The sequence below is a fragment of the Schistocerca gregaria genome, chromosome 3 (assembly GCF_023897955.1).
Source record: "Schistocerca gregaria isolate iqSchGreg1 chromosome 3, iqSchGreg1.2, whole genome shotgun sequence".
In the NCBI taxonomy this organism is placed as follows: Eukaryota; Metazoa; Arthropoda; class Insecta; order Orthoptera; family Acrididae; genus Schistocerca; species Schistocerca gregaria.
The window spans coordinates 590,246,252-590,390,430 of NC_064922.1; the positions used below are offsets into that span (position 1 = coordinate 590,246,252).

General features: G+C 40.7%; 1 protein-coding gene across 1 annotated transcript; it reads right to left on the reverse strand.

Annotated features, from left to right (window-relative positions):
• Positions 1 to 50,051: 50,051 nt before the first annotated feature.
• On the reverse strand, positions 50,052 to 110,476 carry LOC126355366 (uracil-DNA glycosylase-like). The gene is made up of 6 exons (XM_050005660.1): positions 109,996 to 110,476; positions 109,752 to 109,902; positions 86,073 to 86,115; positions 76,642 to 76,730; positions 76,208 to 76,386; positions 50,052 to 50,650 (listed from the first exon to the last, which is right to left on the reverse strand). Exons 1-6 carry the CDS (start codon positions 110,284 to 110,286, stop codon positions 50,495 to 50,497), a joined length of 909 nt encoding a protein of 302 aa, XP_049861617.1. The 5' UTR covers positions 110,287 to 110,476; the 3' UTR covers positions 50,052 to 50,494.
• Positions 110,477 to 144,179: the final 33,703 nt, after the last annotated feature.

Consider the following 144,179-nt stretch of genomic DNA (forward strand, 5'->3'; position numbering starts at 1 on the left):
TGGCAGCTGAACATAAAAACTACACCGATTATCCTCATAAAACTAAAAGAAAATAGCCTCTGCGAATTTTCGTGGAAAGAGGACATTTATTATCGTCATAATTATGTTTTCCTTTTTTAATAGATGCTTTATGATAGGAGACGCTTTTTATGCTAAATACATATGTTAGAGTCCAGTGCTCGGCGTGGTGGCCGAGTTCCTTTAGAACAGGCTCGTCCAAACTGTGCCCCTGGGGAGCTAGCGCCCGCGATCGGGCGAGTTCGTGTTGCTGCAGTGGCCGAGCCGTGCCGCTTAGCTGGCCGTGGGGACCGCCCGGACGCCAGTCGATGGATATACACTCCTGGAAATTGAAATAAGAACAACGTGAATTCATTGTCCCAGGAAGGGGAAACTTTATTGACACATTCCTGGGGTCAGATACATCACATGATCACACTGACAGAACCACAGGCACATAGACACAGGCAACAGAGCATGCACAATGTCGGCACTAGTACAGTGTATATCCACCTTTCGCAGCAATGCAGGCTGCTATTCTCCCATGGAGACGATCGTAGAGATGCTGGATGTAGTCCTGTGGAACGGCTTGCCATGCCATTTCCACCTAGCGCCTCAGTTGGACCAGCGTTCGTGCTGGACGTGCAGACCGCGTGAGACGACGCTTCATCCAGTCCCAAACATGCCAAATGGAGGACAGATCCGGAGATCTTGCTGGCCAGGGTAGTTGATTTACACCTTCTAGAGCACGTTGGGTGGCACGGGATACATGCGGACGTGCATTGTCCTGTTGGAACAGCAAGTTCCCTTGCCGGTCTAGGAATGGTAGAACGATGGGTTCGATGACGGTTTGGATGTACCGTGCACTATACAGTGTCCCCTCGACGATCACCAGTGGTGTACGGCCAGTGTAGGAGATCGCTCCCCACACCATGATGCCGGGTGTTGGCCCTGTGTGCCTCGGTCGTATGCAGTCCTGATTGTGGCGCAAACCTGCACGGCGCCAAACACGCATACGACCATCATTGGCACCAAGGCAGAAGCGACTCTCATCGCTGAAGACGACACGTCTCCATTCGTCCCTCCATTCACGCCTGTCGCGAGACAACTGGAGGCGGGCTGCACGATGTTGGGGCGTGAGCGGAAGACGGCCTAACGGTGTGCAGGACCGTAGCCCAGCTTCATGGAGACGGTTGCGAATGGTCCTCGCCGATACCCCAGGAGCAACAGTGTCTCTAATTTGTTGGGAAGTGGCGGTGCGGTCCCGTACGGCACTGCGTAGGATCCTACGGTCTTGGCGTGCATCCGTGTGTCGCTGCGGTCCAGTCCCAGGTCGACGGGAACGTGCACCTTCCGCCGACCACTGGCGACAACATCGATGTACTGTGGAGACCTCACGCCCCACGTGTTGAGCAATTCGGCGGTACGTCCACCCGGCCTCCCGCATGCCCACTATACGCCCTCGCTCAAAGTCCGTCAGCTGCACATACGGTTCACGTCCACGCTGTCGCGGCATGCTACCAGTGTTAAAGACTGCGATGGAGCTCCGTATGCCACAGCAAACTGGCTGACACTGACGGCGGCGGTGCACAAATGCTGCGCAGCTAGCGCCATTCGACGGCCAACACCGCGGTTCCTGGTGTGTCCGCTGTGCCGTGCGTGTGATCATTGCTTGTACAGCCCTCTCGCAGTGTCCAGAGCAAGTATGGTGGGTCTGACACACTGGTGTCAATGTGTTCTTTTTTCCATTCCCAGGAGTGTATTTGTGCGCCCGCTTTCCCTTCGGGCAGAGGACGTCTCACAAGTGCTTCAACTAGAGCTGATTGACCTACAGTGCCATATCCGCCTGAAGGACCGCCTTCTTATGTGTAACTTCCTAAAACTAAGAACCGTTCATTCCTTGGCGATGAAAATGTGACCAATTCTTTGAAGTTAGCAGTCTCACGGAGTATTGTACCAAGTCCAGACAAAATCGTTTCCTCGAAAAAGAAAAACGTGTAAAATGTTAATTGTCTTCTTTAACAATGTTGACTGTGAGAATAAAAGAGCTTTATAACTTTAATTCTATTTTAATAAGTTTTCAAACTTTGTCAGTTAAAATTATTACATACAAAACAGCAAACTAAGGATCCGATTTCTAAACTCTGAAAAGGGATACAAAAATTGTAGCACGAAGTATAACAAAAAATACTTACTTGTAACTACTAACAGTATGAATGAGACTCTACATCCCTTACATAAAATTAATTCTAAAATAGAATATTTTGTTTACGTTTGATCTGACCGCGGGACTGTCCAGCGCAGAGCAGTGCTGTGAGGTATCTCTCTCTCTCTCTCTCTCTCTCTCGCTCCTATGGCGACACTAGCGACACAAGGTCGCGGAAGGGACGCTCAACTACACTGTCTTGCGCCCGCGCCGCAACTGTTGGATGAGCCTGCTTTAGAAGATCGGGTTGTCCCTTTACAAAAACAACCCGCAGTGAGGATAGTCCTCATCTATCACGGTTTTGTTCTGGGGGATGTCGGCATCACGTTCCATTGTATGTGTAGCTTTTTCGGCGTCGAGTACGCTGACCATCCAGCAACGTGCTCACAGGGGCGCATTCTACTGAAGACACTGCGGTGTGAGGCTGTGAGCACGTTAGGCACAAGGCTTTCTATTACACAAGCAGCCGACTTTTGAAAAAGCCATCAGGAGCATTCAGCAGAATTTCGTTGTTTTCCAGAAGGGTCCAGTCTTTCTGAGAAATGCATTTAACAGATTTCAGGAAAGAGTTGTGTTGATGTTAAATAAAAGTGTCTTCCATCTTGAAACGTTGGGCTGCTGCGGCTGAGGGGAGCTTGCCTACCCCGGGTGGTCGCTGGACACAGCCGTGCTTTGACCAGGCTTGGCATGTGGGGCTGTGTCGCCATATTTTACACAAAGAAGTTGCACTTGAGGTGGGGGTCGTCCCTTTATCTCCTACTGTTTAATTAACTATATCTGCTTTTGTGTTGGCGATGACTGTCACCTCAAGATGGACCGTGACCAGAGCCAGGTCATGTCGTGAGGTTATTTATAAAAATAAATAAATATAGTAAATGAATTTACTTCACTTTGCAAATCCCAACAATCAGCAAGAAAACGGTAAGCTGCTGGCCATGGTCTAATGCAATAAACCTACAAAGGAGAATGTACACAAAACTCTCGTCACTCATTCCAGAATATTGCTCAAGTGTGTGCGACCAATACCATATAAGACTAACAAAGAATATTCAAGGGAAATACAGTCACAGGTTTCTTTGACGCACGTGAGGAATCTAGGAATATACTACAACCCCTTTTGTATCGCTCAAGCAGGTATCGCGAAGACGACATTAGGCTAACTACAGCTCGCATAGAGGCGTTATAGCAATTATTTTTCCTATGCTCCATAGGTAAATGGAACATGAAGAAGCCCTAATAACTGGAACAATGGGAAGTACAATCTACCATGCACTTCACAGTGCTTTACAGAGTATGGATGTAATGTAGAAATAACCTGTCATCTGTCTGAACTAATGTAGGAGAAAAACCAGAAACCGATATCTGAATGGCTGCATCGGGAAAACGAGCCTGTATCCTCTTTACATGAATACCTGTTGTATTTCACAGTGCATTTTACTGGCTGTACTTTATGATTAGCTGAATAATGTTAACAATGGTCTCCATCTTAACGTAAATGACAAAGTTATGTAAGTGAAAATGTTACCTAGCAAAATTGTAGTAATATACAGCAAGATCTCGACATCAGCGTGGCACAGACTGGTAGTTACCAAGTTTGAGCACTTTACGAAGCATAAAAATGTAATAACCTTTGAATGCACTATTCATAAGTCACAAATGGGGTCACACATATCATAAGAATACCTTAGAGTTATAACATATCGTACTATGAGATCAAAAATTATAAAGCACAATTATAGATTAAATAGGGGGTTTCGTCTTCTTCGGAACATGCTAGGAAGCTAGTTTTTATGAGAAAGCGAGCCTATGATGGAAAGTGGATCCAGTGTGCATGATCCATTTCAAGTAGGAATAATATGACACGTGGAGTATTTACAATGAAGAACAGCAAAAATGATCACTGGTTTGTCAGACTGACGGCAGATGGCAACAGAAATGCTGCAAAATGTAGACTCGTAGACACTTGAAAAAAGACGTTTAATATTTTGCGAAAACCGCTTAGTAAAGTCTAAAGATCAATTTCAGAACGAACATGGTTAAAAGCAGTCAACAGAATGAGGAGAATAAAAATTTGAATTTGGCAACACTAACAAGAAACATAAAGGAATTGAAGGAAATAATGGATATCAGGCTAACTGAATAAGATCTACAGAAGGTAGTGCAGATACTTTTTGTGGAATAATTAAACAAGGTCTCTTGGATACCCTCAACAACAAAATAGGGGAAATAAAGACCAATATTTGCCTCTAGGTATTTTGGTTTCCTTGTTTTCAGATTTGAAAAAACGAAGAACAAAACCGAAAGACTTCGATGCAAATATATGCGATTTTTCCTCAGCTAAGAGTGAGTCCTCAGAACTACACTCCTGGAAATTGAAATAAGAACACCGTGAATTCATTGTCCCAGGAAGGGGAAACTTTATTGACACATTCCTGGGGTCAGATACATCACATGATCACACTGACAGAACCACAGGCACATAGACACAGGCAACAGAGCATGCACAATGTCGGCACTAGTACAGTGTATATTCACCTTTCGCAGCGTGAGCGGAAGACGGCCTAACGGTGTGCGGGACCGTAGCCCAGCTTCATGGAGACGGTTGCGAATGGTCCTCGCCGATACCCCAGGAGCAACAGTGTCCCTAATTTGCTGGGAAGTGGCGGTGCGGTCCCCTACGGCACTGCGTAGGATCCTACGGTCTTGGCGTGCATCCGTGCATCGCTGCGGTCCGGTCCCAGGTCGACGGGCACGTGCACCTTCCACCGACCACTGGCGACAACATCGATGTACTGTGGAGACCTCACGCCCCACATGTTGAGCAATTCGGTGGTACGTCCACCCGGCCTCCCGCATGCCCACTATACGCCCTCGCTCAAAGTCCGTCAACTGCACATACGGTTCACGTCCACGCTGTCGCGGCATGCTACCAGTGTTAAAGACTGAGATGGAGCTCCGTATGCCACGGCAAACTGGCTGACACTGACGGCGGCGGTGCACAAATGCTGCGCAGCTAGCGCCATTCGAAGGCCAACACCGCGGTTCCTGGTGTGTCCGCTGTGCCATGCGTGTGATCATTGCTTGTACAGCCCTCTCGCAGTGTCCGGAGCAAGTATGGTGGGTCTGACACACCGGTGTCAATGTGTTCTTTTTTCCATTTCCAGGAGTGTATAAGCAGATTCTCGGATACACTGATTTTGCTACGGCAGACAAGTAATGGTAAGTAACAGTGGTATAGTAGACCAGGTTCTGACCAAGATAACAATCTCATCACATCTGGTGCCAGGTTAGCCATTTGGGCTCCTTATATTCAAGGCTACCACCCAGTCTTTTCCTACCAGAACCCCAATGGGAATTGATCAAGGACACCCAGGGGAATTACTCCTCTCCTCCTGAAGCGCATGTGAAAATAATGCTACATGCTAATATACATTTTCCCATTCTGACTAAAGATATCAAAAAAAAGTTTTGCATCACCTCGGTTCCGAGAGGTCTGGAACCTGTACAGAAAATTGGAATAGAGATCAATATAAACATCATTTCCGCCCTTTTTATTGCTCATGAAAACCACACATTGCATTGTAAAACCATACAGCGAGACCTTCCGAGGTGGTGGTCCATACTGCTGTACACACCGGTTCCTCTAATACCCAGTAACACGTCCTCCTGCATTGATGCATGCCTGTATTCGTCGTGGCATATTATCCTCAAGCTCTGTTGGTCCAGATAGTCCCACTTTTCAACGGCTATTTGGCGTAGATCCCTCAGAGTGGTTGGTGGGTCACGTCGTCATAAATAGCCCTTTTCAATCTATCCCAGGCATGATCGATAGTTATCACGTATGGAGAATTTGCTAGCCACTCTAGTCGAGCGATGTCGTTAACCTGAAGGAGGTCATTCACAAGATGTGCCCGATGAGAGCGCGAATTGTCGTCCATGAAGACGAATGCTTCGCCAATATACTGCTGGCATGGCTGCATTATCAGAGTATGGCATTCACGTATCGTATAGTCATTACGGTGCCTGCCAAGACCACCGGTGGGGTTCATCGGCTTCACATAATGCCACCCCAAAACAGCAGGGAACCTCCACCTTGATGCACTCGCTAGACAGTGTGTCTAAGGCATTCAGCCTGAGCGGGTTGCGTCCGAACACGGGTCTGACGATTGTCTGGTTGAAGGCTGCGACACTCATCAGTGAAGAGAACGTGATGTCAATCCTGAGAGGTCCATTCGGCATGTTTCTGGGCCCAACTGTACCGCGCTGCATGGTGTCGTGGTTGCAGAGATGGACCTCGCCATGAACGTTGGGAGTGAATTTGCACATCATGCAGCCTATTGGGCACAGTTTGAGTCGTAACACGACATCCTGTGGCTGCACGAAGCACATTATTCACCACGGTGGTGTTGCTGTCAGAGTTCCTCCGAGCCATAATCCGGAGGTAGCGGTCATCCACTGCAGTAGTGGCCCTTGGCCAGCCTCTGCGAGGCATATCATCGACAGTTCCTGTCTCTCTGTATCTCCTCCATGTCCGAACAACATCGCTTTGGTTCGTTCCGATACGCCTGGACACTTCTCTTGTTGAGAGCGCTTCCTGGCACAAAGTAACAATGCAGCGCGATCGAACCGTGGTATTGACCGTCTAGGCACGGTTGAACTACAGACAACACGAGCCATGTACCACCTTCCTAGCGGAATGACTGGAACTGATCGGCCGTCGGACCCACTCCGTTTAATAGGCGCTGCTCACGCATGCTTTTTTTACATCTTTGAGCCGGTTTAGTGACATCTCTGAACAATCAAAGGTGTGTCTTTGATACAATGTCCACAATCAACGTCTATCTTCAGGAGTTCTGAGAACTGAGGTGACGCAAAACTTTTTTGATGTGTGTATAACTTACTTTAATTTCATCATACATTGAAGAGGTTATTTCAAAATGAATTTTGAAAAATTTAGTTCTTGGTATGCTTATATTTCTGTTTACATAATGTTGTTATTATGAATGTGATTGCCATTTTCAGTTATTCAGATGTTATAAACCTTCTTATTTGTTAACATGTTATTTGAATTCGCATTCTATGGACAGAGTTATATGGAACTGTGATTTTGTATAGAACTATAATCGATGTAATCAGAATCTTTGAAAGTGTTATGTGAAGTGAGGTGTATGAGTGATGTAGAATCATATGGATAGGTCGGTAGAGAAGGCATCAAAAAAGATTCGGGAGTGAGAGAAACAGACTGGAACTGATTGTCATGCTGTGCATGTACTACTACACATTGTATTTATGGCTGGTAAAAAAATATCAGTATTTGGACAGTGCTATATTTATGATCTCGGTAACCCCGATTACAGAACTAGTAACTCTATGTGCCACATTGCTTATTTGCTGTAATTGTATTTTGACTCATTAAGTATAAAATTTCGATGTGAAAACTGGTAAGCTGTGTACACATTGTAAAGCTACTGTTTTCGGCTCTAGACAGCACAAAGTGTTTAGTGCATACTACAGACCGTAGATTGAAACAGAAAATATGGTAACATAATTTTGTATCATATATTGATGTGAAGAAATTTAACTGTGTACGTACAGTGTGCTGATTGCCATATGATTGTAGTTGTTGCATTGACAACTGCGCACAGCACTTACTGTTCGGTTTGACCGGTGGACAATTGATATACAGTATGTTCGACTCCATTTACTTTCATAGTGTGAACAGATGATGTCATGTTACATCGCGTGTCTATGGTAAAAAGCTTATTTTCATCACTGAATGCACATACAAAGATTGGAATGAATTCTGCAAACACCAAGCACAACAGTTACATTCACAACTGGTGCTTACGACCAAGGAGCTCAGCAAGACTGCAGTAATTACAGGACCATGGACTAAGGATACAGATGTCGACAACTTGCTGGCAGCCTCAGCTAAGTGGAAACTGTTTTAAAGGAACTTTGGCTTAGAGCATGGTGATCTACATCGTCCAAATCAATGATATAAATCTCTGTATATAGAAAGAACAATAACTTTTCTTGGTCATTCATTTTACTTAATTGTGAATTGTCATTCTGTACTAATATTCAGCTTTATTTTCAATAACATTCAGAACAGTAATTAACAGCTGGTTTCATTCATTTAATTATTTCTTTTCATAGCCATAATAACTTCGCAAACCCGTTAATTTCCGACACGGGCAGTTTTGCTAACAGTGTTTGCTAATACTAATGAGACAAGAATTAAGCAGTTTTGGTTTCTTTTTATTTGTTTTTAATTGCCAATGATTCTTTATTTACATAGTCTGTAAGTGTTTACCTACATTTGCATGTTTTGTTCTGCATTTAATCCCATATGAATTATTGTAGTCTGCCGATGAATTTTGCTTGCTGTGGCTTATCCTCCACTGCATTAGTAGGTAGAAATACATCATGAGTTGTTCAATTTGTTTAGGAGAGCTTCTGTAAAGTTTGGAAGGTAGGAGACGAGGTACCGGCAGAAGTAAAGCTGCGAGGACGGGGCGTGAGTCATGCTTGGGTAGCTCAGTTGGTAGAGCACTTGCCCGTGAAAGGCAAAGGTCCTGAGTTCGAGTCTCGGTCCGGCACACAGTTTTAATCTTCCAGCAAGTTTCAGGACATGTAGTTGTTAAGAAGTGTGTACCAAAACCCGGAGAATATGTTATTTTTGACACATGGTGATGAAGGTAAATAACAATATAAAAACGTGTGAAAAGTGTCAGAGAGCCAAGGTTACCAACCAAAAGTGTGGGTTTCCCATGCAAAGTGAAAAACCAAATGATTTGATGGAGTTGTTAGCACTGGCTATTACGGCTCTTTGCAGAAGGTGGAAGGTTTTGCCTATAACTTTGTAGTGCTGTAAGTATTCTCTAAATTGATAAAAATTCTATCCTTTAGACAAAGTAAGTAGCAAAGCGATTTTGATTAAGTTAGAAAAGGACTACTTTGTAAAATCTGAAAAAGGAAAACACATACTTTCTGATAATGGGTCACAGTTTACATGTAAAAATGGAAGGGAAGTCTCACCAGCCATGGAATAAGAGTAATATATATATATGTCAACATATCATCTGGCAAGAAATCCTGCAGATTGTTATGTACAGGAAATTGAACAGTTGTGTTTTATATACTGCAGCAACAATCATTGTTCATGAGGAGAAATGGTAGAGAATATTGAAGATGTAATGACTAAGATAATTCACAATGTAACAGGATTTACTCCTTATGAGATTATGAAGTGGGAGAGATATTTGAATCCTGTAAAGGAGGAACTGGCTTTTCCACTTAGAGATGAATTAAGTTGGGATGAGAAGAGGAAAAGAGTGTCAGAGTTGGTGGAAAGGAAACTGGAGGAAAGAAACAGAAGACATGATGAGAAGATAAAGAAAGTTGATACTAAAGAGGGAGATTTAGTGTTAGTTAAGATGAAAGATAAATAATGGGGTATAAAAATGTTTTGAGGTAATGAGCTCACCATACCTGAATGCATTCTATTTACTTTACCCAAAGTCAACGAAGAAATTTAATCTTAGGAACATAGTGGATTTGAAACCATATAAGGTTAATGTGAGACAAACAATGAAGGTGAATGAAACGAGTGCAATAAATTTTCAATGCAAAGTTTGGGATCCAGGAGGAGAAGTATAAAAGTGAAAGGTTTAATTTTTTATGTTTGCAAGGCCATTTAAGGCAGAAGATGTTTCATAGGATGAAGAGTGCTAATTTAATAGTAGTACAATGTATCTAAATTTGTTTACAACATGCAAATGGATAAATAACGCTAGGAAATGTAGCAATAGACAAGAGTTTTGTCAAGTTGTTAATAAAATTTGAATTCGTAAAAGTATGTAATTTTCAACAGATTCCACGGGTTAGTAATGATAAATAGGTTGAAAGACTACTTGTATCACAAAACAAAGTAACAACAATGATTTCCATAACACTTGTAGCTAAAGGAATAAGTGTACAGAAATGGGGACTTTGTATGTGAACAGTTAAGAAATGAAAACTTACTTTAAAGGACTAAAAATAATAAAAGATAAAAATGTGATTATTTGTGGTTCTGTGTAAATTAACAACTGCATTATGTTTTGTTGTACACTGATGAGCATATACTAAATTAGTTCTTTGTGGACTGTGTCATGTTACTACTATTAATGATAAGATAATTTGGGAGCAACGAAAGAGTCTAATGCGTATCTCTCATAATGACAATATGTATCTGATTTTGCTCTAATCTTAAGCGGTGACAGTAGTGTTTTAAGTCACATTGGCTAGCATGAATGCAAACAGTATACAGTCCACATACTTCATCTGTGTTTGAGACATTTTATCATGAGAGGTTCGAGAGAACATCACATGATAAAAAACGAGGAGCACTTGTGAAGATAACACTACAGGCTGATATAAACTTTTTTCCTTTTTTCTGTATTTTCTTTTCCTTCTTTCCCGCTTCACTTTCATAATACATTGAAAAGGTCATTTCATAATGAGTTCTGTAAATTTAATTCTTCGTATAATTATGTTTCTGTATGCATAATGTAGTAGTTATGAATGTGATTGTCATTTTCAGTTATTCGGATGTTGTATGCTTTCTTATTTGTTAACAAGTTATTTGAATTCATTTTCTGTAGACAGAGTAATATGGAACTGTGGTTTTATATAAAACTGTAAACTGATGTAATCAGAATCTTTGAAAATGTTAAGTGAAGCGAGGTGTATAGCAATGTGGAATCATATCGACAGGTAAATATAGAAGTCATCAACAAAGACTCAGGCATGAGAAGATGAGTGTGGAAGCGATTGTCATGCAACGCTACACATTGTGTTCACAGCCAGTGAAAAACTATCAGTGTTCGGACAGTGCTACATTTATGACCTTAATGTGTAGCACAATTAAAGAGCTTGTGACTTTACGTGTCATGTTGCTTATTTGCCAGAACTGCGTTTAAGGGCGAAACTTCGACGTGCTGACGGTTAACCTGTGCGCACGCCTTAAACACACTGTTTTCGATTTAAACATAACATACTGTTTAGCGCGTTCCACAGACTGTAACGAATCTTAATTTGTTCATTTGAGCTTATTTCGCACTGGATGAAGTGGCAATTCCTGTAGTAACAGCAGTCGGTTGAATACTCACCAAATGGTCAGATCGAATCACATTACCCACATTTTCTATATTTTCATCCGTTTTTAATGTTGAAGGATGTCCCAGGCATGAGTCATCTTCTACACCTTCTTAGCCATCTTGGAAAAGCTTGAACCACTCAAAAATTCGCATATGGCACTGAAAAAAGGTTCAAGAAAATCGAGTTCCGCGAAAAACGTAAAAACAATGAGTCTTTGTGTATTCAGTGCAAAAAAAAAGGTATCGTTGTTCGACCTGTAAAATGTTGCTACTGCGAATTTAAAGCAAAAAATGCAAACGAAATCTTTTGGAGTTCAAATACTAGTGAAAAAAATGCAAATCCAGTGACATCTATATGTAAACAATGCGATGATTTTCGTCTCATTTTAACTGCAAAAAAACAGTTATCTCAGTGCACTTAAAAGGACTGTAGCCTTATTGGAGAAACAGCTGCAACATATTGGCTGTAAAACTCAACAAACCAAGCATCGTCTGAACCTGAAAGAAATACCAGCTACCAGTGATATAATCAAAGGAAGAACATCTGTGGAAACAAGCACAAAACTTGGAAATAATAAAGTAAGTGTATTAAATAGTTATAATGAAAAACGTGATTCTACAAACAATGTCATTCAAGAACATATGAGTCCAGCTAACAAACAACAGTCATGCACTGTAAATTTTTCACTCGTGTCGCATCGTAAACAAAGAAATGTGATTAAAAAGTCAGTCGACTGGCCTCAAGTGTGCAAAAAAAAAGTGTTAATTTTTGCCGATAATCATTGACGTCAGGTAGCAGAAAATGTTGCAGATACACAAACTAATGCAAGTGTCCAAGCCTTTTTCAAACCAGGAGCAGGCATTTCAAAAGTGACAAAAACAGTGGTAAAATCGTGTGAAAACCTTAACCCATAAGACTGTGTCGTAATTTGTGCAGGTGCAAATGATGTTACCAGAGATAAAGATACTGAACTCATCACTGTTCTTGGAAGTGTGCGACCCAAATTAGGCAACACAAATGTAGCTGTTTGCAAATCAACCACACAGATACTACCTACCTCCTTGGTCATGTGTTAATAAATTAATAGAAAGAGTAAAGAAAGAGATAGATGCTGTATGCAAAAAGTTTCTGTACGTGAACTTAATAAATGTAAGCACGTTAGACAGGTCCATGCACACCAGCCATGGCCTTCATTTAAATCACAGTGGGAAACAATTTTTGGTTGAAGAAATCTGTCGTTTGACAAATTTGAGTCACAATAGGCACAATATAGAAGCAGTCCAAAGTACTTTGGACAAATGAGCCATAAAGAAAGATGCGATGTCGTATGAAAAGGGCGAAATTTTTTTTAGAGAAGTAGACTCTATCACAAAAAATGTGATGCAGAATTGAATTGCAAATACACACTGAAGATTGAACACCAGAATGTACAGTCATTAACAAACAACATTGATGAAATACATGCACTCCTCAATAGTGACTGGAAAGATGTTTCAGTGTTATGTTTTTGTGAGCGTACTCAAAAATATTGTATTTTAACCTTGCAAACTGCTTTTACAGAATGGAATCAAAACATGGGAGAATTTGTATAAAGTAAAAGAAAATGTAGATTATAAGAGTATAGCATCTGTTTGCAATCTTGGTTGTGAAAGAGACTTTGAAATCTAAGCTGTTGAGTTAATGTCTGAAAAACTATTACTTTATGTGTGTATAGATCTCCTGTTAGCAAAATAAGTGTTTTTTTTTAATATTGGACCTTGCTTTAGGTAAACTTAAGACTACTGGGAAAACAGCGATACTATGTGGTGATCTGAATATTGACTTTCTGAGCAATAGCCCTCACAGTTTTTAAATATTATAAAAGCCTACAATCTTTGTCTGACTGTTAGATCTCCAACATATGTAACACAAACTAATGTCACTGTCCTTGATCAGTTATGTGTAAACATGGACAAGTGTACATCAGAAAAATTTGATACTGGCTATAGTGACCACCTTTTGCAATTACTGACCATACCCATAAATCACATTTCGACCAGAACATAAAATACTATCCATAAAAGGATTTATAGTAGGAGAATTATTGAATACTTGCAGTATCTAATCAGCAAACAATCTTTGAGAGAAGTATATGATACCTCTATTACCAACTAAAAGATGGAAAAATTTTTGAATATTTTCAAGCATAACTTTGACATAGCTTTCCACAAAGGAAAGTGATTTCCAAAAGCACACATAGATTGAAAAACTGGATTACATCAGGCATTAGAGTATCTTGTAAAAGGAAGTGGGAACTTTTTCTGCGGGCAAAAACTCATAGCAGTGCAGAATTTATTAACTATTTCAAACAATATAAGCCAGTTTTCAAATGTATCATAAAAAAGGCAAAAATTAAGGAAAATGACAAATATATTATGAAGTCATCCAATAAAACTAAATCCATGTGGAAAGCTGTGCAGGATTTTACAGGGAAGAAGCCAACTCACAAAAATATTGTGATAGCACATGATGGCAAGAATATCACTTTCAATTCCTAATCTGCAACTGGTGCTGGAAAATTAGTGAAGGAAAAATTTGGAAATCCACCTAATACAGCATGTAAAGAACTTTCCTGTATTGAAATAAATAATATATTCATGTTTCTCAGTCGAATAAGCCCAACAGAGCTCCTAAATACCATTAATTCATTGACGAGTAATTATTCATCTGATATTGATGATATTACATTATAAAAATAAAAGCAAGATAAATACTTTTGCCTTTATTCGACATATGGAATTCATCCTTATCATGTGGTGTCTTCCCTCAGCAACTGAAAATGGTAAAAGTAAGACCCCTGTATACAAAAGGTGATCATCAATGTATGGGTAACTATAGGCCTGTGTCTCTATTGTGTTTTCGAAAGCTATTGAAAAAGTGTTTCTTTCAAAACTAACTACATTCATCAACGAGAATAATATTATTTCTAGATGTCAACATGTCTTCATACCACAGCAATCAATTGAACAGGCCGCTTTCAATCCAATAAACCATGTTGCAAATGCAGTGGACAACCACATTAATATATCAGGTTTATTTTTCGACCTAACAAAAGCTTTTGATGTGATTGATCATTCTGGGCTCCAGAGGAAGCTTGAATGGTATGGTGTAAGAGGTGTGCCAAATCAGTGGATTAAATCATGTTTGGAATATTGCTCTCAGGCAACTGAAATTAAGAACATGGAAGGAAATTAACTCCAGGTACACCTTTCAGAACCACGTGAACTACGCCATGGTGTTCCACAGGGCTCCATTTTAGGTCCTTTCTTTTTTTGGTCTACATTAATGATTTCCCATCACACATTAAGTATTCTGAACCAGTACTGTTTGCAGATGATGCCAGTCTATTGATTGAAGGGAATAAATAAGAAAATCTTAATGCATCTGCAAAAGATTTTACAAAAAAGTGTCTGAAGGGTTTACTAGAAGCAGGATAATAGTTAATCCCGAAAAAACTATACTAATGAATTTCCACACTGATCAGAATAAAAATCTGGCACAACCCGTAATACGTATAGATAACCAAAACATTACTGCTGTCAATGAAACTAAATTTCTTGGGATTCGTATCCCATTCCTAAATTCAAAACTATCAAAAATGAACTATGTAGTAAGAATTCTTTGAAACAATACTAGTGCAGAAACAGGCAAGGCTGTATACTTTGGTCGTGTACATTCAATACTGAAGTACTGTATCATTTTCTGGGGAAATGTACGCCAGGCCATAACAGTTTTCATGAAACAAAAGGCATTTATAAGAATAATGAAACAAGTGAGCAGCAGAAAACCATGCAAACCTTTCTGTAAAGATCTAAAGATACTACCACTTCCCTGCATTTATATACTGGAAGTAGTCATGCACTTCAAAAAGAGCATACTGAGAAAAGAAAACCTTTTTCCTCAAAACAAAAGTGTCCATGATTACAGTGCCACATCAGACAGTGACATACATGTTCATCATTGTAACACCACATTATGCCAAAAGATGTACATCTTGCAGGAACAAAACTTTACAACAGATTACCAAGACATATAAAAAATCTTCCTGAACTACAAAGCTTTAAAAAGTCTGAGACAGCCTACCTTCTGAAAAACTGCTACTATTCAATCTCATAGTATCACAGTAAAAAATGTAATTTGTATCTTTAATTGTAGAAATAAGTTATAAATATACAGTATTTCAAAAAAATTGCATTTATTAACTTTATAGATCCAATTTGTTATAAAAATTTAACTAATGAATGTTTGATGTTTGGAAAACCAATAGCTATCCTGTGTACAATATAAGTACTGAAAAATATAATCATATGTACAAATAAATAAATAAATAAAGAATCTTCGGCCCAGATCTAAAGGGGCAAGGGGACAAACCAGGATATCTGTCCCGGGCAGCAATTTAAGTGATCGTCAACTTCATATTCTTGAAGAAGAAAAAGCTTGTTTCACAAAGCACCTAACATCCAGCATACATTGACCTATCGATTAGTCATATGATTCTGAAACACATTCCTGTTAATTTTTGAACACATTCTAAGTTGATTTCTGATCGAATCATAAGTTGATTTTTAAATGCACGCATAATATACGTGATGTCTCTGCTGGGGAATCCCCTTTGCATCAAGAAATAAAAAACTACGTACAAGCTGAGCCAAATAAACCCGAACAGATGTTTGTATAAGGGTTTGATTGGATATGTGAATGATAAGTGTTGTTGTAATTATTAGTTAAATCTATAGATGCAGACTACCCAGAGTGGAAATAAGGGACTAAAAGGAATAACAGGTGAGAAAGATTACATATTACCTTCTAGCTTATAGCTTACCAAAAATATGAAATTTAGGCAGAAAATTTTTGCCATACCGCTACACTACTAAGGGCCAGTTATACAGTCTCTGGTTAGCAGCCGTATAAGTTTTATTCTCGAAATAGCGCAGAAAACACTTTATATGGACACATAATAACGCCTAACCAGACAATAAATGTGGGATAGTTAAACCCGTGATTCTGGCAGGGTTAGTGAATTTATCCAGAGAATAAGCTTTGACAATAGCAAGAGTAGTTACAGAATTAGTGATGACGATATTGTTTGTTAGAACGAGGAAGGAGAAGAAATGGAGATATCACACAAATTATAAGGAAAAATACACTCCTGGAAATGGAAAAAAAACAGAACCACAGGCACATAGACACAGGCAACAGAGCATGCACAATGTCGGCACTAGTACAGTGTATATCCACCTTTCGCAGCAATGCAGGCTGCTATTCTCCCGTGGAGACCATCGTAGAGATGCTGGATGTAGTCCTGTGGAACGGCTTGCCATGCCATTTCCACCTAGCGCCTCAGTTGGACCAGCGTTCGTGCTGGACGTGCAGACCACGTGAGACGACGCTTCATCCAGTCCCAAACATGCTCAATGGGGGACAGATCCGGAGATCTTGCTGGCCAGGGCAGTTGACTTACACCTTCTAGAGCACGTTGGGTGGCACGGGATACGTGCGGACGTGCATTGTCCTGTTGGAACAGCAAGCTCCCTTGCCGGTCTAGGAATGGTAGAACCATGGGTTCGATGACGGTTTGGATGTACCGTGCACTATTCAGTGTCCCCTCGACGATCACCAGAGGTGTACGGCCAGTGTAGGAGATCGCTCCCCACACCATGATGCCGGGTGTTGGCCCTGTGTGCCTCGGTCGTATGCAGTCCTGATTGTGGCGCTCACTTGCACGGCGTCAAACACGCATACGACCATCATTGGCACCAAGGCAGAAGCGACTCTCATCGCTGAAGACGACACGTCTCCATTCGTCCCTCCATTCACGCCTGTCGCGACACCACTGGAGGCGGGCTGCACGATGTTGGGGCGTGAGCGGAAGACGGCCTAACGGTGTGCGGGACCATAGCCCAGCTTCATGGAGACGGTTGCGAATGGTCCTCACCGATACCCCAGGAGCAACAGTGTACCTAATTTGCTGGGAAGTGGCGGTGCGGTCCCCTACGGCACTGCGTAGGATCCTACGGTCTTGGCGTGCATCCGTGCATCGCTGCGGTCCGGTCCCAGGTCGACGGGCACGTGCACCTTCCGCCGACCACTGGCGACAACATCGATGTACTGTGGAGACCTCACGCCCCACGTGTTGAGCAATTCGGCGGTACGTCCACCCGGCCTCCCGCATGCCCACTATACGCCCTCGCTCAAAGTCCGTCAACTGCACATACGGTTCACGTCCACGCTGTCGCGGCATACTACCAGTGTTAAAGACTGCGATGGAGCTCCGTATGCCACGGCAAACTGGCTGACACTGACGGCGGCGGTGCACAAATGCTGCGCAGCTAGCGCCATTCAACAGCCAACACCGCGGTTCCTGGTGTGTCCGCTGTGCCGTGCGTGTGATCATTGCTTGTACAGCCCTCTCGCAGTGTCCGGAGCAAGTATGGTGGGTCTGACACACCGGTGTCAATGTGTTCTTTTTTCCATTTCCAGGAGTGTAGATTCGAATTTTCTACCTGTTTGCCTTGGATAGTAAATGCAACAGTTTCTTAAAGGTACAAACTCATTACCAGACGGCATGCCCTGAAGAGGAAGTAGGTATTGCCCTATTCCCTGTCTCAATTCACGAAGCAATGTTGTTATAATTGCTTTCAGTTGCAGTTTAGGGGAACACAGTTCAAATGACAATGTTCTTAAGAAAATTTTGTGCTCCATTTTGTTCGACAATGTCTGGAATTATATGAGCATTTAGTGCACCAACATCCAGAACAGTAAACAGCAGCTGCAGTGGCCATTGGTGGAAAACTCGCACAACATAGTAGGTATGAATAAGCTTGTCCACTACCTCAACACCTTCTTCTGTTTTATTATAAAAACATAATTTATGAAAGACTTTTCTGGACACTATCATCTACGAGTGGCATTCAGTGAGCAACGCACCAAATTTTTTTTCTGAAAGCACGTTGATGTTACTCAGAATTCCAATTATCACATTATTCCCCAATCTTTGGGCTGCAAAAAACTATTTTTCAAAATAACCTTCATTCTATGTGATGGCCTTATGCCACCTTAGTGAGAGGGCCTGAATGCCAACATAGTACCACTCTACTGGTCTACGTTGGAGTCAACGACTTGCTACATCGATAATAACCCTATTACCCACGTCCTGCTTCCTGTGGAGTGCACATTTTATTGAGCAAAACAGATGGAAGTTTGAAGGTGTGAGATCCAGGACTTATAATAGATGAGGAGGAACAATTGAGTAACCCAACTGGTGGACGATTGTGCCAACACTACCAGCAGAGACGTCCAGTTGTGCATTGAGGTGTTTGATTGTGATTCATCGATCACCTTGAATGAAAGTGTCTGCACATTCCAGCATTGCAGGACTCATAGCTGTGTGTGACCAGCCAGGGCATGGGAGAGTGGACAGGTTTCAGCGAGCTTATTGCAATGAAGACAGATTCCTTACTCAACGACTCACCATGCTTTTGTTCACTGTCAGTTTCCACGGACACTCTGCAGTTGCCTATGAATATCTGCAATGCTCTGGTTTACCACCAATAGGAACTCAATGACAACTCTCTGCTTGGAACGCACCTCCGTCACAGATGCCATTTTGAAGGCTACATGTAGCACCGCCACCTATAGAAACTTCATGAAACTATAAGGGCTGATGCGGCAATATTCCACTATACCATATTACACATTTCACTTATTTTTTTAACTGATACTGGCTGAGCAAAAAAAAATGTGTTCCATTACCTATTCAACGCCTCTTGTATTTCGCCATCGTGATGCATTGTTTAAAGAAGCGTTACTATTTTGTTGCTCTTTAGGTAATAAGACATTGAAGTGTAGGCCAGTATCCAAATTTGTTAAACATTGTTGCATACTCTTTTGCTTGAATTCACCTGGAATATCTAGTTTATGTTTTCGAACCCGTACCCACAACTGTCAATCTGTGATCTCTCAGTGGGTCTTCCGACAAGGGAACGCTTGTGAACCAATTACCCTTCGTCATGGTAACATTTCGTCCAGCGCCTGATATCAGAACAATTAGCCACTTGACAAGAGCGTTCGTCTAACTGTCTGGATAAAAAAAAAGTCCTTAGGGCTGTTTACAGGCATAAATCTCCGATTTTCTAATGTAAAACGTAACAGTATCTACTAAAGAAAACAGCCTGATTTAATATTTTGCACATTTGTCAATAGTGCAACACGGGTTACCACAAGGACTTCATCAGTAATTGACCATGTGGCCAGAAATATGGACAAGGAAAAATGTGATGTAGCTGAAAATATCAGACCATCTCTGTCAAATAACAATTATAAAGTCAGGCATCGAATCATTCCCTAAACAACGAGCATACAAACGACATCTATTAGAAATCAAAATAAAAGATTTTGCAAAAGAACTAGAAAAACAAAACTGGGAGGATGTGTATAAGGAAACCAATGTGAATATGAAATTCTCTAAATTCTCCACATTGTTTAAACTGAACTTTGAAAAGGCATTTCCAAAAGTATGCATGTCTGTATCAACATCTCACAAAAAGAGATGGGTAACAGTAGCTATTAAGTAGTCCTCTTAAACAGTTAAACACCTCAGTTACATGAAAAAGATTCGCAAAGATCCAGAATTCTTAAATTTCTATCATAGATACAAATAGATCTATAGGAAGGTGCTGATTACTGCAAAAAAGTCATTTAATGACAAAATAATATGTAATGCAGAGAATAAAAGCAAAGCAGTCTGGGATGTTACAAAAAAGGAAATGGGGAGAGGCAAACAAACGCAGAATAACCTACTGCTAAGGGAGGGGGATAAAGTAATAAATGATCCACAGCACTTAGCAAACTATGTAAACGAGTATTTTTCAAGTATTGCAGAGAAGTTACAGCAAAAATTCCCCCAAACAAATATAACACCTGTAAATAATGTTGCACTAAATACAATGACGTTACTTCCAACCACAGAGAATGAAGTAAGTAAAACAATTCATAAACTAAAAAATAAAAAGTCAGTAGGCTTAGATGAAGTACCAGTGTGTGTACTGAAACAATGCATAGGGATAATACAAGGCCCTTAACAAATATAATAAATGAATCCTTCACATCAGGGACATTTCCAGAGCAGCTAAAACAGGCAAGAGTTGTACCTTTGTTCAAGAAAGTTAATGCAAAAGACATAGAAAATTACTGGCCCATTTCCCCATTGTCAGCATTCTCAAAAATAATAGAAGCAATTATGAAAGACAGATTAATGAATTACCTGAATAAATACAATCTTTTAGGAAAATCACAGTTTGGTTTCTGAAGTGGCAAAAATATGGAGGCAGCCATAATAGAATTCACAAAAGTTGTACTTGATGCTCTTGATGAAGATGAGTGTGTCACAGGCATATTTTTGAATATTTCTAAGGTGTTTGATACAGTCAACCACAAGATTCTATTACATAAATTAGAAGCATTAGGAATAAGAGGGGTAGCTAACAACTGGTTTCGATCATACTTAACAGATAGGGTACAAAGAGTAGAGATAACACATACTTCAAATAGATCTAAAGACTTAGTAAAACACTTATCATAACCAAAATACATTAATACATGGGTTTTGCAAGGTGGCATATTAGGACCAATGCTGTTAATGATATACATCAATGACTTTCCCAGTAGTTACTCATGGTGAAAAAATTATCTTCACTGATGACAGCAATATTATAGTCACTGAGAAAACAAGGGAACTTCTTGCTGAGAAAGCAAATGAAACTATCAAAGAAGTTTATGATTGCTCAATAAGTAATAAAGTGACACTGGACATAAAGAAAACGAATGCCATGACTTTCAGTTTGAAGAGGAAAAATGAGAATGTTAAATTAAATGTAGATGGCACCTCTATAGACTGTGTAACAAATGCAAAATTTCTCGGAATGAATATTGATTCTCAGTTGAAGTGGTGTGAACATACAATGGTACTTGCAAACAGAATGTCATCAGCATGTTGTGCCCTCAGAATCCTATCATCAGTGTGTAATGTGCAGTGTCTTTTAGTTACATATTATTCATATGTACACTCAATTCTTAGCTATGGAATTCTTTTTTGGGGAACAAATGCACAAAATATGAACACAATTTTCAAACTTCAGAAAAGAGCCATAAGAATAATAACCAAAAATACTAGTCGAGCTCATTATAAAAATCTGTTCAGAACACTGGGGATTTTAACTGCTCCATGTGAATACATTTACCTGCCACTTGTACACATCAAAAATAACATTGGTAATTACTGCACAAACAGCTCTGTCCATGACCATACAACAAGAGATATAATCAACTTACATTTACCAGGAAAAAATAAACATAAAACTCAAAACAGAATTTTCTACCAAGGAATAAAACTGTACAATAAATTACCAAAAGAGATTAAAGAAATTGTCAAAATACACTTATTTAAAAAGGCAGCTAAAAATTACCTGTTACACAATACATTTTATGCATTGAAGGATTACTTACTAAAACAGAGTAGGGGTTTGATAAAAAATGTTATACAAATAAATAATAATAATAATAATGATGATGATGATGATTATAAAATATCCAAAATTCCACACAACACCTTCACTTTATGTTTTTTTCCTTGCTAGAAATATTTACCCCAAGCTATGCATAGCACAATACTAACACTTTTTCCTCTTTCTGAGCCCAACATGTCATCCGTTATGGAGGGATGCTGACTCAGTTTTTCGGGATAGCAAATGGAAAGTTGCGGTACAGAAAATGGCCCAGAGATCACCTGTGTGAGTGTGTGTGTGTGTGTGTGTGTGTGTGTGTGTGTGTGTGTGTGTGTGTGTGTGTGTGTGTGTGTCTGTAGTGAGTGAAGTGTTATGAAACAATGTGTGTATAGTATGTGCAGTGACTGATAGTGAGATATAAGTGAACAATGAGGCGTTACATTATTTAATAAGTTATTTGTAAAAAAGGTATTGTATACCAGGAGTAAATCTAATGATTGTCTCTAACTAGAAGTCTGTAAATATATGTGTATACAAATTAGCTTATCTTAAATTGACATGTCCGATATCCTTGTAAAAAGAGATCTACAGAGGAATAAAGCTACATTTGCTAGGCATGTATTGACGAAGGCAGGAGCTTCTGAAAACTCTCTAGCATATCATCTAATCTAACACACTCATTGTTTCTGTAATGTTTCTCGCAGTTGTTGACAGATGTTTCATATAACCACCTGTTCGGTGCCAATTCACCGGTAGATTCCTGTCTCCATGAGTTTGATGCCATCAAATCAAAGTGCTCTACGTATAACTTTAATTGGTTGTTTAGACTTGACAGTATGACAGAAATCAAGGCCAGCTCCATCAGTAATGCAAATGTTATCAATCGCAATATGTGACGATTTATGTAGCCCTATTATACACAAAACCCCAAATAAAGCATTCATCTCTGTCAAATTTGTAAGGCCAGAGTCTTGTTCTCTTTCATAATTTATTCACATTTATGTTGCTGCAACATTTCTACGTCTATGAACAATAACTATGGTTCTAAAAGGATAGTAACGTCATGTGCAGCGCCTTGTGGACCTGGTTGTTCCGTAACTATATTATGTAGTCGTGTTCTAACAGACTGTGGGTTGTTGTTGTTGTTGTTGTTATTGTTGTGGTCTTCAGTCCTGAGACTGGTTTGATGCAGCTCTCCATGCTACTCTATCCTGTGCAAGCTTCTTCATCTCCCAGTACTTACTGCAATCTATATCCTTCTGAATCTGCTTAGTTTATTCATCTCTTGGTCTCCCTTTACGATTTTTACCCTCCACGATGCCCTCCAATGCTAAATTTGTGATCCCTTGATGCCTCAAAACATGTCCTACCAACCGATCCCTTCTTTTTGTCAAGTTGTGCCACAAACTCCTCTTCTCCCCAATTCTATTCAACACCTCCTCATTAGTTATGTGATCTACCCATCTAATCTTCAGCATTCTTCTGTTGCACCACATTTCGAAAGCTTCTATTCTCTTCTTGTCCAAACTATTTATCGTCCATGTTTCACTTCCATACATGGCTACACTCCATACAAATACTTTCAGAAATGACTTCCTGACACTTAAATCTATACTCGATGTTAACAAATTTCTCTTCTTCAGAAACGCTTTCCTTGCCATTGCCAGTCTACATTTTATATCCTCTCTACTTCGACCACAATCAGTTACTTTACTTCCTAAATAGCAAAACTCCTTTACTACTTTAAGTGTCTCATTTCCTAATCTAATTCTCTCAGCATCACCCGATTTAATTTTACTACATTCCATTATCCTCGTTTTGCTTTTGTTGATGTTCTTCTTATATCCTCCTTTCAAGACACTGTCCATTCCGTTCAACTGATCTTCCAAGTCCTTTGCTGTCTCTGACAGAATTACAATGTCATCGGCGAACTTAAAAGTTTTTATTTCTTCTCCATGGATTGTAATACCTACTCCAAATTTTTCTTTTGTTTCCTTTACTGCTTGCTAAATATACAGATTGAATAACATCGGGGAGAGGCTGCAACCCTGTCTCACTCCCTTCCCAACCACTGTTTCCCCCTCATGTGCCTCGACTCTTATAACTGCCATCTGGTTTCTGTACAAATTGTAAATAGCCTTTCACTCCCTGCCACCTTTAGAATTTGAAAGTGAGTATTCCAGTCAACATTGTCAAAAGCTTTCTCTAAGTCTACATATGCTAGCATCGTAGGTTTGCCTTTCCTTAATCTTTCTTCTAAAATAAGTCCTAAGGTCAGTATTGCCTCTCGTGTTCCAGTATTTCTATGGAATCCAAACTGATCTTCCCCGAGGTCAGCTTCTACCAGTTTTTCCATTCGTCTGTAAAGAATTCTTGTTAGTATTTTGCAGCTGTGACGTATTAAACTGATAGTTCGGTAATTTTCACATCTGTCAACACCTGCTTTCTTTGGGATTGGAATTATTATATTCTTCTTGAAGTCTGATGGTATTTCGCCTGTCTCATACATCTTGCTCACCAGATGGTAGAGTTTTGTCATGACTGGCTCTCCCAAGGCCGTCAGTAGTTCTAATGGAATGTTGTCTACTCCCAGGGCCTTGTTTCGACTCAGGTCCTTCAGTGCTCTGTCAAACTCTACCCACAGTATCGTATCTCCCATTTCATCTTCATCTGCATCCTTTGGGTACAGTGTCTTTTTTCTATTTCTAAGTGCCGACTCTGTCTTCTTATGACAATATAGAAAGTATGTGTGAGAAATTTGATAATGAAATGTCTTCATCATTATTTTCTGATTCTTATGGTTGGAGCTGTTCTTGAGGATTATCATCTTCACAGTCTTCCTCGAGTCCTGTGTCATGCTCATAACTTCTTCCACAAAATCACATTCTCTTCTTCTTCATCTTCACCACCAACTTCATCATTTCGCTCTTCCAGCCATCTCAAAATCAGTTGATACAGTCGTTCGTCCATGTCAATATTACTAGAGCACGTCTAAATAATAAAAAAAAAAAACAGTACTATAAACGCTGTAACAGAGAAGTGCTAGCAAAATTTCACTTTCACCAGTCGTCGCGTTGGATACCTCAGAGCCTCACGCACAAACACACGTCTATACGCAGTGCTGTTTTTCTGGGGGAACCCTGGGGGACATGTACCCCTAAACTTTTTGCTCGACAAAGTAATTTTTTCTCGATGTTGAGAAGCTGGATGGGTGCCAAAGATTTATTTCACGGACGTAAATTTATTATTTCATTTTTCAGCGTTGGCGATTGCAATACCAACGAAAGCAGTGCAGTTTTTGGCGGGAAAAGCGATGTCATTGACTGTTTCAAGCATTTCGAAGCTGCAGCAACTGTTCTCGACAACTGAATCTCTGGCAGCCTGTTCGACAAGTATGTAGTGCCCTTGCCCACTAATAGTGAGCGATGGTAGTGCTAAACGGATGTGCTTACCACTCAAACGCCGAGCTACCGATAGATGTCTCTATGGTCCCGCTATCATGATCCTTCGCGATTCATTGCCATCTTTGTTTTGTTGTTCTTTATTCGTTTGCGCTTGCTGTTCCGTTCTTGTCGGTTGTGCGATGTTTAGCAGTGTGTCCTGTCTTTTGTTGCAACTTCTAAGTTAAGTTGGAGGTGAGAGATGAGCAGAAAACTAACAAACTATTTCACTTGTTCTCCTGCAGCTAAAAAACCAAAAATTGTCAATAATTTGTGTGCGACTGGAAAGCCAGGAAGGTCAACATCAGTGGATGTCGAAAGTGAAACTGTAAACCTGAGCGCCAAACCTACGTGTGAAAATGCAGTGAACGAATGTGTGCATGATAGAAAAATAAATGATCGTCCATAATGCTGGACTTTGAAACAAGAAATCGCTTGTTGTGAGAAAAATGACTGGTTGATCGTTTCAAACAAAAAACTTGGCAGTAGTAAAGTCGACTGAAGTCTGACACAATTTTTTTTTGTAGTTCGCCATGTTGATGACGTCATGGTTAGAAGCAGATGGGTAGTATCCCATGCTACAGTTATAAGTAATTTTCTCTGTATTATATCCAATGTCGGAGTACCCTCAACCTATTTTTTTTTTTTTTTTAGATAAAAAGCACTGTCTATATCTAATGGGACACACGTGCAGACTGATTGTTGGCTGACCCAAGCGTCAAGTATAATCGTTTTTAGGAAGTTAATGAGACTAACAGATCACTGGGAAACTTTTAAAAGCATAATATTTGCATTTTGGTAAAAGCTACGCTTTTAAGGACCCCACGCTACAGGTCAAGGATTAAAAAAAAAGAAAGTCAGGACTATAATGAGTTATAAAACTATTCCCTGCACGTCTATATTTTTCATTATTTAACGCGGAAACTGATTACACAAACAGCTATACTGACAGTAGTATTATAGATCAACTCTTGGTAGAATGCTATGTCATTGTTCTAGATGATTGTCTATTTGTCATAACGAAATCAATGTTGTGTGCATATGTATTACAGTGACGCTGTTGTAACGGAGTTTTTGCTAATTTAGGAACCTGTGGCTGTTTGTTCAATTCACCATATAGTCAACCAAGTTACTGGCAATTCATATTATAGTCAACCAAGTTACTGGCAATTCATCGTATAGTCATCCAAGTAACTGGCATCAGAGTCATTCTACAGGATGAAGACTGGAGAGCATGTTTGTTACTTGCAGTTATTATAGATGTCAAACGCACAACCTCTCGCCCGCAGTGGTAACACTGGTCCCCGTCAGATCAGCGAGTTAAGCGCAGTTGGGCTGGGCAACCATTTGGATGGGTAACCATCCGGTCTGCCGAGAGCTGTTGTTAAGTGGGATGCACTCACGCATTTTGAGGCAAACCGGGGAGCTACATGATTGAGAAGTAGCGGCTCCAGTTATCGTAAACTGACATACGGTTGGGAGAGCAGTGTGCTGACTGCATGCCCCTCCATACCTGCATCCAGTGACGCCTGTGGCTGAGGATGATGCGGCGGCCGAACGGTACCGTTGGCTTTCATGGTCTGTTCTAGCGGAAATTAGTTTTTTTTTAGTTAATAATATCAAAAAACTAGTGACGGAAATTCTGATAATGTAAAGATGAGTTCTGGCTGTCTAGCTCGTTATGATACAGAACGAGTTATGCCTTGCTGAGGCAATGTTTGTGAAAGCAGACTTCGACCATCAGCGGTTTAAATATTGGTGTGCATTCTGCAGTTTGTCAACTGGGGAAATAAAATGAGCTAGAAATGCTGATCACGCGATCATGACGCCTGTTTACTGACTCCTAAAATTAAAATACGTTACATTTTTAGCAAGATGTGCACGTGTTGTGGAGGATTGTAGTTTTAAGGGATTATTCGATAATGGCACAATACAATACGTGAATATCATACCTCGATATTCAACTTTTTAAAAAAATGTTGTCGGCGATATAATGATGGAATTTTTTTTTGCCTCGTTACTTCCTATGGAATCAAGTCTGAGAAACATGCTTTATTATGCACTCACAGCTATGCCTGGCAGAAACGTAGCCTTTGGAGATGTTTTACAGTCGTGAATTTTAAAGAATTTGCATGAACTCTAAATCGCTTAAAGGATCACGCGATCATGGCGTCTCTCTAATTTTTTTTAGAACACACACACACACACACACACACACACACACACACACACACACACACATTCTATATGGTACCATGTACAACTTACAAAGACGGAGATAAAGAGAGAAGCGTCATCTGTAGGAGTCCTAATTTCTCTCATCTTACATTGGCTGTCAATGCCGGTTTCTCAATAGTGTGTTTACAAAAAGTAGCGGTTTTGATTGAGTGTACTGATAATAAGTCCAACATTGCGTTATACATTTTGAAACAAGTCTTGTCCTCAGTAGGGGAAGTGTTACAGCAAGCATTTCCTCAAGCTAGACATGGCCTGCACTTCTACAGGTTTGGGAAGTGGAAGTTGGCAAAGCTTATAGGTGACAGCATAGGTGGGGTAGGTGGGATCACTCATGGCAAAATTTCTGCAGTAGTGGGAGTTAGAGTTGCACCTTTTTTAGATTGAAGTCAGCTGATAGGTATTCCTGCTGAAGGGAAGTCTCTCTGACAAAGGAACCACTTTTGACAAAGCTTAGGTATCCGAGTAATGAGGGAATTAGTGTATTTCATCAAAATATACAAGGTATTAGAGATAAAGTTAGTGAATTGCTTACAGATGTTGACTCTGAAATTATTGGTATATGTGAACACTTCTTAAATAAGGAGATAATTCAGAGGCTTCCTTTACCAGGATACAGGTTGGTTGACAGCTTTTCTAGGAGCTCTTTGCGGTTTAGATTAGATTAGATTAGTTTTCGTTCCATAGATCCGTGTTGAGGAGATCCTCGTGGATGTGGAACATGTCACCTTTTTTTAATTTTGTATTTTTTATTTTTTAAGCTGAAATAACAATACTAATAGTATAAATATATACAACACATCATTTGTTTCTATTAAAAAATTCGTCAACGGAGTAGAAGGAGTTGGCTACTAGTAAGTCTTCCAGGCTCCTTTTAAACTGATCTCTATTTGTATCTAAATTTTTTATGTTTGCTGGCAAATTATTGAAGATGAGTGTTCCTAAGTAGTGGACCCCTTTTTGAACTAAAGTAAGTGCTTTTAAGTTCTTGTGCAGATCAGTTTTGTTCCTGGTATTGTATGTATGAACTGAGCTGTTTGTTGGAAAAATAGATATATTATTTAGGACAAATTTCATTAAGGAGTAAATATACTGAGAGGCAGTAGTTAGTATACCCAGTTCTTTGAAGAGGTTTCTACAAGACGTCTGTGAGTTTACTCCACAAATAATACATATTATACGCTTTTGTACTCTGAAAACTGTTGTTTGACTTGAAGAGTTACCCCAAAATATTATACCATATGACATTATGGAATGAAAGTAGGCAAAGTATGCAACCTTTTTCACTTTTATGTCGCCTATATCTGCTAACACTCGAATTGCAAATACAGATTTGTTAAGGCGTTTCTGCAGTTCTGTGGTGTGCTCCTCCCAACTGAATTTATTATCAAGTTGTAATCCCAGGAATTTAAGACTGTCAATCTCTTCTATCTGCTCTTCTTCGTACTTTATGCATATGCTGGGTGGAAAGTTCTTACAGGTTCTGAATTGCATATAGTGAGTCTTTTCGAAGTTTAGTGTCACTGAGTCGGCTTTAAACCATTTATTAATATCCATGAATATATCATTAGCACATCTTTCTAGAACTACACTCGACATACTAATTATTGCAATACTTGTGTCATCTGCAAACAAAACGAACTCTGCTTCTGGCAGTGTAACTGATGAGAGAACATTAATGTACACAAGAAAAAGCAATGGCCCTAAGATGGATCCTTGTGGGACACCACATGTAATTTCTTCCCATTCTGATGATGACTGATGACTTAATTCATTAGTCTCTTGCACTGACACCCTTTCTTTCCTGTTAGCGAGGTATGACTTGAACCATTTTGCAGCACTGCCTGTGACACCATAGAATTCTAATTTATTTAAAAGGATGTTGTGGTTTACACAATCGAATGCCTTTGACAAATCACAGAAAATACCTGCTGCTTGTAACTTGTTATTTAATGAATTAAGTACATTTTCACTGTAGGTGTAAATAGCCTTTTCGATATCAGAACCCTTCAGAAATCCAAACTGTGGTCTTGATAGTATGTTATTTGTGGTCAGATGGTTGAGAAGCTGCCTGTAGATTACTTTTTCTAAAATTTTTGAGAATGCTGGCAAAAGTGAAATCGGTCTGTAGTTTGATGGCATGTCTTTATCCCCTTTCTTGAATAGAGCTTAACATCTGCATATTTCAGCCAGTCAGGAAATGTACCAGTAATAATTGACTGGTTACATAACTAACTTAGAACTGTATTAAACTCACAAGAACATGCCTTAATTAACTTTGCTGATATTTCATTGTAACCACTAGAGTGCTTTGTTTTTAAAGATTTTATTATGGAAGTTATTTCTTTTGGTGATGTGAGTGACATATTCATGTTCCTAAAGCTATTTGTAAAGGCTAGTTTCAGATATTCAAGGGCATTATTTACTGATCCTGGCAATCCTATTCTATCAGTAATGGATATAAAGTACTTGTTAAATACATTTGCCACACTATGCCCATCGGTTACTAATGTGTGGGGGTGTAGCCATGTATGTTAAAAACGGCATCCCATTTGAGTTAATTGATGTTTCAAAGTACTGCACTGAAAAGGTGTTTAAATGTTGTGCAGGTGTGGTTAAATTTAATGGAGCTAAACTTCTAACTGTTGTTATTTATAGATCCCCAGACTCTGATTTCACAACATTTTTTGCTAAAGGTAGAGGAGGTTCTTGGTTCACTTTATAGGAAATACAAAAAGTTAGTTATATGTGGTGACTTCAATATTAATTGTATAAGTGATTGTGTAAGGAAGAGGATGCTGCTGGACCTCCTTAATTCATATAATCTTATGCAAACCGTATTCTTTCCAACGAGAGTGCAAGGGAACAGTAGAATAACCATAGACAACATTTCTGTTCATTCATCATTACTGGAAGGGCATTCTGCTGGCAAAAAGGTGAATGGCCCTTCACATCATGATGCACAAATTTTAACTCTAAAAGACTTTTGTGCTGCAACACGTGTTAAATATAGTCATCAGTTGTTTATGAAAGCTGATCCAGTTGCTGTAGAGACCTTTGTAATCCTTATCAAGGAACAAGAGTGGCAAGATGTTTATAGCGCTGATACAGTAGACAATAAATATAATGCTTTTCTCAAGACTTTTCTCGTGCTCTTTGAAAGTTTCTTTCTGTTAGAACGTTCAAAACAGGGTACTAGCACAAACAGGCAGCCTGAGTGGCTGACTACAGGGATACGAATATCTTGTAGAACAAAGTGGCAATTATATCAAAACGTTAGAAATAGTCAGAATCTAAATGCAGCAGCCCATTACAAACAGTATTGTAAGGTGCTTAGAACTGTTATTAGAAAGGCAAAAAGTATGTGGTATGCAGATAGAATAGCTAAGCCTCACGATAAAATTAAAACCAAATGGTCAGTCATAAAGGAAGTGGCTGGTCTGCAGAGACAGGTCGAGGATATAGAATCAGTGCGTAGTGGGAATGTCCATGTTACTGAAAAGTCGCATATATGTTTAATAATGACTTTCTGAATATAGCAGGTGAACTAAATGGAAACCTAGTCCCAACAGGGAATCATATAGCACTCTTAGAAAAAAGTGTTCCGAGGCTGTTACCTGAAATGCTCCTCGATGATACTGACAAGAGGGAGATTGACTTAATAATTAAATCACTTAAGACCAAGAACTCACATGGATATGACGGGGTATCTAGCAGAATACTGAAGTATTGTTCTATGTATGTTAGCCCAGTACTTAGCCATATCTGTAACTTTTCCTTTATGATTGGTTGGTTTCCTGATCGATTAAAGTACTCGGTAGTGAAGTCACTTTATAAAAAGGGAGAAATTGATATATTGACAATTTTAGACCTGTTTCTATGCCATCGGTGTTTGCTAAAGTTATCGAGAAGGTTGTATATACAAGGTTACTGGAGCACTTAAATTCACATAATTTGCTGTCAAATGTTCAGTTTGGTTTTAGAAATGGTTTAACAACTGAAAATACTATATTCTCTTTTCTCTGTGAGGTTTTGGACGGATTAAATAAAAGGTTGCGAACGCTAGGTGTTTTCTTTGATTTAACGAAGGCTTTTGACTGTGTTGACCACAAAATACACTCCTGGAAATGGAAAAAAGAACACATTGACACCGGTGTGTTAGACCCACTATACTTGCTCCGGACACTGCGAGAGGGCTGTACAAGCAATGGTCACACGCACGGCACAGCGGACACACCAGGAACCGCGGTGTTGGCCGTCGAATGGCGCTAGCTGCGCAGCATTTGTGCACCGCCGCCGTCAGTGTCAGCCAGTTTGCCGTGGCATACGGAGCTCCATCGCAGTCTTTAACACTGGTAGCATGCCGCGACAGCGTGGACGTGAACCGTATGTGCAGTTGACGGACTTTGAGCGAGGGCGTATAGTGGGCATGCGGGAGGCCGGGTGGACGTACCGCCGAATTGCTCAACACGTGGGGCGTGAGGTCTCCACAGTACATCGATGTTGTCGCCAGTGGTCGGCGGAAGGTGCACGTGCCCGTCGACCTGGGACCGGACCGCAGCGACGCACGGATGCACGCCAAGACCGTAGGATCCTACGCAGTGCCGTATGGGACCGCACCGCCACTTCCCAGCAAATTAGGGACACTGTTGCTCCTGGGGTATCGGCGAGGACCATTTGCAACCGTCTCCATGAAGCTGGGCTACGGTCCCGCACACCGTTAGGCCGTCTTCCGATCACGCACCAACATCGTGCAGCCCGCCTCCAGTGGTGTCGCGACAGGCGTGAATGGAGGGACGAATGGAGACGTGTCGTCTTCAGCGATGAGAGTCGCTTCTGCCTTGGTGCCAATGATGGTCGTATGCGTGTTTGGCGCCGTGCAGGTTTGCGCCACAATCAGGACTGCATACGGCCGAGGCACACAGGGCCAATACCCAGCATCATGGTGTGGGGAGCGATCTCCTACACTGGCCGTACACCTCTGGTGATCGTCGAGGGGACACTGAATAGTGCACGGTACATCCAAACCGTCATCGAACCCATCGTTCTACCATTCCTAGACCGGCAAGGGAACTTGCTGTTCCAACATGACAATGCACGTCCGCATGTATCCCGTGCCACCCAACGTGCTCTAGAAGGTGTAAATCAACTACCCTGGCCAGCAAGATCTACGGACCTGTCCCCCATTGAGCATGTTTGGGACTGGATGAAGCGTCGTCTCACGCGGTCTGCACGTCCAGCACGAACGCTGGTCCAACTGAGGCGCTAGGTGGAAATGGCATGGCAAGCCGTTCCACAGGACTACATCCAGCATCTCTACGATCGTCTCCATGGGAGAATAGCAGCCTGCATTGCTGCGAAAGGTGGATATACACTGTACTAGTGCCGACATTGTGCATGCTCTGTTGCCTGTGTCTATGTGCCTGTGGTTCTGTCAGTGTGATCATGTGATGTATCTGACCCCAGGAATGTGTCAATAAAGTTTCCCCTTCCTGGGACAATGAATTCACGGTGTTCTTATTTCAATTTCCAGGAGTGTATTACTGCAGAAGTTGGACCATTATGGAGTAAGGGGAGTAGCTTACAATTGGTTCGCCTCTTACTTTAAGAACAGAAAGCAGAAGGTAATTCTCCACAATATTGAGAGTGGTAGTGATGTTCAGTCCCGATGGGGCACTGTTAAGTGGGGCGTTCCCCAAGAGTCGGTGCTGGGGCCCGTGCTGTTTCTTATTTATATAAATGATATGCCTTCTAGTATTACAGGTGATTCAAAAATATTTCTGTTTGCTGATGACACCAGTTTGGTAGTGAAGGATCTTGTGTATAATATTGAAACAGTATCAAATAATGTAGTTCATGAAATAAGTTTGTGGCTTGTGGAAAATAATTTGATGCTAAATCACAGTAAGACTCAGTTTTTACAGTTTCTAACTCACAATTCAACAAGAACCGATATTTTGATCCCAGAATGGGCTTATTATAAGTGAGACGGAACAGTTCAAGTTCCTAGGCGTTCAGATAGATAGTAAGCTGTTGTGGAAAGCCCATGTCCAGGATCTGGTTCAGAAACTAAATGCTGCTTTATTTACCATTAGAATAGTATCTGAAATAAGTGACACTTCAACACGAAAAGTAGTCTACTTCGCATATTTTCATATGCTTATGTCATATGGTATTATTTTTTGGGGTAATTCTTCTGATTCAAAAAGGGTATTTTTGGCTCAAAAACGGGCTGTTCGAGCTATATGTGGTGTAAGTTCGAGAACCTCTTGTCGACCCCTATTCAATAGTCTGGGAATTCTGACATTGCCCTCAGAGTATATATTTTCTTTAATGTCGTTTGTTGTTAGCAATATTACCCTATTCCCAAGAGTTAGCAGCTTTCACTCAGTTAATACTAGGCAGAAATCCAATCTGCATGTGGAATGCACTTCCTTGACTCTTGTGCAGAAAGGAGCGCAGTATTCTGCTGCATCCATTTTCAATAAGCTACCACAAGAACTCAAAAATCTTAATAGTAGCCCAAACTCTTTTAAGTCTAAACTGAAGAGTTTCCTCATGGCTCACTCCTTCTATTCTGTTGAGGAGCTCCTGGAAGAGCTAAAAAATTAAGCAAATTCCACTGTTACATTGTTGATTTTCTTTATTTAAACTTACTACTTGTCACCTGAATATGGTTTTTTTTATATTTCATTTTATCTGTTTCTAATATTGTGTTATAATTTCACGTATTGACTCGTTCCATGACCATGGAGACTTCTCCTTGATTTGGTCCCACGGAACAATAAATAAATAAAAATAAATAAGCGACAAAAGATTCACTGCTACAAATTATGGTCATCAGCATTATAAAACTACATTTTTAGACTTGCTTTTCAGTCTGAGAACCACACTACATTAGATTAAAAGATGTGGGATACAATTATTATGCATCCCATCTTAAACGTATGGCCCCTAAACAAATTACCAGCAGTAAGAAGACAACTTCACATGCAAGGATTGTGGAAGTTTTACAAATCAGGTGTCACATTCACCATCTTGCTAGAAAAAAGTAGTTCAGTAATATCCTATCAACTGACTCGTCCTCTTAGCAGCATCAGGCTCTGAACTTGACTCTGATATTAGCTGATTTAAGCTTCATTGATGGCAGTGTCGTCCACAGGCCATTGTCAGAGCTCTAACGATATACGAGAACCAGGAGAGAAGTGGATTTGTGGTAAAATCTTAACGTCCACCACTTTACACCAGATAATTTTATTGTACCAAGTAAATGTAGGGGTGTTTTTGCTCCTAAATAATACGTTTTTGTTAATGAGACTCTATGGGTAAATCCAGCAGTTCACACACACATTCAACAACATACATGTGGCATGTAATAAAAATAATTTTAGAACCTTTTTTATGGTCAGGAGACACCACATTAACGTAGCACTGTCATCCTGTTTTCATCATGGAGGACTGCAATGCAGTGGTGGGTGAAGGAAGAGATGAAGATATAGTAGGAAAATTTTGTTTAGGAATAAGAAAAGACAGATGTGAACGACTAGTTACTTTCTGTAAAGAAATACATTAGCAGTGGGTAACACTTTATTTCAACACCACAAAAAGAGACGTTACACATGGATATCAAATTTGAATAGGGAAAGATATCAGTTGGACTACATCCTGATACAAAAAAGGTATAGAAACTGTTTGAAGAATGCCAAAGCTTATCTAGGAGCGGATATAAATTCACACCACAACCTAGTAGTGGGAGAAATACAAGTGAAGTTGAAAAAAGTCTGGAGAGGTAAAGCAAATGAACCTCAAAGAGGTAGGAAAAGCATGAGATTTGGAAAACAGATTTATGAGAAATTGGAAAGAGGTAGTGTTGATGAAAGTGTTACTGACAAATGGAGAAAAATGAGGGAAGGACTCATGGACTCTGCCAAAGAAGTAATAGGAATTAAGAATATCCCAAAGTACCAGGAAAGAAGGCAAAAAAAGATACATGAAACTGAATAATGTATTAAGAAGAGAAACTGAAGAAGCAAGGGGAAAATGGATGAAACAGAAATGCGACAAAATCGAGAAAAGGGAGAAAGAGGGAAAGTATGGGATGATGTATAGACTGGCTAGTGAGATAGTTTTTGAATGTAAAAGAAGGAGGAATCAAATGGAAATAGAAAGAGCGGATGGTACTCTAGCAGAAGAACCACAGGAGGTTTTGAACAGATGGTAATAATATACTGAATGTCTGTATAAGGGAGATGAAATACAAAGCGAAATTAAGGTTAAAGAGGAGCAATATGTGCCAGAAGATGGAAAGAGAAGCAGAAGTAGAAAAGGTGCTGAAGGATATGAAGATTAGGAAGGCATGTTGATTTGATGATTTACCAGAAGAACTGTTGAAGAGACGGGGAAACAAGGCAAGAAAAGATATAGTCCACCTCTGTAACGAGATATATGACAAAGGGGAATGGCCTGAGGACTTCCTTGCAACAGTTATGATACCAATAGAGAAAAAGAGAAACACTAAAAAATGTGAAGAGCATAAGACCATCAGTCTAGTTTCTCATGCAGCTAAAGTCTTGCTTTTTTAATTATTATTCTCGAATCAGAAATATACAAATTTACAGTAGCCATACACATCAATAATTATGTACATATATATATACAAAAATTGTATTTATATTACATGTGCCCAGTACTTTGCCACCTCCAAGTTCTTCGGCTTCTGGAGTCTGCAGGTGAGGCGTCGACTTCTTCCATAACTCGAGCCTTGCCTTCTCTGGTGAAACGGTGAGCTTCTCGGATGTTCTCAGGAAGCTCTTTCGCGATCTCAGCCGTTGCTGTGGTGGATTATGTCCGTGCAGTGGATGGGCACTGTCCTGTTCTACTTTCAGTCTCTCCTTGTTGGCAGCCACTGTTCTGCGTATCCATGGGGTGCATGAAAGGAGCCTCCACAAAGACTGCAATGATTTCCGACCAAGATAAGACTTGCAATCGGGCGTACCCTGGGCGTCAGGTTTCTCTGGCGGCTGATCCTTTCACACCAGAATCATCATCTTGGTCCTTTTCAGAACCACAGTTGACCATCATATCGATGAATATAGAAGGTACATCATCACCAAAAGAAGAAAGTCTTGCTGAGAGTGTTGAATAGAAGGATATGTGGCAAGCTGGATAAAGCGATTGCAGAGGAGCAGTTTGGATTTAGAAGAGGAAAAGGAACAAGAGATGGTATTGGCCTGTTAAAAACTACAGGGGAAAGATATATGGAATAAAGTAGAGAAATCTTTGCTGTTTTTATAGATTTAGAAAAGGCTTTTGACAGAGTTCACTGGAGCAAACTGATGGGTATTTTGAAGATGAAAGGAGTGGATTGGAGAGAGATGACTGATACAGAATCTATATTTACACCAGAAAGTACGGATAAGGATTGGAAATGAAATGTCAGAAGAAAGCAGCATTGGACAAGGTGTTAGACCAGGTTGTTGCCTTTACCCAATGTTGTTTAATGCATACCTGGAAGAAATAATTTGCGAAAGGCATAGATGGGAAAAGAGCAATATGTATTGGTGGAAAGAGAATAGAATGTATAAGATTTGCTGATGATATGGTATTAGTGGCAGAAAGTGAGCAGATAGTGAAAAACATGCTGAAAGATCTGAATGAAGCTTGTGTGGAATATGGGATGCAAATAAACACAGCAAAAACAAAGAGTATGGTCATCAGTACAAGACACAGACCGTCAAATATTAAAATAGGGCAATCTATCATTAGCCAAGTAATTGCGTTTAACTATCTTGGAAGCACAATAACTGAAGACTTGAGATGTCACCAGGAGGTGAAAATTCGAATTGCCATAGCGAAGAAGGCATTCAACAAAAAGAGGAGACTTATGTGGCAAATTAGATAAAGATCTAAGGAAAAGGTTTGGCAAATATTTAGTCTGCAGTGAGGCACTATATGGGGCAGAAACAAGGACACTGAAATGAGAGGATGAAAAAAGGTTAGAAGCATTTGAGATGTGGATGTGGAGGAGAATGGGGAGAATAAGCTGGATGGAACGAGTGTGTAATGAAAGAGTATTGGAAAGGGTTGGTGACAAGATGTCTGCTGAAGGTTGTAAGAGAAAGGAAAAAGAACTGGTTGGGACGTTCATTGAGAAGGGAGTGCGTTCTAGCAGATGCTTTGGAAGGATTGGTTTGTGGGAGAACACTGAGAGCAAGAAGGAGACACAATATGATAGATGATATGAAGGGAAGAGGAAATTATGCAGACCTGAAGAGGATGGCAGAGGACCAGACAGCCTGGACAACTACCATGTGAAAACCTGCATTTTGGCAGAAACACTGGTGATGACTTATGGTCAACATCAAATTGCATTTGATGAGCCTGCTATCTATGTGTATGGACTCTTCTATTTCGAGGTCGTCTTAATATGCAATGAGAGTTATTTGACAAAAGAAGTTGCTTATATTGCAAGCCGCAGGATGGAATTCTGGACCCCACCCACTTTATCAGTTTGCATACACTGATTTCCCGCAATTGCTTGAAGCCAGTGAGATGATGGTACACCACAAGGCTAATGGTCGCCCACGAATATGTGGAGAGGTGTTGAGTAGCCGAAATCTGGGCAGAATACCCATGGCTTGAGGCACACTCCTTTTCCCAGGGTCACTGCTGTGGTTGTGGCATCAGCAGTGCTGACCAAGACATGCATCAACTTGCCACGTATTTTTTTTTTTTTTTTTTTTTTTTTTTTTTTTTTTTTTTTTTTTTTTTTGGAGGGTTATTGACAGACGACTTATGGATGCGCCAACTCTCTACAACTCCATCTCATATTACAGCAGCAGAGGTGATGTGACCTCTTTATTGCTTGGTAAGCAGAAATAGTTTACTTATTTATTTATTGCATTTTGACCACTGATCAGTCTCATTCGGGTGGCAGGGACACATATAAATATACTGGTTGTATTTACAAGTCTTCTAGTGAGACTCCACACTAAAGTTACAAGTTACATGCCTTTTTATTCTGCCTGGGAGCCCTGGCGGTCCCCAGTCAGTTTCTTCTAAGATTGTATTTTTTCGCTAAATTTTTCCCAATATGTGCAGAGTGGTTCACATAGTGAATATAGCAGTTGCACAGTCCTGCCCACATTTGAAGGGAAATCCAGACTAACCACAGCCGTGAGATGGCCACAAAAGGATTGGTGGCTCACCTACTCGATCTTTTACATGTCTTCTAGCAATGCTACATACTCTCTAATAATTACGTATTATTCAATAGTTCATATCATGTTACATGTGTTCACTCTACCTGGACGCTCTGGCTGGCCAAGGCTGACAACTCCCACTCATAATAATTAGTTTTGAAAGCTTCATTCTGATTGGTTCAGAGAGAAAGGGGGGATGGGGAGGGCAGTGCTTTGCACTTAAGCTGTTAGCAACGCTTATCTGTAAAGGTGTCCACAGATTTCCGCTGATGAACATGTGTCAGCAAGTCATGACTGGTTTGCTATGGTTAGATGTGCCTTTGCACCAGCCACCATGTTGGTCATGTTGGAGACAATTACACTTATTGTTTAAATAATGCAAATTTCTCTACCGTTCCTGGGGAGATGGTCTGTCTTAGTGTTGGACAGAGCTTTGAGCTGTCTCATTTGTGGATAGGGTTTTGGTGCAGTTCCAAAATGTACCGGCACCTCAGTTGGCTGTGACGATTGCAAAGGAAGGTGGGGAGTACCTTGTAAACTAGATATTTGTACCAATCTTTGATATTTCCACTGATGTGTTGGGATCCATTCGCCATTATTACTGTGAGCAGGAGGTACCTCAGCAGCAAGTGATATAGCAGCAGTGTCTTTTGTACTAGAAACCTGGTCATAGACAATAATACCTATTATAACGCAACTTTCTTGGCCATTACCAAGTTGGGGTGGGGGGGATTGTTCGTGGCTATACACACCACACATTGAAGTTCAAGGGGTGGGCTACCATGGGCAGCAGTCAACATACTTTTCATTGGCGAGCTCTATAGGCCGTATATTTTGGAGGGCTGTGCTACACAAACAGTATCTTTCAATGCAAATTGGTAAAAAAAGCATTGCTTATAGAATTTGCTACATCAGACACATTAGTAATGACGAGGTGCTTAGCAATGAAAAATAAATTGGGCCAATGCTGGACTGTATTTTGCTGAGACCATCATTATGTCAACACAATGTGATGCAACGTCGAGATAGAACTCAAATAATTGGGTAAAATGCATAAATAAAAAATACAAAAAAGGAGTACAATACTTCAATTTGGGAAAGAGTATTTACAAATCTTCCCGGGTACAGTCTCTGCATGTGCCTCAAAGTATGTAATATTAAAGTTGTTATTAACAAACATAAATCAAGTGACTTAGCATATCTTGTTATTAACAAATAGGCACAGCCTACAACCACTATCCAACTCTAGAGTGAACTCCACACACAAAGGTGCATATGGGGAAATGATGCTTCAATTTCATTTACCCAGGGGGGGTGGGAAGTGAGGAGGGTTCCTCTGCGTGACCTCAATCAGTTTCCAGTGGTTCCCCAAGGGGAAGGGAGTTGATGGCCTTGAATATAAGGAACCCAAGTGGGAAATGTGCCACCAGATGTGTAACCTGATACTGACCTCCTCCCTGCCCCATCATACAATTAGCAACATTTTTATCTATGTAAAAACGGGTGTCAATTGTTTCAAATCTGTAAGTATCATTCGCATAAAAACAAATTTAAAAAGAAATACTATTGCAGAAAAAATTCCACTGGAGGTATCCTCAATGCAATAAATCTATAAATGTGTGCGTACAGCACTGTGAACATAGTTGTCCTCATCTAAGATGAGAGTGGCCACAGCATACTTCTTATGGAGGTGCAGAAGAATGCCAACACTTGGTCACAGTTAATGTTGGAGAAAATGTCGTGCCTGGTTCACATTCACAGTAACCTAAGTGAGTAGACCCAGGTCATGGAGTGAAAAACATCACAGAACCAACTCTGTCCTGATGTACACCCTCCCCACACTGCGGGTTAAATGCCTCATTGTGCTAATGGTGCCGACGATATGACCAATGACGTGTGTCGCTTTGGATCGGAGCAGATTCTATCTGGTTTCGGGCGGCTAGCGGAAATGGTAAAGACTGCCAGTCTTGAATGTAACCGTAGGCTTCCGCGGCCGTTGTCAATGTCAATAAAATTGTTCTGGGTTAGCAACACAACCTGAGGAAGGCGTCTTGCAACAGACGCCGAAACGTTGGAATTTTATAAATGACAATGCGGTCTCTAACCCAGAAGAATTTTATTGACACTGCCAGTCTTGCTTCTGAGATTAAGGCAGAGTTCACCATTTGCAGCATCGTTGATAGAACCTACTGTGATCCTTTGGTGCAGATCTGAGTGAAGGGCCTGAATCAGAGGCTCAGGCGGTTCTGTGACCGTGAAGGCTGCAGATTCCTTGACTTGCACCATCGGGTGGTGGGTTTCCGGGATCTGCTTAATAGGTAAGGAGTCCACTACACACAGGAGGTGGCTACACGAATGGCGGGGGCTGTTTGGAAGGCACTGGACGGTTTTTTTTTTTTTAGGTTAGAAGGTCTCAGGGAACCACAGAAGGGGACGTCCATCAGAAAGTGGGTAGGTAAAACACAGTAAGGTAGTTGTAGAAACGATTGGTATTGTAGTTGTAAATTGTTGTAGCTGTGTTGGGAAAGAACCAGAGCTCCAAGCCCTAACAGAAATCACTGAAGCTCAAATAGTTGTAGGTACAGAGAGCTGGCTACAGCCGGAAATAAGTTCAGGCGAAATTTTTTGAAACTATCTAACAGTGTTCAGAAATGATAGATTAAATACAGTTGGTGGTGGAGTATTTATTGCTGTCAGAAGTAGTTTGCCTTGTAGCGAAATTGAAGTTGATAGTTCGTGTGAAATATTAGGGTGTAGGTTATACCTGACAATCGGACTAAACTATTAATTGGATCGTTTTACCGACCCCCCGACTCAGAAGATATAGTTGCTGAACAGCTCAAAGAAAACTTGAGTCTCATTTCAAATAAGTACCCCGCTCAAACAATTTTAGTCGGTGGTGACTTCAATCTACCCTCGATATGCTGGAAACATTATACGTTTTAAGCCGGCGGCAGGCATAAAACGTCATCCGAAATCGTACTGAATGCTTTCTCAGAAAATTATTTTGAACAATTAGCTCATGAGCCCGCTCGAAGAGCGTAGATGGTTGAGAAAGCGTACTTGACCCTTTAGCAACAAATAATTCTGGACAAATAGAGAGTATTGTGACGAATAAAGGGATTAGCGAACACAAGGCAGTTGCTGCTAGACTGAATACCGTAACACCGACAACCATAAAAAAGAAACGCAAAGTATATTTATTTATAAAAGCTGATAAATATGCTCGTAACAACTTTACGAGAGACAATCTTCACTCCTTCCGATCTGATCATGTAAGTGTAGAAAAGTTGTGGAATGTTTTCAGAGATAGTATCGACAGCACTTGAGAGATATACACCACAATAATTACTAAGTCATGGTACTGATCCCCCATAATACGCAAAACGGGTCAGATCGATGTTGCACAAGCAACGAAAAAAGCACGCCAAATTTAAAAGAACGCAAAATCCCCAAGATTGGCAAAATTTTACATAAGTTAGAAATATAGCGCGTATTTCAATGCAAGATGCTTTTAATAATTTCCACAACGAAATTCTGTCTCTAAATCTGGCAGAAAACCCAACGAGATTCTGGTCATACATAAAACACAACAGTGGCAAGACGCATCGATACCTTCACTGCGCGATAACAACGGTGAAGTCACTGATGACAGTGCCACTAAAGCAGAGTTATTAAACACGGTTTTTCGAAACTCCTTCACCAAAGACGACGAAGTAAATATTCCTGAATTCCAATTAAGAACAACTGCCAAGATGAGAAACAGAAGTAGATATCCTCGGTGTAACGAAGCAGTTTAAATCACTTAATAAAGGCAAGGCCTCCGCTCCAGATCGTGTACCAGTCAGGTTCCTCTCAGAGTATGCTGATAAAATAGCTCCATATTTAGCAATTATATACAACCACTCGCCCACAGAAAGATCCGTACCTGAAGACTGGAAAATTGCTCGAGTCACACAAACAGCCAAAAAGGGAAGTAGTACAAATCCGCTGAATTACAGGTCTATATCACTAACGTCGATTTGCAGTAGGTTTTTGGAACATATACTGTATTCGAACATTATGAAGTACCTCGAAGGAAACGATTTATTAACACATAGCACGGATTCAGAAAATATCGTTCTTGTGAAACACAACTAGCTCTTTATACTCATGAAGTGCTATCGACAGGGGAGGTCAAATTGATTCCATATTTTTTGATTTACATAAGGCTTTCGACACCGTTGCTCACAAGCGTCTTTTAAACAAACTGCATGCCTATGGAATATCACCTCATTTGTGCGACTGGATTCGCGATTTCCTCTCAGAAAGGTCACAGTTCGTAGTAATAGACAGAAAGTCATCGAGTAAAACAGAAGTAATATCCGGCGTTCCCTAAGGAAGTGTTATGGGCCCTCTATTGTTCCTGATCTATAATAACGATCTAAGAGACAATCTCAGTAGCCGTCTTATATTGTTTGCAGATGATGCTGTCGTTTACCGTCTTGTAAAGTCATCAGATGATGAAAACGACTTGCAAAATGATTTAGATGGCTCTGAGCACTACGGGACTTAATATCTGAGGTCATCAGTTGGGGCTTGGGGTTGTTTTGGGGAAGGAGACCAGACAGCGAGGTCATCGGTCTCATCGGATTGGGGAAGGATGGGGAAGGAAGTCGGCCGTGCCCTTTCAAAGGAACCATCCCGGCATTTGCCTGGAGCGATTTTAGGGAAATCACGGAAAACCTAAATCAGGATGGCCAGACGCGGGATTGAACCGTCGTCCTCCCGAATGCGAGGTCATCAGTCCCCTAGAACTTAGAACTACTTAAACCTAACTAACCTAAGGACATCACACACATACATGCCCCAGGCAGGATTCGAACCTGCGACCGTAGCGGTCACGCGGTACCAGACTGAAGCGCCTAGAACCGCACGGCCACAGCGGCCGGCAAAGTGATTTAGATAAGGTATCTGTATGGTACGAAAAGTGGCAATTGACCTTGAATAAAGAAAAGTGTGAAGTTATTCACACTAGCACTAAAACAAATCAGCTAAATTTCGATTATGCGATAAGACACACAAATCTGAAGGCTGTGAATTCAGCTAAATACTTAAGGATTACAATTACAAATAATCTAAAGTGGACAGATCACACATATAATATTGTGGGTAGAGCAAACCAAAGACTGCGATTCATTGGCAGAACACTTAGAAGGTGAAACAGGTCTACTAAAGAGACTGTGTAAATCACACTTGTCCGCCCTATTCTGGAGTATTGCTGTGCGGTGTGGGACTGACGGATGAAATCGAAAGAGTACAAAGAAGGGCAGCTCGCTTTGTATTATCGCGAAATAGGGGAGATAGTGCCACAGACATAATACGTGAATTGGTGCGGCAATCATTAAAACAAAGGCGTTTTTCGTTGCGACGGGATCTTCTCGTGAAATTTCTATCACCAGTTTTCTCGTCCGATTGCAAAAAATTCTGTTGGCGCCCACCTACTTAGGGATAAATGATCATCACGATAAAATAAGAGAAATCAGGGCTCGCACAGAAAAATTTAAGTGCTCGTTTTTCCCGCCTGCCTTTCGAGAGTGGAACGGTAGAGACACCTTGAAAGTTGTTCATTGAACCCTCTGCCAGGCACTTTGTTGTGAATAGCAGAGTAATCACGTAGATGTAGATATCTATTATCTCTTGCGAAGTGTAAAATTATGATACATCTGACAACACAAACCTCCACTCCATAACTATCCAGCTTCTGTGTTGTTTTGCCCACAAAAGTAACCAACACTATAATAGATGAGTACAGTCTGTATAATTTGTCTCAGTTTTAAGAAAAGACAATTTTTCAAGCATGTCAATGTTTACGACATATTTCTTGAACTATGTGTTTTACAATGATATAATTTTGCAGCTACATTCATTGGTCTATGTGCATACTGTCACTAAAATGTGTTGTGATAGCGTTAGAAGTAAAGAAGTAATACATTAAAACATCATGCTTGATGCTGAAGTTTTACGTGCAGGAAGTGACAAACTCTTTTCCTTTCATTATTTTGTGAGGGGTGTTAGTGAGGAAAGTTCAGATTCCGAATGGCTTAAAGTCCTGGTCCAACTCTCAATTGGATGCCACCTCTGAAACTTGTGTGTCTCTAACCTACGCCAATAATTAGACCAGTGAGATGGTACCTCCAGTTTATCAAGGAATGTGAACCACCTGTTGTTCCTAGCGGATCCTCATATCACTGGGGTGTGAAGGCTACTTTTCTGTTTCCATGGAGGTTCTTTATGGGTAGACTTTGGCACAGTGAAAACGTGAAGCTCCATGTGTTGCTGGATGCAAGGGTCTTTTGGGCGGTAGTTTGCTGTTGTGGTCTTCGGTCCAGAGATTGGTTTGAAGCCACTCTCCATGCTACTCTACCCAGTGCAAGCCTCTTCATCTCTGAATAATTATTGCAATCTACATCCTTCTGAAAGTGCTTAATGTATTGATCTCCTTGTCTCCCTGTACGATTTTTAACACCCCCACTCCCCTATCTTGTTCCAATACTAAACTGGAGATATGTTGATGCCTCATAAAGTGTCCTACCAACTGATTCCTTCTTCTAGTCAGATTGCACCACAAGTTTCTTTTCTCCCCAGTTCTGTTAAGTAGCTCCTCATTTGTTATGTAATCTACCCATCTAATCTTCAGCATTCTTCTGTAGCCCCACATCTCAAAACCATATATTCTCTTGAATATTAAAATTCTCTTGGTTGTTGTACCAGTCATGTTATAAAATACTTTAATTATAAACTTAAAACCAATAATTAAATATTTTATACAATGATGCGGATGAACACCAAGAAGAATTTTAATCATAACACCAGCCACAAAAGGCAACGTTGTTATACTTATTCTTTTCTTGTTTAAACTGTTTGATGTGCATGTTTCACTTCCATACATGGCTACTCTCCATACAAAAACTTCAGAAAATACTTCCTAATACTTAAATCTAAATCAATGTTAACAAATTTCTATTCTTCAAAAGGGCTTCTCTTGCCACTAACAGTCTACATTTTATATCCTCTCTACTTTGATCATATCTTATTTTGCTTCCAAAATAACAAAACTCATCTACCACTTCAAGTCTCATAATCTAATATTGTTAGTATCACTTGATTTCATTAGACTACATTCCATTATCCATGTTTTGCTTTTGCTGGTGTTCATCTTATATCCTCCTTTCAAGAATTTTCCATTTATTTCAACTGCTCTTACAAGTCCTTTGCTGCCTGACAGAATTACAAACTCATCGGAAAATCTCAATGTTTTATTTCTTTGCCCCGAACTGTAATTCTTTCACCAATTTTTTCTTTGGCTCCGGTACTTCTTTCTGAGTGTACAGACTGAATAACTCTGCCTCACTCCTTTTCATCTGCTGCTTTCCTTTAATGCCATCAGCTCTTGTAACTGCCATCTGGTTTCTGTACAAGTTGTAAAGGGCCTTTTGCTCTCTGTTCTTTTTTCTTCTTGCTACCTTCAGAATTTATAACACGAGGCTTCCAGTCAACACTGTCAAACGCTTTCTCTGAGTCTACAAGTCCTTAACCAATCTTCTAAAATAAGTAGTAGGGTCACTACTGCGTCATGTATTCCTACACTTCTCCAGTCCACACTTATCTTTCTTGTGGTTGGCTTGTGCCAGCTGGCTGGTTGGTCATTGGAGTCAAAGGGACCAAACTGTGAGGTTACCAGTCTCTTCATCTGATATGTATCAACAATCCTCTGAGGAAGCATACAAAAGCCAAATCCTGGGAAGCCCAGTAGTAACCAAGATACAATAAGACAGAAAATCAAGGAGAAGTAGGAGGGGAAAGAGTAAGATGGGTGAGCCGCTCATTCCAGAATGCAAGATGAGGACCACAGACCTTGCTTCTGCGAATTTTTCCATTCTTCTCTGATGAATGTGGGTTAGTATTTTGCAGCTATGGCTTATTACACTGATAGTTTGGCAACTTTCACACCTGTTTTCTTTGGAATTGCAATTACTAGTCTTTTTGATGTCTGGGGATATTTTGACAGTCTTGTATACCTCGCACACAAGATGAAAGGGTTTTGCCACAGATGGCTCTCCCAAGGTTATCAGTAGTTTTGACAGAATGTCATTACACCTGAGGCCTTGTCTTGACCTGGGTCTTTCAGTGCCCTATCAAATTCTTCTCACAGTCTCATAGTTCCAATCTCTTCTACATCTTCCAGTTCTATAGTATTGCCTTCCAGTTATATCCCTTGTATAGACCCTTATATGCTACTTCCACTTTTCCTTCTTTGCTTAGGACTGGTTTTCCATTTGAGCTCTTTGATATTCATATAGTTGCTTCTCTTTTTCCCAAAGGCCTCTTTAATTCTCCTGTAGGCAGTTCCTATCTTTTCTCTACTGATGTATGCTTTTACATCCTGATGTTTGTCCTCCTGCCATTCGTGCTTAGCCATTTTGCACTTCCTAGTCGTCTTCTTTTTCAGACATTTGTATTCCCTTTCACCAGCTTCATTTTTATATTTTCTCATTTCAACAATTAAATTCTTGTGTTATCCATGGATTTCTAGCAGGCCTTGTCTTTTTACCTATTTGATCCTCTATGCCTCCACTATTTTATCTCTCAAAGCTTCCTGTTCGCCTTTTACTCTATTCTTTTCCCCTGTTCTACTCAATTGTTGCCTTATGCTCCCTCAAACTCTCAATACCCTGCCGTGTGTGTTGTCTATCTTTGACAAAGGCATTGTTGGCCGAAGGCTTATTTTTGACAGTTTTTTGTTGTTGTTGTGCTTATCTGCAACTCAGCACCTCCGCTATGTGGTGAGTAGCAACTTTCCTTTTCATAAGGTTACATTCCATCCTGGATTTTCCATTGTTTGATCTCAATAATCTCTCGTTTTTTCAGTGTATCCAGGTGCCATCTCCTTAATTTCCTACCTTTAGTCTGCAGTTCATAACCAATAGATTGTGAGGTACCTGACTGCAAATGTCCACTGCAAGCAGTCAGCTTTGCAATGTTTTCTTGGAAACTGATTTGAGATGAACCTGAGTTCATTAACACCAACAATTCTTGTCGAGTTTGAACCAAACTGTCACTGGCAATGTGTCACACTGGTCTCTGGTTCCTGTTGGTTAGGATCTTTTTACGAAAACTGGTCTTATGCCATGTTACACTATTCCGTTGTATACAAATCCTTGTAGACAAGCTGATGTGGTCATGGGCATTTAAAAAAATGATAGCTCTTTCCTGCCATCATATTATGTCCCCACAACAACCCAACTTACTCAGCTGATTCCATATGACCAAATATCACACACCACCCATCTCAATGGCACGATTTACATCAGTGGTGGAGGTTTGCATGACCACTCTGTATGACGCAGTACACAATGAGGCGATACAATATGTTAGTGTCTTGCAATTCAATGCAGAAACAACTCGTATTGTCAGAGCGCATAGAAAGATAGTGTAAGCTACTTAACTGGTTCACACTAAGATACTAACACCAACACATATCACTGTTGTATCACCTGGCGCAACGTAGAGTGCTGCTCACTCTATGCAACTTGTGTTGTACAGTCCATGACTGAAATTTCAAATTATCATGTGCATGAGAAACAAAGATGAAGCAAAGCTACATCAGTGTTTTTATTTGTATTAGTTCTCATTAACTTTTACTGTCCACGTAAAAAATTCAAAACCACATTTTTGTAATTCGTTCATTCTCCACGATGCAGTCTCTCTCATTTGCTTTTGAGGAACTATTGGGGGGGAAAAAGACGATTTCTCCATATCTTACAGTCTGACATCACAGCCTGATGATAAACTGATTTTCTTTTCATTATTAAAATACTTCATAAACCATCAGGCATGTTTTGAAAAGCTTACAGTGAATAATGTAGTCACTGGCCAGTTTAAGTTTGGTGGGTTTTACTTCTAGATTACTTCATACAAGGTATAGCTAAAATATCTAAATTGTTTCTAACAGCTGAAGATGAGCAATACCTTTTTCTATTCACCAGAAAATATAAGAGTTATAGTGGAGATTACCTGCGATGAGGTTGGCAGATACTTACCACCCAAGACACTATTGCCACCCTTTATGCAGTCGGCTCATGTTTCTCTTCGTATGCTGCCAATACAAACTGAAGCTGGAAAACTTACTGTACTGAAAAGACAACAGGAGTCATCAGCTGACAATGCTGACACTACGCTTTTACAGTTTATGCTTCATCAGGAAACTTTGAACAGGCATAAAATAGATTTGAAAGCTAAACTCTTGTTACTTTTGAATGATCAGCTAGACAAAGCCGAGGACATATTAGGATTTTCTTCATAATCAAGGGTGCTTCACTTTTTCCATATACACTGTCTACCCCTATGCCAAGTTCGCCACCCACATGAACGTTGCCTGATCCCACTTTCAAGTCCAGCAGTGTTTCTTCTGAATAAGCCACAAGCTGTATCATACATTACTGTGTGAAACTGAACAGTTGTAAAAATGCTGTCCAATGTTTACTAATTTGTAAACTCTTTTATACATGTACACATTGAATAAAGTACCATACTATGTGGTTTTACAAAAAATTAACTTTTCACGGCAGCATTTTCAACGTCATTCACACAGATTCACCAGCTCACAGTTATCTAATGATTAGCTACTAAGTAGGAGAAACAGCAAGTGCAAAATTTATGCCCTGTTTTGTCAGGGTAGTCAATATTAAATGCTCCAAAAACTTAGCAGCATAGACTCATTCAATAGAATTCATGTATTTTTTATGTTTAGAGACTTCCCTATACAAATTGTATATGGTAGCATTCCACTGCGAACATGTGTCATATCGCAAATCACATCTCAGCATGAACCACACCAACCAGTTCTAGACCAACTACAGCACTCCACAGTGACCTTTATCCTTTTTTTTTAAAGGTGTACTAATACTTTGTTCAGTCATGTTATTATATCATAACAGACACAATGCTATTGAATTTATAAAACAAATAAGTTACGCACTTACTGCTGAAAATGGCCACACCAACTAACTCGTACTAGTAAAAATTCAGGATGTGATGGTCTTCACGAAGTAGAAGTTGCAATGTTCTATTAAAATCTCCTGCACATGTTTTAGCAGGGCCTACATTCTCCACACATTTGAGACAGACACAATGCCCTTCAGGTGAGATATATGTGACGCAGAAGTACTTATCAAGTAGAGAATGAAGCTAACGTAATGTACATATTGATACTGACACAGGGAAGTGAAAAATATTAATGACAACATAGAGAAAGTAAGCATTTATTTACACAAAGAAACATTCATACACTGCAGCCTATCAGCTAATACAATGCTGAGAGAGTCTTGTTTCACTAATTAGCTATCAGACTTTCAGTGCAGGTCTGTCGAGTACAAAAATAATACTTCACCATTTTTCATGGTGATGGGAAAGATATTTGTACTCAAAATTTGTACTGCTGCAGGTAGGGTATGGTTGAACTAACAGGCTTAAAATACTATACACTTAATACAGTTCCAGTACAGAACTTTTTCCAATTTGCTGCACTAATGTAGATACAAAAAAGAAAATAAAATAAAAATACATGACTCTGTCACTGCAAGATCTATAGGTAAGGGCAGATCACAGTACTGTGGAAATTATGAACACAAGTACAGAAACTTATCATCAACTTGGCACATAAAAATGAACGAAATACTGAAACATAATTTAACTGAGATCTTCAGGGAGGTGACACCAGTCAATCTCTCCACGTCCAGCCATTCTTAGCAGCTCATTGCACTGAGAGAAATGCTTGCAGCCAAAGAACCCACGATGAGCAGAGAGTGGGGAAGGATGAGGTGCCTTTAAAAGATGATGTTTTTTCTGGAAATGAAAAACACTTTACTATGGTGTGACTTCTGCAAATGTTTGTCACCTTGATGCCGCCGCCCCCCCCCCCCCCCCCCCATTCACACACACAGGATGATACACAGAACAAAAATTACATGAAACAGAAAATTATCTATGCATATACACTACTAGTTCCCTCATTAATCGATAACATTTGACTGATTCCACCATGATGGAGAACTCTTTGGGGACTGAATCCTGTTCTTCCTATTTTTGTATTTGGCAAAAATACAGAGAACCAAGTTTGCTCTAGATACATCTAAAACTACGTACAGCATATGATGGCCATTGTTTGATGCTGGGGAAACACCTTAATTTTAAATTAATTATAGCTCCTTAACATTGCATCAGTAACAGAGGTTTGTATCATACCTTCTTATCCTTTCAAAACTTCGATGGTAACATTAATGGAAAATCTTTTACTTACAAACTTCTGGTAAGTGGTAAGATGTGTAAATGTCACAGAAAGTAATAGTCAATAACACTTCCAAGTTGGATAGAGTAATAAACAGAAATTTCACTCTTTCTATCTTTGAAACTGTCAGTGCTATTTTTTCTTAACTTTTGAGAAAAAAGTTTAATTCTGAAAAGAAGCAGACTTTAAGCCGCGAAAAATGTCATGGTCAATTACTTCAACAAAACCAAGGCAACTGCTCTAAATCAGCTGTGTCACTATATAATAAACACTGTTTTAACTGAAAATGGCAATTGAGAAAAAAAATCTCAAGCTGTATCATGAGCACAGTGGATACTCTAGGAAATAGAGTCTAGTTATATGGGTTGAAACTGAGCATGGAAAAACCCATATGGTACATTTCAAAACTAAACATTTGGAATGTGTGGAAGTTAAAGCACAACATTACACTCAAATTAATAGAACAAGCTGAAACAATGAAATTCCTCGAGCTAAATGTGGACAACAATTTAAGGTTGAATACACATATTGACTAGCTATCAAATAAATTAAGCAGTTTTGCATTTGGAATGCAAATACTAGCAAGTACCACTCACATGGCTATATGAAGAATAATATATCTTAGTTTTTTTCATCTGACATTAGGTGTGATACTATTTTCTGTAACAAGTTCAAATAGTGTATCTGGAACACTGAAATTGCAAAAGAAAACTATCAGATACACATTTACTGCAAAGGAAGATAAATCTTGGGGTTACAGTAGATTCTGAGGGAGAAATGCAACTATTCAGTAAATTCAGAGAGGATGAAATGATAATCAGAGTTTTTTTTATTGTAAGTAACAGAACTGTATTATCGTCGACATGCTGTTATTAACAGCAGTTTTTTATGTTTATTGTGAAGTTTTACCACAATTTTAACAAATCTCCTCGTATCTAATTCAAATGATTTTGGTAATGTACATTACAAGAAAAGTTATGCTTGTAGGTGTGAAACTATAGCTAGTCTTTTTGTCCCATACTCTAATACTAAATATAAAGCACCTGGCAGAAGGTGTGTTCAATTATGTCATATTAAACATCCTCACCGTTCAATTCGTTGGAGGAGTGTAGAAGAATGATGCATTTGATGTTAGTCTTGTGTTTGTTACTAACCTTGCTTTATCTTTACAGCTTTTACAACAGCTCTTAGGAAGCCAAGATCTGATCACTGATTCTGTCCATAAACTAGATGTTTTGATTTTACCAAGTAGATTTTTATTGACATATTAAGATACCTTTTTTTCAAGTGTATGCAAATTAAAAAGAAGTCTTGCCAAAACTTATCTGGACATGCTAAGAGTGTTTTACAGGCAGAATCAACAAAAGTTTCTTAGCTTCCTAAATGGCACTGCTGTTGAGACTTTTGAGATGAAAACATGGCTAGTAACATCTCTAACACAAAGCAGGCTAATAACATCTCTAACACAAGCATATTCACACAATGTTTTCCTTTCTACAATCTACCTGTGAATAGAACAGGGAAAAACGCTTTTATTGTATCATCTACCGAGGTTTCCCTTATGGGGATATCTTATCAACTATTATTCAAGTAACATCATTGTAATTAATATTCTGTCTCCCTTCAGTGGTGGTTAGTGACCTTCTCATGGCCATAGCTAACATATTTACATCCAAATGAATTCACAATAAGCAGTCTGTTCCAAGCAAGCATTTGTGTTTCAACTCTGAACATCTTCACAATTGTGTTACATTTACGGCTAAGAAATAATGAGAGTGTATTCGGCAAATAAGTTTGGCTTCCCTTATATTTATAGATGGCATGACCCATGTCCTTGTGAAAAGCTCTTCACTTTAGGTTTGAGCTTTAGTGGTCTAATCTGCTTGTAATACAGATGTTATTGAATAATGTAGTAGTCATATTTTCCACAGAACAATACCTGAACGATAGCAACAACCCTCAATATTTATTTGTGGAGAAACCACTTCAAACCCTAAGTAAACATTTAAGCTTTCAGTTTCCTACTGTCTTAGTTCTCAAACCACAATCAGTGTGCTCAGGTAGTTAAAGAGCAGAAATCAGAAGCTATGCTTTAATATTATTCTTGCATAATACCAGTCGTGCACACACTTGACAAAGGAAAGGAAAAGGAAGATTCATGATTTAATGTTCCATCAACAATGAGGTCATTAGAGACAGCATAGTCATTTCAAGGATAGGGAAGAAATTCAGACATGCCCTTTCAAAGGCACCATCCTGGCATATGCCTGGAGTGCTTTACAGAAATCACGTAAGTCCTAAATTCTGATGGTTGGGCACATTTGAAGCATCATCCTTCCATATTCGAGTCCAGTGTGCTAACATTAGCCAAAATCATATAATTTATGTACAAACCAAACATCACACATTAACATTAGCGCAATTTTATTTAGCCCTTGATTATAGTTTGCGAGAATGCTAGGTCAATGTCAATGATTGCAGCCATTTAAGGAGGAGACTTAGTTCCTAACTACATGTTACCAGTGGTGAAAAACTGTACAAGAAAAAGAAGAAACTGAATATAACTATAGACATATTGCAGACTTTAATGTCTTATTATTCTTAATAATAAATAAATAAATAAAAACATTAAATACAATTTTTAGTATACTGAATGCAATGTTAATGATCCCCAGGATTTATAAAAAATGATACTGCACAGTACACAACCCCTTATATGAAAAATTATAAAGGAGGCATGCAGAAGCAAACTACAGTAAATTCACTTTTTCTCGAAAATGAGTTGTTGCCACTATTTTGTTCAGTATGCTGTTGTCTACTGATTAACAGTTTTTGTCTGCCCTCAAACGTACCTGCAAAATAGCCTGCAGATCCAAAAGCCAGAGTATTCACGTTTGTTTGCAAAGCAAAACTGAGTGTATCCACTGCATGATAAAAACACACAATTCTGTGTCTCCTTAGCAAGTGACATTATCTAAGAAGGTTTGAAGATGCAAAACTCACTTTGTACACATGTATTTTGTCTGAATAATGCTACTTTCGCAGGTTATTACTTCATGGATGTTACCTTCGAGCTTATGTGTGGCAGTTTCGTCAAGCTGTATGTACTGCATGCTACCACAAAATAAAAAGTAGCGTGCTAGTTGTTACCTAACCACACTGGCACGTTTTCCTTGGCTTGACTTGTCTGTGAGCTCATGGGGTATGTTTATGGTGCTTTGTAGGACAAAATATCAAGAGTATTTTAGCATTTCCTTGTGTACAAAAGGGAAAGACTGTAAAGGATCAGCAAATCCTTCTGACAGAAATGGAGAAGCAAAATGCACAGTAAGATTCAATCATCAATTCTTGTATTTTCTGCTATTTCGCTACGTGGAAGTAATTAGAACTTCATAGCAAACTGAACTCAAATAAACTGCAAACAGTTGTTAAATGATGGTACTTACAAACAGCTGTTTGTGGTTTATTCAAGTTCACTTTACCCTGAATTTCAATGGGCATGGCTGGCCATATTGTAAATTTGTACGTGAAATAAAACTTTATACAGGCACAGTCAAAAATGATTTCCTCGAACAAATGGTACATCAATCATTTAGTTACCATTTGTTTAGGAAAACATAATACTGTACATGATTATGTTAATTAATTACTGCAGCCTTTTCCTTATATGTACTGTTCTTTTCTAGATATTCTTCAAGAGGGTTTATGGTTCATCCTCACTGCAAGCATGTAGTGTCATCACCATACCAGTATAAAGTAATGTCAGAGCAGGATATAAAGAGAGCATATCAAAGCTTTTTATAAAGTTCACACTATTGCCGAGGAAGAAACATCACTAGACTTTATGTACAGTGATTTGTCAGTTTCAAAACTTAGGGAAAATGTTTAATGGAGATCCAGAGGAAACATTGGATAATGTTACATGCTAGTTTTATAATATCAGTTTCTCTTCCCAATCACACTCACAGTTGGTCAGTGTGCATAGGTTTAAAGCGGCAACGAAAGCAGTTAATCCAACTGTTGCAATGAGGCAAAAGAACAAGAACTGACAACACAACTTGCTTTACACAAGGCTACAGCAAATGCTTTTTATGATATACTGAAAGTTGAAGAGAATGGTGAAATAATCCTGACATTTGACTAAAACCTTCTACTGCCTAAATTGCTTGACCACACACCAAATATACATGTACAATTTTACAATCTGCCAAGGCCCATCAGGTTCACAGAAAAACAAGGGGAATACATTAACTAACAAATGGAAGACAGACAGACAGACATTGTAAAGGAAGCCAATGAAACTGTGTCTTGTGTGTATCACAGGCTAACATTGATAGACCTGAGCAACATCCAGTACCATCCTTCTGATGTCACAACAGCTGTGGAGGGCAAAACAAAAACCATGATGTTCAGTAGGCTGTGCTACTGGCTTACGCAAAAGGCTCCTGCCAACGTGAAACAAGTAAATATCTTCTATCCAATGGCTGGACATTCACTTCTACCACCCAACCATTTAGGGTCAAACACGAAAGGTTTTCAACTCTAAGTCATAACTACCTCACTGAGTGAGTACAATGAAGTGTTCAAGGAACATGGAATTGTTTTCCAATTAGCTGATAATTGGTGTTGGATGGATGCACTTGCTGATGTCATTAAGCCATCCAGTCAGTGGCACATCATATTTGCCGCTATCAAACAAATGATTACCAGGAGTAAACATGCAAATCCACTACTTTGAGGTGAAGTGGCCTACAAAATGGATGCTGGTGAAGAGAGAGAGAGAGAGAGAGAGAGAGAGAGAGAGAGAGAGAGAGAGAGAGAGAGAGATCTGCTGATATGGCAAAGCCTACACCTCCTTGGAACCAATTGCATCTGGATTGAAACACCTTTCTCTCTCTCTCTCTCTCTCTCTCTCCCCCCCCCCCCCTCCCTCTCTCTCTCCCCCTCCCTCTCCCCCTCCCTCTCCCTCTCCCTCTCCCCGCGCGCGCACACACTGCATTTTGCTTCTGGATGCCTCAAATATAATAACATATTTGACATATTAATATTGTAATATCTGAAAAAATTTTCCCGATGACTAATAGTTATCTATGGTGTGCGGCATACACAAGAACCGATTGCGATAGTAGAGTTTGAAAGAACAGCTTTGCTCATAAGTTTTAGGTTTTTACTTATGCCAGATTACCACTGTAATTCTAAAACATCAAAACACACATCGACAAACAGACTAAAAACTAAACACCAAATAGCAGTTCCAAATTATTTAAAAATTGTAAGTTTTTAAGTCATTAAATGGCCATTTAACATTATTTTATTTTCTCCATACTCTGTTTTTCCTATTTATGCATTCACATACCATAACTAAATGTATTTCTTTCAATGCTAAATTTAGTTAGGGAATTAAACTACTGTCAATTACAATATACAAGTTTTCCAAGGCTGTAAATGTCACCAGTATGAAGTTCAGACATGTAATTATATAATTTTACTAATATGTTACTGTAAAATTTAATAATAAAAATCAATCTACTGTTTTTGCCAATGTACATTTTGAAGTCACACCATCATCAGCTGCTCTTTTGCTACATAAGGACCTTACCTTCAATGTTAACACAAGAGAAATGCATATCTGTGATCATAGATACGCATTTCTGGCATGTTGATATTGTAATGAAGTTCCTTACATAACAACAGAAAGTCATGATGATGAAGCTGTGGCTTTGAAATATACACTGGCAAAATAGAAATTATATAAAAGACAGTACGCAGAATTTATTATCAAGAATGAGAATTTTTAATTTAAAGCCTAAAACATTTGCTGTGACAGTCATAAAATTTTTCAGCCACCATCCGGAATAGCCCTGGTTGAGTTTCAGGACTTGCTTAGTATGCTTGTGTCATCAGACATTACAGTTTTTGAACAGCACCAAAAATTAGTTGATAATTCATTTACGTAGGCAATGAAAAGGACCGAATCTAGTACCAAAACCCAATGTCGCCCTGTATTTTATGTTCACTCACTCAGATTGGTTTTATTACTGAAATGCAAGACAGTGTAAACAGGTGCTTTCTATAAGACTATGTCCATGCACGAAGGCTGCACTCAATACCAATAACACGACAGCTTCACAAGCAGAATTTTATCAAAAGTTTTGACAAGACGCAAATTACCACATGAACACAACAGAAACAAAGCAGCTCGCATAACTAAAGAACTATTTGTCGTGGCACATTATTGTGGAACTGTTTCTCAACCTAAAACTGTGTCCTTATGCATAATAAGTTTCATGAAAATTAATAAATTCAAAAGGCAAAAGAAACGGTTGGTGACTAATGTTCTTGCTTGGTACTGGAAGGTCAGAATATAGACAGGTGTGCGCCCAAATTATTTCCCCTTGAAGGTGAACACCATTCATTATCACCATTTGCATCATTCAGAATTTTCTATCCATTATAGAATTCAGCAACATACATGGATGTATGTCTACTATGCAATCTGCCCAGCTTTCATTTAACTGCCTCCCTCTTTTCTAACAAAGAACACCATTGGAGTACCTACCATTCCACTTCCCTAGCTAATGTCCTGTCCACCACCCATTTCAACGTGTTCCCTGATCAATTTGCTTTCCTCTCTTTCTGCCGCCCCCCCCCCCCCCCCAGGGAGCATTTAGATGAGCCTATATTACAGCAATATTTGGCCACAATAGCACTGCTGTCAAAACTGCTTATGTTGCAGGTAATATCTATACTATGTGATCAAAAGTATCTGGACACCCCAAAAAACATACATTTTTCATATTAGGTGCATTGTGCTGCCACCTACTGCCAGGTACTCCATATCAGCGACCTCAGTAGTGATTAGACATCAGAGACCAGAATGGCGCGCTCCCCAGAATGCATGGGCTTCGAACATGGTCGGATGATTGGGTGTCACTTGTCTCGTAAGTCTGTATGCGATATTTTCACACACCTAAACATCCCTAGGTCCACTGTTTCAGATGTAATACTGAATTGGAAACGTGAAGAGAGACAGTACAGAAGCGTACAGGCCGACTTCTGTTGACTGACAGACATTCAACAGTTGAAGAGGGTTGTAATGTGTAATACATAGACATCTATCCAGACCATCACACAGGAATTCCAAACTGCATCTGGATCCATTGCAAGGACTATGACAGACGGGAGGTGAGGAAACTTGGATTTCATGGTCGAGAGGCTGTTTATACGTCACACATCATACTGGTAAATGCCAAACGACACCCACTTGGTGTAAGGAGCATAAACATTGGATGATTGAACAGTGGAAAAATGTTGTGTGGAGTGACAAATCATGGTACACAATGTGGTGATCATCTGCCAGTGTATTTAGTGCCAACTGTAAAATTTAGAGGTGCAGGTGTTATGGTGTGGTCATGTTTTTCATGGAGAGGGCCTACACCCCTTCTTTTTTGCATGGCACTATCACAGCACAGGCCTACATTGATGCTTTAAGCATCTTCTTGCTTCTCACTATTGAAGAGCAATTCGGGGATGGCGATTGCATTGATCAAGCATCTTTTTATAATGCACGGCCTGTTACGTGACAACAACATCCCTACAATGAACTGGCCTGCACAGAGTCCTGATCTGAATCCTATAGAACACCTTTGAGATATTTTGGAATGCTGACTTCATGCAAGGCCTCATCAACAAAATCGATGCCTCTCCTCAGTGCAGCTGTCCACAACGAATGGGCTGCCATTCCCAAAGAAACCTTCCAGCACCTGATTGAATGTGTGCCTGCGAGAGTGGCAAGCTGTCATCAAAGCCAACACCATACTGAATTCCAGCATTACGGATGGATGGCACCAAGAACTTTTAAGTCTTTTCAGCCAGGTGTCTGGATAGTTTTGATCCCACAGTGTATGTCTGTCCTTGCCCTTTTATGTTTTCCCTCTCACTTTCACCTTTGTATCCTACTTCTCTCACCAACAACACCGCACTAACACAGCTGATTAAAAACAATGTTGCTTACCTTTCCTCTATTTCTTCATCTCCCAGTACCTACTGCAACCTACATCTTTCTGAATCTGCTCAATGTATTCATCTCTTGGTCTCACTCTACGATTTTTACCCTCCACACAGCCCTCCAATACTAAATTGGTGATCCCTTGATGCCTCAGAACATGTCCTACCAACCGATCCCTTCTAGTCAAGTTGTGCCACAAACTCCTCTTCTCCCCAATTCTATTCAATACCTCCTCATTAGTTATGTGATCTACCCATCTAATCTTCAGCATTCTTCTGTAACACCAGATTTTGAAAGCCTCTATTCTCTTCTTGTCCAAACTATTTATTGACCGTGTTTCACTTCCATCACGGCTACACTCCATACAAATACTTTCAGAAACAACTTGCTGACACTTAAATCTATACTTGATGTTAAATTTCTCTTCTTCAGAAACACTTTCCTTGCCATTGCCAGTCTACATTTTATATCCTCTCCACTTCGACCATCATCTGTTATTTTGCTCCCCAAATAGCAAAACTCCTTTGCTACTTTAAGTGCCTCATTTCCTAATCTAATTCCCTCAGCATCACCCGACTTAATTAGAGTACATTCCGTTATCCTCGTTATTGTTGATGTTCACCGTATATCCTCCTTTCAAGACACTGTCCATTCCGTTCAACTGCTCTTCCAAGTCCTTTGCTGTCTCTGACAGAATTACAATGTGATCGGCGAATCTCAAAGTTTTTATTTCTTCACCATGGATTTTAATACCTACTCCGAAGTTTTCTTTTGTTTCCTTTACTGCTTGCTGAATATACAGATTGAATAGCATTGGGGATAGGCTACAACCCTGTCTCACTCCCTTCCCAACCACTGCTTCCCTTTCATGTCCCTTGACCTTTATTACTGCCTTCTGGTTTCTGTACAAATTGTAAATAGCCTTTCGCTCCCTGTATTTTACCCCTGCCACCTTCTGAAGTTGGAAGAGAGTATTCCAGTCAATATTGTCAATAGCTTTCTCTAAGTCTACAAATGCTAGAAACGTAGGTTTGCCTTTCCTTAATCTATCTTCTAAGGTAAGTCGTAGGGTCAGTATTGCCTCACGTGTTCCAATATTTCTATGGAATCCAAACTGATCTTCCCCGAGTTTGGCTTCTACCAGATTATCCATTTGCCTGTAAAGAATTCGCATTAGTATTTTGCAGCCGTGACTTATTAAGCTGGTAGTTCGGTAATTTTCACATGTCAACATCTGCTTTCTTTGGGATTGGAATTATTATATTCTGCTTGAAGTCTGGGGGTACTTCGCCTGTCTCGTAAATCTTGCATCACAGATATGCTCAATAATGTTCATGCCTGGGGAGTTTTGTGGCCAGTGGAAGTGTTTAAACTCAGAAGAGTGTTCCTGGAGCCTCTCTGTAGCAATTCTCGACATGCAGGGTGTCTCATTGTCCTGCTGCAATTGCTCCAGTCCATTAGAAAACACGATGGACATGAATGGATGCAGGTGATCAGAGAGGATGCTTACATCTGTGTCACCTGTCAGTCATATGTTGATGTACCAGGGATCCCACATCATTCCAACCGCACATGCCCACACCATTACAGAGCCTCCACCAGCTTGAACAGTCCCCTACTGACGTGCTGGGCCCATGGATTCATGAGGTTGTCTCCATACCATACACGTACACGTACGTCCGCTTGATACAATTTGACACAAGGCAACATGTTTCCAGTCATCAACAGTCGAATGTCAGTGTTCATGGGCCCAGGTGAGGCATAAAGCTTATGTTGTGCAGTCATCAAAGGTACACGATAGAGCCTTCAGCTCCGAAAGCCCATATCGATGTTTCATTGAATGGTTTGGACACTGACACTTTATGGCCCAGCATTGAAATTTGCAGCAGAAGGTTTTCACTTCTGTCATGCTGAATGATTCTCTTGTCTTTGTTGGTCCAGTACTTGCAGTATCTTTTTCCGGTTGCAGATATGTTGCAGATTTGATGTTTTACTAGATTCCTGATATCCACAGAACACTTATGAAATGGTCGTACGGGAAAATCCCCACTCCATCCCTATCTCGGAGATGCTATGTTCCATTGCACATGGGCAGACTATAACACTAAATTCAAATTCACATAAATCTTGATAACCTGCCATTGTAGCAGCAGTAACAAATCTAACAACTGCGCCAGACAGTTGTCTTATATAGGCATTGCCAAAGGCAGTGCTGTCTTATGCTTGTTTACATATGTCTGTATTTGAATACGCATGCTTGTATCAGTTTCATTGGCACTTCAGTACATATAGTCATATGTTGGTTATTGTGAGTTTGCTGTGGACAGTTATGAGAAAGTGGACAAAAGACAGAACTATGAATTTTACAAATGCAATTCATCTGCATCTGGAGCTGTGGGAGGTTGAATTTAATTGACACAAAGATCACAACTTGAGAAAACATTTGGGAAGCTACTGCTGATGAGCTCCAGATCATGCTTGATGCAGCATACAAAAAATTTCCAAGTATTTGAACCTGTGCCAAACAAGGCACAAAGTTGAATAGGAAGAGGGAAAATGCATCCACATTGGTTGCTATTGATGCCATGAGCTTTGCACCATCCCAAGACATACCCGAGGCAGGAATTAACAGTGTAAACAGTGGTGTGTCTTGGTGAATAAAAATAAAATCAAAATTGTACTTTTATTTCAAACTTCATTTAATGAACTCATTCAGTCCTCCTACCAAAGCACTGCATACTTCTTGTACAATGGGGGCATATTTATGAATACCGAACTTTAAAAAGCAACTACATTTAGTTCAACACACTTTGGGCTACAAATTAACATCATCATTACTAAGCTGAATGTATTCTTTAATATGTTTTAACAGTTCAAAGTTACCGACCACAAATTAAAAACTCAATTTTTGAACAGTAGTTTTCCAAAGAAAGATTAATTTCTCAGCTTTAATATTTTTCTGCTATTACATTGCATAGTATAGTTACTTTATATAGAGTATCAATGGTGAACTTAAAAAATACACTCTTTCAAAAATTGGATGTTTTTAATTCTTCCATTTTGTGGTCTGCAATATCTTTATTGGGAGACCAGATAAAAATCTGAAAATTTCTCGGTTAATAGACCTTTATGATATCAAACTTCAGTATAAATTTCAACTTTAAGATTCAGTTGGAAGTTATGGAAGAAAAATTACAAACAAGAGTCAAAAATATGTTTTTTTAACATGAGCAATATCTAGGGTTATGGAATAAAATATATCAGTTATAGCATATAATTATGATTACTTACCTTTTTTTAAATTAAAAATAAGCCTACTAATAACATTATATTGTTCTCTTGTTGTTATCACTCAGTCAACATTTGATAAATTTGTTCACTCAGTTTGGGTGTGAGATTATAAGTTCGCCCAGCCACAGCTGTAAATTCCATGGGAGACAGCTTCCTTGGTGCACTTTTTTTAAGTGGCATCCAAACTTCCAGGGTGTATACGTGGACGGTGGGGGGGGAACCTGATTTTTCCCAGAATTCCCAGTTAAAAACACACTTCCTCCCGAGAGAAAATACCATTATTCCGGATCTTTAGAAAACGGAACTCAGGGAACAAATCAAGTTTTGGGAAGATGTCTGGCATGCAGCAACATTCATTACACTGCATATTTTCATATTGCGACCAATAGCTTTATGTTCCTTGCCAATAAAAACATCACTGTTAAGTAAAGCGAACACAAAAACAGGGAAAGTTAATGGTTTAAATTAATATACGTAGTGTTGCTACAAGAACAGGGTGTATACATGGAAAAAAAACCAACAAACCCGATTTCCTGCTTGAAAATCCACTTTCTCCGTTATAAGTGACAGTATACTTTTCCTCGGCACTGTAAAACTTCTCAATCCTTAGAATGTTTATGGTTTTTTCTCATAGACTTAGAATTTGCCAGCACTTTAGAAAACGAAACCCAGGAGGAAAAAAAAACACGTTTTAGAAAGATCTTTGATGTGCAGCAACATGTATGCTACATTGTTTTGTGTTACGGAAGTATAAATTCGAATTCCACCAAACAGTGCATGTTACTTTCCGAAGCAATGAAATCGAGATAGCGGTGCGCTTTTGTAAGCCAATCATGGCTCATGTCACGTGATCTCACCAGGTGATCACAGGACACGTGATGCAGTCAACCAATAGCAAGATCACTTAAGTAGCGCGAACACACAAAAAAGAAAAGTTAATGGTTTAAATTAATACACATAGTATTGCTGCAAGAAAAACAAAGCTTTCATAAATAATATTGGTCTCTAAGATTAATAAGCTGCAAAAGAAGCTAAGCTTCCACATATAATGCTGATCTTTTTGCGCGTGTTACACTTTAAGATACATCACACAAATGTGCCAAATTTTTTTTAATAACAACGTAAATGTCTGATCTTCTGGGCTCGAAATTCTTCTAGATGGTTGTCCTCAAACAGTTGATTTTTAAATGAGAGTCAAATGCTTTATGATTTAAGAAATTCATCGTACATTCTCGCACATAGTTCATCTTGCGTAAAAGGAAATTTACTTTTAAAGCAACACTTTTCAAGACACCATTCGCAATATTTTCCCGTGACCTGTTAGAAATTGGTTCATTTCAGCAGTTGCCACAGAGCGCCAGATAACAGGCGTCACTGCGCCTGCGTAGCTACGATGACACAGGAAGCCTGCATCTTCGTACGTGTAAAACATTAAAAGATCTTGCATTATGTCATAAAAGAAACAAGGCATCAAAGGATACTTCAAGAGCATTGGAATTTCGTGAACCATGCTAAAATGCATAATTTGGCTTAAAGTGCACAATCATTCTGTCCAGATTTGGATGTAAATTTTGAATTTCGTGAACCATGCTAAAATGCATAATTTGGCTTAAAGTGCACAATCATTCTGTCCAGATTTGGATGTAAATTTTCTTGAGTACCAGTACTGTATTATCTCATGTTTGGTTCTTTATTATGGCATAATGCCATACGAGCTAGAAGATGGAAAACGTGCAGTTGAAATGCAGCAAACAATTGAAACTAGCCAACAGTGTGAAATTAAACACTTCGTTTCAAATAAATTGGCACTAAATTGGCTGGTTCAGCAGAAAAGTTTAATAAAAGCCAAATTTCTTTAGCAAATCAACAAAATAAGTGCATTGTTCTGCAACGCGATAATGCTTGACTGTCAGAAAAGGGAAATAAAATAAAATCTGAAACTAACAACATATTTTAGCCTTCCGTAAAAATGTTAATGTATTTTAATTCACTTGATAGCGCCCAGTCACAAAAATCTGTTTCGTTTTCATTTGGTGTGAGAGTAGTAAACGACAAGGAAACAGCAAAATCACTAAACATAAACACGGGTCACATGAGACTACACACGTTCCCATTACAACTTAAGACTGCTCTGTAGATCTGCCTCGGATCCACGATATTTTCAAACTGGGACAATACTAGAGAGTGGCGCCCCTCCTCCCTCAAGCGTTTGAGGTAAGACACCAAAAATTTTTAAAAAAATCGCCTTTCAAAAATATGTCCATTTTTTAGCGTACATCTTTCTGAAGATGTGTGATACATAAAACATGTGTTTGAGGAAATGTAATACATATTATTTGGTCTTAAATGTGTCAAAGTGTAGTGCTACATGAATAGTACCGAAGACTGGTGTGCTTTCTCAATCTGATTATGTGTACTTTGTCACTGTCTGCTAGATAACAAGTCTCCTAATGCTGTAGGAATTGTAACACACACACACACACACACACACACACACACACACACACACACACACACACACAGTTTTGGCACAAATGGTCATTTTTATCCATAATTTGTGTGATGTCCTCATTTATTCTCCTTCCTTGTTCTAATAATCTTGTCATCAGTAATTCTTTAACTATTCCTGTCAGGGTTAAAACTTATTCTCCGGTTAACTTGACTAATCCTGCCACATTAATCGTTTTAGTTATCCCACGTTTATACTCCAGTTACGCATTATTACGTGTTCGTACAACGCGTTTTCAGTACTACTCCCAGAATAGAACTTCAGCGGCTGCTAGCCGGGGACTGTACAACTGGCCCTTACCAGTGTAGCGTTTTTTTCTTGGATATACTGAGGAGATAATACATAATCTTTCTTACCTGTTTGATTTTGAAATGCATCCTTTTTTAATAACAAATGAATAATCGATAGACAGACATGCGCTGGATGCTGGGCGTTTTTTCAAACAAGGTCCTCACACCCCAGAAATTACTGGCCGGGGCAGATACCCCGATTTGCTCCCAGCCCCCTAATCCAGACCTGTTGCGCATGCGTCAATCTGACAGCTTAGGTGCGCCAGTAATTTTTTTTCCGGGTAGCATCTGGCTGCTTGCTTCTACTGCCTATACAGCTAAAACTGCCACACTTCTGTGGCCAGAAGCAGGAGAAGGTATTACTCATATGCACCTCAACTGCGCATGCGCTCGCTCACATCTGCTCAAACGAATCTACTGTAATCAGTTTGACGTTACGCTCTTCGGAGGCAATTTGCTGTTATGAAGCATTACATGGTCTTCCTAAAGCCATTGACACATGCAGACACTTGTGTGAGCACTGTGTTTTGTTGCAGTATTTGGCACATTTCCTTGGCAACTTAGTTTTTTTTTTTTTGCTCCCTTTCATGTTTTCGTCGCTAGGCAATGAAAACCTCTAAACTGCATTTGACAATGAAATCCACGTAGACAATTAAGCGACATAGCCTCTCGAAACCATTCTTCTTCGAGTTGTACGGTGTCGCCATCGAGCAGCAATAATGAGAAAGCCATCAAGCAGCAATAATGAAAAACATCTCCAGCAATATGTGGTTTGTGCTGTAAGCCTCGCATCTCCGGTAATCGTCATTGTTAGCGTGCAGGGTAAACACGTGCTCTGAGTTTTTTGATGTGATAGTAACCTTTTTGACTGATGTATCTGTAGCAATAAAGCAGTGTTGGGTCTGTGTTAGTATTTCTAGGTATTTATGTATTGTATTTTAATATAAAGAATTAATAATGACCTCGTTAAATACAATGTTGATTTACAAGTTTTTCCATCGCACATAATGCAGACTGCACTCAGTACATACGAGGTTTTAATTTTAGAACTTAACAGAATCCTATACATTCTACAGGAACTACTTTGTTTTCAGCTATGGGTAAAAAGAGTAAATTCACTCTTCACTTTACGAAACAAGCCGACAACAGGTCATTCGTATAAGATCACCGGAAGAAGATTCTAGACAGGTTCCTCCTTGTCCTGAACCAAAGGAAAGGGTAGACCTACAAAATGAAGGTCAACCGTAGTTTATATTGTTGTAACTTAAAGTAAGATCCTTGTTTGAAAGTTGAGGTGATTAAATTATTTAAATATTATTGATGACATTATTGTTTACACTACAGATAATGTGGAAAAAGAAGCCAATACAGAGGCGAATTCCACTTCTGAGTTTGAAAGTATTTTCGAACACAGCAGTGAGGATGATATCTCCAGTGGCAGTAGTGATGTGTATGATCCAGATAAAAACAAAAATGACCACAGCAGTAACAACAGCATGGAAGATGATGACGACGAAGTTGATGTGGGAGTTAAAAGTACTAATCAGTGCCGTAAAAGGAAAAGCAATCAATCTCTTCAAAGTTTGCACAAAGAAAAATGTACGGGGGGAGGGGGGGGGGGGGGGGGGGACAGGATTATTTAGGAATGCAAAAAGAAGAGTTTGGCAGAAAGAGACCAACAACGAGCAGAAGTAAGTGGGAAATGGAACCACGATGTACTTTTAAACATTCTTCCTTAAATCAGAACAGGAATTGCAATGATTTTACAGAAGAGCAGAGACAGCTAATATTTAATCATTTCTGGCAGGATATGTCTTGTGGTAAAGAAATTTTTTTGTTAGAAACCATATCTATTACGTTCTATTTAAAAGACGCAGAAGTAATTCAGAATCTAATAAACCTCACTGTTCTAACACACTATATTACAATTTTGTAATATAAGGACCGAAAAAAATTGTCTGCGAGACTATGTTTCTGAATACTTTGTGCTTAGGTGAATGGAGTGTCAGAACATGGGGATTAGTGCATCTGGAATAACGCTTGCAGAAGGGCCTCAAATGCAGGAGAGACCAACAAAAGTTTCAGGTGGACGACAATCAGCATCAGAATTTTTTGCAGAGTTGCCGAAACTGGAATCGCATTACTGCCGCCGTTCTTCCACAAAACACTACTTAGAACCTATCTGGCAGAGTAAATCAGAACTACGTAGGGAATATATAGAATTTTGCAAGAAAAAGAGGACAAATCCCAGCTGCTGACAAACAGTTCTGCGAGGTATTCGATGAAAATAATCTAAACTTATTTTCGTCTACAAAGGACCAGTGTGATCTTTGTTGTTCTCACCAGACAGGCAATCTCTCAGACAATGAATACTATTTGCATATGGCCCGAAATCCTGAGGCAAGGGAAGCAAAAAATAGTGATAAATTAGGACCAGCTAGAGTGTTTACTATGAACCTTTACTTCTACTTTCTTCCAGACTAAAAGCACCTGCACTGTACTATAAAAGCAAACTAAAGGTCGCCAACTTTACCATCTATGATTTAAAAGGTAATGATGGTTATTGTTACCTTTGGCACGAGAGTGAAGGTGGACTAACAGCTTCGGAATTTGCCATTATACTCGTGCATTTTATAGAAACGTACGTCCAAAATGATTCAGAAGCTATTTCCTATAGCGATGGATGCACGCACCAGAAACTTAACTCAGTCACGAGTAATGCCCTGGCTCATCTCACCAATCAGAAAGGCATTGCAGTAGTGCAAAAATTTCTGGAGAAAGGTCACACTCAAATGGAGTGTGATTCTATGCACCCCACCATGGAAAGGAAGTTAAAAAACAGACACATTTATACTCCTGCCGGCTATGCAGAAGCTTGTACTACCGCAAGACAAAATCCTAAACCTTATGTTGTCAATTATTTGGACCACACGTTTTTCAAGTCCGATGATAAACTCTCGTTGTATTCGTCTATTCAGCCAGGATCCAAAATTGGGGATTCAACAGACTGATATCCAGTGTCTGAAGTATGATCCCTCCGGAAAAATGGAATATAAACAAATTCAGCAATACATGGGAAACAATTCCAAGAAGGACGTCAAACATACCCAGCTCATTTACAGTGCCCCCTCTCTACAGTTCACCACTAAAGATCACTGCAGAAAAGTTTACGCATTTGCAACAACTAAATCTGGTCCTTCCTAAGGCTGTTCATTTATTTTATGACATGCAGCCTCACATTTATAATGAAAGAACATATCCGTGCCTAAAAAAATGCAACCGAAAATAAACTCATTTACAGCCACCTATGACAGTGTGATAGTAGCAGTAATAGTAACAATAATAAATGTTAACAAACTGCACAAATGTTTACAGTGATAAAAGTTTAATTAAAGCTAACAACATTGTTTCTATGTTTTTTAAACACTGAAATTTATTAACATCCAGATTCCAATATTTTGATCAATGTGGAATTATTCATTTTACTTTATAACTGTAACAATGTATCCCTAAAGATGTTTCATAATACACAAATAATGCAATGTTTAAGTAAGTATTTTTTTAAACAAATTAAACATTCATTCATTTCAAATCCTTAACCATGCACTCGTTACAAGCCTATTATCTCTATCACTACCAAAAAAATAACTGAGAAAACCTCGTAACTTCAAAAACCGGCAGACAATTTGAAGTGCATAACGAAGTCATATGTACCAACGACCGGATCCATATTGTGTAGCAGAAACCACTACATTTGACTAATCAGGTCCCCTTGTGATTTCTATAATTAGTTTTTTGTTTCTCCTGTAAAATTTGGCCAATTTCAGGTATGGGTTTTCATTGCCTAGCGACATTTTATTGCTGCAGTATTATATTCTGCAGAAGCGAGATACAGTATTATCCTTCATTGGAGTATTGGTTCTTGCCAGTCAATGTTACAAAAATTTAATTGAACACTAAAACAATGAAAAATTCCCAGAACAAAACAAAAAAAAAACCTGGTTTTTCCTGGTTTTCTCCCGGATGAAAAAATTCCTGCATCTCTCAGGTCGTATACACCATGTCCTCCTCAATTTTTTTAAAAAGATGTCCTTGGTCCTGGAGTGTGATAAAATAGAACATGTACATCTTGTTTTGACAAGTCAATATTATCAACTTCGCCAATACACCACTGTTCATCGTAAACACAAGCCACTATGTCTTTATTTTGAAGAACCAGTTGTACAAGTTTTCCACACTGATGAAGTTCACTACCAGGCGAAGTTGATGTGATCATAAAGGTCTGTTATTTGCGAAATTTTCAGTGGTGTTGTTATATGATTGTCATCAGTCCGCTGCAGACTTGCTTTTGAGACAGCTCGCTTTGTTGTACTCCCAACACCATAACAAGCATTCTTCCCATGGCATGAAGCGAAAAAGTGCCATTCCACATTAAACCCAAAATCCTTATGAAAGGAGATGTTAACAATTTTTTATTGTTTTTATATTCATTTGCTGCCCCAGCAGAAAAGCAAATCAGTTTTTTTTATGGAAGGGTGGTGCTGTTTAATGTAGTTTGTTAATTTTGGTTGAAAAATGTACACAGCAGAGGATCCAGTAGGTACAATGACGAGGGCTAGTAGAAATCCTTGGGTAACAGAAGAAATATTGAATTTAATGAGGAAAGGAGAAAATATAAAAATGCAGTAAATGAAGCAGGCAAAAAGGAATACAAACATCTCTAAAATGAGATCGACAGGAAGTGCAAAATGGCTAAGCAGAGATGACTAGAGGACAAATGTAAGGATGTAGAGGCTTATCTCACTAGGGGTAAGACAGATACAACGTACAGGAAAATTCAAGAGACCTTTGGAGATAAGAGAACCACTTGTATGAACATCAAGAGCTCAGATGGAAACCCAGTTCTAAGCAAAGAAGAGAAGGCAGAAAGGTGGAAGGAGTATATAGAGGGTCTATACAAGGGCAATGTACTTGAGGACAATATTATGGAAATGGAAGAGGATGTAGCTGAAGGTGAAATGGGAGATATGATACTGCATGAAGAGTTTGACAGAGCGCTGAAAGATGTAAGTCGAAGCAAGGCCCTGGGATTACCGTATTTACTCGAATCTAAGCCACATCTGAAAAATGAGACTAGAAATCAAGGAAAAAAAAATTCCCGAATCAAAGCCGCACCTGAAATTTGAGACTCTAAATTCAAGGGGAGAGAAAAATTATAGGCTGCATCTCCAAATCGAAACGAAGTTTGTCCATTGTAATATGAGACAGTTTAGGTTGAATGAATGACAATACAGCTACAGTAGTTTGGTTTGAGTCATAAGCTTAGCGGTTACGCTTTATCAGGTAGCCATTGCTATGCATCAGGCGCTCCGTCCGTATTTATACGGGTACCTTTCCTTTTCCACGTGCTTCGTCTCGTTTGAATTGATTGCTTATTTTTCTTTGATCTGATAAGCGCAGTTTTCTTTGTTATAGGTGTTTACGTCACTAAGCTGAAAATGCATTATTGTACTGTGTCATGCATTGTTAGTCGCATTCTGATGGTGCGTGTTTACGGCTTTTCACTGCTCGCGGCATGGCTTGCTTTTGTGCGCACCACAATAAAAAGAGCGGAATCATCTCATTAACGAAACAATGGCAAGAAACTGCTACTTTCTTTGATAATGATCAACAAGAACCAAATAATAGACTGTGTATGATAGAAGATGTTCTGAATGAGAGTTTAGCGAAAATTTTTCTTCTTTTGAAAATCTTTGCAGGCGCCTCTTTAGTACATTACATTCTACACAGAAATTAGAGTCAGCTTAGATTTAAAAATCTAGTCAATTGCTTAATTTCTGACTGTATCAATATTAAGCATAAGAATAATATGAATATAAACATGTCATGATATGTATATTCTTCCGCGTTTGCTGTTGTCTCACTCTAGTTTCGGTCTGTTAGGCAGAAAGGATTTAAATGAGATAGCAGTGACGTGAAACAATATATGGCAAAATGTTTATATGCATATTCTTCTAATGGTGACGAGAATGCTGCATGTGAGTCACAATTTATGAAAGTTCCTATTAGCAACTATCTCTTCTCACAGATAGGAAAAAATTCACGATGTAGAGTTGGCCATATTGACAAACATCCCAAACAGTCTTGCCAGTCGGATTTTCGTAGTACATTGAAATGCTGCTATATTCGAAGATGAACAATACGGAATTTGTATTTACTTCATTGGATAATATATGAAAATGCAGTGGTCGAAACTCGGGGCGGAGAAAATAGCTCGTCTTTCCACCTTTTTTATTTAAATTTATTTACTGACGCAGAGGTTTTGGCGCCAGTATTTATCTTTGTGCCTACAAAGTATGCCTGTGTAACGCTACATATATTCGACGGCAGAAGTAAGTTGTGGCGGCTCCCACGAACTTTTTTCAGAATTTCTGCTTGCTTTGCACTCTATTCTAAGCTACAGGCAGTTTTTTTTTATAACAAAAACCAGAAAAAAGTGCGGCTTAGATTTGAGTAAATACGGCAGACAACATTCCATTAGAACTAATGACACCCTTGGGAGACCCAGCCCTGACAAATGTCTACCATCTGGTGAGCAAGATGTACGAGACAGGCGAAATACCCTCAGACTTTAAAAAGAATATAATAATTCCAATGACAGACGCGAAAATTACCGAACTGTCTGTTTAATAAGTCACAGCTGTAAAATACTAACACAAATTCTTTACAGACAAATGGAAAACTGGTAGAAACCAACCTTGGAGAAGATCAGTTTGGATTCCGTAGAAATGTTTGACCATGCTAGGCAATACTGACCCTACGACTTATCTTAGAAGATAGATTAAGGAAAAGCAAACCTACGTTTCTAGCATTTGTAGACTTTCAAATTCTGAAGGTGGCAGGGGAAAATACAGGGAGCAAAAGGCTATTTACAATTTGTACAGAAACCAGAAGGCAGTTAAAAGAGTTGAGGTGCATGAAAGGGAAGCAGTGGTTGGGAAGGGAGTGAGACAGGATTGTAGCCTCTTCCCGAATGTTATTCCATCCGTATATTGAGCAAGCAGTAAAGGAAACAAAAGAAAACTTCGGAGTAGGTATTAAAATCCATGGTGAAGAAATAAAAACTTTGAGATTCGCCGATCACATTGTAATTCTGTCAGAGACAGTAAGGACTTGGAATAGCAGTTGAACGGAATGGACAGTGTCTTGAAAGGAGGATATACGGTGAACATCAACAATAACGAGGATAACGGAATGTAGTCTAATTAAGTCGGGTGATGCTGAGGGAATTAGATTAGGAAATGAGACACTTAAAGTAGCAAAGGAGTTTTGCTATTTGGGGAGCAAAATAACAGATGATGGTCGAAGTAGAGAGGATATAAATTTTAGACTGGCAATGGCAAGGAAAGCGTTTCTGAAGAAGAGAAATTTGTTAACATCGAGTATAGATGTAAGTGTCAGGAAGTCGTTTCTGAAAGTATTTGTATGGAGTTTAGCCATGTATGTAAGTGAAACATGAACGATAAATAGTTTGGTCAACAAGAGAATAGGAGCTTTCAAAATGTGGTGCTACAGAAGAATGCTGAAGATTAGGTGGACAGGTCACATAACTAATGAGGAGGTATTGAATAGAATTGGAGATTAAGAGAAATTTGTAGCACAACTTGACTAGAAGAAGGGATCGGTTGGTAGGACAAGTTCTGAGGCATCAAGGGATCACCAATTTAGTGATGGAAGGCAACGTGGAGGGAAATAATTGTAGAGGGAGATCAAGAGATGAGTACACTAAGCAAAGTCAGAAGGATGTAGGTTGCAGTAGGTACTGGGAGATGATGATGCTTGCACAGGATAGAGTAGCATGGACAGCTGCATCAAACCAGTCTCTGGACTGAAGACCACAACCACAACAACATGTTTCTCAAAATAGCCCATGCAAGACAGACCAAAAAGGCAATGAAATTTTTTTGAAGTCGTTCATTTCCTGGTACTTGCACCTTGATTTTACCTCTGGGCTGACTTAAGTAAAACAACACTTTTTTCTTCTTAACTGTAATCTTTGATTAAAGTAAAGTCTTTAGGACACATTCCATAAACCCTTTTATGACATGCTTCATTAACAATAACACCAACAGAACACTGAGATACAATTTCTTAACTGCACATGCACAGTTCAAGAACTTCTAGATAAATAATTGTGAGTAGACAATTGTTGGTGTAAGGGGGAAGAGAAGAAAAAAATTGCTCTGAGCACTATGGGACTTAACATCTGAGGTCATCAGTCCCCTAGAACTACTAAAACCTAACTAACCTAAGGACATCACACACATCCATGCCCCAGGCAGGATTCGAACCTGCGACCGTAGCGGTGGGGGGTGGTGGGGGGAAGAGACCAATCAGACTTTTAGATGCTATTGTTAGCTAGTGTAATGTGTTGTGTTACTTTATGCAATTGGTTTACTTTATTTGATTAGGCTACTAGGTATCGCAGATGTTAAAAAACTTGTTTTTGACTTGTGTTTGTAATCTTTTTTCTGTAACTTCCAATTGAATCTCAAAGTTAAAATTTATACTGAAGTTTGATATCATAAAGGTCTGTTATTTGTGAAATTTTCAGATTATTATCTGGTCGCCAACAAAGATATTGCAGACCACAAAATGGAAAAATTAAAAAACCTATTTTTAAAGTAATGTATTTTTTAAGTGTAAGCTGCTCATTATTGATACCTTATAAAAAGTAACTATACTATACAGTGTAATAGCAGAAAAATATTAAAGCTGAGAAATTACTCTTTTCTTTGGAACAATACTGTTCAAAAATTGAGTTTTTTTTTTTTAATTTGTGGCTGATAACTTTGAACTATTAAAAATATATTACAGAATACATCCAGCTAAGTGATAATGATGTTGAACTAAATGCATTTTATCTGAAAGCTTTAGGACATCTGACTATTGAATAATTGTAAAAATAGATGCTTTGGGGGGGGGGGGGGGGGGGGGTCAACAACAACAACAACATGCAGCCTGGAACAAATATGGCAGCCAGTTCAAAACAAACAATAATTTTGTTTAAAAAAATATTTTTGTGACTACTAAACATTGGGGAATTCACCCAGTAAATATAAATTTTTTCTGAGATGGTCAAGCAAGTGCTCGACCACCTGGTATGGATTGACCCAATAGTTTAAGTATTTGTTAAAATTAAAATTTGCATCAGACCTCAGCAAGACAGTATCTTTTCGCTTTCTTTTCCCTGGGTGACAAAGGTTAGAATTGAGTACAACTGAAAAGAAGACTGAATGAGAAAATTATAGTACCGAATGAATGGCACCAAATGTCAATTAAGACTTTATAATGAGTAAAACAATAGAGCACAGTCTTTAAGCATTTAAGAAAAAACAAGCAACAGATTTCTATATAGATTTCTTACAATATTCAATAAGATGAAGTCCCTGTTTACCAAAGCTTTCAATAAGTCTATTTAGTACACAGTACACGAAAGTAGAAAATTCTGTGTCAAATTACATTACAGGAAGTAACTTCTGAAATTCAGCAGCTGGTTCAATGCCAGAACTACATACGGAGAAGTGCACGATAACAAGAAAATTGTAAGGCACATTACACAGTGTATATTTGCATACATCAGTTCTTCACAAATATCATATACCTATTACCACTGCAAGGATTAAATATGGCCAATGAAATGGTTTATTACAACTCCTGACATACAATGATATCTGTATGTAGTCTCATTTATATTTAAAAACAATCACACTATACTGTTTACAAGCACGATGTTCCTCCGTTCTTTGTCAATCGTGCCAGGGCTGCAGCAGTAGAATCGTGCACACGAGCCACAATTCAATTATCTTATGAGGAAAAGACTCCAGGGACATTATGAGACATTAAATCAAGGGTATTCTCCTCCCCAATTACTCCTAAATGATAAATACCAGTACCTCAATTTACAGAAATCATCATTAAACTAGATGTCTGCCAATGAAATTCCTAACTCAAAACTGCTGGTGACAGTATAAGCAAAGGAGTATGACAACATACTGAGGAAGTAGATTTTTGCTTTTACTCTGTTTTCTATCTTAAATGTAGTCTGTTTAAGTCTAACAGAATGTTCTGGGGTCAGCGATTTTCTCCACTCAGGAACTGAAATATTAATTTTAATCCACTTCTTTCTTCTTTCAAAATGTTTAGTTTAGAGATCCCTAAAGATTTGGGATACACAGTGTAGGCGCAAAGTGTCATTTAATTGTGAATACAGAACATAAGATTTAGTTTCTAACAAATGGCTCCCTTATGTTAATCTTCAAAATACTTCTTTCCACAGATCTGAAGGTTCTCCTTTATAGGGAGGTCTACTGGTAAATGTGGTTTTATGGTGTTTCCACTTGGTTGCTTTGTCACATAAGTTGTTACCATCATCAGCACAAAATGCACCAAGTACGATGAATTTAGAGCCAGTTGTCAGTAGCCTATCAGAATACTCGTTTGGAATTTTCACTGGTTCATAAATGAAGTTGGCTAGTATTTTGTCCTATTACATTAGATTTTCATGCTAACAAATAACTTGACACTTTTCAAAATAACCCAAACCTCGGGATACATTATATGTCAATTTGTCAGCATATCTAGTTTTCTTCCATTCACATTCATTGGCTTCACCAACTCACAATCAAATTGCCACATTCAAATCTAGCCTAGGCCTTGGGGTTAGTTACAGACCAGTCTGTCAGCATGTTAATTTTTTCCATTCACCAAATAAATATGAAAATCCGTAACCTGCATTAGAATTCATAATAATCAGAGTTCTCTCCATATTGAAAACAAATTTAATTGAATTCGTATTTCCTGCCAAAAGAAATCATTAGATTCAGTAAGTGTCATTGGCTATCATATCCTATCACCCAACTGGCTAGCATATTTTCAGTATTTCCAAGACATACAAAAAAATGAACATAAATTTCCCAGTCCCAATGATGACAGATTTAAGTTTACAATAAATTACCTTGTCAACAACTGCTGCCTTCTTTTGTGCATATGATCCCCACAGAAGAAAAACAATATTGTTATGATTACTGCTGAGGTATTTAATAACGGCATCTGTTAATTGCTCCCATCCTTGATCCTTGTGGGAATTTGCATTGTTGCAACGAACCGTGAGGACAGCATTAAGTAATAAAACCCCTAGAGCAAGAAAATAAAAATAAAATAAAACAAAAAAAATTGAAAATACGAATCTAAGTAAAAATGTTCATAGCTATAGAGAAACAAATATAAACTTCCTCAGCAGTAATAATTTTGATGTCACTGCACAAATTTAAGTATACAACTAATGAAACAGACTGGAAAGTGGAAGAATCAAAATAGAGAGATTTCATTATTGTGTACTAACGAACAAAATAAGTGAACAACAGAACAAATAAAGAAAGTCAAACCAACCTTGACGAGCCCAGCCACAGAGATTTCCATGCACAGGTGCCTTGAAGCCTGGTATGTCACTTCCCAGCTCCTTATACATGTTCAACAGACTGCAAGAGATTTAAATTTATTGCTTTCATTAATACTAACTGGCAGAAGAATCACATGAAAGGTATAAGCTTTATAGAAATTCTAGGGAGGAAAGAATAAAAAAACAAACAAAAGGGCAACCACTCACCTGCTGATAATGTAAGCATCTTACATACAAACTTAACAGCACAGAAAATTTAAACTATTTCTTGAGAGCTACTCTTCTACTTCAGTTTAAGTAAAGCATATACTTTTCCACGCATAGGCATGTAAACTGTACATCCCATAGTAACAATGACTGTTTATGAGCAACTGCCCACACAGAAGTGTCAAGATAGAAGGAAGGAGTGTGCCAAACCATAGGAGAGGATATGGGTTATGGCAAGCAAAGCATGTAGATCATGTAACATGCAATGAAATTAGGGGTTGAAGTGGGAGGGAGGGAGGGAGGGAGGGAAAGGGGGGGTGCTGTTTGCTGCTGTTAACAATAAATATTATAATAGTCTTTCTTCATATTTGAAACCTTTCAATTTTCAAGAAATGGGTTATCAAACATCTAGTTTTTGCCTGAGGTTCTTAAAGGTCTTAGAAGGAAAATGTGCATTCTACACAGGTTCTGCTATCCAATTGGAGTACACACTTTGGTTAAAATAACATTGTGATTGAAAATTCTGCGAGTCAAACGGCACGGGGCTAGGTGTCAGAAAATCACAGTTGCACACTGTGTTCCACATGATCACTGTGTTGCCTGTTTTGCAGGCACAAGCAGAAATGCCTTGCTGGGAAAGGCAGGTTGCAACGATGGGGGGTGAGGCAGGCTACACGTCATACTCAAACACCTCCCCCTACACCACCATTTATACTCTGCCAGCCACCTGGACTGTGGCAGAAGGTACTTCTGGTACCCCTATCTTATCCCCTGTTGAGCATTCCAGTCGCGAATGGCATCTGGGAAGAATGACTGTCAGTAAACCTTAGTTATTAGCTCTAATTTCTCAAAATTTTTCATCATGGTCATTTTGTGAGATGTATGTGGGAGGAAGTAGTAAGTTGTCAGATACTCTTCCCAGAAAGTACTCCCTCAAAATTTCAACAGTAAACCTCTCTGTGGTCTAACAGTACAAAATTGTCAATTGCATGAGCACATGGCTTCATTGGTATGAGTTGGCACTTCAACTCTCCACAAAACACATGTGTAAATCGTAAATGTACTTTCATAAAAGTATAGGCATATTTACGATTGCTTCCACATTTTCATGTTGGCAGCTCAACACTCAACTGTAAGACTGACCTGACCAGTCACACATGATGACACTAATGGAGCTACATTATTCCATTTCTACGCGTTTCAATTACAAGCTTCAATTTGTTTGGACTTGGCATTCCTACTATCCAGTAGAAAGATACACGTTTCATTTGTGATCGAGATTTCTTATCATTTAGAAATAACTTTTCTTTGAGTGATGATGGGTTAAGCTAGTGTGAAAGACAGGCTACCCAAATGCCAAGATTTCTGAAATTAGAAACACACAATGTAGCTGTTTGCAAGTTTTGTGGAACAATGGTGTCACTTATTATTAGACTTTAAGAGAATGTAAGTCATGTGTTGATAGATGTTTTTAATTACCCAATGTGAGAACAGCTGATAGAAAACATGCTACACAGTAATTAATAAATTAATGTCTCACGTTCCAACCAAATCCAAACATCAGGCTGCAAAATTTATTCAAAATATTCACAGCCAGAAACTTGTGGTCAATTGCTTTAAATATATAAAAATATAAGGTAATGCAGATGATCTCCTTATATGACAATGCAGACGATCGCCCCTGCCTCGTCGTTCGCATTCCACGCTGACTGCATTTACTGGACAGGCAATCTCAGTGCTCGGCGTGTGTAGTTTGCACGCCACGTATGGTGCAACGACACGTAGTGTCTTTCCAGGTGCTCCACTCTGTGATGCCACGAACATTTTTGGCATGGACGCATTTGAACTATTTGGCCTTGCAATTGAGGACAATGTACTTTGCATCAGCACTAATGACCATGCAGACAGTGTTTCCACCCTATGCTGAACTCTTTTCTGATGGCCTTGGTTACACCACAGACTTTGCAGCGAATGTTTTAGTTAAAGACAATGGCATGCCTATTTTCCAGCATGCACGCCTGGTACCGCATGCACTGCACGACGCCGTAGCTGCTGAACTTATGCGACTAAGTCTACAGCATATCCACAGACGGTGGTTGCTACATTTCCTTTACCGCATCCTGAAGACACTTTTGATAAGCTTGGTGTGGGAAACTTCTTTATCACGATTGACTTGTGGGACATATACTTTCAGATTCCACTCGACGAATAGTCGCAGCGCTATTTTCTTATCAACACCCACCTTGGATTGTTCAAGTTTCGCCACCTTCCATTCAGTTGTGCTTCAGCTCCTGCTATTTTTCAGTCTTACTTGCAGCAGTTGTGTGCCACTGTCCTGGTTGTTCCAACTATCTGGGTGATATAGTCTTATCAGGTTGCACTCCTGATGAACATTTGCAGAATTTGCATGCCTTATTTACTGCCCTTTTGCACGTAGACCTAATGTGTAACAGCGACAAGTGCAAATTTTTTTCAAACTAAGAGTCAGTATTTAGGACACATGATCAACGGACAGGGTATCCGTCACATCTCAGTGCGATTAGGGACTTGCCAGTACCCAGGAACTTGAAAGAACTTCAGTCTGTGTTGGGCAAAATCACATATTATATTCGGTTTATACCAAATGCAGCGTAGATTGCAGAGCCTTTGCATTGCCATCGGCGTAGGAACATTCCTTTTGTTTGGTCTTCGGAATGTGATGCTGCTTTCCACAAGCTCAAATCTGCTTTGTTGAGAGATCGCTGTTTCATTCCTTTCGATCCCTCCAAACCTGTTGTTTTGGCTGTCGATGCATCTTCTCATAGCATCGGGGCGGTTCTCTCACACCGCATTAATTTTATCAATCGCCCGAATGCTTTTGTGTGTAAGTTGCTCAATTCTGCCCAGCAAAACTATTCTCAAATCGAGAAAGAAGCTTTAGTTATAGTCTATGGAGTGACTACATTTCCTAATTTTTTGTATGATCGTAAGTTCTATTTGGTCACTAACCATAAACCTTTGACATCGTCGTTCCACCTGTCAAAGCCACTTCCGGCCCGTTCTGCACAAAAGTTGCAACGTTGGTCTTTGTTTTTGTCTAACTACAATTATGAAATCTTGTTTCAGCCTACGGCCCAGCATGGCAATACTGATGCTTTGTCTTATCTGCCTATCAGTTCTGATGAAGTGTTTGATTCTTCCGAATTGTCCTGCATGTTTATTGATTCGCAAGATAAGGAATTAGCTGATGGTTTTCAGGCGGATTTTTGTCGCATTGCTTCCGCGACAGCTGCTCTTTGCAGATTCTTTTGCAGTATATTTGTACTCAATGGTCTCTAATTGCTACTCAAATTCGAGATCCACTTGTTCGACATTACTTTGTGCAAAATCACAACTTGTCTATACACCACGGTGTTATCTTGTTACGAACTGACGATGATCAGTCTCATGTGGCTGTACCTCGTTCGTTGCAGTCTGAAGTCCTCCGGTTACTGCACGCTGGTCATTGGGGTATAGTGCGGATGAAGCAATTAGCGCATCGTCACTGCACTTGGGTCGGCATTGATAAACAAATTGAGAATTTACTTGCTAATTGTCGCTCTTGCGCAGAGCATCAATCTGCTCCCTGCCAACACTTCTTTTCATGGCCAATTCCTACTGCACCTTGGCAGCGTGTTAACATTGATTTTGCAGGTCCTTTCTAGGACACCCGCTGGTTGATAGTTACTGATGCGTAGAACAACTTTCCTTTTGTTATCCTATGTCTTCTACTACATCTGCGACTACTATTCAGGCTTTGACATCTATTTTTTGCATTGAGAGCCTTCCTGAAGCTATTGTTTCTGACAATGGCCCCCAATTCGCGTCCTCAGAGTTTGAAGCGTTCTGTGCTGCAAATGGCATTCGCCAACTGACCTCAGCCCCGTTCCACCCCTAGTCAAACGGTGAGGGTGAACGCTTTGGGCTTACGTTTAAGTCGTTAAGTCGTCGCCGCCGTGTTCCTCTGCGGAGCCAGAACCGACAGACGGTGAGGCTGCCGCCACGCCGCTGCTGCCCATGGAGGTTGTTGCTCCGCCTCCTCTTCTGAGCACACCCAGTGGCGGTGCACGGCCGGGGCAGGTTTTCCACGGGGCGTTTTCCTCGCCCCCTCACGAGCAATTCGAGGTCACGGGTCGACAACACGCCCCGGCAGTTCCGCTGTCCGCCCCCTCAGCTGCCACACCACCCCTGGGTCCACGCACCTGCCACCGGAAGCCATACTCAATGACAGCGAGCCTTTCTGGGGGGGGGGGGGGGATGTGGTATCGATAGGTACGACGCCACAACGTAGGTGTGCTCTGCTAGGTTGGCATTACGCCAGACACCGACGACAGCGCAGTAACCGGAACGGGAGAGCTCTACGAGCTCCGCTCCAGATTCTGCCCATTTGATCAAAAGCAGACGGCCGGGACACTTCACTCCAGCTTTGCTTCATATACTTTGCTCTACTTATGACGGGTTTAAGACTTTCTCATCATTACAAAATTATGTATGCCCTGTATACATTCACGCACCAGTAAACTACTTTTACTTTAACCACTTTTACTTTATTGCAGTACCGACGTGTATTACCTTTTCCTGCTCCTACGAACTTACTTCATTCGGCCAACCTTTCAGTTTTCAGGAGCAGACCCATGTGCCGCCTTCCAAGTGCGAGACAACGAACAAGACTTCTGGTCAGGTGAATACAGGGTTATAAATACAAAATCAAACATGGGCAATGCCGGAGTAGGTTTAATAATGAATAGGAAAATACGAATGCGAGTTAGCTATTACCAACAGCACAGTGAATGCATTATTGTGACCAAGATAGATACGAAGCCCCCACCTACCACAGTAGTTCAAGTTTATATGCCATCTAGCTCCGCAAATGACGAAGAGACTCATCAAATGTATGATGAGATAAAAGAAATTATTCAGATAGTGAAGGGAGACGAAAACTTAATAGTCATGGGTGACTGGGGTTCGAGAGTAGGAAAAGGGAGAGAAGGAAACATAGTGGGTGAATATGGATTGGGGGAGAGAATTGAAAGAGGTAGCCGTCAGGTAGAATTTTGCACAGGGCATAACTTAATCATAGCTAACACTTGGCTCAAGAATCATGAAAGAAGGTTGTATACATCGAAGAAGCCTGGCGATTCTGGAAGATTATGTAATGGTAAGACAGAGATTCAGGAACCACAATCTATTGGTTATGAACTGTAGAAACTGCAAAAAGGGGAATTTGAGGAGATGGGACCTGGATAAACTGAATAAACCACCAGAGGTTGTACAGAGTTTCAGCGAGAGCATAAGGGAACAATCGGCAGGAATGGGGGAAAGAAATACAGTAGAAGACGAATGGGTAGCTCTGAGTGATGAAATAGTGAAGGTAACAGAGGATCAAGTAGGTAGAAAGATGAGGCCTAATGGAAATCCTTGGTTATCAGAAGAGATACTAAATTTAATTAATGAAAGGAGAAAGTACAAAAATGCAGTAAATGAAGCAGGCAAAAAGGAACACAAACGTCTCAAAAATGAGATCGACAGGATGTGCAAAATGGCTAAGCAGGGATGGCTAGAGGACAAATGTAGAAAAGAGAACCACTTGTATGAATATCAAGAGGTCAAACGGAAACCCAGTTCTAAGCAAAGGGAAAGCAGAAAGGTGGAATGAGTATATAGAGGGTCTATACAAGGGCGATGTTTTTGAGGACAATATTATAGAACTGGAAGAGAACGTAGTTGAAGATGAAATAGGAGATATGATACTGTGTGAAGAGTTTGACAGAGCACTGAAGGACCTAAGTCGAAACAAGGCTCTGGGAGTAGACAACATTCCATTAGAACTACTGACAGCCTAGTCAGAGCCAGGCCTAACAAAACTCTACCACCTAGTGAGCGAGACGTATGAGACAGGCGAAATACCCTCAGACTTCAAGAAGAATATAATAATTCCAATCCCAAAGAAAGCAGGCATTGAAAGATGTGAAAATTACCGAACTATCAGTTTAATAAGCCACGGCTGCAAAATACTAACACAGATTCTTTACAGATGAATGGAAAAACTGGTAGAAGCCAACCTCGCGGTAGATCAGTTTGGGTTCCGCAGAAATGTTGGAACACGTTAGCCTCTCCCCCGATGTTATTCGATCTATATATTGAGCAAGCAGTAAAGGAAACAAAAGAAAAATTCGGAGTAGGAATTAAAATCCACAGAGAAGAAATAAAAACTATGGGGTCCACCGATGACATTTTAATTCTGTCAGAGACAGCAAAGGACTTGGAAGAGCAGCTGAACGGAATGGACAGTGTCTTGGGAAAGGAGGATATAAGATAAACATCAACAAAAGCAAAACAAGGGTAATGGAAAGTAGTCTAATTAAGTCGGGCATTGCTGAGGGAATTAGATTAGGAAATGAGACACTTAAGTAGCAAAGGAGTTTTGCTATTTGGGGAGCAAAAAAAAAAACTGATGAGGGTCGAAGTAGAGAGGATATATAATGTAGACTGGCAATGGCACAGAAAGCATTTCTGAAGAAGAGAAATTTGTTAACGTCGAGTATAGGTTTAAGTGCGAGGAAGTAGTTTCTGAAAGTATTTGTATGGAGTGTAGCCATGTATGGAAGTGAAACATGGACGATAAATAGTTTATACAAGAAGAGAATAGAAGCTTTCGAAATGTGGTATTACAGAAGAATGCTGAAGATTAGATGGGTAGATCGCATAACTAATGAGGAGGTATTGAATAGAACTAAACATAGGACAAATGTCTAGCACAACTTGACTAGAAGAAGGGTTTGGTTGGTAGGGCATATTCTGAGGCTCTAAGGGATCACCAATTTAGTGTTGGTGGGCAGCGTGGAGGGTAAAAATCGTAGAGGGAGACCAAGAGATGAATACACTTAACATATTCAGAAGGATGTAGGTTGCAGTAGGTACTGGGAGATGATGAAGCTTGCGCAAGATAGGGTAGCATGGAGAGCTGCATCAAACTAGTCTCTGGACTGAAGATCAAAACAACAACAATGCAGATGATTAGGTAGAACAAACCCTTAACATTCGAATGCAGCATTGATAATGTCCTGTTCGACACAATCATGTCGTTTAAATATCTGGACATAATGACACAAAGCAATATGAAATGAAATGAGAATGCGAGAATTGTGGTAGGGAAGGCAAATGGTCAACTTTAGTTTATTCGGATAATTTTAGGAAAGTGTGGTTCAACTGTAAAGGAGACTACATACAGGATGCTACTGTGACCCATTCTTGAGTAATGCTTGAGTGTTTGGAACATGCACATGGTCAGATTAAACGCAGACATTTAAGCAATTCAGAGGCGAGCTCCTAGATTTGTTACCATAGGTTCAGGCAACATTTAAGTATTACAGAGATGATTCAGGAACTCAAATGGGAATCATTAGAGGAAAAGTGATGTAATTTTCGAGAAATACTATTGAGAAAATTTTGAGAATTGGCATTTGAAGCTGAATGCAGAATGATTCTACTGCCGCCAACAAACATTTTGCATAAAGACCACAAAGATAAGATATGAGAAATTAGAGCTCATTCAGAGGCATATGGACGATCGTTTTTCCTTGTTCTACTGTCAATAGAACAGGAAAGGAAACAACTAGTAGCGGTACACAGTACCTTCCACCAAGCAGTGTACGGTGGCTTGCAGAGAATGTATGTAGATCTATGACACAAATATTGAATTTGCTCACTTTGGTAGTATTAATTTGTAATCAACACTCATGTACCAACCTAAACACAACATATAAACCAGGGCCGCCCAGAAATTCTGCACGTGTGCGGTGCTCTTGCACATGTGCAACTTCCGGGTCACAGCGTGAACGCCGCAGCCGTCAGCGTTCATGTAGTACATGTTTCTACGCACAGATGTCGCTCCTGCGTTATTGACACCTAGTATGTATATCACAACCTGGGCTGTATCTGTTATTTATTAGCTGCCTGTGCAGATCGCCAGCCATAGCACTGATACGTCTTGTCACTGTTTGTTTGGATGGGCTCATTTCTTGAAACCTGCTAACGTTCGTGGGAGAGACAAATTCTGCAGTATCAGTCAGACACCTTTTCACACACTCCCCTTTGGAAAAGGGTTTCCCAGATTGTGCAATTCTTAATTCGATTTTAAAACTTGCTCGCAGTGAAGATTTAGTGTGGTTGCTATTCGGGAAAATCGGAAACAGTACATTGTACAGCGTACAGTAAGTCAGACATAAATGTAACACAAGAAACTAAGAGTTTAAGAATTATCAGTTACTTTGACATACAGTAAAATCGAGTAGATGTGTCTCATGCATTTTCTGAAGGACATTTAATTTTGCTTTCAGTTCTTCACTGTTGAGTACACTACACTCGTCTCTGTGATATGTAATGTCTTTCAATTGAAAACTTACGCAGGACGCCTATTATTCGGCAGCACAGCAAACACTGAGATTCCACCAACGGCTAGAAAAAATAATCGCAGTTCCCAGTCATTTTTGAACGACTGAGAACATAGATCTCCCGTCCTTTGCTTTTTCACAGTACTACTCTGTTAAGGTTAAGGTCACCAGGTGTAAACGAGACTGGATATGTTGCGCTCTTGCCTGTATCACAGGGAAGTGGAGCTGCTGCCGTTCATTTAGGACACATGTCTAATAACAGATGTCGCTGTCGCACACGTGCGCACATGTGCAGCACTTCCGCACGTCTGCACACTGTGCAGCGTTTGGCCGGCCCTGATATGAACCATTGATGTGAAAAGCTTTCCATTTCACAGAAAGAAAAAATAAAAATAAAAAAACTAAATGCCTGTTTATTCAGTTGTATAAGACATAATCAATGTTTTAATTCCTCTTGAAAAAATAAAGTGACATACTCAACGTTTTGTTTACTGGTACGTTAAGGTCTGCAGTCCTGGTACACACTTAACTGCCTGTGCCACAATACGTTGGCATGCATATATGAAAATTATAATTTTGTTTTGTTTGAGCTGCTCTAGAGGTGTGATGACGTATGTAACCTCTTTTTCCCCAAGGTGATAATCATAACTATATGACTACCACTTAGTTTCTTACCTAAAACTATTCATACTTTGGCTACATGAAAATGACATGCCGCCCGACTTGGAGTATGAGAATAGTTTTCAGGACTGCACTGGCTCTTTTCTTAACACCAGAAAACTATAAACTTTACTGTTACATACCTGGGTGGAGGTGGTACCCCACGAGGTACACTAAAACACAGTCCTAAAAGCAAACAAAATAAATTGTGTCAGTACAATTAAATTATGACTGTTCTGTACAGTTTTTTTAAATTGTGGAAGCAGCTATTGCACTTAACAAGAATACTAGAGGTTTGACATTGAGATATTCTGAATGAAGAAAATGGTTCAGACAGACAGAGACACAAATTAGAAAGGCTTAAAATTACCAAGCGAATAAGTTGTTTTATTAAGAAAATGTTGTTTCAAATTTTCCTGTAAGTCAACAAATTAATGTGTGCAATATATTTGCCCAAAGGCCACAGACCGACTGCTTTTGTGTGGCCAACGCAGTAAGTAATATATTTATCCATTTCATCACATCTTACTGCTACATGAAATGATCTTAGATTTTCTCAATGTGACACAGGGCTTAAGGTACAAAACTTCCGTTGAGAGGACGACAGTTGAAATTTCCATACAGCTGTCTCCACGCATGTTTTCTTGACCCACTTAAGGCATGTGTCAGGATAGTTCCTTTTGGATAGTGCTCTACCACTAATGATCTAGTCATGTTGCCATTAATGCCTAGTCTGCATAACTTTCTTTTCTTCATAAGATGTGCCTGCTGCCAGGTTGGTTGAACATCGCAGTTCACCAAGTCTGGGGGGGAAAGGGGGGGAAAGGGGGGGGGGGGAGGCTGTCACAACAGAGATTGGTTTAGTTATTTCCTAAATATTCTCCAACTGAGGGTTGTCTGCCCTTGCCTTCCTTCAATCTTTGATGTGAAATATTCATGCAGTTGTTGGAGGCCTATGTTTAATGGCAATGAAATGGGTGTGTAGCTTGACATTTATTTTTGCCTTTTTCATGGACAGATCATTGCCAGAGGTGAAAGAAACAAGTGGTAAAGAATCCTTAAACTAACAAAGGACTGAACCCAGGATCCTTGGTTTTGTAATTTGACATTAACTTTACCATCACACCACATGCTATGTACAAAACTGAACTATCAACAAAATTTAAAATATGTGAATAGGATAGTTTCTACTCACCATATAGCAGAGACGCTGAGTCACAGATAGGCTCAACAAAAAGAGTCAAAGTGCGCTTACAGCTCACAAGGCCTTCACCAGCGAATGTAGAGAACGTATGCATGCGCGCGCTCATGCACGCACACACGAAAGCAGCTGACACACGACTACCGTCTCTGGCTACTGAGACCAGACTGCGAGGCAGTGGTCCAAGATGGGAGAAGCAACTGGTTGGTGGAGATGAGGAGAAGGCTGGGACAGGGAGGGAGAGGGATACTAGGGTAGGGGTGGAGGGATGGTAAAGCACTGCTTGTGGGAGCGTACAGGGACAAATGGAGAGGTGCACAGTAGGAAGGTTAAATGGTGGGCTTGGGCGGGAGGGTTTGGGTAGTGGAAAAGGAGACAGGTGTGTTGGTGGAACAGAGGGCTGTGTATTGGTGGAATGTGAACAGGGAAGGACCTCAATGGGTAAGGGCAATGACTAATGAAGACTTCCACCTCAATGATGGCTATGACAGTACCTCCATCCATATCAAATCTACCAACCACCAGCAATACCTCCAATTCAACAGCTGCAACCCATTCCATACCAAGATGTCCTTTCCACACAGCCTAGCCACCCATGGCCATTGCGTTTGTAGTGCCAAACAGCCCCTCTAGAAATATACCGAGGGTCTCTGTTAGGCCTTCACACACCTCACATTCTCCATTAGAATTTCTACTACCTCTCGTCATGTCCTGAAATGAATAATGTCCTACCCACTATCCCTCCTTAACATACACAATATCCTCATCCAACTCTATACAATCCCTGCTCCCAACACCTTGCCTCATGGCTCATATCCCTGTAATAGACCTAGATGCAAGACCTTTCCCATACCCACCACCTATTCTAGTCTGGTCACACGCAACCCTATCCCATCAAAGGCAGGGCTATCTGTGAAACCTTTCAGGTGATCTACAAGCTAAGCTGGAACCAATGTGCTGCATCCTATGTGGGCATGAAAACCGATAAAGTGCCCATCCACTCAAATGGTTGCCAACAAATTGTGGTTAAGAAACAGCTGGACCTCCCCACTGTTGAGCAAGCACACCACCCTACACGATGTTCTTCATTTCAAGGGCTGCTTCACAGCCTTTGCTGTTTGGATCCTTCCCACTGACAGCAGCTTTTCTGAATTGTGCAAGTGGGACTTCTGCCTGTAATACATCCTCTGTTCCTGTAACCTTTCTGCTCTCAACCTTTATTAGCCATTGTCCTTACCCATCTAGCCCCTTCACTGTTCCGATTCCAGTGCCCTATATTCCACCAATCCACCCAGTCTCTCTCTCTCTCTCTCTCTCTCTCTCTCTCTCTCTCTCTCTCTCTCTCTCTCTCCCCCCCCCCCCCCCCCCAACCACCACACACACCACCTAACCTCCCAACGGCACCTAGCTGCCCTACTCTCTCTCCATTTATCCCTGTATGCTCCCAAAAGCAACTCTTTACTATCGTCCACCCCTAAACTGCTATCCCTCCCCCTCCCCACACTCAGCCTCCTCATGACTTCTCCCATCATATACTGCTGCTTGCAGTCTTGCCTCAGTAATCAGAGACTGGGCTGATGTGTTTGTTTTAAGTGGGTGTGCGTCTTTGTGTATGTTGTCTATTTTGACATAGGCCTTGGGTGGCCAAAGACTCTGTTTCTGACAGTCTTTTTGTTGTGCCTGTCTGCAGCTCAGATAGTGAGTATAAACTATTCATTTCCTAATATTGTTGCATTCCATCATAGATTTTCCACTGCTCAGTCACTTTCAACTATTTTCTCCTTTGTATTACATACAATTCAGCCACTAAAATCCAAAGATCTTGTTTCCCAGCCATTCATCAAACTTTTACCACTGAAATGATACAGCAAAAATACTACTAACCATTGTACATATACCAGTCTGTGGCGCATTTCAGAGAGAATATTACTAAATATTGCACTAACAGTTCCATACATCGCCATGGAAGAAAAGCCAGTCTGGAGTTACATTTACCCAGGAAAAATCAACAATAAAATAAGAACAGTAATTTATGTTTTTGTCTTCCGCCCAGACTGGTTTGCTGCAGCTCTCCATGCTACTCTATCCTGTGCCGGCTTCTTTATCTCCAACTAACTACTGCAACATACATCCTTCTGAAACTGCTTAGTGTATTCATCTCTTGGTCTCCCTTCATGACTTATCCTCCATGCTTCCCTCCAATATTAAATTGGTGATTCCTTGATGTCTCAGAATGTGTCCTACCAACCGATCCCTTCTTTTGTTCTACCACAAACCCCTGTTCTCCTCAATTCTATTCAGTACCACCTCTTTAGTTATGTGATCTACCCACCTAATCTTCAGCATTCTTCTGTAGTACCATAAGCTTCTACTCTCTCCTTGTCTAAACTATTTATCGACCATGCTTCAGTTCCATATATGACTACAATCCATACAAATTCTTTCAGAAAAGACTTCCTGACACATATCTACACTCAATGTTAACAACTTTCTCTTCTTCAGAAATGCTTTCCTTGCCATAGCCAATCTACATTTCATATCCTCTCTACTGCAACCATCATATTATTTTTCTCCCCAAACAGCAAAACTAATTTACTATGTTAAGTGTCTCATTTCCCAATCCAATTCCCTCAGCATCTCCAGATTTCGTTCGACTACATTGAATTATATTTATATCAGAGGACAAAATTGTGTACTAAATTGCCAAAGCAAGTGTAAAAGATTACCAAAACACATTTGTTTAAAAAGGCAGGTAAAAGATTCTTAACAGGTAACTCTTAGAGGACCCAGACTAGTGGATACTAATGATTGGTTGGTTGGGGGAGAGGACCAAACAGAGACTCATCCATCACATCAAATTAATATAGGACGGTGAAGGAAATCGGCCGGCCTTATCAAAGGAACCACCATGGCATTTGCGTGAAGTGATTTTCCTTAATCATGGAAACCCTAAATGAGGATGGCCGGACACAGGTTTGAACTGTCGTCGTCCTGATTGTGAGTCCAGTGTGCTAACCACTGCGCCACCTCACTCAGTAGGGGTATTAATGAAAGGGGATAACTGCAGCACATTGTCATGTTTCAGTACATGATTGTGGTTTACTATGTTCCCAAGGATCACGTGTAAAGACATACTGTATGCTAGTACTGTCTGTTGGCTTAGTTCTCCAGGGGGACAGTAGCACACAGTTTAACATGGGAGTCCAGAATCGAGCCATGGAGCACAGCAGTATCTTCCCAGTCCAGGAATCATCAGTGGGTGTCTTAGCAGGAGCAGAAGTGAACAGTGGAATTATGTCTTACACTGCAAGTGACAGAAGATAGTCCAGGAGATACAAAAACATTATAGTGTAACACTATACTACAGTGGAGTCACATGTTAAGGTTACACCAAAAGGTGACAGCATGGTTGTCGATCAGTGAAGCCAACAAATATGTGACAAACTGTGGCATAACCCAATGTTATTGGTAGCATTTACAACCAACTTTCATTATCGTAACATGTTTTGTATGTGCTACAGCACTTCAACTTCTTATTTCAGAAAGAATCCATCATTGCCGCAAGCACTCGCCTCACAATTAGATATCCGAGCACAACTCACGGCCAGACTCAAACTTCCATATGTCATCAACCATTTGTCTGCAACCTGTGATCGTACATTCATTATGTATATTACTGTACAGGTGAGGCATTTTACATGAAAGTCACTTGCCTGATGGCATCAGATAAATATGATATTGCGGTGCCTGTGTTATTCCAAATGTTTTTTTTTTCCTTTTGTGGTTTTAGGGTGCAAAACTAAAGCAGTCATTAGTGCCCAGACTAAATTATGAATGCATTGCGAGGCACAATGTTAAAACAGCAACTAAAAAGGACAACACTATAAAAGGCACATTAACAGGCAACGGATTAAAAGAAAACAGCATAATCAAATGTCCTTAGGCAGGTTTGTCAAGTGGATAAAACGAAGAACGCGACCAGCTGCTCCTGGATCATCCGCCAAAATTTCATCCAGAGTACATGGCAGGCCAAGAGCAATGTGCAGTGTATTAAAATTCGGACAGGATACTAACATGTGGCGTACCGTCAGTGTCCAATCAGTAACCCAGCCAAAATGACCTCCTCCGGCTGAGAAGGGAGTGAAGAGGTCGTCCAAGCCATGTGAGAGGTCCGAAGCTTGTTTCCAGTAAGTGTAGACCAATTGGCATGCCACAGCAATAAAATGCGCTGACAAATCACCCTGCTAAAATCAGATGAAGGCACACAACAAGACGTCTGAGGCTGGAGGACCGCAGCCTTGGCCGCAGCATCTACAACTTCGTTCCCAGGGATACCCACATAGCCAGGAACCCACATACAGGTAACGAGAGAACCGTCATTCGGCAGCTGCTGAAGAGAGCATTTGATCCGGTGCACGAAAGGGTAAACCGGATACGGATCACGGAGGCTCTGGATGGTGCTCAGGGAATCGGAGCAGATGACAAACAGAATGCCGGTGGCGGTGGATGGAAAAAAAAAAAAAAAAAAAAAAAAAAAAAAAAAAAAAAAAAAAAAAAAAAAAAAAAAAAAAAAAAAGAGAGAGAGAGAGAGAGAGAGAGAGAGAGAGAGAGAGAGAGAGAGAGAGAGAGAGAGCAGCCTGATAGAGGGCAAATATCTCAGCTGTGAAGACTGAACAATGGCCATGGAGTCAGTATTTGAAACTGTGTGACCAGACAATAAAAGAACACCTGACACTTTCATGGGTCTTAGAGCCATCTGTATAAATGAAGACTGTATTAATGAACTTCGAACGAAGTTCAACAAATTGCGAGCGGTACACCGAAGCTGGGGTAACCTCCTTTGAGAGCGAGCTGAGGTCAAGGTGAACGCGAACCTGAGCCTGGAGCCAAGGTGGCATTTGGCTCTTGCCCACTCTAAAGAACGGTTCAAATGGCTCTGAGCACTATGGGACTTAACGGCTGCGGTCATCAGTCCCCTAGAACTTAGAACTACTTAAACGTAACTAACCTAAGGACATCACACACATCGATGCCCGAGGCAGGATTCGAACCTGTGACCATAGCAGTTGCGCGGTTCCTGACTGAGCCCCTAGAACCGCGAGACCACTGTGGCCGGACCCACTCTAAAGGTTGCAGGGAGTGGAAGATCAAGTTGCTGAAAGAGGCGACGATAGCGAATTCCAGGGGGTAGCAGGGATGATACACAACCCGTATTGACGGTCAAGAGAGTCGTCAAAAAAAGGAAAGGCATACCGACAAAGCAGTGCATTGTGCCGGTAGGTTAGTGGCAATTCATCGGCTTCAGCACGACAACTCTCGACAGGACTAGTAAAGATCGACCGATATAGGCGAAGTAGGACGGTTTGATCCACTCCCCACGACGTACTGCAGAGAACAAGGACATTTAGGGAACGGGTACAACGGCAGCCAAATACGACACACGTGGAGACCAGCTAAGTTTCCTGTCAAATGTAAGACCTAAAGGTTTTGTTGTATCTATGAATGGGAGAGCAACGGGACCGAGATGTAAGGACGGTGGGAGAAACTCTTTGTAGCGCCAGAAGTTAATTCAGACCGTCTTCTAGACAGAAAAACGAAAGCCATTGGTGACACTCCAGGAGTAACGGCAGCCAAGAACACACTGAAGACAGCGCTCCAGGAAACATGTACACTGCGCGCTGCAGTAGGTGGTAAAATCGTCCACAAAAAGGGAGCCTGATACATCAGCTGCGAGGCAATCCATTATTGGATTGATCGCTATGACGGAGAGAGCGACGCTCAGAACTGAGCCCTGTGGCACCACATTCTCCTGGCGAAAGGCATCTGACAGGACAGAACCCACACATACCCTGAACTTTCGCTCCATTAAAAATGCATGAATAAAAAGAGGGAGGCGACCACGAAGGCCCCATGTATACATGGTGTGGAGAATGCCCGTCCTCCAACAGGTGTCGTAAGCCTTCTCCAAATCAAAGAACAAAGTCGCTGTCTGGGGCTTCCGCAAGAAGTTTTCATAATGAGGGTCGACAAAGTAACCAGATGGTCAACACCATTCGTTCCAAAACCTTACAGACACAGCTGGTAAGGGAAATGGGTCGATACCTGGAAGGCAAGTGCTTTTCCTTCCCCGGTCTAGGAATCGGGACAACAATAGATTCGCAGCAGCATGTGGGAACATGACCCTCAATCCAGATGCGATTGTAAGTACGAAGAAGAAAACCTTTACCCGCAGGAGAGCTCTAAACCGCTGCAAAAAATCGGCTGAAGGCATTGGAGACATCCTCAGGGGTCACAAGGACGTCATTCGCAACCGTCAAGCCAGACACTGGTGAGTGGACCATAGTACCAGATAGCCAGTGCAGGCTACCCCAGACAACAGAAGGAGTAAAACTGTTTAAGGAGCTTGTGAAAGCAGCCCAGCTGGATTCCTTGTTTTCTTTAATAACACGACGACACTGTGCGTGTAATTGTTTATAATTATACAATTCACCATCGTAGGAATGACGTTTAAAGATGCGTAAAGTACGTCAACGAGCACGTATAACGTCTCTACATGCAGCGGTCCACCAGGGGACTGGTACAAGACGTGGAGAAGAACTAGTATGAGGGATGGAAGATTCAGCAGCAGTGAGAATGACTTCCATGAGGTGTGCGATGTGCTATCGCTGCTTGCGAAGTTTTGATCCTGAAATGTCGCCCTGGAAGAGAAGGGCCCCCAGTCTGCTTTGGAGATGTTCCAACTAGTTGAGCATGAGCATGGAGATGGGGTATGATGCAGGAGATGGATAACACAAGGGAAGTGGTCGCTCGAATACGTATCAGAAAGAGCATACCACTCAAACCGGTGTGCAAGTTGGGTAGTACATATAGAGAGGTCTCAATGGGAATAGATGTGAGTTGTGTCCGAAAGAAAAGTAAGGGCGCTAGTATTGAGGCAGACAAGACTGAGGTGGTTGAAACAGTCTGCTAACAGGGAGCCTCTCAGGCAGGATGCGGAGAGTCATCATCCATTTTTTCAATAGGTTCATCGGCCACCTTGTTAAAATGGTCATGAAAGGGGGGGGGGGGCGCTTCCTCTGCCGATGAACGGCCAGACGTTCGGCTACCAGCGGTGCGGCCAAGCGAAACGGATGACGGCCTGGGGCGGCAACTGCTGGGTGGCGCAGGAGAAGACACGCAGTGGCAGAGAAGAACTTTTCTTCCTATGAGCCTTCTTGGAAGGTCGTTTAGTGGAAGTACTGGTCGATGGCTGGGATTTCAGGGTACGTAAGAAGTCTTCACGGAACAGTTCCTTCTTGAAGGCCCACGTATCTGACTTCTGGGTCTTAGTCTTGGCAGAAGATGATGAAGGCGCTTGTGTCATAGGGGGGACGGGAGGAACAGGAGACGCTGACCAGGTGATCTTAGCACTGGCCGAACGGACGACTGCAGCGCTAAAGGTCAGATCGCATGTCTGCGTCAATACCTCCTTGGTAGGCCAAGGAGAGGCGAGGGCGGTACTGTATTTTACCGCTGGGAGCAGCGTGAGCTTCCTATTAGCAAAAAGCTTGCGAGCAGCTGAGATGGACACTTTCTCTTTGACCCGAACTTCCTGTATACAGTGTTCATCCTTGTAGATGGGACAGTGGCGAGAGGACACTGCACAGTCACCCTGACAGTTCACGTAACAAGAAGACGGAGGTGGACAGTCACCCTCATGGGCACCCCTGCCACAAGTGACACATTTAGCTGCATTAGAAAAAGACTGGCATGTGTGGTTAAAATGCTGACACTGGTAGCAACGCATAGGTGTCGGGACATAAGGGTGAACAGAAATAACGTCATAGTCCGCTCTGATGCGCGACGGCAGCTGAACACTATCAAAGGTCAAGAAAAGTGTCCGGTTCAGTACAAGGTCATTGTCGAACTTTTTCATGACCCTACGGACAGCCGTCATGCCCTGCTCAGCAAGGAAAGACAATCTCCTCGTCAGTCAATCTGTCGAGGGATCTAGTAGATACCACTCCACGTGACTAATTCAAAGTGCGGTGAGCCTCCACCCGGACAGGGAACGCGTACAGGAGTGTGGCCCGAAGGAGTTTTTGTGCCTGAAAGGCACTCTCAGTTTCCAACAAGGTACCGTTACACAACCTGGTACAAGACTTGACAGGTCCAACTATAGCATTTACGGCCTCCTGAATAATGAAAGGGTTGACAGATGAAAAATCCTTTCCGTCCTCGGATCTAGAAACTACGAGGAACTTTGGGGCAGGCGGTAGTACTTTTGTCACTGATGGCTGGTCAAGATTCCATTTTTGGGCAGAAGTTGAGAGAGAAGAAGAAGAGAAATCCATTGCGGATGAATCCCCCACGATTGCCAGCATCTCCGATGGTGCGCTCCTTCCTTGTGGGGACCCTCTCAGAGGGCGCTCCCGCCTCACAGGAATGTTTACACCTCACGTCACACCTCCCGAGAAATGGACGGAGAGACCAATCGGCATGGTCAGGAGGTGTCAGCTCGGGCAATCACCCCTCCCCGGGCCTGGCCTTTACCAGTGGGTATGCACAGGCCCTACTTGTCTACCCAGGGTGGGGAATTACACTTTACCCCGACACCGGATACACGTGCAAACGCGTGGGTTGGCCTTCAGGCACGCACAGGGAGGAAAGAATGTGGGGGGAGGGGGGGGGGGGATATCTGTGTGTGTGTGTGTGTGTGTGTGTGTGTGTGTGTGTGTGTGTGTGTGAAATATATCTAAAAACAAAGATCAAATATGATGTGACTTACCAAACAAAAGCGCTGGTAGGTCGATAGACACACAAACACAAACATACACACAAAATTCAAGCTTTCGCAACCGGCAGTTGCTTCGTCAGGAAAGAGGGAAGGAGAGGGAAAGATGAAAGGATGTGGGTTTTAAGGGAGAGGGTATGGAGTCATTCCAATCCCGAGAGCGGAAAGACTTACCTTAGGGGGAAAAAAGGATAGGTATACATTCGCGCACACACACACGTCCATCCGCACATACACAGATACAAGGAGGCATTTGTAAAGACAAAGAGTTTGGGCAGAGATGTCAGTCGAGGCGGAAGTAAAGAGGCAAAGAAGTTGTTGAAAGACAGGTGAGGTACGAGCGGTGGTAACTTGAAATTAGCGCAGGTTGAGGCCTGGCAGATATCGAGAAGAGAGGATATACTGAAGGGCAAGTTCCCATCTCCTGAGTTCTGCCAGGTTGGTGTTAGTGGGAAGTATCCAGATAACTCGGACGGTGTAACACTGTGCCAAGATGTGCTGGCCGTGCACCAGGGCATGTTTAGCGCCAAACATATACAGACGCACACAGACATATGTAAAGGCCTGTGTGGGGCTGGCCATTGGACAGATGGAGGTCAACGTCAAGGAAAGTGGCATAGGATTTGGAGTAGGACCAGGTAAATCTGATGGAACCAAAGGAGTTGAGGTTGGAGAGGAAATTTTGGAGTTGTTCTTCACTGTGAGTTCAGATCATTAAGATGTCATCAATAAATCTGTACCAAATTTTGGGTTGGCAGGCTTGGGTAACCAAGAAGGCTTCCTCTAATTGACCCATAAATAGGTTGGCATATGAGGGGGCCATCCTAGTACCCATGGCTGTTCCCTTTAATTGTTGATATGTCTGGCCTTCAAAAGTGAAGAAGTTGTGGGTCAGGATGAAGCTGGCTAAGGTGATGAGGAAAGAGGTTTTAGGTAGGGTGGCACGTGATCGGTGTGAAAGAAGTGGTCCATTGCAGTGAGGCCCTGGACGTGCGGGAGATTTGTGTATAGGGAAGTGGCATCAATGGTTACAAGGATGGTTTCCGGGTGTAACAGACTGGGTAAGGATTCCAGGTGTTCGAGAAAGTGGTTGGTGTCTTTGATGAAGGATGGGAGACAGCATGTAATGGGTTGAAGGTGTTGATCTACGAAGGCAGAGATACATTCTGTGGGGGCTTGATAACCAGCTACAATGGGGCGGCCGGGATGTTTGGATTTGTGAATTTTAGGAAGTAGGAAATAGGTAGAAGGTGGGAGTGTGAGGTGTCGGTGGGGTCAGGGGGTCGATGGAGTCAGGTGAAAGGTTTTGTAGGGGGCCTAAGGTTCTGAGGATTCCTTGAAGCTCTGCCTGGATATCAGGAATGGGATTACCTTGGCAAACTTTGTATGTAGAGTTGTCTGAAATCTGACACAGTCCCTCAACCACATACTCCTGACTATCACGTACCACCCGGAAGAGTGATACTGGATCAGTCAGCTTTCAGATCACGGATAGCCTGGGCTTCGGCTGTGGTGATGTTCGGAGTAGGATTAAGGTTTTCAAGAAAGATTGAGAGCCAAGGCTGGAAGTGAGAAATTCCTGAAAGGTTTGGAGAGGGTGATTTTGAGGAAGAGGAGGTGGTTGGTTGGTTTGTGGGATTAAAGGGACCAGACTACTATGGTCATCGGTCCCTTGTTCCATAAAAACTAAAACCACCCGAAGAGAATAAAAAACGAACAACAGGAAAGACAGCAGTCGAAACAGGACATGAAATACTCTGACAGAGACCAGACAAAACAAATTAAAACACACAGTGTGACGGTGGTTGGCCAACTGTAGAGAAAAAGGGGAAAAGCCAACCACCATGAACACTTTAAAAACTCAGTTTAAAATCAGAGGCTAAAAGCCAGAATCAACACTAAAAAATAAACACTCAGATTAAAGGATAAAAACCCCCTGCCCGAATAAAACACAAAACCAAGTCCACCATGGCAGAGTCATCTGATAAAAGAGCAGAGAGCATATCAGGCATTGCAAAAGTCTGCCTGAGCACGGTTAAAAGGGCGCACTCCGACAGAATATGGACCACCGTCAAGGACGCCCCACAACGACAAAGAGGGGGATCCTCACGACACAGTAAATAACTGTGCGTGAGTCGGGTGTGGCCAATGCGGAGCCGACAAAGGACGACTGAGTCCTTGCGGTTGGCTCGCATGGATGACCGCTACACAGTCGTCGTGTCCTTGACGACACACAGTTTGTTAGGGGTGGTCAGACCGCGCCATTCAGCATCCCAAAACGAGAGAACTTTGCGGCGTAAGACTGCCCGCAAATCAGCCGCCAGGAGGCCAATCTCCAGAGATGGCGCACTGGTGGCCTCTTTCGCCAGGCGGTCAACAGTTTCATTGCCGGGTATACCAACATGGCCTGGGGTCCAAACAAAGACCACAGACCTGCCGCTACAGGCGAGAGTATGCAGGGACTCCTGGATAGCCATCACCAGATGAGAACGAGGGAAACACTGGTCGAGAGCTCGTAAACCGCTCAGGGAATCGCTACAGATAACGAAGGACTCACCTGAGCAGGAGCGGATATACTCTAGGGCACGAAAGATGGCAACCAGCTCAGCAGTGTAAACACTGCAGCCAGCCGGCAACGAACGTTGTTCAGAATGGTCCCCTAGAGTTAGTGCATAACCGACTAGACCAGCAACCATCAAACCGTCGGTGTAGACAACACCAAAGCCCTGATACGTGGCCAGGATGGAATAAAAGCAGCGTTGGAAGGCCTCCGGAGGGACTGAGTCCTTCAGGTCATGTGGGCAGTCGAGCCGAAGGCAAGGGCGAGGCACACACCACGGGGGTGTACGCAGAGGGGTCCGGAAAGGAGCTGGAACAGGGAAACACCCAAGCCAGGAAAGAAGCTGTTGGCCACGAACGCGATCGGACAACCCAACCGGGGCCAATGTTCTGGCAGATGAACGAATGACTGCAGAAAGAGGACACGATAATTTGGATGCCCGGGCAAGCTAAAAACATGGGCAGCATAAGCAGCCAGTAATTGTTGGCGTCATAACCGCAGTGAAGGGACACCTGCCTCCACAAGTATGGCTGGTTCGGAAGGCACCAGTGGCAAGGCGTATCCCGCTGTGGAGGATTGGGTCCAGCACCCGCAACGCAGATGGGGATGCTGAGCCATAAGCCAGACTCCCGTAGTCCAGACGGGACTGGATTAACGCCTGGTAAAGCCATAGGAGAGTAGATCGGTCGGCACCCCACCTGGTGTGGCTCAGGCATCGCATAGCATTTAGATGCCGCCAACACGCCTGTTTAAGCTGCCGAATATGAGGCAGCCAAGTCAACCAGGCATCAAAAACCATCCCCAAAAACCTATGTGACTCCACCACTTTAAGAAGCTCGCCGTCAAGATAAAGCCGCGGCTCCGGATAAACAGTGCGTCGCCGGCAGAAATGCATAACGCAGGTCTTGGCTGCGGAAAACTGAAAACCATGCGCTACAGCCCAAGACTGCGCCTTGCGGATTGCGCCCTGTAGCTGACGTTCAGCAGCTGCAATGCCAATAGAGCTGTAGTAAAGGCAGAAGTCGTCAGCATACAGGGAAGCGGAGACAGTATTTCCCACTGCCGCAGCAAGCCCGTTAATAGCTATTAAAAACAGACACACACTGAGAACAGAACCCTGTGGCACACCGTTCTCCTGGACTTGGGAGGAACTATATGAGGCCGCGACGTGCACGTGGAAGATACGATACGACAGAAAATTGCGGATATAGATCGGCAGAGGGCCCCGAAGACCCCATCCATGAAGCGTAGAAAGGATGTGATGACGCCATGTCGTATCATACGCCTTCCGCATGTCGTAAAAGACAGCAACCAGATGCTGACGGCGGGCAAAGGCAGTACGGATGGCCGACTCCAGGCTCACCAGATTGTCGGCGGCGGAGCGGCCTTTACGGAACCCACCCTGAGACGGAGTCAGAAGGCCTCGAGACTCCAGTACCGAATTCAAGTGCCGGCTCACCATCCGTTCAAGCAACTTGCAAAGAACGTTGGTAAGGCTAATGGGACGGTAGCTGTCCACCTCCAAAGGGCTCTTCCCTGGTTTCAGAATGGGGACAACAAGACTTTCCCGCCATTGCGACGGAAACTCACCCTCGATCCAAATGCGGTTGTAAAGACCGAGGAGGTGTCGCTGGCAGTCCACTGAAAGGTGTTTCAGCATCTGAGAGTGGATGCTATCTGGCCCAGTAGCGGTATCAGGACAAGCGGCGAGGGCACTTCGAAATTCCCACTCACTGAATGGAACATTGTACAATTCAGGATGGTGAGTGCGAAAGACTCCGACGTTCTCTCCGCTCCTTAATGGAGCGGAAGCCCAAGGGGTAGTTGGCAGAAGCGGAATTCATAGCAAAGTGCTCTGCCAAGCGGTTTGCAATGACGTCTGAGTCAGTACAAACTGCTCCATTCAGTGAGAGCGCAGGGACACTGACAGGGGTCCGATAGCCATAGAGGCAGCGAATCTTGGACCAGACCTGCGATGGAGTGACATGGAGGCCAATGGTGGACACATACCGCTCCCAGCACTCCTGCTTGCGTTGGCGGATAATGCAGCGGGCTCGCGCACGCAGCCGTTTGAAGGTGATAAGGTGGTCGATTGAGGGATGTCGCTTGTGACGCTGGAGCGCCCGCCGGCGAGCTTTAATCGCTTCAGCGATCTCAGGCGACCACCAAGGCACAGTCCGCCGCCGAAGGGATCCAGAAGAACGGGCAATGGCAGATTCGGCGGCAGTAACGATGCAGTTGGTGACCGATTGAACCACTGTATCAATGGCATCGTTAGAGAGAGGCTCAATAGTGGCAGTGGAGGAGAACAAGTCCCAGTCAGCCTGATTCATAGCCCATTAGCTAGGGCGCCCAGAAGACTGACGATGTGGCAGTCCATTGGACAGACGGTAAGAGGCTAGGGCTACAGATGGAAAGGTCAATGGCGGAGTATGTGCCATGCGCCACACTGAAGTGTGTGAAGGCACCATCATTTAAGATCGAGAGATCAAGCTGCGCCAATAAACGCTCAACGATGGCGCCTCGACCTGTTGCCACTGACCCACCCCACAGATGGTTATGGGCGTTAAAGTCGCCCAGTAACAGGAAGGGTGGAGGCAATTGAGCTATCAGAGCAGCCAGGACACGCTGCGCGACATCACCATCCGGTGGAAGGTAAAGACTGCAGACAGTAACAGCCTGTGGCGTCCACACCCGAACAGTGACAGCCTCTAAAGGTGTGTGGAGCGGTACAGACTCGCTGTGAAGAGAGTTCAGGACATAGATGCAGACGCCACCAGACACCCTTTCATAAGTTGCCCGGTTCTTATAATAACCCTGATAGCCACAGAGGGTGGGGGTTCGGATTGCCGGAAAAAACGTTTCCTGTAGAGCAATGCAGAGGAAAGGGTGAAGGCAGATAAGTTGGCGGAGCTCAGCTAGATGGTGGAAGAAACTGCTGCAGTTCCACTGGAGGATGGTGTTGTCCATGGCTGAGAAAGGCGTGACGGAAGGGATATTACGCCGCTGGGTCACCTGCTGCCTCCGATTTAGCACCTGTGATAGTGCTTTCCATGGTGTCTGATGGACTGGCGAGATCGAGGTCCTCAGCGGACGCCAGAATCTCCACCGCATCCTCAGACGCAGAGCTGGAAGGTTGCGGTGGGATGGCTGCCACCGCGAGTTCCTTGGGCTGAGAGCTCTTCTTGGGTTTCTCACGCCGTTCCTTAGGTCCCACCGGCTGGGAGGGCTTCACCGATTCAGTCTCCGGGACGGAGGAGGATCGTGAAGCCCTACGACCAGCTGATTGCGGGCACTTACGCCATTGTCGGTCGTCAGGCTTCTCGCTGGCGGAAACCCGGGAAGGGAGGGACCCAAGGGACCCCTTGCGAGCGTGAGAAGCCGAAGAAGTTGGACACTTCTCCGGCTTAGAAGTGGGGACGGACGTCCCCGATGGGTGGGATGGTGTTGCTCCTGAGGTAGGTGGCACAGGAGCAACCCGGTGGGTAGAGCCCCCCACTGGCGAGGGGGCAGGAGGAGTTTTACTACTCGTCGATCCGGCCACAATTGGAGAAACAGACGGGGCTAGCACAGGTGTTGTAGCAGCAGCGTAGGAAGATGTCATTCTCACAGGATGGAGTCGGTCGTATTTCCTCTTGGCCTCAGTATACGTTAGTCGGTTCAGGGTCTTGTATTCCATGATTTTACGCTCTTTCTTGAAAATTCGGCAGTCTGGCGAGCAAGGTGAACAGTTGACACACATGGGAGGGGGGGGGCACATGGAATATTGGGATGTGATGGGCGTCCGCAATCTCGACATGTGAGGCTGGAAGTGCAGCGAGAAGACATATGGCCGAACTTCCAGCACTTAAAGCACCGCATCAGGGGAGGGATATAGGGCTGAACGTCACATCGGTAGACCATCACCTTGACTTTTTCCGGTAATGTATCCCCTTCGAAGGCCAAGATGAAGACACCGGTATCAATCTGATTTTCCTTCGGACCCCGATGAACGTGAAGGACGAAATGTACACCTCGGCGCTCTAAATTGGCGCGCAGCTCTTCATCAGACTGCAAAAGAAGATCCCTATGGTAAATAACTCCCTGGACCATATTTAAACTCTTATGGGGTGTGATCGTAACAGAAACATCCCCCAACTTGTCACAAGCGAGTAACCGTCATGACTGGGCAGAGGATGCAGTTTGTATCAGGACTGACCCAGAGCGCATTTTTGACAAGCCCTCCACCTCCCCAAACTTGTCCTCTAAATGCTCGACAAAGAACTGAGGCTTTGTGGAGAGAAAAGACTCCCCATCAACCCTCGTACAAACTAAGAAGCAGGGCGAATAACTGCTACTGCCATCCTGAGACTTACGTTCCTCCCACGGTGTGGCCAGGGAAGGGAACGTTTTCAGATCATACTTCTGAGCATTAAACTGAGCCCGAGAATGCTTAGAGACTGCTGGCGGCTGGCCACCAGCGAGAGACGATGTACCACGCTTCATTGCGGGTCATCTGCCCTGATGCCACCTACTCCGACCAAGGGCCCTCCCCACGGGTGACACCCAGCCACGGCAAGAGCCACCTGGCAGGATGGCCGTTGCCGGGAGTCCCGATACACCAGGAGGATAGGCATCTACTCCTTGGCATACGTGAGGAGTTTACAGCGCAGGCATCAGTAGAGCAGAGTGTTGTCAGGGGGCTACAACCAACAGGGTACATGGCGGCCCCTACACAAAGGACTGGCTACCTTGCTGGATGTTAGGTAACGTGTGGTCCATGGTCGCCGTCGGTGCAGAAAGAGGCACTGCACAGTGCAAGGTGTTATCTGCACGCAGAAAAAGAGTCATGCCCAAGAGATGGAGAGCGGACAGGACTGCAGTTCAACGGTGTATAAGCTGGCGAAAGGTCTGATCGCAAGATGGACACAATGCACCAAGTAAGGCGCCCTTCCCCAATCGGCTCGTTCTTCGGAAAATTTTGAGAGATGGAGGTCAAACCCAACAGGGGACCATCATATAAGGCCGAAAAGTTAGTCGCATCTTACGACAGGCAGGAATACCGCGGGCCTATTCTAACCCCCGAACCTGCAGGGGGCGAAGAGGAGGTGCGTCCGACTGTGATGGAGGACGGAACTGTTCCAGGCAGGGTTCAATTTGGATAGTGTCTTGGGGAGCTGGATCACTAGGAGTGGGATCAGGATTATTTTTCTTCATGGCAAAGTGATATTTCCAGCAGAGACTACGAGTGTAGGATAGTAAATCTTTGACAAGGGCAGTTTGGTTGAACCTAGGAGTGGGGCTGCAGGTGAGGCCTTTGGATAGAACAGAGGTTTCAGATTGGGAGAGAGGTTTGGAGGAAAGGTTAACTACTGAATTGGGGTGTTCTGGTTCCAGATTGTGTTGACTGGAATTTTGACGTGTTGGGGGAAGTGGAGCTGGAAGTTGGAGATTGAGTAGATGGGAGAGACTGGGTCTGTGTGCAATGAGAGGAGGTTGAGATTTGTTGGAAAGGTTGTGGAGGGTGAGTGAGTTGCCTTTCCGGAGGTGGGAAACCAGGAGATTGGACAGTTTTTGAGGTGGAGGGTGGCATGCTGCTCTAATTTGCAGTCAGCCTGTAGGAGGATGCTATGAAGGTTGAGGACTTTGATTAGGGATACGAGTTGACGGGTGTGTTCATTGGCTGAGTCGATGTATAGGTGAAGGATTAGGCGAGTGAGGGCTATGGTTTGTGCAGTTTGGAACTGGTATAGGGACTGATGGATTGCAGCCAGAGATGGGAACTTTAAGTGTGAGGCCTTTCGGGGTAATGCCAAACGTCACACAAGCCTGAGTAAATAACATGTCTGCTTGTGTCTGTATATGTGTGGATGGATGTGTGTGTGTGTGTGTGTGTGTGTGTGTGTGTGTGTGTGTGTGTGTGTGTGTGTGTGTGTGTGTGTGCGCGCGTGTGTGTGTGTGCGCGCGTGTGTGTGCGCCTGCGCCCTAGTGTATACCTATCTTTTTTTCCCCCTTCGGGTAAGTCTTTCCGCTTTTTTAAAATCCACATCCTTTCATCTTTCCCTCTCCTTCCCCTCTTTCCTGCCGAAGCAACCGTGGGTTTCGAAAGCTCGAAATTTTGTGTGTGTGGTTTTTTTTATTGTGCCTGTCTACCAGCACTTTCCCCGCTTGGTATATATATAAATTCAAAAGAACTTGAAAAACAAAGCTGGGATGAAGCGTATAAGGAAATCAATGTGAATATGAAATTCTCTAAATTCTCCACATTGTTTAAACTGAACTTCGAAAAGGCATTTCCAAAAGTATGCATATCTGTATCAACATCTCACAAAAAGAGATGGTATTAAGAAGTCCTCCCAAAGAGTTAAACACCTCATTTCCATGAAAAAGATTCGCAATATTCCAGAATTCTTAAATTTCTATCATACATACAAAAAGATCTATAGGAAGGTGCTGTTTACTGCAAAAAAGTCATTTAATGACAAAATAATATATAATGCAGAGAATAAAAGCAAAGCAGTCTGGGATGTTACAAAAAAGGAAACGGGGAGAGGCAAACAAATGCAGAATAACATACTGCTAAGGGAGGGAGACAAAGTAATAAATGATCCACAGCACTTAGCAAACTATATAAACGGGCATTTTTAAAGTAATGCAGATAAGTTACAGCTAAAATTCCCCCAAACAAATATAACACCTGTAAATAATGTTGCACTAAATACAATGACGTTACTTCCAACCACAGAGAATGAAGTAAGTAAAACAATTCATAAACTAAAAAATAAAAAGGTAGTAGGCTTAGATGAAGTACCAGTGTGTGTACTGAAACAATGCATAGGGGTAATACAAGGCCCTTAACAAATATAATAAATGAATCCTTCACATCAGGGACATTTCCAGAGCAGTTAAAACAGGCAAGAGTTGTACCTTTGCTCAAGAAAGTTAATGCAGAAGACATAGAAAATTACCGGCCCATTTCCCTATTGTCAGCATTCTCAGAAATAATAGAAGCAATTATTAAAGACAGATTAATGAATTACCTGAATAAATACAATCTTTTAGGCAAATCACAGTTTGGTTTCTGAAGTGGCAAAAATACGGAGGCAGCCATAGTAGAATTCACAAAAGTTGTACTTTATGCTCTTGATAAAGACAAGTGTGTCAAAAGCATATTTTTGGATCTTTCTAAGGTGTTTGATACAGTCAACCACACGAGTGTATTAAATCAATTAGAAGCATTAGGGATGCTGAGTAGAGATAACACATACTTCAAATAGATCTAAACATTTAGTAAAACACTTACCAGAACCAAAATACACTAATACACAATTCTGCAAGGTAGCACATTAGGACCAATAGTGTTGTTGATATACATCAATGATTTTCCCAGTAGTATTACTCATAGTGAAAAATACCTCTTTGCTGACGACAGCAATATTATAGTCACTGAGAAAACATGAGAACTCCTTGCCAAGAAAGCAAATGAAACTATCAAGGAAGTTTATGACTGGTCAGTAAGTAATAAAGTGACATTGAAGACACAGGTGAGGTGGCTGCTCGGGTGAGATACACCAAACACCACCCTGTAATCAGGAGTTCATTTATTCATCTCTTCACACAAGTGAGGCTTACGCAGAACTCTATGGCGGAACTACACAAAGATAATGTTTTGCTGAGTTCAAAGGTGATGCTCAGATTGATACTGGTGTCTCATCTCATCGGCGCCGCAATACGGAGTACTCCAGAGAGCCCTGGCGGGGACAACGGGGGGAGGGGGGTGACTATGGTGTCGGCAGGGGTGGCAGTTTGTGGGAGCCGCTCCACGCTCAGCTCTATAGCATCATCGGGGAGTTGTGCGGGTAAATGTCGTGAAGAAGGTCTGGCCACCGAACCTGGAAGTCGTTGGGGTGCGCCGGGCGTCGTACTGGGCGTGCTGGTTGTGTGGCGACAGGTAGGCCGGCGGTTTGCAGGAGACACGGAGCGACGACGACGGTGTCTCTGGTGGGCGTGGCGAACACACAAAGCATGTCAAGGTCGATGTCGGGCGAGAGGGGAACACATTTCACCAGGTGGCAGGGAATGGCGGAGGTTGTGTCATAAGCACCAGACGAAGGGAAACACACGACGAACAGTGTGTCATCACGTAGTATTATAGAGACGTCGTGGATTATGTTCAGGGGGACAGGCACAAACACCTCGAGCGAGGGCACGTTCAAGATGGGCAGGTGACGGGGGAGAGGTTGAAGGGACCAGCGGCGAGGACACAATTGTAGGCAAGCTAGACGTGGGGAGCATGTGATCACTGACGGAGTGTGTGAGACCGGAGTAGAGGGCAAAGTCAGAGAAGAGCTTGACGATTGGAGCTGGAAGTCACTCGACTGAGTGAGCAAGTCCGACGTGGAGGGGTGGAGGGAGTGGTCGGAGCATCGCGAGTCATGACAATGAGTGGCGTGGTCGTGGCCTGAAAGGGAGGGGGGGGGGGGGGGGGTAGAAGTGGGCTCGACGTGAGTAGGCCTAAGTCTGTAGAGAGACACTGTAACAGCTGCATATTTTATCTGGATGTCATAGGTGTTGGCTGAGCGCCGGAGGGGAGAATGAACGGTATCATCTCTGAGCATAACTTACTCACAACTGTTGAGATATTTCATGACATGAACCTTAGGGCGGGAATGGCTGGCAGGTGGAGGGATGTGGAGGTTGATGAAGTGGGGTCTGATATGTCCACGAAGGAAGGTATGTCAGACTGAGGGAGAGAAGCAGAAGGGCTCACAAGTGTGCCAGGGAGAACAATGGTCTGGCTGTATATGAACTCTTGTTATTGTGCCTCTGAGGTCTTCCTTGTAGATTGCATGAATGCCGAGTAGCAGAAGGGGAAGAGCCTAGGTCCAAAGAGGGTCTTGGCATTGAAGAGCCGCCTTGAAAGTGTAGTGCCAGTGCTCGACTAGCTCGTTGCTTTGCAGGTCATATGCTGTGGTACGGATGCACCGGATGCCGCAAATGTTACAAATATCGTTGAACAGGGCCGACTCAAATTGTCTGCCCTGGTCAGTCGTGATAATAGCTGGACATCCGAAACACGGTACCCATGACTCACGAAAGCTCGAGCAACAGTTTCTGCCGTGATATAGTGGAGGGGGACAGCCTCTATCCAGCGAGTTTTTCAGTCGATAGACGAGAGAACATAACGAGAGTCATTAGGGGGGGGGGGGGGGGCGGGCACTATGCTGTTTGTAGTAGCTTACCTGCACTCCTATTTTTTTTTTAAACTCATTATTAAACCTTCTCCTGCATTACCCCTATTTGATTTTGTGTTTATAACCCTGTAGTCACCTGACCAAAAGTGCCACCTGCCACCGAACTTCACTAAATCCCACTACATCTAACTTTAACCTATCCATTTCCCTTTTTAAATTTTCTAACCTACCTGTCCGATTAAGGGACCTGACATTCCACGCTCTGATCCGTAGAATGCCAGTTTTCTTCCTCCTGATAACGACATCCTCTTGAGTAGTCCCCGCCCGGAGATCCGAATGGGGGACTATTTTACCTCCGGAATATTTTACCCAAGAGGATGCCATCATCATTTAATCATACAGTAAAGCTGCATGTCCTCGGGAAAAATTACGGCTGTAGTTTCCCCTTGCTTTCAGCCGCTCACAGTACCAGCACAGAAAAGCCGTTTTGGTTATTGTTACAAGGACAGATCAGTCAATCATCCAGACTGTTGCCCCTGCAACTACTGAAAAGGCTGCTACCCCTGTTCAGGAACCACACGTTTGTCTGGCCTCTCAACAGATACCCCTCCGTTGTGGTTGCACCTACGGTACGGCTATCTGTATTGTTGAGGCACGCAAGCCTCCCCACCAACGGCAAGGTCCATGGCTCATAAGAATAATAATAAAAAATACTAGTCAGGCTCATTGTAAAGATCTGTTCAGAACACTGGGGATTTTAACTGCTCCATGTGAATACATTTACCAGTCAGTTGTACACATCAAAAATAACATTGGTGATTACTGCACAAACAGCTCTGTCCATGACCAAGCAAGAAGAGATAGACTCAGCTTACATTTACCAAGAAAAAATAACCATAAATACAAAAAACATTTTCTACCAAGGGACAACTGTACAATTACCATAAGAGATAGAAGAAATTGCTAAAATACACTTATTTAAAAAGGCAGCTAGAAAGTACCTGTTATGCAATACATTTTATAGAATGAAGGATTACATAGCTGAAACAGTGTAGGGGTTTGATAAAAATATGTTATACCTATAAATAATAACAATAATAATAATAATAATAATAATAATGATTATAAAATAGCCAACATTCCAAATAACACCTTCACTTTACTTTTCTTTTTTTCCTTTCTAGAAATACCTACCCCCAAGCTATGCATAGCACAATACTAACACCACTTCCGCTTTCTGTGCTCAACATCTCACTCCTTATGGAGGGATACTGACTCAAGTTTTCCAGGATAGCAAATGTGACATTGCAGTACAGAAAATGGTGCAGAGATCACCAGAGAGAGAGAGAGAGAGAGAGAGAGAGAGAGAGAGAGAGAGAGAGAGAGTGTGTGTGTGTGTGTGTGTGTGTGTGTGTGTGTGTGTGTGTGTGTGTGTGTGTGTGCGCAGTGATATAAGGAGATGTGAGTGAACAATGTGGCTTTACATTATTTAATAAGTTACTCGTAAAAACAGAATTTTATACCAGGAGTAAATCTAATTATTGTATATAACTAGAAGTATGTGTATACAAATTAGCTTATTTTAAATTGATCTAAATTTGTAAATATTTTGACATGTCCTATATCCTTGCAATAAGAGATCTAGGGATGAATAAAGCTGCTGCTGCTACGTAAATCCGCAAACATGTTCAGAAACATTAAGGGTGAGCATTAATTAAACAACGTTATCGTAATGGGTAATGAGACACACTGACGTGAGCTGATTCACACTTGTGTACAGAGTGAAACGGGTAGCAATACAGGATGCAAATCACAAACAAACTTCAACACTGTTTAGTGCAATCATCATCGGGCACGTCAGAACAACATTGTTCAACAGATGCATACTGAAAAAGAGCTCAAATACACTTTGGAAGACCTTCGTTTGTAATAAACTGTCCAGAAATTTAACACAAATTTAAAAATTACAACTAATCGAGGCAAGCAAAATAAATTTTAATGAAACAAAAAATTTTTATGCGAGTGCAAGCAAAAATTATCTTTGTTAAGTATAACTGCCTGACTATTGGTGCTAACTTCACATCACGTAATACTAAAAATTGTTTTAACACTTGCCATGCGCTTGCCCAGGGTTGTGATACGGATCCTGTCCAAGGATTACAACTTTCACATCTTCAACGGAGCACATTTGCGTCCATGTCCATACCTTATCCTCTGGGGGGAAAATTCGGCTTTTCCCACGTTCCTGTTGTAGGAATTCGCTAAGCTGCAAAGGAATAACGGCTTAAAATTAGTTTCCTTCTCATTATTTCCATTGCCTACTGGAAAAAAAACACACACACACACACAAAATTTATACCTTCTCAAAATACGGTCTTTTAAACTCCGATTCCAGGGCCTTGAACCAAGAGACACCAATACTATGATGTAGCGCAGGACACCTCTTACTGGTAAGCTTAATTTTTGCAATCACAGCGTTCGGCCATTCTCGAGGTGAAGAGGTGGGCGACTCCGTTTTCGATTCTAAGCCTTCATTTGTGCTCTCTTTAAATTTCTTCGACGTTTGTGTCTCATTTTCTGAAACAGATGATAATGGCCTTTTGATCTGAACCGGTTTAATGAAATTCAGAATACTCCTCTGCGCTGGCATCCTGATTTATTCCCAACTCCACACAACAAAGGCACACACGCACTAAAACGGCATACTACGGTCACAATACATTTGACGCGCTCCAAGTTACCCGCGCAAACATAGTGAACACCTGTTGCGTGCCTTGGGCTAGCTTCCAGAGGAGCTGAAAACTTGCACACCACACACCATCGCCATTCGTGCCAGTCACAATGCATGACGGAACGCTCACAGTCGACTGTAATACGGCCCCTAAAAGATCAAAAAAATTGAGCAATATTACTGTCTTTCGGAATTGTGGACGACAAAAATACTGCTACTGTGATAATTGCTCTACTTCATTGCAAGCAGAAAACTCGTTGAGAGAATTGAGAATGAACGAAAAAACCTCATAAATTTATGTGTACATATGGTCCAACGTTCTTATCCACTACACGACGGTACCTTGCTACTGCCAGTTCATTCAAAGACTTGAAGTTTACAAGTGGAGTTTCACCTTACAGTATTTGAGACATAGACTTAGTTGTGGAAACGTGACATACAATAAAACATGATCTAAAGGATTATATTCGGGTAAGTAAAGTATACATAGAGACAAATTTCTACATGTACTTTTATTCTTAACTCAGAGTTTCAAAAATCTTTCTTCATGGCCATTCCCTAGATTTTCTGAGCGATAAATCATACGATTTATCAAAGCAAGCAAAATTCTCAAGGAATTTTTCAATTGGCGAGGAAGCAATAGAGACTCACTGAGCATAAAGAAAACAAATTCCATGAAATTCAGTTTGAAGAGGACCATAAGAATAACAGCGAAAACTATTAGTCGAGCTCAATGTAGAGATTTGTGCAAAATAGTGCGGATTTTAAATGCACTGTGTGAGTACGTTTAGTATAAATTGTATAATCTAAAATAACACTGATAATTACAGCACAAATAACTCCACCCATGACCAAGGAACGAAATCTAAAATGAACTTATATTTACCAAGAAATAATAAACAGGAAACACAAAATAGCATATTCTGTCAAGGAATAAAACTGTACAGTGAAATATTAAGGGAGATTAAAAACATTGCTAAAACAAACTTATTTATAAACGCAGTTAAAAAGCGCCTGCTGAACAATACATTCCATACATTGAGGGATTACTCAGATAATACAGGTAAGAGGTTTCGTAAAAAATGTAGCACAAACAAACAATAATAATAAAATAAGAAAACGTAAAGCATTCTACACAATAATGTCAAACAATATATTTTTCTTTTCTGGAGAAACTTACTGTCAGGGCTATGCAACGCTCTTTTTCAGCTCAACATCCAGCTCTTTATAGACTAACACTGACTTAGTTTCTCATGCTGTGATGGGGAAGTTGCGATGCACTAAATGGTTCTGACATCAGCTAACTGTGTGTAGTGTTATGAAGCAATGTGTGCATAGTATGTGCAATAACTAGGAGTGGGAAATGAATTTACAGTGTAGCATTAGCCTCTTTCATTATTAAATAGCTTATTTCTAAAACAGTATTGTACAGTAGAGATAAACCGCGTACGATAGCACTGTTGTAAGCACAGTGGACTTGTATTCAGAAGGGCAGCAGCTCCAGTTTTCATCCAGCCATCCTAATTTAGGTTTTCTGTGGTTTCCCTAAATTACTTCATCAAATGCCAGAATTGTTCGTACTATAACACCACAACTGTTTACCTGCCCATTCTTATCTTACTAGACCTGTGAGTCTGTAAATGTCTGTATGTGTTAATTTCTTTATTTTTGCCATTCTTCAATTGTAATACTAAAAGATATCCAGCATCCTTTTAAAAGAGATCTATAGATGAATTAAACTACTACTACATTCTTAACACTTCTGTTTTCGCACTCCAGTGACCTAGCATCACTCATTGCCAGCAATGATTTATAAATTTCAGTGCACTGTAATAAAAACGCTCATTCATCTTCTTTTGACCTTATTTTCCATGCAACAGCAATCCTAAGCTCCCTCCTCTGTCTAGCATTTGAGCTCACAGATCGCACAATATTTCCAGGCAACACAACATATTTCCTAAGTTTTTGAAGTTCTCGTTACTCGTACACAGCCTCCCAAACTCACGCCTAGGAAGTCAATATTATTGTCCACCTGGGAAACATTCAATACTGTTGACCATCTAGAGGGCACACAACACAAGCTGGAGTCATAAGAAGTGGCAACGCTTCGAAGATAGCCTACTGTGGATGAATAGCACTGTGCTATCGGAAATACAAACTGGAAACAAAGTGCCTACTATGAATCAAGTGCTACACACAACCAAATATTTCTCCAAATGGAAGGAGCTGGAGGCAGAATACAAAAAAGGACAAACTACTGATAAGTAAGGACAAGACACAATAGGACAAAAATGTACGAAATTCTAACCAGAATGTATGATTTCTGGTAAAACAAAATTTGGTGTCATTGGAACACAGGCAAAGTGACACCAGTGTCAATAGAGGCAACGTTTAGGACCTTGTGCATCTATTAGAGAACTACTATCCTGTTCTCTGAGAACATTTGGCAAGAATGAAAATGGGCTAAAAACATTTAATTTACTTATACGTCACCAGAAATTCAAAAAGCATTTATAAAATTTCAGGGAATAAAATTCGCCAAAAAATTATAGGTCAGGTTAAAAATGCCAAGAGACTCAACAGTACTTCCCATAAAGACCAAACAAACTGAATATTACAATGTGTGATGACTGAAAAATGGGGTAATATGACTAGCAGAATATGTCACTGAAACGAAAAGCAAGAGAGCCATTGGTATTAGTGAGATGATACTACATAAGCTCAACGCTGATAGATTCGATATCGCGAATTTTAGTGGACAAGTTTACGATACTATGGCTATAATGGCTGGAAAACAAACAGGTATGCAGCTACAAGTAAAATCAATACCAATGCCGAATTTATGTCCTGCTCAAATCACTTGCTGAATCTGGTTTGCTTGCAAGTGGCATCGGTGAATGTGAATTCAGTGACGTTCTTTGGCAAATTGGTACATTCTTATGCTTTCTTTTCTACGTCTACACATTGATGTAAAGTTCTGATGCTGCTACATGCAAAAGTTTGAAGAGAATTCGGGACACGGATTGGAGCACAAGAGGCACTGCATGCAAAAGCACAAACACACTAACAGACAAAGAATCTTTGTTAGTATAATGCAGTTTCAGTGTTTCTTGGGTCTCTAGCAACCAGTGCTGCATAAAGAGAATGGTGTACAAAATGATCTACAAATGAAGGGATTTCACATACATCATCACACTCTGAAAATCCACATCTTACAGATGGTACTGGAAGGGAGACGAGAGGTATCCGTAGATGAGGCTTGTGCCAAATGCCTAGTTTGTGCCAAACTAGTATAGCGTCCCCAGCGTTATACTACGAAAAGACTTAAAAAACAGTATTTATAAAGAAGAGACATTTAACAATTGAATAATAAATTTTTATCATGTAGCCATAAAATAATAATTTCTCTATGTAAGTTTCGATTGCAAAGAAATAATTTATGACAAAATGATCTAAAGAGGTAACAACATAGAATCTTTTTGCAATTTTTTAGTCGTCTTCACTTCTTCTCCTGTCTTGATTGTGTATAGACGGACATCTTGCGAGTGCTCGCAAATGTAAGCATATTTGTATGAGTTAAGCAAATTATATATTCATTTAATCTTATTGTGCACTTTTAATTTGTAAGAGGTGATCCCAGTTTCATGTCCGCCTTCCTTGAATTAACCTGAATTCAAGTAATTTACAGTTTAACAATCGCAGCGGCCGATGCAGCCAACGACGCCCTTACGTGGCGATATTAACTTATGAAAAATTAGCGGAAGCGAAATACTCGCCCGCTATTAACATAATATTAATTTTTCTCCACAGCCGCTCGACGTTGTACAAAACATGTAGCTTTAAGGTTCTTATTTTCAGTACTATAGCCGAGAACCAGAGCCAGACTCTGACTAAGTGGCAATGGTTAACGGAGGTAAGAGAAAAAGTACTCCCGCGCGTGTGTGGGCCGCAATTGTAATTAATAACTAAAGATCTTTTGCTTTAAAGTGAGCTGAATAGCCGAGGAAATTAATATGAAAAGTTTATTACATTGTTCAACTTATATACTCATGTTTTAAGATTCAGCGAGTCTATCATTCATTAACGTAACAAATAATTTGAGATTAATATTCTTAGAAAGGAGAACTTCAGGGAAGCATTTAATCGTAAATCAAAATTAAATGAAATATCATTTTTATTAAGGCCCACTACGTAAGTCGGCAACAATCAAAAAATAATAATATATTAAATTACGACGGCCGACGGACGCGATGCAGCTTCAGTGTTTCTTGGGTCTCTAGCAACCAGTGCTGCATAAAGAGAATGGTGCACAAAATGATCTGCAAATGAAGGGATTTCACATACATCATCACACTCTGAAAATCCACATCTTACAAATGGTACTGGAAAGGAGACGAGAGGAATCCGTAGATGAGGCTTGTGCCAAATGCCTAGTTTGTGCCAAACTAGGCATTTCTACTGAGCCTTTAAGACTAGTTAGGAGGAGGCACATTTCTGGCAACAGAAGCAGAGATGTCACCTTATCGCATGAAAATATTTTAAAACTAAAAATGTTTTCATCGTTAAATAAAGTAACTGCTGAAATTCGAGAAAGATTCCAGAAGCTCCATAATATGGTTGAAAAAATCCCTTTCTAAGGCTTGCAGCAATAATTGGTGTCGATGATGGGGAACGCATCCTCGACAAAGCTGCTCAAGATATTGACAGAGAAGAGTTTATGCTTAAGTGGGTGCATCTACAGGCTTTCGTAGCTACAACTGACTGTAAAAAGCAACTTATTGTTCCAGCCAACTGCCTTTATTAAAGTTGATTTTTGAGTCCTAACTTGAAGGGGCGTTACCTAATATAGTTATAAGCTGAGGCAATCCTCATAGCTGCACAAGCAATGTTAGTTGTGAGAGAATCCTTTGTAAATTGACGCTGATAAAAAATTATTGAATATCTACAATGGCCATTTCCGGTTTAACGAATCAAGCTATTTTTGTTATCGCAAAAGAGGAAAAAATTAACATGAATTGAAGAGTCAATTGCAAAAGAAACCCAGAACAAAATTTTATTTTAAGAAAGACATTTTATTTTTAATCCATTTGAAATATCGTCAGGGTATCACTTTGTTTGCTTTAGAGTTTTTTCATTCATTTCACAACTGGTATAAGGTAAGCTAGTGCTCCCATGAACTTTGAAACTTTATACAAATGATGAATGTGTTTGAGTGATTATTGTACTTCAGATTAATTTATGAATACATGCATAGCGAGCATAACTCCTTCCAGAATCTTACTCATAGTGCGAAACACTCTTTAAGCGAATAAATTTATCTGATATAAATAAATAAAAAATACAATAACGCATTCCATACAAAAAGTATAAAAGTTATATGTATAGAGTATATCGTAAAGTATAAAGTATATTATGAAGTATTTATATTATAAGTATAAAAGTCATTCAAATAAAATTATACATACAGTATTATGTGCTTTTTTACTCTCGATACATAACTAATTCTTTTTTACTGGTAAGTTATATTTAGTCATTTGTTACTGACAACACTTCAACACTTGGCAAAAAATAAATTTGCAGTGCGCATAGCCGCTGATTTATTGGGGTTATGATTTCCAGTGTACAATGCAACTGATTCCCACGCTTTCAGCATCTCTCTTATTGCACCAGAAGATCGCTGCTTTGCTGTAAATGCCTCCTCCACCTCTTCTGAAGAACCCCTCTACACAACTTCCTGCTGTAAAACACACTGCTACTCCACAAGCTCTTCAGTGGTCATTTTTTGATCTTCCACAACCTCATCAATATAATTGTTATCCACTTCTAGTCCTATTCATTTGGCTGAAGACACAATCTCATTGACTATAGTCTCCACATATAATGACTCCATTGCCTCAGAGTCGCGTTCAACAACACACACTGGCCACTTCTGCTTCTTTCAAGCAGAAGTGAGAGTTCTCTTGGTAACCCCTCCCATACCTTTCGATCATCTGAACACAGGATTCAATGTTGACACGTTATTTCCAAAACTCTCTGAGAGTGAATTGGTAATTTCAGTCAACCTAAAGAATTGCTCAAAGAGTGTTTTAGTGTGAGCTTGTTAAAGTTAGAAATAATCTACTGGTCCATAGGCTGGAGTAATGGAGTGGTGTTCTAAACATTCATGGTGGTGTCTGATTGTACTATATCGTGTCTCCCTACCACTTTCGCGCAACGACGCTCTGAGCGTGTTTTTTAGGGAATTAACTAGTTTGAACCTGGGACCTGTTGCTGGTAAGGAGACGCCAGACCACACATGACATGTAGAATTCAGAAAAGTTCTGTGAGACTAGTGATGATATAACCAAATACTTAATGATCTCAGCATCAGCTCCACTGCACTCCCTGTAAAAGAATCTTAATACTAACTAAATTTAGTGGAAAGGGTTCAAGGCTTTCCTTTTTTAGTTAGCTGGTAAAATAACGTCGAAGAAGCAGTTAAGTTTACCATTGGAAATTTTATTCTACTCACAAAACATCGTTTATAAATTACACTATTGATAAAAGGAAATGTTTTAATACAGGATGGTAAAAACCAACTGCGTTCAACAAAAATGTGAACGAATATTCCCTGAATGGGTTTCCAAGTTTACAATCGATCGAAGGATGACCTATGCCATATCACATCTATAATCTCGGTTTAATTTAAGTTTCACAAAAGAGAAAACTATCAAAATGGTCTACAACTATAAAAATGGTCTACAGTGACCCTCAATTATCTTTAATTACTTATTTAACTTGTAAATTACAGTGGCTGATGTGGCTTCTCAATAACTAAAAATAGAAAAATTATCGCGTTTCAGATTTTTACTTCAAGTGGCAAATGTGAACACCATGAGTTTTAATTAACGATTGACACTAGTATTACGCAAAAAAGGGGTGTAACAGATGAGTCTTCTGCAGTTTTGAGTGAAGCCTTATGCGCTCAAAAATGCGGCATCGCGTGCGTTCATTACCTTGTTTAAGCACCGTCAGGGCGGCAGCGGCCGGCGCAGCAGCCATCCAGCTCGCCGTCTCCGAACTAACTCTCTCCTAACTTCTCCTTACTACAATTTACCGAAGTTAGTTAAAAAAAAAACTATCTGGCTATGTTTTCATCTGACCAATCAGGGTCTCAATGTTAACCTTAAGCTCCGCCTACAAAAATTCTGTCTATCCAATGAGAAACGTTATACTTTTCGTGGTGGGGCAATGTTTTTAAAGTTTGCAACGTAACAGAGACGCTAAAAAGACTCACGCTAAAACCTGCAGCTGGTGTGGTCCTTTTAGCGTTATTGTGAGATCTATACTGTTCTTCTGGAGGGCTCTATCTTTTAACATGGGCTGGAGGATTGTCCTAAAGTAACAAACACGCGAAAAAGTCTCACGCTAAAACTTGCGGGTGGTAGTGGCCCTTTTTGTGTTATCGTAAGATCTATACTGCTTTTCTGGAGGGCTCTAGCTTTTAACACGGGCTGGGGGTTGTCCTTGGTGTACCTGAGACGCGAAACCGTCTCACGCTAAAACGTGCGTGTTGTGTAGTTGTACAGGTAGGCTCGCGGCGTGGGTGCCCAGCCCCTCTCTTATCGTAGGGCCTTCTAGCTTAACACGATTCTGCTCTCGGCTTCTGTCCTCGTTTCTCCCCTCGGAACTGCGTCTGCCGCACGGTGGGAAGGTACGACATGCATTTAGGCATTCTTGTGTTAGTCTGTGGTATTCCATTTGCTCACTCGTTACTCGTATTACTTTGGTTAATTTAATGTCACGATTTATTTGGAGCTATGTGACATACTAGTAGATTTGCTTATTATGTCAGGGTTTTCATGGAAGGTGTTGGATTTGCCTGACACCTTACATATCACCACCCTTCGAACTTAATTTTTGCACTGAATTTAGGCAATGATAGAATCGTTGTCTAAGTCAGTCAAAAATTTTCTAATTTATCTAAATTTTGTTGCGTATTGTTCAGCCACGTTATTCTGTTCTATGCTAGTTTGTATTACTAATTTATATTTTTATATTCTTCCACATTATAATTAAAAATGACAAGAGAAGAATATTTTTATGCTATTATTAATTTTTAATTATTTTCTTTCTTTATTTAAGTGTGTAGTTTGTTTTTTAAGAAGTTTGTTATCGAAAGTGAGGAGTCTTTCACATCAATTTTCTTAGAAATATTGTTTTTGTAAATTTAGTAATAAAGTAAAAACTATTCCTAACACATTTTCTAAATATCATGTGCAAGTAAAAATGTGTTTGTTTCTAGACACGCATTTCAACATTGTTACACTAACAAATAAGAATTATTTCCAAGAATTGCTTTGACAATGAAATATATATACACAAATATTGAGATATTATCCTAATAAATTGTACAAATGTTAAAAAAAGGGAAAACATCCTACAAGATAATTTTTTATTCCTTGTTTTTATACCGAGAAAATAAGTAAAATATAGTTATTCTTTTATTTTTATGAGGAGAAAATAAGTGGCATATTATTTCTTTATGTACTGTCCATTTCAGAACTAATGACTTATTTTTATCGATAGTCTATTCTTTATTTAAGTCCATAGTCAATGACTGTTATTTTGCAGTTTATTAGCTGCCTGCTGTGCTTAACTTATTTAGTTTTTTCACACATTTCTTTTGCACAATTCCTACATCACATAATTTGATTTCACACATTCACACAATCCTATGAATGTTCAAGCATGAGGTTGGCGAATGTTTTTGCATGAACGTGATGGACTTAAGCGAGATGGATGTGGGCAGGTATTTGATGTACAGCTTCGTTCGTCGTTCCTTGTTGGCTTTGCAAGTGTGTGTTGCTGTTGTGGAGGTCCCATAATGGAAAGGAGCTGTGAGTGCAGAATCTCGTGGTTTACTGGCTTTGTATGCGTGAAAGTCATCGTTATGTGTCGCTGAATGCGGTCGTTTTTTGTTGTAATACTACGCAGACGACTAGTTTACAATAGGATAGGGATTTGGGAAGGTATGTCGTCTATTCTTCACCCATCTTCTTTCTTGGTCTCAATCTTGCGAATCTTCAACTTCTGTTCTTCCCGCTTTTTCTCTGCTTCTTACTTGCTTCTTGGTTCTTCTCTGGGCAGGATATGGAAATATTTATTGATAACTAGTCGCTTTGAAGCTCTCCTCCTAGTAACAGTTTGATAAATTGTCTGGGCGCGTCATTTTTACTTTGTGGAAGTTTTTCTTCAGTTTCGTGCATCAGCGTGCTGTTTAATAGCAGTAGTGTGACTTTTACGCATTTTTTTTGCCAGCGGTGGCTTGCCCAAGCGGTCTTCTCGTCGGGCCGTTTTTTGCTCGCTCCGTTCATTCGGGGCTCGGAGACCCTTCCGGCGTTCGCCGTCCCAGCGCCGTCCCGCCGCGTCTCAGCAGGGGTCTGTCACTGTGCGGCTCGGTGTTCCATCCCAGCAAGGTTCCACCTAGCGGGTAAATTTATTGCCCACTTTCGCTACAAGGGCTTTCTGTTAGGGCTGTCCTTTCCCTTCTCTCGATGCTCCTGCTATGTAGGAATCGTGTGTTGCTAATTACGTCCTTTTCTTTCTTGATACATCTCGCGTTGCAACTTGTGGGTCGTTGCATCTCTTCCTTGCTGGAGTTTTTACAATGGTTCTTACAAAAAGTTTTAGTTATAATCATCTACCATATGTCTAGTATCTACTTGTTATACGCCTTCTTAAAAAGCTTTACAAATTTCGGCGTCCTTTCCATGTTACAATTCTAAGATATTTGGAGTCTTAACGTCTACTCAAGAATCCTCAAATTCGTTTTTTATTTTTGTGTAGTGTCGTGGTGTATAGCATTTTAGTATTTCATGCTGTTGGACTATCTACGCTTTATCCCTTCACCTTAATCTATGGTTCTATTTGTGTTATTATTGAAACTACTTTCTTTTTCCCACCTTCCTCTCTCTTCATTCTTCTTTCTCCTGACGATCTTATCTGCAACATAATCTTGCAATATTGTGCTGATTATTTACCAGTAATAAAATTAATCTTCAAACTTGTACTGAGAGTGTTTAATACTGCCAGTCTTAGGTAAATGTACCTCTGCTTTATCTCGTAAAATACCCTCTAATTCCCTTTTACTGTGTTCCAAAATACCTTGAACTTTTTGCAGTTTTTCGTCGATTTCTTTATGGACTTGTAACATGAGTTGAGGCGATTCCTACTTTTGTGCATACCATTCTAATTCTTCATCCTATTTATCTCGCATCATTATTAATTGTTTGTTTATAACTGGTATTTCTTCTAATTTTAGCTTTTGCTCAAAGAGAAGTGTGACATTCCCGAATGTTACGCTACCTTTCCCCATATCTATTATCGCTTGTCTCTCATTTAAAAAATCTGCACCTATAATCAAATCTACAGTTAGTTTAGGTATAATCACGAAGTTGGCTTCGATCTTTTGACCTTGGCACGAAAGAGTTAACCTTGTTTGTCTCGTAACTTCCGCAGCATTGTCTCTAATAGGGCCCCTTACTTTAATCTTACGTGTTTTCAGAACTGGTAATTCCTCATTGGCATTACACTGCATGAATAAATTTTCTGAGATCGCAGTCAGTTCACTTCCGCTATCAATTACAATATTGACTGGGATATGCTTTACCATGGCCTTCACAATTGGTTGAATTTGAAAGGGTTAGCTCTGTTCTTCTTCTTCTTGCATCAACGAATCCTCCACTGAATCATACATGAGTCTTTTTAGGAATTTCCCTTGTGAATTCGAACTTTCTGTGGGATAAGCCTCGACTGCTACTTCTCACTCTTTTATTTCCTCTTCTCTATTTCTTCCTTCATTTACGCTTTCTTCGACATCCTCTACTTTTTCCTCATCTTTGTCTATCTTCTCCTTCTTCGTCGCTACTTCCACATAATCGCATCTAAATGCTTCATAACTTCCTTCATTATATACGTTGGGTTGTGTGCCCACTCGTAATTTATTTTCAACTTCTGTCGACTGTGCATTATCCTCATTGAAATCGCTTTCCCTGGTTTCCATCTCAAATAGCTCTGCAATACTCATTACTTCGTCCTTTCCTCCTACATTCGTTGTGCATGCCTCTGGTAATTCATCTTCCTCGTCAGTATTCTCATCTGGTCCCTGCGGATTTGTTTCTTCCTTCTTCTCTTCTCGTGATAAGATTTTTATTTCTCTGTTCAAGGTGCTGCAATTGTCCTGGGTCAGTGCGTCATTCTCTTTGGCATGGGCGCTTAGCTGTCAACTCGAACGTTTATTGGGGTTTGGTGGTCTTAACTCCACGTCTTCTATCTGTATTCGCTTTTCTTGTTCAGCTTCTTGATAGTGGTTTCTTGGTTGATAATTTGTCGGTCTATTGGTTCTCCAGTACCCGTTCCGGTTGTCGTTATTCCCTCTGTAATAGTTGTAGCCGTTCCTGGATGAATTATAGTTATTGCCATATTCTCTTCTCAATCCATAACCGGTTCTTTGTTGAAATCTATTGTCGTTTCTTAGTGCGAAGTTATCACGTGGTTCGTAATTATTGTTTCTTCGTATTGTCTCTTGTGGATTCCACTGCTTTTTGCTTTCGTTTTCACGTGCACTTCGTCTTTTTCTTGCGTCATCTTCCGAAAATATGAACTCTAGTTCCCTTAGAATACTTTTAAATGCTTCGACGTCATTGCCTCCGCGACCTACTAATGATTGCTGGTATTTCAATGGTAGCTTCATCGCGCATAATTTAATCAACTCTCCGTCACTGTATGGTACATCTAAGCATTGATTTTTGTTTGCCATTACTTCGAAAAATTTCATGGGACTCTTCTCTCCTGAATTTTCAAAATATGGGTTCTGTAATAATCCGTACTTCACTCTGTTCTGTGCTTCGCTGGACCAATATCGTGAGAGAAACTTCTCTCTGAAATCTTCGTACGATCGGCATGTCGCTGCAACATTTTGCATGATTTCTGCGGCTGTTCCTGACATGTGTGCACATATAAAGTCTAATTTGTGTGCTAGCGTCCAGTGTTGTGGTAATCCTACTCGGAATTGATCAATAAAAGTTCGTGGATGTAATGAGTTTTCTTCTCGAAAGTGCTGAAATTTTCTGACTGTGAGGAAATGATCGTTGTCGTACTTCGTCATAGTTCCATATGAAATTCGCGATTCTTCGCCACTTTTGTTTCTGATCATTTCTCTCTTCGTTCTTTCCGGTTGTGGTAAATCCATTGGCTATTGTCCACTGCAACTTTCGCCTACCCGCGGTGCAGGCTGTCTGATTTCACATATGCTACTTTCCGCCTGTGATTGGAATCGCAAATCCGTAATATCTTCGTTAATTGCTTTTTTTTTCCGGTGCTGTTACAGATACGGATGTGGTTGCAGACCCTGTGCTTGTTCGATCCTGTTCACTACGCTCTTCAATAGTTTGCAACAACTCTGTTCGCAATTTCTGAAATTGTTGCTTCGTTTGCGCTTCTATTTTGACTATGCGGTTATCATATCTTTTCAGCGCTGCTTTTGTGATACGTTTATGCAACATCCTTTTTTCAACAATTTCACGCGCTGTACCTGTTGCTTGTCTAGTAATTTCGTTTATCTGTTTCTTTACTTTCTTGACTTCTGCCTGGGTGTTGTTACGTAATGTTTTGATCTCGTCCTCAGTGTCATTACGCAATGTTTGTACGTCCGCTTATACCTTGTCAATGTCTGTTCTCAATTGATTGTGACCTATTATTAAGTTTCCTATCACTTCTCGAGATTCTTTTGCCTCGTCTTAAATACGACTTAGGTGTAACTGAATTTTTTTGTTTTGTTCTTTAATCTCACGCATTTGTCTCGTGGTTTCTGCATTCTGAATTTGAATTTGATTCTCTATGTCTTTATTTTGCCTTGTCATGGTTTCCGTAATTTGTTGTAATAATTCTGCCAGATTGGTGGGTCCTATTGCGTTTTGTTCCGACGTCCTACGCTCTGTGTTTTCGCCCAAGTGTTGATTCGCAGCCGATTGCATTGAACTGTGCTGTGACACGTTTCTGCTCGCATTCCTTGTACTATGTGATGAGGGATCTCTGATTACTTGTACTATGGGTTCTACGTATTCAAGACGCAAGTTAGAATCCTCATCGACTGTCTCTCTACTTTGCTGCTCCTCTGTCGTACGCTGACTTATTTTTTCTGTGCCTTGGCGTATATTATCCTCGTTATGGTGCGTTATCTGTCCTATTTCTCTCGATACTGCATCGTCTGTTGTACTGTCCTCTATTCTCTGTCCATTTTCATGCTGGGTCCCTACCTCCATTCGGTCAAGGTCTCGATCTGCCATTGCTAATCTTTCCGAATCCCTTATTTTCTGTTTTAAAAGCAATTCACGCGCCCTACTTCGCGTCACCATACGCTTATACGATCTTACGCGTTTCATAAATTTTTTGTTCACACGACTTGACACTACCAAGACTGACAATCCATTCACTTACTTGTTGGGTCAGAACCAACTTGTCAACGATGTATCCGCCACCTGCGCGCTTGCATTGGAGAGAAAACTTAATTCTAACCATTTTCAAAATTCAAAACTTAATTATGCTATTGTTTCTGATAGAATGTCTTTCTTGAATACTTTTACTATCTATCGCTGCAGCTACTGTTTTCGACTATGTATAACTTTAGAGAAAAAAAAATTACAAAAAAATTCAACAAGATATTTTTCTGACCTAGTTAGGCATTTGGTCGTCCTTCAATCATGGTATTTTACCATCCTGGCAGGGTCGCCATTTTCTAAACATTCATGGTGGTGTCTGATTGTACTATATCGTGTCTCCCTACCACTTTCGCGCAACGACGCTCTGAGCGTGTTTTTTAGGGAATTAACTAGTTTGAACCTGGGACCTGTTGCTGGTAAGGAGACGCCAGACCACACATGACATGTAGAATTCAGAAAAGTTCAGTGAGACTAGCGATGATATAACCAAATACTTAATGATCTCAGCGTCAGCTCCACTGCACTCCCTGTAAAAGAATCTTAATACTAACTAAATTTAGTGGAAGGGGTTCAATGCTTTCCTATTTTTAGTTAGCTGATAAAATAACGTCGAAAAAGCAGTTAAGTTTACCATTGGAAATTTTATTCTACTCACAAAACATCGTTTATAAATTGCACTATTGATAAAAGGAAATGTTTTAATACAGGGTGGTAAAAACCAACTGCATTCAACAAAAATGCGAACGAATATTCCCTGAATGGGTTTCCAAGTTCTACAATCGATCGAAGGATGACCTATGCCATATCACATCTATAATCTCGGTTTAATTTAAGTTTCACAAAAGAGAAAACTATCAAAATGGTCTACAACTATAAAAATGGTCTACAGTGACCCTCAATTATCTTTAATTACTTATTTAACTTGTAAATTGCAGTGGCTGATGTGGCTTCTCAATAACTAAAAATAGAAAAATTATCGCGTTTCAGATTTTTACTTCAAGTGGCAAATGTGAACACCATGAGTTTTAATTAACGATCGACACTAGTATTACGCAAAAAAGGGGTGTAACAGATGAGTCTTCTGCAGTTTTGAGTGAAGCCTTATGCGCTCAAAAATGCGGCATCGCGTGCGTTCATTACCTTGTCAGTGTTTAAGCACCGTCAGAAAGCAGCGGCCGGCGCAGCAGCCATCCAGCTCGCCGTCTCGGAACCAACCCTACTCTAAACTTCCTTACTACAATTTACCGAAGTTAGTTAAAAAAACTATCTGGCTATGTTTTCATCTGACCTATCAGGGTCTCAATGTTAACCTTAAGCTCCGCCTACAAAAATTCTGTCTATCCAATGAGAAACATTATACTTTTCGTGGTGGGGCAATGTTTTTAAAGTTTGCAACGTAACAGAGACGCAAAAAAGTCTCATGCTAAAACCTGCAGCTGGTGTGGTCCTTTTAGCGTTATCGTGAGATCTATACTGTTCTTCTGGAGGGCTCTATCTTTTAACATGGGCTGGAGGATTGTCCTAAAGTAACAGCCACGCGAAAAAGTCTCACGCTAAAACTTGCGGGTGGTAGTGGCCCTTTTTGTGTTATCGTAAGATCTATACTGCTTTTCTGGAGGGCTCTAGCTTTTAACATGGGCTGGAGGTTGTCCTTGGTGTACCTGAGACGCGAAACCGTCTCACGCTAAAACGTGCGCGTTGTGTAGTTGTACAGGTAGGCTCGCGGCGTGGGTGCCCAGCCCCTCTCTTATCGTAGGGCCTTCTAGCTTAACACAGTTCTGCTCTCGGGTTCTGTCCTCATTTCTGCCCTCAGAACTGCGTCTGCCTCATGGTGGGAAGGTACGACATGCATTTAGGCATTCTTGTGTTAGTCTGTGGTATTCCATTTGCTCACTCGTTACTCGTATTACTTTGGTTAATTTAATGTCACGATTTATTTGGAGCTATGTGACATACTAGTAGATTTGCTTATTATGTCAGGGTCTTCATGGAAGGTGTTGGATTTGCCTGACACCTTACAGTGTTTTCAGGCAGAAATTGGATATCGATGAATTGAAATTCTTCAAGGAGGTAGTCTTGTAGGCCTGGAGAATGGGTAGAATCGTTGCCCACAACAAGGAAGACATGGAGTGGCAGATTCATATCAAGCGAATATTGTTTCACCAAAGGAGCAAAAACTTCATTGATCCAGTCATAAAAAGGATCATGTGTCACCCAAGCCTTGTCGTTGCACCTCCACATCACATTTAACCTCCTTTTCTGGAATTTACAATTCTTGAGGGCTTGCGGAATTTCTGAATGGTAAGCAAGCAGCGGTTCAATTTTCAAATTGCTGCTTGCATCAGCAAAGAATACCAGAGTGAGCCAGTCTTTCACTAGCTTTGGACCAGGAAATGCATTCTCCTCTGCTGTTATAAAGGTGCGGCATCTTTTTTTAGAATAGATCCGTCTTGACACAAATAAAATTCTTTTGTGGCAGATAACCCTCAGAATCTATGTGCATCTTGAAGCTGCTGATGAAGTTCTTTGCTGCCTTTGTGTTGGAGCTGGCTGATTTGCCACACTTCAAAACTCTGTACATGCGGTTCTTCACTTAAACTTCTCAAACCATCCATGGCTTCCCTTAAACACTTCTTCAGCCACTGACGATCCTAGCATCTTCTTAAAGAGGTCAGCGAAGACCATTCTCACAAATAACGTTCTCGATAATAGTTTTGCCTAGCAATTGTTTTTCATTTATCCAACCTTCCGCCACACACCGTCAGGTGGCTTGCGGAGTATGGATGTAGATGTAGATGTAGAACCTTTCAACATCGTCCAGAATACAAAACTATTGTTTAGATACTCTTGTCACTCCCTTTGAAGCATCTGTCTCATTAATTTTGTCCTTGTTCTTGAGAATGTATGTGTGCGCCAAATCAGCAATGCTCACACTCTGTTTGCGATTTTCAGTGATTTTACGTTTCATTTCTAAGGTCATTTTCTCTCTCTTATGGTCGTCTTCTTGCAGCTTTATCTTTGGGCGACATTTCTACGAAGATTATTAAAATTTGCACACAAAAAAAAATGCATGAACACAAGTTTAGAAAAATGTGTGATCACAAGCTGCACTAAGATGGTAGCAGACGCTAAACCCAGAGTGGGAGTTGTTCACATTGTTGAAAGTTTCACCCACTGTGCGCTAACGGCTGGTGACATCACACTAAACCCTCGTCGGTTGTTATGCGAAACATCGTTCGTTAATTGAGCTATTCTTTTACAATTTGCTTTGCTCATTGTGCGAATTGCGCGTTATGGGAGGTGCTCGTTAAGCGGCGTTCCACTGTTGAGCCTGGGGGAGGGGGGGGGACGGTAGTCAGATGTAGGATGTTAGCTCACATTTGTTGAGAGAAACAGGGTTATTTCCAAAGGCGATAACTTCTGATATCTACCTCCCAGAGACATGGGCCAAATTGTTGTGGTCAGATAGTACAGCAGTACAACCATGTTATAAAGAACTCTCTGTACTGTGGATGGGTTGTGTGGGAAATGAGCATGGTGACTGCTGCAGGACGACAAAGGGTAGGGGAACCAGTTTCCGCCATCACATGCAACATAAAGATATTTCGATTTCTAGGGATCATCTGAAATGGTAGAAATTGCACATGGAAGTAAAAAGATTTCATAAAACCCCTTATAGAGATTTTCATGTTCAAATGTTCTTCGTATTTGTAAAAATGGATACGATATTAAATTAAAACTGTTGTATCAGAATTATGGTACTGATAGATAGCAAACATTGGCAGCAGTGGCATCCACATGAAGACTTCTACCAACTTCTAGAGATCAGAACTACAGTGAAAAAGGTTCTTTATCATAATTATACAGAAATAATACATGTTTTCCTTGTATTTTACATAATTTCTTTATATGTCTGTAAATCTCTAGTTTCGCAGTTTGCAACTGAGGTAGCCATGAGATAATAGACCAGCGCATCTGATGGACTGGCTGGTTGTGAGAGCGAGACTCTAGGAGTTCAAATATAACAAGGGCGGCAATGTTAAGAGTGGGATGGACCAATGAGAGACTAGCCTAGTGTGGTGGGAATTTCAAATTGAAAATATTCAATTTATCATAACCTTACATAAACGGAATTTTACGGATTTTTTTTACCGCTCATGTGACAGATGCTGAATTCTTGGACCGCATTACTACTTGCTTTGGGTCATATGCAGCCCATGGACAGCAGATTCGATAACCCTCGTTACATTCTTGTATCATGTATCATTTCCATTTCAAACATTAGAACCTACCACATGGCTGCAATCGAAAGGTGACACCATGCTTAAATTAATACATAAACACTTAACCTCGAAAAACAGAACCCTGCAGCCTGAAGGACGCCTAACTGTGTTCTAGCCTCTGCAAAAGTTTCTTATTAGCTTCTCGACATGTCTAACCTGAAGGACATTCATTTTAGATTAAATTTTTCAGCTAATAAGTGCATGGTAACAGACTGACTGGCTTCCACCTCAGTATAGGCATTCTAATTGGTTCTTTCTCCTCTTCTTCCACTATTTCTTTCCTCCTTGTTTTCACTTTCTGTCATTATCGCTCATTACTATTATTTTTAACCTCATGTTACGAAAACTTTATATGTCAAGATAGACGCTTGCTGGTGGCGGAATTCTCCATAATACTGCATAGTCTTGTTCAACATAATTCACCCCATGAGCTAGTGGTAAGCTGACAGAATGGAGTGTGTCTGTCGATATGCAAACTGGATACACCATATGTAATGGACAGTGAAAAATAATTCCTGAGGTCTCACTGACAAGGAATGGTTATAGACTTACACACATAAATTTACTCCCCAGACCTAGTTTGGAGTAACATCATTTATTGCTATGATAGCCCCTACTTGCTGGCTCAAACATTATCTGCTACAAATTATTTACTTCCTAGTACATGAATGTGTATGCTTTCTTTGTTGAAACTGTCTTTCTTCTTTGCTGTTGTGAGCAACTCACACAAATAAGTTATATAAATAATCTTCGAAAATGATGTGTCAGTGTAACTGAAAGCATATTGGCTACTTAAACCTTTCAGCTGGAAATAATACACCTATAATCGATTAATCTCATATTTGTTATCAGATATCTGGTTCTACCTTTTACCTGTAGGTATTCCTGACTGAGAAACTGTCATAAAACAGAATAAGATACCAGATGCACCAGTTACAAAAAAAACTCTATGCAAAGACTTAACTTATCACAGAACTATTACTGAACTAAACTAAACTCCTCTCGAACAGGACATGAAGGCCCAACCGTACCGACTGGCCGCTATGTCATCCTCAGCCTACATGCATCACTGGATGTGGATATGGAGGGGCATGTGGTCACCACACTGCTCTCGCAGTTGTATGTCAGTTTCAGAGACCGGAGCCACTACTTCTCACTCAATAGCTCCTCTATTTGTCTCACAAGGGCTGAGTGCACCCTGCTTGCCAACAGCACTCAACAGACGGTATGGTCACCCATCAAAGTGGTAGCCCAGTCTGACAGCTCTTAACTTCGGTGATCTGACAGGAACCGGTGTTACCACTGTGGAAAGGTTGTTGGCCAAAAACTATTAAACCCATAAATTAAAGGCGAGTTTTGTTCACACTGCGGATTTTTTTCCCACCTCCTGTAATTTTCGAGATTTCTGAATATATACACACAACAGAAATGAATGTATCAAAATAGCACATCAGAAGCAAGTTGTCTGTCGAACCAGATGTCTTACTTATCGTTCATACTGACTAAAAGAGTCTTGATTTTTTAAAAATTAAGTGACTGTTCAGTATCATTGCTGATCAGTTGGCACATGTTACATGTAATGCATGATATGCAGTTGATATCATCTTTTACATTTGTTCAGTTGCAAAGTTGAAATGTCATACAAGCTACAGTACACTTGACAGCTGCATTAATTTTCGTCATTTGTTAAAATTACATACTTGACCATTTAAATGTGAGTAATGTTATTGGTTTTTTTGTGTGTTCGACTTATCTTTGTATTAGTTTGATGTGTAGGTTTGTAGCATTCTTCCATATGTTTAATGAACACAACTGATATTCATAACAGAGACTATACTCATTAACAACGTATTCTATTTCGCTATTTATAAGTTTGCAAATGCTGGGGAACTTTATGATCCCATCATTGTAGTAAATCACATGGTTGAGTTAAAAAACTCGTCGAGCCGTATTTGGAACGCATTTCCATTCAGAAAGTAAGTTCCTTGAATGTTATTTGATGTAGAGCAGAAAAGATGAAAATCTGAGGGCGCAAGATCAGGTGAATAAGGTGGGTGCGTAATGAGCTCCCAACCCCAACTCTGGTATAATATTTTTTGTCAGCCTAGCGGAATGTCGGCGGGCATGATCATGAAATAGCATCACTTCAGCTGTCTTCCTGGTCGTTGCTCTTAAATTGCGTCTGCAAGATGCCTCATTTGTTGACAATAGATGTCAGCAGTGATGGTTGCACTTTGGTGAAGTACATACATATGGCCACTCACTGTTACCTGTGATTTTGGCTTAGTGCTTGTGGTAGCCATACACCCGAATTTTTGGACCCTTCCCCGATACGTGCAAATGTCACACAATGATGGTACGATCACATTTCATCACATTTGCCAGTTTTTGAGTACACTGACATTATTCGATGTGGATTAAAGGATTCATCAAACCCCAATGGGCTTCCTGAATGCGGAGAATCTCTAATGTCAAAACGATCCTCCTGAAAACGAGAAAACCATTTTCTTGCCATACTCTGTCCAGTGGTATTAGCCACATAAACGACGCAAATGTTTCTGTGAGGCTCTGCTGCTGTCACCCCTCTATTTCTTCACTTGGCACTCCGTTTTCCAGAGTCCACAGTTCCACTCCCTACCTCCAAATGACAAAATGACAAACTCAATTAGCAACAATGAACTACAAATAAAAAATAACAATTTTGAAGAAGCTCATAATACCAACATACAAAACAAAAATGCTGTGAATGTATGTACTTGCTTAATCCATACAATACAGCCTGACATATATTTAACCTTTACACTATGTCCTGTTTTCATGTTCTGGGGTTGAGGCGAGGCTGTGCAGCGTGGGAGAGGAACAGGAGACTGATGGCTGTATTGATAGATATTTAGTCTCCTCAAACGCAAAATCAGCAAAACGATTTCTTGTTAAAATTCCTTCTGTTACTGTTTGATTGTGAATGTATCAGTGATCCATTCTCGTGCACATATGTGGTTAAATTTACAAATACATTTACTGAAGAGTAGAACAGCTTTTTCTTTTAACCTGTAAATGATACATTAATTCCAGAAGTACGACTGTCTATTTGACAGTTGCGCCATGTTGTCATATTGAAGACTGTGGCTTGTGTGCAGAAGGCTACAGAACATCGAACCTGCTTGGGAATAGCCGACTGCCGTACGAATGTAACAAGATTCAAAGCCATTTAATTTAGTGCATCATGTCGTTTCTGCTCAACACCATCCAAGAGCTTCACGAACTACAGCAATATGGGAGGCTGATTGCACAAAGTCAAGTTTCAAGGTTCTAAGACTTATAGAGATTCGTTCGTTTGTAAAACTGTGTCGTTAACAGCAATGACAATTTGCAGATGCATCCTCACCAACTCATTAACGCCTTTGACGCCAGTAAGTGTTTACACACATGACATCAGATCTCGTACCACTTGCAAAGTTTATGAGACGGTGTCAATTAAAGTAACTCGTTTGGACAATTAATGTGTTAGGTTGGTGCGTAAGCTCATAACGTTTTTGTTTTGCATGACGATATTCCAGTTGATGTGGGTTTACTTATCGATTGTCATTTTTTGTAGTTCACGGGTCCTATTTGTGTTTACATACTGCAATTTTGTTATTTGGAGATAGGGAGTGGAGCTGTGGACTCTAGAAAACGGAATGCCAAGTGGAGAAATCGAAACATTTCCGACGCACTCTTCTGTTTTCACATTAGTGATTCTCCACATTGAAGAAGAACTTTGGGGTTTCATGAAGCTCTCTAACCCACAACGATTAATGTCAGTGTACTCGACAACTGGCAAATATGATGAAATGTGGTCGTTGCACCATTGTATGACATTTGCATGCAGCGATGATGGGTCCAAAAATCGTGTGTATGGCTACCACAAGCGCTAATCAAAATCACAAATGCCATAAGAGTGTAATTCACCAAGGTGCAAGAATCACTGCTGACATCTATTGTCAACAACTGAGATATCTTGCAGATGCAATTCAAGAGCAACGACCAGTAAGACTGAGTGGAGTGATGCTGTTTCGTGATAATGCCCGCATACATTCCGTTAGGCTGACAAAAAACGCTATACTGGAGTTGGGGTTGGAAAGTCATTACGCACCCACCTTATTCACCTGATCTTGCGCCCTCAGATTTTCATCTTTTCTGCTCTCTATCGAATAACCTTCAAGGAACTTCCTTTCTGGATGAAATTGCGCTCCAAATATGGCTAGATGAGCTTTTCACCTCAACCATGTGATTTACTAAAGTCATGGAATCGAAAACGTACGCCAGCATTTGCAAACTTGTAACTAGCGTAAGGGAATACATTTTTTATGAGTATAGTCTCTACTATGTATATCTGTTGTGTTTATTAAATATATGGAAGAATGCTACAAACCTATCCAACAAACTAATACATAGACAAGTCGAACACACAAAAGAACAAACCAAAAATCGGGTGTATGGGTACCACGTGCTTTAAGCCAAAATCATAAAAATCAGCAATTGCCATTAGTGCATCTCTGCTTGCTCATCATCAATTGGCCCATAAACGACACCTACCATTCCGATACTGTATCGGTGCTGGTGATGATAAATTAGGTCTTTATGTTAACGTGAGGAAAAGAAAGGAATGGTTGAGCCCAAACGAAGTAGCAACTCCCCATCCAAGGACTTGCATGCATGCACAAAAGATAATGTTACGCATGTGGTGGAACAGCAATAGTGTGATATACTACAAATTGCTTCTCCAAGGTGTAACCATTACTGCTGACATTCACTGTCAACAACTAAGACGTGTTGCAGACGCAATTCAAGAACAACAAGCAGGAAGATTGCATGAAGTGATGATACTTCGCGCTAACGCCCGCTCGCATTGTGCTAGACACAAAAACACTGTACAGGAGTTGGAGTTGAGAAGTCATTCTGCACCTACCTTATTCACTTGATCTAACGGCCTCAGATTTTCATCTTTCCCGCTCTCAATCGCACAACTTTCAAGGCATTTTCTTTCTTGATGAAAATACGCTCCGAACACTGGTCAACGATTTCTCCTCCTCGAAACCATGTGATTTCTACAGTGACGGATTCGAACTGTTACGCCAGCGTTGGCAGACTGTTGCAAATAGTGGTGGAGGACCGATTATTGATCAGTAAAGCCTCTGTTATGAATATCTCCTGTGTTTATTAAACTAAGGAAAAACGCTATGACCTTATCCACCAACTTAATTTTTTCTCAAATTTTAGCCCAAGATTTTGAGAATCGTTAACGAATAGAAAACAGAGCACTAAATACTGAACACGAAAAAGTTCATCACAGAAACCATCTATGTGCATCAAATAAGCTAGAAAAGAACGAAGTGACGATTGACTGTGTGTTTCGAATGAGTAAAATTAGTTTTGAATACATTTTGATGTGCGTTTCTTACTTTGTACGAAAGTCAAGTTGTCAAACAAGCCTGTATTAATTTGTAAGTAACATTGAGGTACCTGGGTACTGGAGACAGTCTTGGTTTCATTGTAATATGCATTCTGCAATCTTAAAAGCATAATTAATAAGCTTTTATGTTAAATGATAGCTGCTATTTACAGTAACCCAGAAGATGCAGGAGAAAGGACAGTGATAATTTTCGAAAAAGGCCATTGCCGCTGAGGGGTTCAAAAAGCAAAACATCTATGAAAGAATAAATAAAACATTATGAAGGAGATCTCGCAAAGCTGCGTAAGGTCTGTTTGGTGAACCAGAATTTCACGGTGTAGACAGCTAACTTAATAAAGCTATTTAGTGTGTGTTATCTGTGTGGAGTAGTATCAATGAATAACCGATGATGATGATGAAAGTTTGTCTAATTAATTTCTCAGCACCAACTACAGACAAACCTACATTACTTACTAACATATTTGTTAATTATTTGTTTTTAGCTACAACATCACATTACGATTTCAGTACCGATACTGCTTAATATCATCAGCCTCGACCACTTAATACTTACTGCTAAGTAAAGGCCTCATCTAAAGTTATCAATGATTTACATTCTTCCACTATCCACATGAACTTTGTCCCTGTCCTTTCTTATGTTATCTATCGACATAACATTATTAGGTCACCACAGAGCACCAGTAGGAAACATGACAAAGTTCCTTCGTCAACTAGAAACTGTCCTTATAAAACTTTACAAGAGCAACATGATGAGTATTATATGTGGAGATTTTAGCATCAAAGACAATAAAAATACAGGCTGTAAGTGATCTATCTGTTTATGCTGTTTAAATGGCTATACTAAAACTTGCTAAAAGAAAAACAGCTAATACTCACAACAGAGTATGTTACAATGATGAACACTGAATTCATCAACATGATTAGAAATGGGCTACTACTGCAATTGTGGGAAGAAAATATGATGAAGCCACAATGGCTAAGAAACTTAGTTCGTTTCCAAACGTTTTTCTCAAAAGTCTTGAAGTCATTTCCCTCCCCTCCCCCTTCCACAAACAGATACGAAAATTAAATCAAATATAAGCAGTTGATAGGTAGATAGCGTACGTAATATACTTTGATTAAATCCATTTTCAGACCTTTAACACTCTTCAATTTATCTCATTCGTAGATGTCCATAATTTCTTACGTGAAGATAATGATTCCTTCCAATATTTCCTTGTGTCTTTATTTCACATCATTATTTAAATATTTCTGGTCATTAACCAACATAAACTTACAGTAAAATACTTTTTAATACAATACCATAGGCTCTCTTGCTAAGTTTCAATATTTACATTGTTACATATTTCATTTCAGTTTTGTCTGAATTTAATGATGAATTATGTCAGTGTCAATTATGAAACAGTAAATGATATTTACCTTATAGAATGTTCTGAGGAGACGACAAGTAAAGTGTCACTCCAGGAAAAGGTTTTGGAATCAGAATGTTTATCTGCAATCCAAAAGGACGAACTATACTACTTGTTGGACCAATCTTTGCGTTTTCAGTAAACGTCCTGGTGTGATTAAAGATTCTGAATACACTATAAAGACGTATCCTCATAAACCATTTTGTCGTACATCCTATTCTATGTTTGGACAAAGAAGGGCAGTAAGAAAAGAAATCAATAAAATGTTAGAATGGGGTATTGTTGAGCCCTCAGATTCCGAATTTAGTAATCCTCTCTTGGCGGTAATTAAACAAAACGGTGATATTAGGTAGGTGTTAGATGCAAGAGCGATAAACAAGATCATTCATTATACCTGTACAAACCAGACCTGAAAATTTAGAGGAACTGATACAGAAATTTTATGGTGCTCACTTCTTAACTTCCTTGGACATGCGTAGCTTATATTGGCAAATGAGAATATCGAAAGAATCTAGAAAGAATGCTGCATTACTGTTTCTAGGTTGGAGTTACAAGTTCAGAGTCATGCCATTTGGACTGAATATAAGTGGTGGTGTTTTTATTCTGCATTGGACACTGCACTTGGCCGAGACCTTTTGGATAAAGTTACTTTATAGGTGGATGATTTGTTAATTGCTTCTGAAACTTGGGAGGAACACCTGGACTTATTAAGAAGAGTTTTCGCAAGATTTTTAGAGTACAGAGTTACTGAAATTCCTTAGACATATAATTACTCCTGAATGGATAAAACCAAATAATAAAAAGATGGAAGCGATTAACAGATGTCCATATCAGAGGAATGGAAAAGAATTAGTCTTTTATCGGCCTGGTTTCTTGTTTCGACGATTTTTATGAGTCAGCTAGGCAGCCAAGACTGTTTGTTACAGCTGTTGAGAAACAAAGTCATGTGCACGTGGACGACCGAATGGATGCAAGCTTTAGATAACATTCGCAATGCATTCGTGAATGCTCGACTGTTGCATCATCCAAGACTTGATTAATATTTTTCTATAGCTGCAGACGCATCGGAAACAGATTAAGTGCCACTCTTTTCCAGATGGACGATCCGAAAGATATTAATACAATCAAAATAATTGGGTTTGCCAACGGAACTCATTCTAGCTGTGAACAGGCGTCTTGTACTGCTGAACCGGAAGTACTGACTGTAGTCTGGTCCCTTAGAAAGTTTCGCTATTTTGTTTATGGAAAGAAGGTGATCATATACTGTGACCACAAAGCTTTTTTTTTATTTTAATGGAAGGATGTTTCATTCGCGTTTAACCCAGTTGGCTTTGCTACTCCAAGAATATGATATTCCACTACAGTAAATCAGAGGAAAAGACAAAATCATAGCTGATGCTCTTTCAAGGCTATGGAAAAGGCTACCGAAAAGAAAGCATGATGACGAATGCAAAGAACGAACTATTGACTTTAAAGCCCTGAATTTATCAATGTGATTGTGAGAAGCAGATTTGGCAGCTATGTCGAAACAGCTACAAGATGACGATATAGTGTGGAAATCCATTAAGGATGAAGTTAAAAGCGAAACTAAAAGTTGCTTCAAAGAACAGCATTGGTTAAAATCCAGACTGTTATACAGAAGAAAACATGAAGATGACGTTTGGAAAGTTTGTATTCCGAGTGAATACTATGAATCACAAATATGCTATACTCACTTAAAATGGGGTCATTTTGGTTCCACAAAATGTGCAGCCAAATTTGCACAATAGTGTTATCATCCAAATTTGGAACGTTTATCTATGGAGATTATCAAGAAACACAAGATATGTCAGAAGTAAAAGCACATAAATTATTGTCATAAGATGGAACTACACCTGATAATTCCACAGCAGCCTTTGATGTTGGTGTCCTGTGACGTAAGTGGACCATGTCCTACGATACATAGATGGTTCAAATATGTTTTGGCATTCTATGATCTTTTTCCAAAATATCTGAAATTATACTCTTTGAGAAATCTCCACATGCGACCAGTGTTACACAAATTATTAACAACTATATAAATACGCTTACTAAGCCTACAATTATTTTGACAGATAACACTGCATATTATACAAGCAAAGTATGGAGAAGCACTGTGAAAGAACAAAAAATCAAGCATATTTACATCTCAAGATTTTACCCTTGTGGCAATTCTGTTGCAAGAATATTCCAAGAGCTAAATCGATTCCTATGTACATGCATACTGAACCAACATTATAAGTGGATCGTCTGGATTTACGAATTTGAAAAAGTATATAATGACTTACCTCACTTACGGACAGGCTGTTTATCCAACCAAATACACTCCTGGAAATTGAAATAAGAACACCGTGAATTCATTCTCCCAGGAAGGGGAAACTTTATTGACACATTTCTGGGTCAGATACATCACACGATCACACTGACAGAACCACAGGCACATAGACACAGGCAACAGAGCATGCACAATGTCGGCACTAGTACAGTGTATATCCACCTTTCGCAGCAATGCAGGCTGCTATTCTCCCATGGAGACGATCGTAGAGATGCTGGATGTAGTCCTGTGGAACAGCTTGCCATGCCATTTCCGCCTGGCGCCTCAGTTGGACCAGCGTTCTTGCTGGATGTGCAGACCGCGTGAGACGACGCTTCATCCAGTCCCAAACATGCTCAATGGGGGACAGATCCAGAGATCTTGCTGGCCAGGGTAGTTGACTTACACCTTCTAGGGCACGTTGGGTGGCACGGGATACATGCGGACGTGCATTGTCCTGTTGGAACAGCAAGTTCCCTTGCCGGTCTAGGAATGGTAGAACGGTGGGTTCGATGACGGTTTGGATGTACCGTGCACTATTCAGTGTCCCCTCGACGATCACCAGAGGTGTACGGCCAGTGTAGGAGATCGCTCCCCACACCATGATGCCGGGTGTTGGCCCTGTGTGCCTCGGTCGTATGCAGTCCTGATTGTGGCGCTCACCTGCACGGCGCCAAACACGCATACGACCATCATTGCCACCAAGGCAGAAGCGACTCTCATCGCTGAAGACGACACGTCTCCATTCGTCCCTCCATTCACGCCTGTCGCGACACCACTGGAGGCGGGCTGCACGATGTTGGGGCGTGAGCGGAAGACGGCCTAACGGTGTGCGGGATCGTAGCCCAGCTTCATGGAGACGGTTGCGAATGGTCCTCGCCGATACCCCAGGAGCAACAGTGTCCCTAATTTGCTGGGAAGTGGCGGTGCGGTCCCCTACGGCACTGCTTAGGATCCTACGGTCTTGGCGTGCATCTGTGCGTCGCTGCGGTCCGGTCCCAGGTCGACGGGCACGTGCACCTTCCGCCGACCACTGGCGACAACATCTATGTACTGTGGAGACCTCACGCCCCACGTGTTGAGCAATTCGGCGTTACGTCCACCCGGCCTCCCGCATGCCCACTATACGCCCTCGCTCAAAGTCCATCAACTGCACATACGGTTCACGTCCATGCTGTCGCGGCATGCTACCAGTGTTAAAGACTGCGATGGAGCTCCGTATGCCACGGCAAACTGGCTGACACTGACGGCGGCGGTGCACAAATGCTGCGCAGTTAGAGCCATTCGACGGCCAACACTGCTGTTCCTGGTGTGTCTGCTGTGCCGTGCTTGTGATCATAGCTTGTACAGCCCTCTCGCAGTGTCCGGAGCATGTATGTTGGGTCTGACACACCGGTGTCAATGTGTTCTTTTTTCCATTTCCAGGAGTGTAGTATTTGTTGAAAGTAGCTTGCCGGAATGGTTGAAGGAATTTCGTCAAGTGGAAGCAAAGAACATCAAGAGAAAAGATATTTTGAAGAAGGGTTATGAAAACCTGAAACACCAAGCACAATTGAGAAAGGCTAGGTTTGATAAAACTGTGAAGAAAGTAGTCACATGCGATGTATGAGAAGAAGTTTTATTGAGAAATCAACGAAAAGCATCAACTAGAAAGAGACTGAATAAAAAGTGGCAATATTTGTATACAGGTCCCTATAGTATAATTAAAATACCACATGAAAGGAGTTACATCCTAGCAGATTGCGACACTGATGTGATTAGGGGCTTGTTCCTGCACATAGACATTAAGAAATATTATCAACGATGAAAGAGATATGGATTCGAGAAACACAGAATAAACCAATAGGACACTGTTAGTAGAATTCGATCACATGTCAACTATAACATGTGCAACTACAATATCAGTGGAAGACGAAAAGAAGATGCTGAATATAAACACATTCCACATCATTACAAAGTGTCGTATTCATGATCTATGTGATCTATGGAACAACTACTAATCTAATCTAATTATTTTATAGCTTATGAAATAAATGGACAGTGAAACAGAATGACTGTTCAAATTTGTAAGAGAAGAAATTATGAAGAAAGAATCTATTTTATGTATATGTGTAAATGAGAAGATTAGTATGTAGTGTATATATATATATATATATATATATATATATATATATATATATATATATATATATATATATATATATATATATATATCTGTGTGTGTGTGTGTGTGTGTGTGTGTGTGTGTGTGTGTGTGTGTGTGTGTGTGTGTGTGTGATTGAAAATATTAATTGCCAAAAGACAATACAGCATATTCTCATGTATATATGTAAATAGTCTTACAGAAAATGATTCAAAAGTAGAGTTAAGATATAAGAAGAAGATGTATTGGACTTCAATGGATGTATGTTACACCAAGAGAGGTTAAGTTCGCAATAAGGAGACTTTATTTAGTAATTATTTGAAGAATTATTAATTTTGTAGTTTTATAGGTAAGTATGTAAAGCGAAACGAAAAGTACACTGTAATCAAGTGAGCTAAAAAGTAATGATGAAAGGAAATTAAATGCAACCCAATCGAATGATGTAGTAACATGGAATGGAAGAAGCGGAATAGCATGGATAAAGTACTGGGATAATAACAGGAAGCAACCCAAGACAACTGTCTAAAGACAATAACTACTCTCTGTTTATTTGAGAAATGCAACTGACCATGATAACGAAAAAAATAAAATATCTGATGAGAATAAATTAATTTTCTTGTAATATTACATGAACACAAAATAAAAAAGTTGATAAATACCTGTTTGTGCAAATTTGAAAAGCAAGACAGAGTTTAAACGCGCCAGACATGGTACATCCTGTGACAGGAAATGTGAGTACTTTTACTCCTCAGTTTATCTGTTTTAAACAGTCCCGCATCACGAAACTAATGGTCGCTCCAGTATCAACCAGTACCTCAACATTAACATTATTTATGCTTGCTGGAATTATTGCCTGTAAAATTTGTCTGCACGTATTAGAAACATCAGGTTTTTCTTCAGTTAATTCATCCCTTACCTCTATATAATTTTTATACCTTAGTACATTTAGTTCAAAATGTGCCTGCTCTCTTCCTCATTTCCAGTCATCCTAGGAAGGCATTCAGTGACCGGTTCTAGTTTAATCTCTCCTGCTGTGTCACTGGTGATTTATGTACTTCCATGATCCATTCAGTATGATCCGAGTTATGATGCCTACCATGTCGCATATTTGGTGCCCTATCGCCCATTAGTAAGACTCCCTGTGTTGGATGATGACTCAATGTATTTTTTCCATCATCCTAATGAATGCTTCAGATTATCTTCCCATGGTCAAATATAATTGGGATCATACTCCGGATACATGTTACGCTTATTGGTATTACCACTATGCACGTTCACGTCTCTCTAATCTGATTTACTTGGTTAACATTAGTTCCATAGTTACTTTTAGCGCAGTAAGTACCTCTTTTATATTGATTATGATTATTATTCTTATTGTAATCATGGGACTGACGTTTTCCTCTATCTTGCGACATTAGTTTGACATTCTTTTCTGCATTATTATTATCATAGTTCAAATTATTATTGTGATTTTTAAGCAAGTTGCTATGAGGATGAATAGACATTTGACTACTACTCATCTGTCTCACATCTTCCATGATCATATCTATAGAGTCAACTACTTATAAGAATGCTCCACTTCATAGTCAGGGACATTTATTACTTTTTCGTAATTTTTCGCTTATATGGATGGGCCACCTTTCCTTCAAAATTCTGATCACTTCTTTGTGAGAAAACGGATCACACCAATATCGCGTCATATTTACATACTTTTCAAAGTATTGCCTTAAAGTACTTCATCTTCTGTTAAAATACTCAGATTGATAAACCTCTTTTCATAATTTCTCCTGTTTACTCGGTGACCAATATTTTGCTAAGAAAAGTTGTTCAAACTCAGCAGAAGTGTTGCAACTTTCACTTGCTTCTGCAGCCCACAATGCTGCTTCTCCTGTAATTTTAGATACTATAAATTGAAGTCTGTCATGTTCCGACCAGCTGCTCGGAAATATTATTTTGAAATTATTGATAAAAATTTTCGGGTGGAGATTGTTCTTTTCAGTGGAGAGTGTTGGAATTCGCCTACTTTTTGAAAAACTATTCTCCACCTTTAAGGAAGACAAATATCCTCGCTGAACAAAAGAATCATATTCATTTCCAAAGGAATCATCAACATCACACTGTAGATTTTCATAACAGTTGCATTTCGGATCACCACAAATTTGGATGTTTTTCGACCTACTCTCTGAACGTTCATCCTCAGTTAACAAATTCTGTGACGATTTTCGTTCTAACTTCGATAGTTTATGATTGGTTTCGTTTTGCCATTTAGGGATCACCTAAACTATTTTGCCTTTAAGTAGCTAAAATTCTCTAGTTGAATAGCTTAACTAATTCATCATTACTGCTATGGTGTTCATTGATAGTTTCATTTTGGTGGTATTCAATAGCAGTCTTAACCTTATCTACAATTTCGTTTTTCTTTACTTCTATCCATTCAGATAGATCTTTGTCAAGTCTTTTAGTTTCATCTAGTAAATGTTTGTCGATCCCCTTACGAGCATCCCACTCAAACTCTGCTATATATTTCGAAAGGTCTTCTATCTGTGAATTAGCATTGAAACAACTTTACCATCCTATTGAACAGATTGTCACAACTCTTCGAAACTGTTTCATATTTGTTTTCTACATCAGTGGTTTTTTCATTAATTTATTCTGTTGGTTTCCTAAGCAGTTAGGAAACTTTAAGTCCAGTACTCTAAATTTCACATTTAACTGGGTCTCCCAGTCGTCCTTTAATTCTTTCTTTGTGTTTTCCATGATCATAGGTATTAAGTTTACTTTCCAACAAATCGATTTTACCTTCTAACGAAGCAAATTTGGCCTCGAATTTTTCGTTTAACTTTTGATTGTCCTCCTTCAATTCTTTATTATCCTCTTCTAGCGAACTAAGTCTTCCATTCATCAAACCCATTTGAGTATCTATTGATACTAATATATCGAACATCTATTGATTAATGTTTACAGTTTTTGGATCAGCTGGCTGATCTACTTATGATACCTCGATATCTTTATGTTTCTCCACTCTGCTTATCCTACTTGCCATTGTATCTGGTTGTACTGATAGCTCTTAATCATTAACAGTCTGATCATTTGTACATGTCTCCTGTTCCATACTAGGCTCATTGAGACATCACCCATATCATCATCACTTTCCTCTCTCTCTAATCGTTTCCATACTCAACTGCACATTATCACGTACTCTTTTGGTTTGTTTCGACATTATCATTCAGCACTAAATTATACACTTTTCAATATACAACAAAATCACTGGTATCAATGTTCCTTTTCCAATTATAATGTTATTTTACTCATACCTGGTGGTATCGCTTACTTTAAGCGATTATTGAAGTGCACCTTCTTCGCTGGACTGATTCGCTGGCTGCTACAGTGTTTGTCAACTCGAGGGTTTGTGAATCCGGATTGCACTCGACTCGATGCAGCAAATCCTCAGTGATCGATCCGCTCGTTGAGGCGCCACTTTTACCATGATATCGTTGTGTTGTATTGTAAGGCCCTACATATACCGTTTGTATCTATTTAGGTGTATGTTGTCGTTGTCGTCCCTTCTTTCCCTCATCGATGTCAGAGCATGAGAAATGTTTGTGTTTGTGTTTACCTAATTGTTGTTGACAACACACAACTACATGGCCATCATACCACCTGATTCCAGAGTAGATAGCTTAATATAGTATAAAGATAGTGGGTTTCGATGCACTGTTATTTAAGTGCGATTTTATTCTTCACTTAATCTTTGAGACTCTAAGAACCAGCTACTCTTAATCAGGCCCAAAACTTGACTTGTAAAGAGAGCACTTGCGATCAGTCTGTCACAATATTAATAATATGTTCGGCTCTACGCCACGATAAGAAAATATCACTGTTCATGAAATAACAAAATATACAAATAAACCTCTTTATATCTTTCCTTTTCTTCAATCAAATGCTTTCAAACGTTAATTCCGCACCCACAAATCATTCACACCTCGATGTAGATTGTAAATGTGTGCATGAAAAATAGCACACTGTTTCTGCTGATTACCATATATGAGCTTTTGGGTTGCTAGGATACTTCAATCAATGACATTTATATTGGATTTGGAAATTGAGATTTCTATCCAAACATACATCCTCCACAATGGCCCATCAACAGTGGAACTGTTGATACTGCGTCACACTCGCGACGATTACTAACCTGTAACGAAATTGACCTGCATACACCTATTATCAGTTCCAAGGTCATAATTCGCCCCAAGCGATTGTGTGCAATTGAACTTCATCAGATTAATTATTTCTTGAATCGTAATCACTGATCCCAACACTGACCATTCATAAACACATAATTAACACTCTTTTCTAAGAGTGAAATAATGATGTCACGTCATCTACATAGTTACTAATATATTATTCCAAATGACCTCAAACATTTATCGCCATTATATTTTAACGGTAATCAGAACAAATATGATTCTCTATCGGAAAATAAAATGTAACAGATAGCAAAGCACATTTAACTCATTGACAGCTTTGCATAGCGTCAGGTTATAATCATCCAAAACTACATAAAGAAATGCCCGAAATCTCAATTTGATTCATACCAACTGACGCACACAAATATTCCCCACCTGTAATGTTATAACACGCTGAGCAAATACTTTGTATCATGTATATTTCCTGTTTGGACCATTGTGAGCATGATGCTGGTCTACCTGTTT

Coding starts and splice junctions, on each gene's coding strand:
- LOC126355366 (XM_050005660.1), bottom strand. CDS start 110,286: ATGCCAGCGCAGAGGAGTATTCTGAATTTCATTAAACCGGTTCAGATC. Junction 109,903..109,995: donor AAAGACCGTATTTTGAGAAG/GTATAAATTTTG, acceptor ATTCCTTTGCAG/CTTAGCGAATTCCTACAACA. Junction 76,731..86,072: donor GGGGTACCACCTCCACCCAG/GTATGTAACAGT, acceptor AATCTCTTGCAG/TCTGTTGAACATGTATAAGG.